At 38.9% G+C, this 144,179-nt stretch overlaps 3 protein-coding genes and 1 long non-coding RNA gene across 10 annotated transcripts in view; 2 read left to right on the top strand and 2 right to left on the bottom strand.

Annotated features, from left to right (window-relative positions):
* The window catches only part of LOC112450659, a 20,793-nt gene extending 3,517 nt beyond the window's left edge, over positions 1–17,276 (bottom strand). Inside the window, exons 1-7 of one of the 4 annotated variants that reach the window (XR_005233325.1) lie at positions 17,212–17,276; positions 16,725–16,878; positions 15,060–15,151; positions 9,065–9,257; positions 3,113–3,327; positions 2,211–2,972; positions 1–851 (exon numbers count right to left, since the gene is read on the bottom strand). The exon at positions 1–851 is cut by the window's left edge and continues 3,517 nt beyond it. This is a non-coding gene — a long non-coding RNA (uncharacterized LOC112450659). Of the gene's footprint in view, positions 852–2,210; positions 2,973–3,112; positions 3,328–9,064; positions 9,258–15,059; positions 15,152–16,724 lie in introns of all 4 variants that reach the window. The other 3 variants (XR_003039342.2, XR_005233326.1, XR_005233327.1) reach the window with 3 other exon arrangements.
* LOC108238517 (transcription factor 15) lies at positions 4,612–7,530 on the top strand. Its single transcript, XM_017420653.3, has 2 exons — positions 4,612–5,503; positions 6,608–7,530. The coding sequence occupies exons 1-2, from the start codon at positions 4,918–4,920 to the stop codon at positions 6,643–6,645; spliced, it is 624 nt and encodes a 207-aa protein (XP_017276142.1). The 5' UTR covers positions 4,612–4,917; the 3' UTR covers positions 6,646–7,530.
* Positions 17,277–17,375: 99 nt separating the features above from the next.
* Positions 17,376–20,108, top strand: twist2 (twist-related protein 2). Its single transcript, XM_017420638.3, has 2 exons — positions 17,376–18,099; positions 19,651–20,108. The coding sequence occupies exon 1, from the start codon at positions 17,560–17,562 to the stop codon at positions 18,064–18,066; it is 507 nt and encodes a 168-aa protein (XP_017276127.1). The 5' UTR covers positions 17,376–17,559; the 3' UTR covers positions 18,067–18,099; positions 19,651–20,108.
* Positions 20,109–26,557: 6,449 nt separating this feature from the next.
* On the bottom strand, positions 26,558–134,678 carry hdac4 (histone deacetylase 4). 4 transcript variants are annotated; one of them, XM_017420732.3, is made up of 27 exons: positions 134,545–134,678; positions 124,076–124,239; positions 77,696–77,899; positions 77,466–77,611; positions 76,864–77,014; positions 74,304–74,424; positions 72,236–72,354; positions 66,995–67,123; positions 65,453–65,559; positions 64,374–64,493; positions 63,860–64,073; positions 62,103–62,317; positions 56,366–56,638; positions 54,918–55,104; positions 54,651–54,784; positions 53,502–53,604; positions 51,895–51,941; positions 48,348–48,455; positions 46,058–46,113; positions 45,868–45,955; positions 44,871–44,990; positions 44,693–44,790; positions 38,871–38,989; positions 38,070–38,203; positions 32,310–32,394; positions 31,156–31,297; positions 26,558–31,073 (listed from the first exon to the last, which is right to left on the bottom strand). In XM_017420732.3, exons 2-27 carry the CDS (start codon positions 124,095–124,097, stop codon positions 31,034–31,036), a joined length of 3,282 nt encoding a protein of 1,093 aa, XP_017276221.1. In that variant the 5' UTR covers positions 124,098–124,239; positions 134,545–134,678; the 3' UTR covers positions 26,558–31,033. The 4 variants fall into 4 exon arrangements, with proteins under 4 accessions (XP_017276221.1, XP_017276220.1, XP_017276222.1 ...); XM_017420731.3 differs by having other exon boundaries at positions 134,459–134,677; XM_017420733.3 differs by lacking the exons at positions 124,076–124,239; positions 134,545–134,678 and adding exons at positions 84,394–84,437; positions 84,535–84,626.
* Positions 134,679–144,179: the final 9,501 nt, after the last annotated feature.

Here is a 144,179-nt window from a genome sequence, read left to right as displayed (position 1 = left end):
CTTTTCTTAAAATAATAACTAAAAGCTTTATTTTGCTAAAGACAGAAGAGGGTCACACGTCGAACCTACTGAGTGCAACAAACAACAAAACCTGTTTTCAGACTCTTGTTCTCCACTTTGAGTTACAAAAGGAGCTTCGTCTTAATTAATGAAATGTAATTCTGAAGGATTTTCTTGTTTATTTGTCAGACAGCTCAAATCAAACTGTGGAACATCTTGCGAGAGGAAGAGGAGGCTCACAGTTTTTAAACCTCGTTTAAAAATTTCACTTCAGAAAATCTGTTTGTTTCAGAAAGTTCACTTTAGTTTGCAAAGACCGTGATGCTTTTGCACGAACAGTTATTGGATCAGTGCAAACAGAGGTGTCATCATTCTCCCCTTCAAAGAGGAAAAAAAACATAATTTTATGAGATTTAAATCAGTTCAGCAGTGACCCTTTTCTGTCACCGCCTTCTTATGGACTTCATATTCTCTAAACCACTTGATTTGTGAAAACGAGTGATTGCCCAAAGTGTTACTTTTTTCTCTAAACCAAATCCAGAACTTGTTGAGGCCCATGTTTTATGTCATTTTCATTTATTCATGCTGGGAACACATGCAACACTTCAGCTGACCTGTTGAGACAAAGAGAAGAAGAAAAAAAAACCTTGTCTTCCTGTTAACAGCTGGTGTTTAGGACCTGTCTCTGCAGTGACCTGAAACCGCCCTGTGCCTGGTAAGATCATCTCCTGAGTATCAGGCGTGTGTGTGAGCATCTCCATGGACTGATAGCGTTTTATTCCAGGAATGTGGAGTGGCAGGACGAGCAAATTCACATCTGGTTTTATCAAGAGTGTCCCCATAAACGAAGGCTGAAAGTTACAAAACAAAATCATCAGGTCCAGAGAGCATCAATCTGTCAGATTTGTCAAATTTGAGCTCTTCAAATGGATAAATAATTATCTAATGAGCAGCTGGCTACTGATGCATACATTGGTGACAAACTGCAGCGTTTCTGTACGATTATTGATAAATAAAGAAGACATTAGGGTGCAGTCTGTTAAATGAGTTGTAAAACATTTTCTGTGTGCCTAAATAAGCTTTATAAAGTCAGAGAAAAAACTATGACACTGTTATTGACTAAAATGTGAAAGAAATTGGGATTAATGTGTCTTAAAAGATTTTATCAAACTGATTCATCAGAATGATGCCCTGAGAAACCCAGAACAGGTTTATTTACTAAGTTTGACTGTAGCTATTTCTTTTTTTGTCCTTGAGTTGTAAAAATTGTTGGGGTTGTTGGTTTTGTTTCTTTATATTCAGCGTGTTTTTTGTTTTATTACATCTCATCATTTGTTCATTCGTTTCATTGTGTTTTAGATTAATTTACATTTCCAATTATCCATCATGGATTTTCCACCATTTTTACTTTGAACTTCTTCTTCTCAGTCAGTTTAAGGTCAAAGTCATCTTCTTTTAGGTATAAATTTTATATTCTCCATAGAAATCCACTACAAATTGATGCACAGATTGGGATTAATTAATGTAGTTCTGCAGTAAAAGTTAATCCTGTGATGTAATATTTTCACATGCAAGTATAATGAAGTCACATCATCTAAATACCATCTGTTGTCATGCAGTGAATGCACACCCTTTCTTTATTTCTTTTGGTTTAATCAAGCTGAGGGCTGAAATCCAGCTTCAGGTTCAGAGGGACGGGTGGTACCCCCAGAGGGGTGTTTTCCTAAGGCCGGTTTTATGGCTCTGATGCTTTTTCCAGACTAAACGTGGGTTTAAAATGCACAGAGAAGTGGCACAGAGCCAGGAAGCTGCTTGTTAACTTCAGGTTTTGCAGAGGTACCTGGGTTTTCTTCATGTTACAGATCACCAAAGATGCCCTGTGTGACCTTCTGTTGTGTTCCAGTCAGATTTGACCATTTTAGAAAAACTTTGTTTCTTTTTATCTGATTCAGATGAGATTCCATGGTTTTGTAATCAGATACTTTAGGACAGCCATTTTTCACTGAGTGCACAAAACTAGTTCACATGGGTTAAGCATCTGTTGGCCCAAAGATGGCCTAACTCATGAACGTCACCCCAAATTCACACACACACCCCCCCCGCAGGCAATCAGTCCAGGCATTTCCTGCATTATTTTCATTCAGCTCCCTGGTATGCCCTTTGATCCTGGGCACATACTGTTCATTGCATTAATGCTAATTGTAGCTTACCTTTAAAGGTAAAAGGCCCGGAGCAAATCTGAAGCCTGATTTGTGGTCAAGGCCAACTTCTGCTCTGAGCTATCACTTCAATGTGCCGTGACACTCTAATGGCCCTGCAGTCCCAACTCGGATCAAAGGGCCGTTTGTGGTCAGCGCTGAAGATTACACTTGGCCGCTGTGCCATTCCCTCATAGCAGCCAGAAGAGATCCCAGAGGTTTCAGATCCGAGATGTTTATCCGCTCTGTAGCCAAACAAACAAGATGTGCGTCACTGAACACAACCATGTTTTTACAATCTTTCTTTTTGTTTTGCATGGATGGTGAGAGGTTGAAATCATGTCTAATGTTCAAAGCATTCAGTGTTGGTATTTATGTGTTCTTATATTATGCTGAGAGGACCTAAATTTGCTTACACTCACACAGTGGGGTTAACCCAAAGGTCCCACAACAGGAAGTAGATCAAGAATTAGGATTAAAGTAATAATGAAAGGTAATGCAAAGAAATAAACAAGTAAAAAAGTCAGTAAGACAGCTGGGAGGTGCTGTTTGACATACAGACACTGATTCTAAAAACTCTGAGCTGACATTAACCCCAAATCCAATCTGTCCCCGATTAAACAATCATCATACTACACGGGACATGAAAGAACAGGTGTGGGTCAGTTTTGATGTGTGTTTGATTCCCAGTTGTGTTCACGTCCTTAAGTGATAGCTCAGCATGTGGCCCCGAGCAGAGTCCAGGATGTGCAGGACCGTCGGTCCTCCAGAGCCCTGAAAGACAAAACTTCACAAATCACATTACCACAGACAGATTAATGAGATTTTTAACATTTTATACCACTACAGGAACAACATTAAAGTTCAATTCTTGCAGCATTCGGTTGGAAAATGTATTTTAAAAGCATCCCCACCCCCAGTCTTCTTTAAGTGTTGCTCGTTTGTTCTTTTCCAGCTCTTCAGGCCTCTTGAACGCTTGTTTAAACAATAAGGTGAGTCTGGATCTGACAGGCTGGACTCTTCAGACAGGAGGAAAGCAAACTGCTGCCGTCAGCTGGAGGAGATGTGCTGCTGGCAGGCGGCACCAGGTCCTGACGAGACCCGCTCCCCTCGGCGCCCACTGGCTGCTCTGGTTTAAAAACACAAAGCCAAGAAACTTCTATTTTATTATGTCTGTTTGTTTTTTTTATTATATTATCTCTGATCAGGTTGAACAAAAATCATCTTTAAAAGTCTAAGATGAGGCATTTAATTTTTATTTAGCTTCACATTTTTGTAGTTGTGAACTCGTAAAACAATCAGAAAGTTGTTGGTTCAACCATTCATGCATCAATACATTTTGGATGACAAATGTACAGATTGTGAAGAATAAACCTGCATAAAAGCCAAATATTTATTTGATTCCTGCATAATTAAAAGTGCAAAGAGTTACTTTTTGAACATTTTAAAGGTGCAACAAGAAGCTGAGCAGCAAATAAGAAATTCATACAGGGTTTTCACCAATTTAGGAAAAAGGAGAGCAGAACTGAAACCGTAAATTTATCATTTTGATATTTAAAAGAATATGAATAACAGCCGTACTGCAAGATAATTCTGTCTTCATTCTATTTACACAATAAGGGATAAATTTAGTTCCTTAGAGCAACAAGCTAAACAAAAACTAAACCAAATTTAAAAACAGTTGATCCTAAACTTTTTTTAAATGCAAAAGTCTGTGAATTCCCATGAAAACAGGCCTAAATAAGATTATTTTCTTCAACTCTGGTAAAACTTTTTTTCTGTTTCATTGATTATTAAAGCAAATCTACAGTTGTGCATCACAGACTCGGTTTTTCAGCCAGAGCTCCACCTGTTTTATTGTTCTGAGGATAATTCAGAGCAGATCGGCTGCAGCTCCGGCTCTCTCTGCACCGAAGGGCCTCGTGCTGCCTGTGTTTACTGCAACAAGCAGAATCCCTTCAAATTAGCATCCTGGAGGACTCTGTGAAATCAAAACCACGTGTTTGCAAACATGCATCCGAATGAGACTCCATCCACAAGCTGCACTCCATCCAACCTCAAAAAAGACGCTTTTTTTGAGGAACCTCAGCGTAATTACAGCGCGAGGCCTCTCTCTCGTTTGCCATTTAGTCACTCATGTCATTTACAAATTAGAAGCGCATTAATGTGGATGCTGTACCCAAATTATGTGGGATGAATTGAGGTCATTTTGCTAGAATATTCTGCATTTTGTTGGATGTTGAAAAGCTTTAACCTCTGTGCGTAAAGAATATGAGGATGCCAAAATAATTCAAAAAAGGCACAGCACAAAATAAACTTATTTTACCTTTAAAAAAAGACCTCCTTGTGTTTTCTAAAGAGCTCCCATGTGTTTGTGACAGAGCTGTTTGTCCGCTGAGCTTCAATAAACAGCTCCATTCAGCGCGCACCGGGTCCGCGCGGCCTGCTGCGCCATGACGCGCGGATCCAGCCTCCCTCTGCTGGAGGCTGAGTGGGTTCTGACTCCCTCCGCTTCAGGAATCTACTTGTCTATTATAGTTTTTTTTTGTTTTAAATCAATGAAGTATCCATGAAGAGGGGTCCTCAGAGCTCCCTTTCAGCCTGAGACCCGCTGAAGCCCTGAAGTATTTAGTCTTGATGTTCCCAGGAGGCTGAGACACACCAGAGAGCCTCACAGGTAGAACCAGGCGCTCCTCTGTTATCAAACACTGAATGAAATATGGAGGATTTTGGACTGCTGTCTGACTTTGATCAGGATGGCAGCACCGACTTTGGATTCTGGGGCCAGACGGATCAGAACTTTCCGTTTCAGACCCAAATGGACTCCTTCCTGATGGACTGTACTGCGGCCAGCGGCCAGCTCTCCCCCTGGTCCTGCTTCAGCTGTCAGTCCGTGTTTCCGGACGCACAGCTGACCTTCACCGACCTCGACCTTCAGTCCCCGGGAGAGGACACCTGCGCCGAGGACGAAGCCTCCCCGGAGGACGAGCCCCTGGAGGCGGCCAGGCGCAGGACGCGGAGGCTGCTGGCGCATCAGCCCTACAAGGTGCAGCGGCACGCCGCCAACATCCGGGAGAGGAAGAGGATGCTGAGCATCAACTCCGCCTTCGAGGAGCTCCGCTGCCACGTGCCAACGTTCCCGTACGAGAAGCGGCTGTCGAAGATCGACACCCTGAAGCTGGCCATAGCTTACATCGCCCTGCTGAGAGAGATCCTGGTGTCCGGCTGCGACCCCAAGTCTTACGTGGACGAGTTCATGAAGAGCGGCTGCAAGAAGCAAAGCAGCGCCGTTTGGAACACGAGCGGTGAGCCGTTAAGGCTGATTAACCAGTCAGTTAAAAATAACCAGTCAGTTAGATAGCCAATCAGTAATATAAACCAGGTCAGCCACATGAACCAGTCAGTTAAAATAAACCAGTAAGTCACAAATAACCAGCCAGTTAATTAAACCAGTCAGGCAGATCAAGCATTCAGATAAAAGAAAGGATGCATTTGTCAGAATTAATTTTTCTTAAAACCAGAAATAAAAATATAAACTGATATAATTTTACATGAGAGAAATAAAAATAAACTAGATATGAAACTGTACTCAAAACTCACACAGTCCTGTAATAAAGCGTGTTATCTGGACATATTTTAAGTGTTAAAGGACACCTGGCAAAAAATAAAAGACCTTTTAAACTTATCTGAAATAAAACAGTAACACAACAAATAATTCCTCCATGGCTGATGGTATGATTTCTCTGTAGTGTATTTATACATGGGTGATTTTTATCAGCTGCTAAAGATTTAACAAACAAAATTAAAATATTGTTTATTCAGTATCTTAAATGTTCTCTCATGCAGGGATTTTATTGGATCATTGCTATATTTAAAGAATAATATTTCCCTTTTTATTTCTTTGTTTTATATTCCATGTTGTTGATGTGAGCTCTGACATTATTAGACACTAAAAACTCTAAAACTTTATTGAAATTTGGTCTAAATATTGTTTCTACAAGTTTGAGTTTGTACAGCAGCAAACATACAGCAAAGCTTTAAATGTAAAAAGCTTTTTGATTAAAAAAATGTACATTTTAATCATTTTTTTTAATTTATAGAGGGTATAATTGTTGTTCTTAATAATAATCTTTTGAAGCAAACAGAGCGGCAGTGTTCAAGGTTTTCAGGTGAGCCTCCCTAGAGCTTTTGGCCATAAATGAGTTTGAGTTTGTTAAAACACATGTTCTTTGTCTTAATTAACTAATTCGGTGGGAATCGGCTCTGAAAGCTCTTTGTGGAGCTTTTCATGGGTTGGTGCATCTCCATTCTTTAAGCCCAGACCTGAGGCTTGTTAAACAGTCATTAAAATGTATCAAAACTTGTGCCCTGCTTTTGTTTCTCTTTGTCCCCTCGGCCCCCTTTCCCAGATCTGACGGCCCGTCTCTCGTGGATAAAGTGGGATTAAGTGAGAAGAAACCAAGAAGACTGCAGCTCAAAGACGGGCAGCCGGCCGGTACTACATCTGCAGACTTCTCACCAGGTCACACACCTCAGGCTTTGTCAGCCTCATCCACTACTTTGTCCTTAGTAGCTTTTAATATTCTAATTTATTATTGTCTGGTAATTGAGAGCCATTGTTTCTGGGTCTGTGGGGGGGAATAAGAGGGTTGGCACAAATGGATGGCACTTGTCGCAGAGAGGCACGCTGGCATGAAACTGAATGGACTCATACTTCTGCACGCTGCACTGAAGTGTTTTCTGGACCCTCGCTCATTAGGCTGCGAGTCGATGTGTTAAAAAGAGCCTTCATCATGTAAATAAGATGACGGGCGTGAGAACAAGATCAGTACGGTGTGCCTCAGCCCGTCATGTGCTTTGTTTCAATTAAAGCAAGAAATGATTGCAAACAGTTTGTTTTGTGTGTAAAAACTCTATAGTTAGCAGTTAATTATATCTTAATTTGGGGGGAAAATTGTGTTGTACTATTTATTTTTTTGACTGAGATATGCTGATTTGCTTCTGACTTGAAAATGCTGATTAAAAATATTGGAAAAAAGTAAGATCTGTCCATAAATTTGAAAATTTCTAAAGGGTGCCAAAGCAGCTGCTGCCCAAAATTTCATATTAAATTTTATGTCTAAGCTGAGATGTATAATGAGATGTAAAAAATGCGTCAGAAATGTAAAAAGTTGCTGCTAGTGGCATTATGGTTGCCATGGTAACTACACACTCTGTGTCTGTCACTCCCTGACTTCCAAGTTAGTGAAAGAAACTCAAACTGAAAAGAGCTTCGTGTGCAAAGACAGTTCAGGCAGCTTAAAGGTTTAACATTTTGTGGTAAAATTTTCAAAAATCATAAAACTTAAACTGTGATTGTGTAAAATAATAATAATATAATAAAGGTATTAAAATGCCAATTCAGTCACGTAAAGTCCAACTTTCTTTGACTCATTTGAACATTAAATGATGATTTTACTGTAAAGCTCTCTGAGCTTTAGAGCTCCAAAACATGTTGATTATTCTCATGTGTCATCAACGCCAAAATCCCATTGATCTCCATTATTATTTCTTGGATTTTGTCCACGTTGTGCAACATACCGGTATCAAAAATCAGAGCACTGTATTCCTAATCAAGCTGAATGTTTTGGTGTATGATTTGCATGTTTTGTTTCAAAGTTCTGATGAGCTGATGGTGTGTCCAGGGCGAAGCCCGCCTTTCGTCCAATGACCACTGGAGGCTACCTGCGACCCTGAAGGGAAAAGGAGCTCAAATAAAAATGGAAGGATGAGTTTAACAGCTTCAAAATGAGATACGGGACAGAGTTTCCGAACAAAACTGCAATAAGGGTGCTTCGATGCTTAATTAAAACATTTGCTAACCTTGTTACAGAATACAGTTTAATCAATTCTAAGAGTACAGAAACAGCTTTTCAGTGTTGCTTGACATGTTGCAGAGTTCCTTAATCATCATGTGAGATCTTGACCCATCAAAAGCAGCCCAGAATACCATTTGAATGAGATATGTTTCACTCAGCCAAGCGGAAAGTTTTAGAGGCCAGAGTGAGTAAGATCCACTCAGCCTGTAGACTGCATCAGGCCTCTTTTGTTGCACAGAGGTGGTTTATTGATTTAACATCCGGCAGACCTGCACTGACAAACACAGAGAGGCCGTTCTGCTATCGGCTGGCAGGTGTGTTTATCATGTTGGAGGAACTCTGGCGTCTTGGCGTTGCACTTGTAAATATAATCAGTGCATCATATCCTGCGAGGGTGTGGATCCAATCTAAAACAGTTCTGTCCAAAGAGCACAAAGCAGGCAGGGAAAGTTTCAATCCGGTGTTTTTCCTACAACAAACTCAGTTTTTTACATTTTAATTTTCTAATATAATTGCTTGTAGTGTCCCAGAAACTCTCCTGTATGGAAAACATTTGTTTACTATCAAACATAGAAAAAAAACCCAGCAAACATGATTGCATCTTAACTCTGAGTTTTGTTTACATGACATAAGACAAAATTAGGTTGTTTTGTTTATGCGGCTAAATTCCAATTATGCAAACATTATGCATCCCTACTTGGCTAAACCAGAGAAGGAGAAGTGGGTAAAGAAAATGGATGGATGGATGGATGGATGGATGGATGGATGGATGGATGGATGGATGGATGGATGGATGGATGGATGGATGGATGGATGGATGGATGGATGGATGGATGGATCCTTACTCAGTATTATTGTGCAAAAAGGAGGCGTATAGCAAAGCGTAACCGAGGACTCAGACTTTCTTTGTCCAGAATTTGTGACTCAAACAAGATCCAAATTTAATTTTAGACTGAAGGTGAGCGGGTGTGTTGGTGTTCTAATAGCTGTGAAACTCTTTTTAAATACCTCATCTGCTTTTCTCATTAAAGATCCTCGACAGAAGAGCGCACTTTTAGCCTTGGAGCTAATCATTTCGATCATGCGGTCTCTTTACAACATGTACCAGGGGCCCACACGTAGAGAGCTCTGAACAGCAGGAGGCCACACTGGAAGACACAGAGGTTTCCTCATCAGGATTAGAGCTGCAGCCTCCGGTGACCTGAGCAAACACACAGCGAGAGGAGAAATACTGTGTTAGCTTTTCAGGCTCTCTGAGGTTAGCACAGAGAGGAAAAAAAATAGATTTACACTCTTTGAGGATTAATTAAATCCAGTAGGTGACACAGGTGACAGCAGACTGTAAACGCCCCCGTGTTGACATCCGGTGATCGTCACCCTGCGTCTGCAGACCCAATCAGAGGAACAAACAGCTCCGGTGTTTGCTCAGACTGCCTAAGCTCAGTCTGACCCCACCGTGGCTACAACCGGTCAGGCCACCTGGCCAAGACGTCGCTGTGAACCTGGGCTAACCCTCCTGCTAACCTTGGCACCAGGGTCACAAGTGCAGCCCTAATTACGCTACATTATTTGTGCAGGAGGTCGGCCCTTCGGCACCCAAGTGCACGGCCTCTCCCTCATTTGTTCAGCAAATTTACTCTGACCACCTCTACCCCCCCTCTGCCCTCCTGTTCAGCCTAGTTAAGGTCCAGATCCTGGAAGTCATACATGCATTATGAATATAATTGTGTTTTGGTCGCAGTAATTGCTCTGCCGATGCTGGTTTTTGTAACTGTCACCTCAGTGAAGTGCACTTAAATTGAGTGTTGTTGAGTTTAGCTACTTTCTACAAGGAAGGTTCTGTTATTGGACAAAATGGATCAAATAGACTGTCGGGCCATCTGCAACACTACAGCGTTACACAGAACTGTGCAAAAGTTTCAAGCCACCCATTATTTCTTTAAATTTTGTTTCTAAAAATATCAGATTTTCTTGTAGCATTTTAAAGTAGTCTTCATCAGTAAGTCTGAGATTTAGAAATGTTTTTAGTTCAAAAGATCTTCATATTCTGCTACTTAACAGAAATAAAACCTGGACTTGTGGGGAAACAAAAGAAGTGTCAGATCTAAAAAACAAACAAACAAAAAAAGAACTGATTTTAAGTTATTATATTATTACAAATTTCCTTGTTGGTGCAAAATACTGTTTTAAATCTGTTAAACTGTTTTCTTTTTTATAAATTTATCAAAGGTCCAGCATGATGGGTTAGTGGTTAGCTCTGTGGCCTCACAGCAGGAGAATCCTGGTTCGGGTCCTGGGTTCAGGTCCTGGGTTCAGGTCCTGAGTTCGGGTTCTGGGTTCAGGTTCTGGGTTTGGGTCCTGGGTTCGGGTCCTGGGTTCAGGTCCTGGGTTCAGGTCAATCAAACTGGTTGCTTTTTAATAAAGACTACTACTACCATTTAGGCTGCTTTGTTTTAAGCTTAGTAATGGATGTGATTTAAAATTGGTCAGAGGACAATACTTCAAACAAAATATACTTAAAAGTAAAAATGCAGAATTTAAAATCTTCTTTAGCAAGTATGAGTAGACTCCATTACAATAACATGCTCATATATATATATGAAATCCCAGTAAATTCCAAAAATATTTGTATTTTAAAGTGTAGATCTGAAATTTTGATATTTTCCAGCTTTATTTTGAGTGACAGGTCATGTTTTGGATCTGAGGCACCTTGTCTAACAGATACAGCATGGGGCTGAGGTGGACACATTACAGTAGATCACGATATCTTTTCTTCACGCACGTCTCCCATCGGGCGTAAAGCTTCAGAGAGCCGCACTTCAAAGCCTGCCGGACGGCCATAACTTCACAGGTACTGAGCTTACAGTTTGTGTAGTGTGTGTGTGTGTGTGAAGGATGGGGGTTATTCGGCCCCGTTTCCCCTTCCACCTCCAGATATCAAAGCAAAGTCTGACAGTGGGGGTCTCCGGCATTTCAGGCCCCTTTCCACAGAGGAGACAAAGCATCGCGCAGCGAGCCTGCATCGTATTAAACGAAGCCTAAATGTTTCAAGCTGTTACACACTCCCCAGTGAAACCTTTATGAAAGGGCCCCTAATGTGATTTCAGAAACACCTTGTCATCGGCCCCGGGGCAGGAGAACGGAGAGGTGTGGGTCTATGAATGAGCAGGTTCTGTTACAGAAAGTTGACTGTGTGTGCAGGTATTCCTGTGGTTTTATATCCTAATATTTACCTCTCACTGATATTCTCTGTTTTCTTCATTCACCGAAGTGGCCCCCATCAAACACAAGCTTTTATTACAAACAAACACCAGTCCTGTTATTTAGTCTAAATGAGAGCCTGAGTTCTTTGTAATTTCTGTTGAATTACACTGATTCACTTTTACAAGGAAGAACACCACTTCTCAGTTTTAATTATAAGTTGCCTGATGACTTATTTTTATGTTTCAGGCTGGTTTTCTATTGTTAACTCTGGATTTCTGTTCAGCCTGGTGCAGACGTTCTTATTCAAAACTGTTGCATGATTTTCATGATTTACAGGAAAAGAGCTGCACAAAAAAACATGCATACAGTGCTGTGCAAAAATCTTGAGTCATCCTAATTTCTTTATATTTGGTTTCCAAGGAGTCAGACTTTCTTGGCATCCTTTTAAAGTGGTCTTGATCAGTCAACTCTGGTCTTTTTAAAGGTTGTTGAAAGTTTTTCTTCGGATATTTGTTGCTTCATCGTCATTTTCAGTCCAGTTACAGATCATTTTCAGAGGAATGTTTTAACATTGTTCAATGAGCCAATTAACTTTGACCCATGAATCATTCAGGCATAAAAAGGCTCCCAATGGATGAACCAATGTTGTGTCGACATATAACAGACAACTTAACAAAGAACCAGTTTTGAAATTAATATTTAGGCTCTTTGCAATCAGCAGCTTGTCACAAAGACAGTGTGTTCCTGTTTTTTTTTTTTTGTTGAATCTGTGATAAATAAAAAAAGCTACTACAGTCTGACAAACAAAATAGTATTTTAGTACCAATGAGTTGATTTTCAAAGAGCTTTTAGTTGAAACATGTCATCCAGTAGATGATCAACTAAAGGCCTGTTTAGGTTTTATATTAACAAATCAATTGTAGCTTACTTTGCCATCACTCTCACTGAGGTTTTTTTTAATACTTTTTTGGATCCGTTTACATTTCGGGGAGTTATAATTGTATAAATACTTGCTCTAATGGAAGCAGTGGAGCTACAGATATAGTAACTAAGTGACTGCACTACAGATAGTATTTTGTGTGATTAAAAAAACAGCTTGCTCTTTTTCTGGTTCACCTTTCATCACTTTTTCACAAACAGGCATTCAGAAACAGACAGAAACACACTAACGTTAGCGATAACCACGGGATGATGGTGTCTGTACATGAGTCTGAGGCAGATACACACACTGTATGTAAGAAGACACATGTGGCTTGAGTAGTTCCTCCTGCAAAGATCATTTGGGGTGAGCCTCACATGTTTGAGGAGGCGTGGCGGTGGAGGCGGGGGTCAAAGGTGAGACCGATCTTGTCAGGTTCACGAACAGTAAAATTCCTCTCATCGCTGCCTCCAACAAATCATTTCTTCCATGAATTACATCAAAGATCCATATCCTCCACGTCAGATCAAAGCCTTTCATGAATCATCACACGCTCGTACATTCGGCTCATTCAGGCTTGTTTTTGTCTCTTTCTTTTGTTTCTCCTCTGAACCTGGTTTTTCTCTCTCATCACATCTTTGTCTCTCTTGTATTTAGGTAGATTTTTATGCTGATGTTTGCAACAAGGATGTGGTTAATTTTTGCTGCTGTGACAGCAGAAAGGATCTTACTGAGGCCAGACCCTCGGTCCATGTGGAGCAGATTTTAAAGGTGTCAGATAAGACAGAAGTACGTCACTCTGTTCTGCTGAATTACAGCTGAAGCTCATCTTTGATCTGAGACGCACACCATCCCTCGTCCTCCTCTGTCTCACCTCATTCTGCTGCGTACATGTCTCTTTTTATAGTCTTTTGCTTGTCTCATGGGGGGGTTTGTGAGAGTCACAGCAACCAAGACTTCCTCTTGACTCTACAGAGCATTTAGTGAGATAAACATGAATCATATACCAGCATCCTCAGGGGGATTAAAAAGCTCGTCTGCAGTCAATATTTTCACAACTAAACAATTCAAAGTCCCTTTTAAGAAGATTAGTAAGCAAAAATGTTATAGCTGAGACATCAAATTACACTTGACTAATAAAGTCCCACAGACTTACTGTATTGAACAGCTCATGCAGAATTAAATGACACAAGTTTACGTTGTAAATCAGTGACTGTCAGCTGATGGAACCTGGGCCACATCTGGCCTGCAAGCCTTATTTATCATCGGTGCGGTTTTTAGGGACATGTTTTCTGTCAGAGGAGAGCTCCCGTACAGGCAGCAAAATACAGCTCTGCTGCTCTGCAGGCGGTTTAGAGATGCTGGCAACAAAATCAAGAAGGATTTGAGACACCTGCGATGACTCTGACTGTTTTGACAGAAAGCTTGTTGCACAAATTTGTTCAAAATTTCAGCGACAAGACTGCGAGCCTCTGCAACTCAATCCAGGGAATTCAGAAACCCTGCAAACATCATGGGACATGGGTGATAATACCTTGAGCTAATCCCAGCATGATGGTGATCAGGTCCAGCTCAGATGCTGAAATTCATCAGGAGAAACAGCTGAGCGCTCCAGAATATTGTGGATTGTTTTCTCAGCTGGATGCAAGAACCACTGATTCACTGAGCAAACAGAGTTACCAACTTGGGAACTTTCCCCCCATATTTCAAGAGTATTCAGACCCCTGTGATTCTTTTTCAATAAATCAATGAGAAACTAATCTACCTTTGGAGACATTTGAAGACTCTGAGAGTATTGTTCTTCCTCAGTTCCTCCCTGCAGTCAGAGTAGAAGATCTCTCCTTCATGAAGAGACTGTAAATGAAGCGTGCATGTGCAAAACCGCCGATGGCTGGTTTACAATCAGAGCAGTATGTAAATATTAAATTTTCTTTGTCTAAAATAAATCACAGCACTGATATAACTCTTTTGAGTTATATTGAGTTTCTCTTTTGAGTCACTTTTGCCAGTCCCAAGCTCGGATAAAGGAGGAGGGTTGGAATTTAGACATAAAAAAAGTAAGAAACAATGGAAAGTTCATTTGTAGTTCCTAACATATTAGGGATTTTTTTGTTTTGTTTTGTTTTTTAACTAACTTTGTGGCTTTCATACGATTTATTCCTCTTTGGCCAATGATGAAAATAAGGTGATGACATTATTATTCTGTGATGGACTGTGATGTGACTGCTGGAGACAGGCACAAGCTGCTCCACCACCTCAAAAGGAGAAGTGGGTACAAGAAAATGGATGGTTGGATGTCATTTAGAGACTTGTAGTGACTTTTAGGACAGCCAATAGCTGCTTTCCTTGCTGGAGTTGGCACTAAAAGATCATCAGTCTTGGGTAAATGTAGACTTCTGTTTGATATCTACTAAACTTTCCCCTTTAGACCAAATTTAGCCACATTTTTAGCTCAAATATTTGTGTTGTTAGATGTTATTTGAACGCTCACTGCCTCCTGAGCTTTGTGTTAACAGTTCAGCTCCCAAATGCTGCACCTTGTAGATGCTACTCAGAGTTAACAAGCTCACTGAGTGAACCTGCTGTCAAAAACCTTAGCATCAGTGCAGCTTTTAGCAGTTTGGTTAGTGTAAAGCTTTCGGTGGATTTGTTTTGCATTCTGCAAAGGAATAAATGTGCTAGCTGTTAAAAGATTTGCTCCATAATTTTAGCAAAAGTGCAACAAACCCTTTCTTCTAGCAGTACACTGCCTGTGGTCAGTTTGGATTTGTTGTTTGTGTTTTTTGTTGCTTGTCCTTCCTCAGAGCTCAGACAGTGGATGGAAACATGCTGGCAAAGAGCCCCCCTGTTGTCAGGTTTGTGTGTAAATGTGAAACTTACCTCACAGATGCTGAACAGGATCGCTCTCTTTCTCTACAAAGTCAGGACCTTCTCCCCAGGGCCTGGAGGCCTCCTGCAGCTGAGCGCCGGAGCTGCAGTTCAGAGGTCACAATCAGGAAAAGTGTATGTTATTGTCTGTGTGCACATTCCTTTTTTTCATGCTGTACGTGCATGCACATATTTAAGCATCACTTTCGTATCTGCACATGTGAAGCATTACAGAAGAGGTTGTATCCTGTAGCTGTGTGCCGAGGCCTGCACCGCGTGGAAACAGTGTGACAGTAAGTGGAAGCAAAAACACAAAGCAGAGACGAGGTTTCCTGTGAAAGTGTGCGCTCATGGGTTTGAAGGTGTTGCACAACAATCAGGAGTGATGGGTTCCACCCCATTTACAGCGGCCGGCCTCTCTGACACTGACTCTGTCATCTGATCATTTTCAGACCTTCTTACTGAAGTGTGAATGAGGGAGAAATTACTTCCTAATGCAGTGTTTACTCAACACACCGAGATAATAGAGTCTCCATCACAGCTGAAGCTATGAGTATTAAAACACCACACAGTGAAAAAAATACATGTTTTTATAAAAAATGTGTTTAAAACAAATCATGTGAATGTAATTATATCAGATGCTGTTCCTTATCAGTTTGTTATCTCCGACAAGGAGGTTATGTTTTCAGTGTTGGTTGGTTTGTTTGCCTGTTTGCTGAATTATTTTAAAACTAATAAACAGATTTTAAAGAAATTTTTTAAAGATGCCGTTGTCTTGGTGTAGTGCTTCTAGTGTCTGTGTAATTTTATTGCTGCCAGAGTCTTTTCAGTGTGGTATTTTTTCCTGTTTCCTTGCTTGGGCTGGTATTTTAATTTATTAGTAATAATTTCAGAAGACCCAGGACACGCTGCAGAGACTATGTCCCTCAGCTGGACTGGAAAGACCAGGGAGATGTCTGCACTTCTCTGCTCAAGCTGCTGACTCTAGATGGATGGCTATAATGTCCCTCATGGATAAATAAAGTATCCATTCATTCATTCTTAGATGAGTTTCTGTGTTTACTCTGCCACACACACACACCGGTTCTTCATTCTGTCAATCAGCCCAGCTGCTCTCACTCATCCATCAAGTAGAGTTTCTGTCATTGATGCTTAATCTGTTTCTGTAGTTATTTTGATTTCATGTTAGCTAGTTTAATTAAAAAAAAAACTACATTTGACCTCCCTTCTTGCTTTGGCTTTATTTTGGGGTTCACTGAAAACCTCAGCCTTCACATAAAAATCAAAAAGGTTTCTGAGTTTTCCACTTATTTTACCTTTAAGGCTCTTCTGAAACAAAATATTAACAACCCTGTGACCTTTGTTGAACCTTTTATTTGCTTTATTTTGTTACTTAAATGGCTTGTGTGTCCTTAGCTGTGTATTTTATTTCAGTGTTTCACTGCCAACTTTCCAGGTAATACAGTTAAAATTGACCCTTGTGGTTATTTGCCACGGTTCATTAATGCATATTGTCCTTTTTTAAATGATCAAATAAACAATAATAGTACAGGCAGTTTTGTGTTTTTGTTTTAAAAAAAACACATTTTTAGTAACCAAAGCCACAGAATCTGCAGAGCTCAGCCAGCTGATCTGATAAAAGGTTGAATATTTGTGGTTTAAAACCTGAGATCTTACAAAATGAGGCACCTGCATGAAAAGCAGGCCTGACGGCTGAGGAGGCGCGCGGTCCGGTGTCTGCAGGGATCCTCAGAGTTTAAACCTGCTTCCTGTTGGAGCCTCGGGGGCGCACACACAGGATGTGACTGAGGATCAAGTGAATCCTTCGAATCTGGGGCGCAAAAAAAAAAAAAAACAACAAAAAACTCCAAGTTTCCTAAACTCCCCTAAAAACATATTCAAGCACCAAGTGGCGCAGAGCTGCAGGAACAAATGGATTTTGTGCAGCAGATCTTCTAAACACACGAGCCTCCAAGTGATATTTTTAAAATTAGCCAAAAAAATTAGGAACTTAAAATAGAAACCAATATCACTTCAAATTATTATTTAGCAAAAATGCTTAATTCACTACAATTTATTCAATGTTTTATTGTTAAATTAAAATGGAAAAAATCATATAATTTAGTTTGTTTGCTGAAAAACGAAAAGTTTGAAGGAAACAAACCTCCTCCTGACAGAAATTACGCGCCTTGTTTCTGCGGAGCCTCCTGCTTTCAGAGGAGCGCAGCGCGACCCTCCGCCCACCAAATCCCTCCCCTTCCACTCTTAAAACTATTTAGCATCTAAAGCTCAGATAAAGTTTCCACATGTTTTTTTTTTTACAGAGAAAGAAACAAAAAACTTTGTGCGGGAGGAGACGCGTGCCAACCAGCAGCGCGAGCTCAGTTTGTCCAAAGAAGCGCCGAGAGAAGTCCGTCTCCTCATCTGAAAGGATCTATAATCCGCTGGAACCACGGCTTCTAAGGTGGACACCGTTTTCTCCTCTCTATCCCTGCATTTCTTCAAGAAAGAAATGGAAGAGGGCTCCAGTTCCCCGGTCTCCCCTGTGGATAGTCTAGTGACGAGCGAGGAGGAGCTGGACCGGCAGCAGCACAAGCAGCGCTTCTCCAGGAAGAGGAGACACAGCAGCAAGAAGTCCGGCGGCGAGGACAGCGGCGGGAGCAGCCCGGCTCCGGGCAAGAGGGGCAAGAAGCCCAGTCCGAGCGGCGCGCAGTCCTACGAGGAGCTGCAGAACCAGCGGGTCCTGGCCAACGTCCGGGAGAGGCAGCGGACTCAGTCCCTGAACGAGGCCTTTGCGTCTTTGCGCAAAATCATCCCCACGCTGCCGTCGGACAAACTCAGCAAGATCCAGACTCTGAAGCTGGCCTCCAGGTACATAGACTTCCTGTGTCAGGTGCTGCAGAGCGACGAGATGGACAACAAGATGTCCAGCTGCAGCTACGTGGCGCACGAGAGACTCAGTTACGCGTTCTCGGTGTGGAGGATGGAGGGCGCGTGGTCCATGTCAGCATCTCACTAGCACCCAGAGACCTTCACGTACAATGCCAAAGCGGTGAGAAAAAACAGCTTCATGTTGCATTTCATGGAAATATCAAACATTAAAGCTACATTCTCACAATTATCTTCACAATGTGCGTAAATATTTGGGTTGATTTGTCCAGGGGGGTTAAGTTTGAAACAAAAGTATCAGTTAACATTGAGGCCTCAGCATCTTCTGCGCGTCTCAACTCCAAAACAGAGTCCAAACTTTCTTCAGCATCTCATAATCCTCCAGTGAAAGGGTTAAGGATTGAGTTGGAGCGGAAGCTGTGGAAGACTGGCGCAGAGAAGGCGCAGCTGCAGCGCCATCACGGCTAATTTCGATCCACAACAGAGCGCGTTTCCTGTGCGCAGACCGCAGGAATGGGCAGCTCAAACAACAAAACCAGAGCAGCTCACTATTTTTACTGACCTGCAGCCTGCTTGGTTTATACCAGCGACAACACACACGCCACTATTAGGAAGTGTATATTTGTGTTGGGAACGAATTAAATTAAAAAAAGCAAGGATTTGTCCTTTTTCAGCTGCAAAATGCTGCTGCTGAATGGACTCCCCGGAGGTGGCATAAAACTGCTTCTTTAACAAAATTAAAATATTTTTATTTGAAGCTGAATTCTAAAAGATAAAGCAAACGACGATAAAACTTTATTTCTTAAAAACAGGAGAGAAATAAGCTTCATTATGGTTATTTGTACACTAACAGTTGATTAGAGGATGGATTACTTTTTTCTGTTTTTAACTGACCTCCAGGAAACGTAACAACATAGTGTTTGTTTAAATATACTTTTTCAAATAACCAGCCTAGCACAAAAATTTATTTCACTAAAAAAAACCCTGAAATGTTAGATTTTTATAATTTAGTGGTGTCAGCTGGTTCTATTAGATTTGAAAAGTAATAATCTTTAATTGAAGTTTTGCCCTCAACACATAACTCATGGATGGAAAAAGCACAAGAAGCTTGTTTAAAATAAATTAAATTATTAGACAAAGTAGGGCCTAATGTACATGTCTTTATTTGGTAAAATGAATTTCGCATTTTAGGTAAAGTGGTTAATTAGCATTATTTGGTTGCTTTCATAGTTCATATTATTGCTTCATTTCAAGAAAACCTGTTTATTTTTTCTGTTAAAAGTTGATTGAAACCTTTAGATTCAAGGTAAAATAGCCGTGTGATTTAATTTGTTGTTGTATAAATTCAAATTGTGAAAAAGTCCAAAATAAACTCCAAATCCTGCTCTCAGCCATAGGTTCCAGTGAAAGCCTTCGGACCTAATGGCACCCTGATGAATTTTATTTTCTTGTTGTTTTAGGGTCGTAAAATGAAAATATGTGCCTCAAACTGCAGGTTAAAATAAAAACACGCAGCTGTCAGAGGGAAACGTTCCTGTTGCCATGTGGTTTTACTCAGCTCAGTGGTTAAAATAACTGATTCATTAATGACTTCCCTTTCACTCAGGGAGCCAAAAAATTCATCATCTTCAAAAGACTAATTCTGATTTTGTGTATTTCTGCACACCCAGTCATAATTACTCTATTTTAAATTTATTTCTTACCTTCATTACAGACTGTTTGCTTCTAAAGACCAAAGGGATTATTGAACCCATCAACCTCAAAGGGCCATGGAGGAGAGGCGTAACGTGACCCACAAGTGCATCAGCGGTGTGTGTGTGTGTGTGTGTGTGGACGCAGATTGGATCTGAAAGGAGAACCGACAGAAGATCCAGACAGTTGTGTGCATTTCCAGCCTGTATTTCTTTTTCTGTTGTTTTTACAAGAAGATATATTTTGTTTTGTTTTGTTTTTTCCCCCCAAAAGTCTTTAAAAACAAAGTATAAAAATCTTTATATGAATGCATTTTGTACATAATTATGTAACTATGTTCTGTAAAAAGGACCAGTGCAGGTCCGACTCTCTGGCTGCATGGGTTTATTTTTATTTCACTGACTTTCTTTAAGTCTCCATCTGAAATTTGTCTAATTTACACTGTCCTTTTTATTTATTAAACAGTTTTTTTTAATGAAACGTGTCTTTTTTTTAAATCTCATGTGAATTTTGAGAAATAGGTCTTTCAGCTGAATAGGTTGCATTTAAAGACTACAGCTATTTAGATTAATTTACAACAAAACAAAGAGAAGCTGTCTTTACAGTCAAAGATTTGTTTTCCCTGCCGGGTGTGAGAAGTTGCCCTTTTACCCCCCACTCCCCACCCCCATCTGCTTGTTATGGAGGAAAAAAGCTACTTTAAAAAAAGAAAACAGACCATAAAGTTACAGCTTCATTAAGATTGCAGGAAATAGTTTTTTTTTCTTTTTTAACTCAGCCACATAAAATGTTTCTGTGCTTTTAAACGAGCGATCATTTTAACCCCTGATGCCTTAAGGAGCAGGGAGCCCCAACAAGCTGCAGATAAGGACAATAACTCCGCCTGGGGCCAGAAAAAAGACCCTCAGATTTCCTTTGAATCTGTCCTGCTACCTCTGAATTCAAAGTGTTTACATCTCTGTTTCCCAGATGGAGTTAGATTAAATCGAAACAGTAAAAGGAGCTCTTTGTTAATGCGGGGCTGCTGCTTTTCTGGGACTCCTCTGTGGCTTTCATTCTCAGCAAAACAAAGCTCCGATCAGACAAACGGTACATTTTACATCAGGCTGCAACAACTCTACAGCATTTCTGAACATTTTTAAAGTCTGTCAGGTCTTTCATTAATGATGCTGTAAACCTAATAAATACAGACAGACTTTTCTGGTGGTCTGGTGATGCGCTGGAAACACCTGGAACCACCGCAGCTTCATCCTCCCGCTGCTTTTGTGAGGATCTGATGCTCTAATCCAGGGGTTCCCAAACATTTTAGCTTCTGACCCCCAAAATAACAACTTGCCACCCCAAACATCCTTGACTGAATTACACAAGCATTACAAATAAACAAACGAAATATCACTTTAACAGAAAATGCAGCGTGAATCCTGAGTGCTGCATGACTTTGCTGAAATTTGCAGAAGAAGCTATGGGTTGTTGAAGCTAAACTTAAGCACCAGCTGAAAAAACAAAAGCTGCAAAATGTTAACTAAAAGCAGCTAAAGTTTAGTTAAAAGTAGCAAAATGTGAGCTAAAAACAGCCGCACAGAAGCTACAATCTAAAAAATAGCAGAATGGCAGCTAAAAGAAGACAAAAAGAAGCTAGCATGTTGAAGCAGAGTCCAAACAGAACTGAAGAGATCTCAGTGTAATTTCATAAAGAAAATATATTTATAAATGAAGTTAAATAAAAAAGTCATAGCACCCATCCCCTGAATGAGCTGATTGTGTTGATGACTAAAACAGCCCAAATTATGTAGAAGTAGATGGCAAAACAAATATATAGAAAATAAAAATACAAAACAAAATAGTCTGATTGCTGACTCAGCATTCAAGCAGTAAACATATAATGACAACAAAAAGTTTCAACTCACATTAGACTATTTTTTTTGCCCCTGTTTATAACTACAGTTGTTCTCTTTTGTAACAATTAGTGAAAATAGAAAAGGATTTAAAAAAAAAAAATTATTCCGTTGTATTTCTGGAGACCACTTCAGGACCCAAACCTTGGTGTGTTGTGACCCACAGCGGGGCCCTGACCCTAACCTTGGGAACCAAAACTTGTCTTATATGACTGCCATAAACACTGATACACTTGGGTTGAACTTGACAAGTGCAGAGGAGTTTTGATTTCCAGGTGATTTTAAACTGATTTATCAGACGCTGAAGGTGGAATTATGCTGTGATTTCTGCACCGAGCTCAAGATTATTTGACTTTACACACAAGAGTTATGATAACACACAAAACTTTAAACCCCTGTATTTCACTGTTTGGGTGATTTCTTGCAGGGTTCAGACAACACCAGGCAGAATCCTGCCCTGAATCTTTCACAATAACTTGTAAAAGATGAACAGATGCTACAGTGTGCAGTCACTTTTGACTTGGTGGTCTTGGATGCTGCGTTTCCTACCAAGGCCAGCTTGTCCATAGGAGCCTGTTTGATACCTGCTCATTATCCCAAACCCTCACAGCTGAGCAGCTCACAATCACCCGGGGGCCACCGCTCCAGCGGCGCGAGAGATCCAGATGTTTCCCGTAAACTCAGACGGAAAAAGCTACAAAACTTTAATTTGCAGTAAAAAAAAGAGGGGATAAAGTAAAGGTTTACGCTCTGTGTGTCTCAAATGGTATTCTGTGTTAGTTTGGTTGGGTAAAAAAACTCCCAAAGTGAACCTTTCTACCACTTGGTGTGAGCCTGACTGAACTTTGTTTGTTTGTGTGCTGTGCTGGCAGAGCTGAGCGTCAGCTGTGTTGGCTGCCACCAAGGCAAAAGCCTTTGTCAGGCTTCAAATATGCCTCAAACGTTAAGCTCTGTCCTTGTTTTCCTTTTGATCCCGCTTTTAAAGAATCTGTTGAAAGGAATGACACAAGTTCATAAAAAAGAGGCGCTTATGAAATAAGACAAAACACATTCACGATAAAAACAGTTTTAAGGGTTTTTTTTTAGCATTTGTTGCAGGAAAGATTAAGTGTTATCCAAGTAGAGGGCAAAGATGATTTGATTTAAGGATGGGGTTTATGAAAAGAAAAGAACTATTTGTTTTTTGTAAAATGATAAATGCCAATAAAAACCTATAGTGAAAATATTTAGTCAGCCTAAAAGATCTTATATCTCTAAAGTAAAAGGACACATTCAGCATCCCAAATCCTCCTAAACTGTCTGTTAAAAAGACCCTTTTATAGACTGTATGTTTCTCACTTAAATAGCTTTTATTTGTCTTAAAATTATCTTTTTTTTATTTCTTGTGCCTCAACTTACTGTTGGCTTTCAACTCTATGATGACGACCCAAACAAAACATTTTAATTCCAAAGTAATCAAGAAACAAATAATCAACCAGGTGCTGCTAATTATTGCTAATCATCATTAAAAATTATAAAACTACATTAAAAAAAAGAAAGAAAAAAGGCTTGTTTAGAAGGATTTGGAGAAAACTTTGCAGAACAGGGAGTACTTGATCAAAAAATCCAAATCACTGCAAACACCTGATACCAGCTGTCAAGCACGGAGGTGGAGGGGTAATGATTTGGGCTTCATTTGTCACCGTGGGGCCTTAGTTGACCATCAACTTCTCTGTAGACCGAAGGATTCTGGAGTCAGATGTGAGGCCATCCGTCCGACAGCTGAAGCTTGAACCAAACAGGACAACGATCCCAAACACAGCAGCTGATCTACAACAGAACGGGTCAAAACAAAAAGAATCAAGGGGCTGCAACAGTCCAATCAGAGTCCAGAACCTCAGCCTGATTCAGATGCTGTTGTTGGAGCTTAAAAGAGTTGTGCAGAAAGAAAAGCCTGGAAACCCGAAAGCAAGCCAAGTCATAAAGAAGAGTGGGGCAAAATGTTTATAAAGTAATCAAAGAGACTGATAAGTCATACAGGCGATGATTACAGAGAAGTATTGCTGCTAAAGACAGTTCTTTAAACTGTTGGATCATGGGGCGTTTTTACATTTGGACCTTTTTTTGTTTAGTAAATGATATGATGTAAAGGTTGTAGAATAAGGTGTTTCATTTTCATTAGGCCGACCCAAAAAGGGTTCAAATTACAGCAGAAATTCATATTAGAAAGATAATAAATGTCTGACTTACAATGAATACAGATGGAGAAAACAGACGAAACATCAAATATTAACATCTCTCCAAAGATTCAGGATTTGTTGTAGCTACAAACAAAGATAAAAAATAAAATTTATCGCAGTAACTTCTGCCCGTTACTGCTTTGGATCAGACATGAACTGTTAATTGACTATTTCTTTTGCTAGTGAGTCATTTTAATAAAATAATAAAAGTTAGTTTGTTGCCTTCAGTTTCTTATTTCCAGCCCCAGTTGTTAAACTTAATTTGTTTTTTTAAACCCTGCGGGTCGTATGTTTGTAAAATAAGAGGCCTCCTCCGCTGATCATTAGCTCCAGTGAGGACTGCAGGGGTCAGCAGAGGTTCCCAGGTCACATCACTTCAGTAACTAATTTATTAACTTGAAGGCTTTATTTCGCTCATGGGAGATGGACAAAAAAATGTCTGATTTAAATAAATATTTTTACAATTCAAGGAGCAAAACGGAGAAGGAAAAGTACAGAAACAAAAAAGCAAATTGGAGCTTTTTGGAGGGACATGCTTTATTTAAAACATGGCTGTTGTTTTGATAATCATCAGTGTTTAAATACTAAAACTTTTAATTTTTTAATGCTATTTGCACTGTCAGAAGCTGGTGAGAAACAATATTTAATTTCAGCCTTTGTATTTTTCAAAATGACGAAGATTTTTGAATTTTAATTGTGGTTCATTCCTGCTGATGGAAGCCTCCTAGTGGCAGAACTTGAATCATTCAGCCTCCATGTCAGGTTTAAAAACATTAAATCATTAAATGGAAAAGTCATATTTAGTTGAACAATCCTTCACATTGAAAAACTCACTCACTTCTGTGAGCCTGTAAAGAACTGGATGGATAAAAGCAATAAGGTAATTTATTACTAAACTTATAATATAGAATTTTATTCTGCAGTTTATTAGAATAAAAAAAAGTGAGCTTTTAAAACAAAACCAGTGTGCACGTCCTGCAGATGATGACTCTGCTGTTCTTCACACCTGAACTGACCTTTCCTCCTCAAAGCTGTGTGTGTTTTTGCCCTTCTGATGTGCAAAACACAGACTCTTCCAGACTAAACACGTATCGATCGAGCAAATGGATCAGGAGTCTGAACGAGACGGGAACATCCAGTAAACTACTGACTCTTCCATGCACGTTTCTGCTGGCGTTTCCATTGTTATCGCCAGCAGCCAAAAGGCAAAAGGCCTCTTTCTGTGTGTGTCTGTTAGCAAAATATCTCATGAAGCACTGAATTGATTTTAATGAAACTTTCAGGAAGTGATCATTGGATGTACATCCAATTAAGATGGCGTCCACAGCTACTCAACATTATCAAACATTGAATTCCTATAAATCAATCAGATTTACAGATCCTGAGCTACAATTTGATGTGTTAGCAGCTGAAAATCATTCACAACATATACTCTGAGCGTGACATGCTGGAATATGGCATGAGACCGCGCATAACCTTAATAACTCCATCATTTCTCAAGTTTCTCCCGGTGTTTGGTGTGACCCTTTATGTAATGTCTGTGTGTGTTGACGATCCAAATTTAATCCTAATAACTTTAGTATAATTAGTTTGTCTTGTCATTTGTGCAGCTGGCCAAAGCCTCATCACCCGTTTGGAGTTCCCTAAACCTGCAATTAAAGATGTGCGGCGATGAGCACATCTGGCAGGACGAGGTCTTTTTTCTGCACACCAGTGGCAGCATAATAACAGAGCTAACTGATAACGAAGAGCTGCCTCAAACCAGAAAGTCACTGCGGGGAGAGGAGAGATAAAATAGATGCTTGTCTGCTTTGTTGTGGGGGCGATGAGGCAGCCATCTTGTGGGTTGGACCTCATGAAGGGGGTGAACTTTAACCAGAAAGGCTCCACCTCCTCCGTGACCCGATGTGACTGAGGTCACACAGCAGAGATACAGTGAGCTAAAGGTGAGCCGGGCAGTCTGAGTGTCGCGTCGCTGTCATCAGAGCATCTCCGGTCACAGAGGAACCATAAACTCAGCTTTACTGTCACTCAGGGAGTCCCTGAAGCTCTGCATCATGGTCAATATTGTCCCTCATGTCTCCGTCTGCATTGTGTCTCAAATCTTCGTGATTTACAGGCCAACAAAGCTGGAGGCAGCAGCCTTATTTATGCTGACGTGCGCACAGGAATGTGTTTATTTGAGGGGAGGAAAGTCAGGATTGGTTTTGTTTGCTTTTGAACTGTTGTCTCAGCGTTAGTTCCACCACCGGCAGAGATTCACTTCTGTTTATTTGGACACAAGCTCTGACCTCTGACCTCTGCAAATGTGCGGGTAATCCCCGTCAGAGCTACTGTGGGACCTTTGTTGTTAGTGGACTTTAAGGGAAATTTGTTCAGTTTTACATACAAACAGCTGTTTACAGGTCTTTGACTTTAGACCTATACTTTACAGTTTGACACAATGAGACATAGATTATAAACTTAAAAATAGTTTTTATCTTCATCAGGCTGCCTAAGAAATAAGTTGGGAGGCTTATTTAATATGAAGCCTCATGACAGAAAAGGGATAAATGACTATTTCTTGATGAGAAACTGTCTAAGAAATTGGAGATCACAGCTGTCCAGATGAGTTTGATTATGTTTGTTTGCTTGTTTGAAAATAATTATTTCCTCACATTTGACAAACTCCTCAGAGACTCAACCTTCTGAGGATAGATCTTGTTTTTGCAGTTTCACCGACAGCCAATTTAACAGATGTAAAAACCAGACAGTTATTTTTTTTTTTCCAAAACAATACTTTTATATTATACATGTCAAAGACAACATGTTAGAGTGAAGGTTTTCCCAGAAAAATTTACTATTTCTGTAACAATGGAGAACAAGTCAAAAACATAACTGATAATACAAAAGAATATGCATTTTATACATACAGTATGTAAACCTAGACCTGTTTGTTTTTGAAGCACAGTGGTCACAGAAATAACTGGCTTATTTTTTTAGTGGAATGGACTGTAACAATGATCAGGCATCAGAATGGAGCCCTTTAAAAAGTCCATATGTGACAAAAGAAACAAGAAATATCACCAAAGTGCCCAAAAATCTCCAATCTCCAAATGTCACATCCTGCCCAGATTTCAAACAACGTCCATTGTGTTGTTGCAGTTTACAAAGCGCCCTACTAAAACAGTTTCTACATAAATACAATCAAATCTAACATATGCAATATATATATATTTTTTCTAAAATAAGTTGCATGTTCCAGGTTTGATGAGTCCAGATGCTACAGGTAGAAGTACAACATGGAGAGCACCAGAATTCTGCTCAACAAGAAATCGAACTGCGGTAAAAGAGACAGTTTGGATACAGTGAAAGTACTAACGTCCTTCAGTGCTCATTCCCTTGTGCTGGTATGTGGCTGGGGACGGACGGACAGACAGACAGGTAGGCAGTGCATGCAGGCAAACAGATCATGCAGAGACAAATAAAAAAAAAATAAAACACAAAAACGGAGTGAAGTGAGGTCAGGCCACACAAATGAAACTAACAGTCCGAATAAAAGCAGTTCTGCCTCCTAATAAATTGACATTAAATGGAATGTAGGCTCTTTTTTGTCTTTTTGGTAACTGGACATTGTTTTAAGACTAACTGTGAAGACAGATGGCCAGACGGTGCTAGTTTTGGCTGCGTTTGAGAAACCAAAGCAGGAAAGCCGCGACTGGCACTGATGCACAAAAGTTCTGGGAAGTTTCCCCTCAAACGTATGAACATGTGCAGAGATGTTCGTGGCTTCAACGTGAAATGATGTTCAGCACAGGTCTCCACCTCAAACAACATAACACAAGTGATTGCATCAAATAAGAAGAGGGAATGTAGAGAGAAACACAAACCAGTGATGATTCAGATTTACAGTGCCCTGCTGCAGATGCCGTCTCCACTACATTCTGAGTTTACAGTCAACTATTTACAGCAAACAGTTTCACGGCGACACACACTCCCTGTTCTGGAATAATTACCCCAAAAAAGGAAGAAAACACATGAAAGAGCCTACATTATAACACATCCATAGGTGACATGAGTGTTTCTTTTAGCTGCGTTATTTTTATGCTATTAGAATTTGAATACATTCAGTCAAAATGTAAAAAAGTGACTTTTTTAAGAAAACTTCAACTAATATATATCATTACATAACAATGTAAGATGGATAAGTGTTCTTTCAATTGGTCCTTAAAAAGCAGAATTTAAAAGTAAAGATTTGGTCTCTTATTAGCACTGTAATGGATCAGGGTGTTAGGGTGCAGGTATGAACCACAGGTTAATAATAAGATTAATCAATCAGGAATTTAAATTAAAACTCAGATAAGCCTGAGAAGTGATGTGGATTTGTTGCATTACATCATGTTTTTCTTATAAACAAGACCAAATTATAGAAAGATGCACCCTAGAAGTTAAAAAATGACATTGAAAACAAGATGATAGTTCAAGTGGGGTTCTGTGGAAAGATTATGAACACTGAATATCTTACCTGTTATAGATAGCTCTTTGAGCAAACTTATTTTGGAGAAAAAGTTGATTTCCAATCAGGCTAGTTTGAGAGAAGCTGGGACCAAAGTGGTTTACTGTGTATAAAAACTTAAAAAATGTCATAGTGTTTCATAAAAAGCACTGTTTTAAGAAACTTTACATTCTTATTTCAACAACAACTTTGATAATCCAGGTGGATGTGCCCCACGCTGCAGAAGAAATGCAAAATGCACTTGCAATCAACCGTAGAATTTTATGTAATTAATGGTAAAGCAAAACTGGCAGGAAATAGCCTTTGCATAAATGAAAATTTTGAGACTGGTCTTGTTTTAGGATGGCAGCAATCCACTTTGGTCTTGACTCCACTCAGACTACATGTTAGCTCATTAATCATATCAGAATAAAACTCTGTTTCTGCAAACTGAGTCACTTTAAAGAGCTGTCTACAACAACTGTTCATAAGTTTGTACCACAGAACCCCACTTAAACCAAAAGAGGAAGAGGACCAAATGTAAGGAGACAGATCAAATTTCTTTCTGACTGGTGCAGAAAGTTTTAAACCAATTGATGCCACCCAAAGATCTGTGTTTTTTTCTACAAGAACAGCTAAACATGTAACATCAAAAAGTACAGAGTGGTACAGATATGCGCATGGATAAGAGAGGCATACTGTAACAGTGTTGTGGTACCCATTGGATAAATAAAGTGGAAAACCATCACTGCTGAACAACAAATAAGAAAAAAATCAGCTGAACTTTTAACCAACTGTAACGAAGGACAGTAGAGGTGTCTTCAGTGACATCTTAAAAGAGCCAACTGCATGTACAGCTGAAGCAAAGTGTGGTTTTTCAATGCCAACTTCAAAACAATATCAAAGTATTCAGTATGTATAGATATATAATATATCCTTTGTTTTATATATAAATCTACTATGAACAGACGGTAAATACACAATAGTCCATCATTTTACAAAGTAGAAACAGCTGCATCCCAACATTCCCCCTAAAATCCTGAACCCAGAAATAGATTCATAATGTCCACTTGAACCCTCACTTGTTGTGAAGTCAGCCAGCTTTACATTGAAAATGAGAGTGATGTGTGAGGAATTAAAGAAAAAATCAGCACAAGTAGTCCCTGGGGCATGTGGCAGGAATCTTCAGGAGATCAGTGTCGTATGTACAGTAAACAACCACAGTTCGCTGAATAAAAAAATTAAATAAAATTAAAAAAAGGTCAGAAGGTAGTTTTCCAGAAGATCGACCACAAGTTGGAAATGTGGTTAAAATGACAAAGATTGCTGTCTAGTGTGGATGATGCAGTTTGACTGAAAACCTCAGACTAATTAAACCTTACTGACATCTAGTGGTGATTTTGCAGATTGCAACTAACAGAATAACTCAAATCCCATCTTTTGAAATACTTCAGCTAAAGGTCTGTCATCACAAACATAAATACCTTGTTCCAATTTAAATAAAAACATATTTTGTTTTGTAAAGTTACATTTCTGCAGATAAATCCATCTTATACCAGACATTTTCAGTTTTCTTTAGCTTAAACTTTTTACAGGAAGGGGCTTGTAAATATAGTGCTCTATATTTGGTCTTATAAGAACTAAAATTAAAACTTCAGATGAATAGGCTTCATTAATGTGTTTATACTTTTTTATATTTCTGCAGAACAGCGTGTATTCATCTGTCTATGAGCAGACAGACATATTCACACACCTGCTTCTCAGCACCTGACATTTGGGGAGCAGATGTGCTTAATAAAAGCCTGAAGATGTTAAACCAGCTGCGAGAGCCTCGGCAGCACAAGAATACCCCTCTGGAAAATCCCAGGTGGGATAGCAAGAGGGCTGGGTAAACAAATTACCCCATATGAGAATAATTACGTCCCTCCATAATCTTTAAAAAGTGACACAAACTCTACTGTCACAGCCAAGTCATGGTTGTACTGAACTGTGTTTGTCATGTCCAACTTGTGGCTGGGAACTACCTTCAAGGCTGAAAATAAGAGAAAAATGCAAAGATGGAGGGAGAGACAGTAGGCTGGCTGCAGGAAAATAAAGGTAAACATGCCAAGATTCTCCACTCTATGTGCCAAAAACATGCCAGGCAGCCAGTGCCTTACCAGGAGAGGAAAGTCTGAGGGGATCTGTCGAAGAGGCCTCCATCCAATTTCTGTTTTTAAGGCAAAGCTCTCTAAATTGAGTTAAACAGCAAACCCACCTAACCTAAAAAAGAAAAGGCACAAATGCTCAGTCTTTGACTGCCAGAATCCAGGCAATCCGCCCACCTTTCCCATCTGCAACTTTATCTTGCAAGAACGCAGAAAATTTAACAACTTCGTTTCAGTCGGATATCTTTAAAAAGCAGGAATCCATCCTCAGTGCAGAGTCACGATTACAACAGCTCCGGTGGTTCTGATAAGAGTGTGAAGATTAAGAGAAAGCACAAAAAACTGCCGTATCTGCGTGTACTTTTCAGACCAGCAGTGAAAAAGTAAATGTCTAATGTTTGTTTTTTTTAAAAGCACTGGCAGTCGAGGCAGCCGCTGTGAAATAACTGACTCAACCTTTGAATGTCCGACGCCATCAAGTGCAACACGTTTGCGTGGACTGTCCTGTGCACTAGTGATGGGTAAAAGCTCGTCTTCAGCTTCTTCTGAGTGACACTTTTGTCAGCTCTTCTCGTTGTCTTTCAGTAAGACGGTAGTGATTCGAACGAGGAATCTATGGACCAAAGTTAAACGCTGGTCTGAGTGGTCGAAGGCTAACTACGTTTTCGTTTTACATTGGAGCTTCCTCTTCCATCGGTTCCTCTTCAGCCCTACAAAAAGAGGATTGATATTTACTGAGGAGGTGGTAAACTTCTGAACAGTGAATGTGTTAAAATATAACACACCACAAACCTCTTTCTGATGTGCTTGTTAGCGACAGACAGTGAAGCCATAGCAGAGACAGTTTCAGCTTCCTCGGTGTCTCGCTGCAGAGCTTCACTCAACGAAGAGCCGAGTGTGGAGGCAGATCGCTGCAGCGAGCGCCAGTATTTACCTGCAGGAGAACAATCAAATGCAACAGCTGTTTCACTGGAACATCGATGTGCAAGTGCTGTGTTTATGGATGCACAATTATGGATAAAATGGTTGTAAAATAAAGTGCAGGGTCTACAGACACACTAACTGCTTAGTTAAGCTAATATCTCTGGGCTGCTGGCAACTAGAAAGCAAACAGCATTCAAAAGAGAGCCTCCAAGGTGTCTCAAATTGTTTGCAGGGGTCTCAGTTTCCTTATGTGAGTCACAGAGACTTGAAGTTCTGCCACTTTAACTTTGAACATGTTCAAAAAAACGTGTGCCACAAATTTTCTCTCAAAACCAGTTGTAACATCTTCCCGGGTGTCTCAAAAACTATGGCTGTGTGGGAGCTCTCCTCTGACCCAAAACATGTCCAGGTCTGAAAGCCTGCCAATGATAAACAATAATAATTAAATCTGGTCTAAATCTGTCTATCTTCATATCAACAGTGTACTCCAGTAGATTCAATCCTGTATGAGGGTGCAGCCGTGCACACAAAACTAAGGCCTGTCGTGCAAAACACAGCTGCGTGGTTCAGGGGTTGCAAACACTCAGAATTCTGTGAGACTGAAACAAAAAATAAATCTTTTATTTCTCACAATTCTGAGTCACCAACTAGTCTCCAACAATCCCAGCCCGGTGACATACTGGCTTTAACAGATGAAGACTATGTGCAATTTATGTGTGCACCGTTTTCAAACCTGCTGAGATAGTTTGAACTTTTATTTTTATTTTCTTTTTTTTGCAAACTGCATGAGTGAATTATATGGAATGCCACTGTTTTCAAAAGTTTTCCCTTTTTAAATAGTAATGAAGAAAACGTCTCTGTGTTTCATCAGGACACCTTAAGGCTTTAGGAAGTTGGTTTCACATTATGTTTATGTTTTGTAATGCTAGATAAATAAGATGTTGATGAGTTCATAGGATGGTTAAACTGCAGTATTACATATGCACACGTGGCTGGCTGGTTAATAAAAGTGATTTACTCACCGTGAACTTCGATTACTCTCTGCATAGAGTGCACAGCGTTGGCATTTGGTCTCTGCTGAAGCACCTCATACGGAATGGGATCCAACTAAACAACAAGCAAAAACAAAACAGAAATCACTGAAAACATTTCCAGATTTACTTTGCTTAAATTAATCCTGATGAACTTTTTTCCACAGCATCAACATCACGAATTAGTCAAATCTGACTGAAGATATTTTTACTACAATATTAAATATTAGTGAATTTATTCGTGGATATAATAGTCACCGCTACACACAGTAACAATTTCTACAAATGTGCCTGACAGGTGTTCAGAAAGATTGCTCCAAAACCCCTTCCATGGGTCCCTCATGATTTATAGGATCATTTTTGAAAAGTGGACCACAACCCACTGTTGGGCCGTCCAAGAGGTTGGGAACAATCTCAGGCTGCTGACACAATAAAAAATCTTCCTGCAGATGCACACCTCCTCCCACTCACTGACAGCTTTGCTACTTTTTGACACAAACTACACAGTGAGCTTTGTTCTGAATCCGACTCTAAGGACATGTATGGGTGTACGCAGATGCAAAAACTTGGAAAGTGCTTGTTCACACAAACACACACACACACACCTCGGCAGATAGGGCTAAGTCTATGAAATTCTTCAAGCCACAGAGTTATTCCCTGAAGTGCCTTCCTAACCCAGAATGATTTAATTTCCCCTTTGGCCGACTGCTCATACAACGCTTTCTCATCCTATTTTGTTCAACAGGCTCATTTAGCTCCACATTCCAGCAAAGACAACACACATCCCTTTTCTGCTCTGTCATAACCCCAGCGGAATAACGCGCCAACATGTAAACATGGAAAGAGAGGCATGAATAGAAAGAAAAAGAGGAAAAAAAAAAAACGAGGTTTGGCTTGACATTTTGGGAGCAGGATACCGTAGAGAAAAAGGAAAAAGTCATCCTCAGTTTGTCTCGCATGGCCAAGACTTAAAGTTTTCTTTTAATTAAAACAAATAGAGTATGGGAGGGGACCATGGGCCGAGGGAAGAAGGCAGTTGGGGGAGTCGGATACTTTAATCCTGCTGTGGCACGACAGGCTACATCATGAACTCAGGAACGGGCCGAGGTGCATGCAAACATACAGTTCTGTGCACCGCCAGTTACATCAACTTATCTGCTATTTGACCAACTTTTACCTAAGACAATGCACACATTTTCAAACAACAAAGTAATGAAAGCCATGACCGATCTCCTACATAAACTTTGCCCAACAAAAACCCTCAATCATTAGTGTTTTGACAAAAAGAGGACGGTTGGCCTTTCGCATCTTTAAATATTTGAAACCTCTACTATTGGTTTAAACTTCTAGTTGCATGCACGTGTCAAAGCACTTGTCTTTAGAGTCAGAAAAAATAGAAGGGTGAGGTTTGAATCCTGCTTGCTTTTGGTGATGACTGTTGCCATCAGAAATGCCCGCTTTAGAAAGAGACAGCCAAGAAAAGTCATCAGCGAGACTAAAACTGACGTGTATTAAATGAACTCTGTCTAAAAGTGGCGTATTACTGTTACTGTGGCTAAGGGGGAGACAGCAGAACTTATTCATCACTCCCATCTCAAAATTTCCACATTGGAAGACTCAAAACTATCAAGTGCTTCTCCAAGTTTCCGGCTGCAGCCGTCGACCACCACAACCCGAGCCGGTCCCAGCCCTGCTGACCCAGCTTCCCCCTCAGGTCCTAGTCAGAGAGAGGTCAGGGGTGCTCTGGGGTTTGATGGAGTTCACCTTGGAGCAGGGCTGGACTGGGGCAGCTTGTCAGTTTGATTGGCAGCCGGGCCTCACACTTATAAACTTTAATGACTCTTGTCATGGTACCCCAGGGGCCCCCCGGTCAGCAGGTACGGTAAAGACAAATATGAGCTCGCACACATGCCAGAGTACTATGAACAAGCCTACATTTGTGAATGACATCATCCGTGGCAACGTTTCAGTTTATTTGACTTTGTGGTCTTGGATGTGCTTTTAGTTGGACATCAAATGTGTTGCAGTCTTTGAGAGAGACAGGGTGAAAGATGTCCTTCGGGCTGCTGATCTCTGAGGACGTCCACATCTCTGTGTGCGATGCAGCCATCACACAAAGCACAAGGCCTAGCCAACAAAACCGAGACACCGTGGAAAGCCATGAGCTGAGCGAGAGGAATGTGCTCCGGTAAAAACATTCCTGAGGGAGGCTCAAACCAAAACAGTGGAAAGAGGAGGAATTCCACTTGTTCAGCAAAAGAAAAAGTGCACAAGGCATCCATTGTTTACGGTTTCGTCCATGCGTATATTGGCGGCTGCTAAAATCGTCTGATTACGTTATACCAACTGAACAAGGTAATCATGAGCATTGTGCAAAACAGGTGATCTTTTCCAGATAAAGGCGTAGATTTGCTTTGGATTTGTGGGGAACAGCCGGGCCCAAAGGGCGACAGGTGAAGTCGAGCGTCTTACTGTAACTGGAGCGCAAACACACCTAATAACCCCACAGACAGCTGGTAACAATTAGCATATTAGCTTGTTGTTTATCAAATAATTGCTAACAACCATGGTTAGGAGTTGGCCAACATCTGTTTGTGAGCATTTACCAATTAGTCCAGAGTTCAGAGTTGACTAGCGTAGCTGCAAATACATCATTCATGAGCTATTTAACAGGAGAGACTTTGCGATAAAGCTCCATTCTGCCATTTTTTTACAGCTAATTTGAACTCCTTCAAAAAAAAAAAAAAACAAATCTAATGCTCCATAGCAAAGCTTGTCATCAACATTTCTACCACTATTAAACAGCAAAACAATTAAAGCACAAGATGCAACTTTTGGGATTTTAAGACTAATATAACTGATGCTATTTATTACTTAATGTATAATAAATTGACGGCATAACATACATAGTCTTTTCATAAAATAAGATTTAAAAACTCTTGCATAAACATTCAATATGGTGACTCAGTGAAAAGGTCCAAACCTGTAACCCAAAAATAAGACATTACATTTGTAGAGCTGGACCAAAGGTTTTTATGACGGTAATATAACGGATTCAGGAGGCTTCCAGACGATACAAAGCCTCAGACAGTTTGAAGCAACATAAACAAAAGAAACAGCTGACCAGCTCATCCAGCTGTGGTCTCAGCCAACACACACACACACAGATGTACAAATTAAACTTTATTCTTGAGGAAAAACTCACTCTGTGGACACGTTCAAAGTGGACACTGTAGACAGTTGGCCATTTAATGCCCTGACAGCCTGGTTGGTGATTATACATGCCCTTCATGTGCTTAAAATGGTTTTCAGAGCTGCTATTTGTGTCGCCAACAAAAATCAGACAGGAAAAACAAAATCTCAGGCCTTCATTCTCGTCTTCTACCTCAGCACCACACTGCAACATTCCATGTCCGTTACAAAGCCCTTCACAAAGATAATAAAAAAACGCTTTCTTCCTGCCATTTTGATCTGATCAGGGATATTTTAGCTTTGCTTTTTTCTCCCCCAGCCGCTATCAGCTATCAAAGGCCAAAACAACTAAAGAGTCTGTCTTTGTTCAAACAGCTGACATCACTTGCTGCCAGCTGGTGAAAACCTTAGGCCTGCACAAAAGATTTTTATCACTTTATCAAAGCCATCCTCTGGTTTCTGATGAGAGGCTGTCCCAACATATTGCAGTTTTTAAAGTATTTAATTCTCAGTGTAAAAATGGTACATTTACCTCCAAATACAAGTTTTAAACCCAGTACTACAAAAACGCTTCGAAAGAACTTGGATTTGGTTGATTTCCATTCTGAATCTTTTCAGAATTCCAACACTTGCAGATACAGAACTCTATGACTGCTGAATAACAATAGTTTCCTCCCTCTTGGCTTCAGATGATTACTCCATTTCCTTTTATTATCTGATCCCCAGACCCAGGCTGACCCTGCTGGAAGAGGTGTGAGGGTAAGTGTTTTCAGATGTGGATCAGTGATGGGGCCTTCGGTGAGAGCCGTGCCCTGCAGGGCAGAGGCAATTGACGCCCCTCCTGCCTCCTGCCTATTTTCAAATTCTCAGCTCACCATGGCACCCATCCAGGGACCTCCTCAAACCCCTGCCAGCGGGGGTGCCCAGCAGGCCGCTGAAACATAAGAAGCAAAGACCCGGGTTCACTTCATTACTTGTCTGCAGGGTGGTGGTGTGAGTAAAATGAGTGTCCTTCAAACTGGAAGTCCTGCACACAAACCTTCATGACAGCAAAAAGCTGCCGCCCCTCGGAGGTGTCCTTGAATGTCTGAAGCCTTACCAGATGTCACGGTGGTGCAATTAACCAAAGCTCTGACTCAGGTAGGGAGTTGTTGGATTAAGTCTTTAAATGTGCACAAATCTTTTAAATCGTTAAAATTCTTTGACAAGTTTTTACACAAAGAAATACTTTTAATAATGTGAGCAAATAAAGCCAAGTCCATCACTTTAGAGTTCCTGTAAAGATTTTCATTTTGTAGTTTACAATTCGCCTATTTATAACTCAACAGATCTGCAGGGCATTAACAAGAGCCCCAAGAAAGAACAAATACAACTTTCAGCATGACTGATTTCAGTTTAAACTTGAACATTTTTAATAGCGCATATGCAATAAATATCTCTGTTCATATGCACATAAATTTGTTTAACATGAAAGCTGAAAAACACAAGAACATATTTGTGCTTTCTTGCAATGTGACATTGCGTATTATGAGCACTGATGTCAAACCACATGAAAGGGTCCCGAGAGCTGTAAATGTTTATGTGTTTGCATAATTCAGAAAGAAAAACAGCTTCAGCAGTTACAGAAAGGCTGTTCACAAAATCTGCTTGTAGCTGGGTCTGCAGCAAAACATCAGAGCTGAAAATAAATTCATTTAATATTAGTCTGTTTTTTCTCTCTGGATACGCTGCTTATTACTTGGGCTGCTGACGCAAACTATATTATTTTTTTAATTTCTTGAAAGTCTTAATTGTAGTAACAATTATTTCCACACTGCTATTTAGAGCTCCGTATGTCAGTGGAGTACCAGCTTCAGTCATTGGTCAGCTCCGTCCTTCCAGCCAAACTACGGTTTCAAAAGTACTATGGCGGATAAAGTGGAGTATTTCTGCTTCAGCGTTGAACAAAACAACTTCTAAAATCTTTAAAAGGTTGAAGGATTCTAAAATATGGGAATACGTCAAACAAACTCACAATAAAAGAGTGGCTTGTATGCTGCAAGGTTTCCTTGGCTTATCACAGCAGCACAAACACGATGCGTAAACATCTAAAAAGGCGGCACATGGGAGCTGTTGATGAGCCACCAGAATAGACAAAGCCACAGTAAGTATTTAAGCTGCTAAATGCACTCTGAATTTAGACAGGTTGTCTATGTGGTGCATATTCCAGTGAATTAATGTTTGAACCAGAAAATTTTAGATTAGAATCTTGGCTTGAGTTTGATTGATTTATAATGTGAACAAATGTGAAGCAACAAACAAAATGTGAAGGGCCCAAAAATAAAAAGCAGTCATATTTGTCGTTTACACTTTAAGCTTAAGGGTTTGTTACACTTATTTTGTTTAATGCATTTGATTTACTTATAAATATTTATTTTTTTTACAAGGTTAAAGTGTCATAAGTCAACAAATGTAGGCAAGCTCTCTCATTTAACCTTTAATGCTTAGCTGTTTGACAATCATTTCAGATAATACTTTAACAGTCATCAATCCCTTGGGTCTTCTTGGCTAAATTCTTACCTCATTGCCAAGCAGAGCAGAGATGCAGGCTTCAGAGGCATCACATATGGCTGTGAGGTCGTGACCCCCCTCTAAGGCAAGTACCAAGCGACCGCCCGCCAGACCCATCAGCTGCCTGGTCAGGTACCCAAAACCTGAATACAAAGGAAATGACAGACAGGAGGAGGAAGGGGACAAAGAAAAAAAGGAATGAGAGAGAACTGTGGTTGAGCCTCTAACTTCCTCTTTGAGTTTTGATAAAAGGAAAAAACAAACAAAACAAAACAAAAAAAAAGGCACGGACGAACCATCACAGAAAGAAAAAGAGGAAAAAAAGAGCACTGTGGATTTACTGGAGGCCAAAAAACAAGCCCTAATATGAGCCAGGTTTAATTTTAATAAATATGGCTTTGAGTTTAATCTTAGTCACAGCCTTTGATGTTTTTCCTCTCAGGAGGAGGGAAGCTCAAATATATGCTTTCAATCATATTTTATTCCCCACTGAATTCTGCTCCATCTCCTCTTCCTACAATCCTCTCTAAACCACCTATAACACTCCCTTTGACAACCAAGACCACGGCTCTTATTTGGGATCTGCAGGGCGGTTTCAGAAAAGCTCTTTCCTGGCACAAGAACGTATCTGTCTGAATAAAAGGCAATACCAAAAAATATGCAGAAGGTGTGTGTGACTGTCAGGCTTTTTGTTGGTGATTCTTGGGCAGTCATCATCAGGTTTTTTGGTATAAATTAGGTTTGAGAATTTTGATTTATTGCATTATAATAGAAACTTTATTGAACTGCATCAATATGATCAGTACTTACATTTCCCTGTCAGTTTGTATCCTCCCAGGGGTGGGGCGTGTCCATCTACCGCATCGAAGCCAGAAGACACCAGAACCATGTCTGGGGCAAACTCGTTGGCGATGGGCATGACCACCGTTCTGTAGTGAAGGACACAGAAAAAACCAAAAACAATAAAAGCTCAGTTTTTTTTATGCTTCTTTTATTTTTTTTTCTTGAAATATTGACTTTGTAAATCTGCCTTTGCAGGACAACATAAAACAACAGATCAAAAGTCCATCCACCCATTTTCTGCCACCTATCTGTGGTCTGGTTGCAGAGGCAACAGGTCCAGGAGAGAAACACAGACTTCCCTCTCCCCAGAAACACTCTCGAACTCCTCCTGGGGGATCCCAAGTTGTTTTCAGACCAAAGAGGATACATGATCCCTCCAGCAAGTTCTGGGTCTGCCCTGGGGTTCTCTTCTTGACAGACACCTCTCTTTGGAGATTGTCCAGGAGACATCCTAACCAGTTGCCAGAATCATCCTAGCTGCCTACTTTCATAGCAGAAGAGCAGCATCTCTATTCCGAGCTCCCCTCTGCAGAACTGCTACCCCCATGATCCTGAGGGCTATGCTGTCTGAGCCGTCAGTCCCTGGTAAGGTCTCCTACAGCAAACTCCAAGGGATGGTGTCAGGCTAAGACGGATTAAAAAAATTGATGGACAACAAACGTATTTGTCCGGATACCTCATCTAGATAATGAAACTGGGGCATCTTCCAGGAGCTAGGCCTGTGGGGGGAGCTCGCTGTAAAGCAAGTAGTGGTTGAGCCTTGGCTCCTGGGACTCGGTCAGGCCAAGCCAACAATAAAATGACAGGAAGCCACATGGGAGCCATCAAGGCTGGGTGATATGCAACCCAGGTGGCAGGTGAAGGAGGGTCCCTGAATGGGCAGTTCCTGGTGACAAAAACTGATTCTAGGAGATCCAAAGTGTTTCTTAAAAATATCAGCAGCATGAAAGCTTGGTAACAGGTGGGGTTAAATGCTATCTGCTAAATATTTTTATAACACAACCAGAAAATATCCGCATTGAATATAAACCATTTGTTTATTCCCATGACCACATGTCCATTACATCTTAAGGTATTGAAGGATGAAGATCTCTAAGCAGAACATACTGGAACATTTCAGAACCTGAACCACTGAAGGCATCGAGGGCAACAACAAATATGGTCCAATCATTCACTGTACTTCACATTTCTTTTACAGTATTTATTTCCTTTTCAAGCTTTTTTCAAACAAACATCCACAGATTATGTTTATATGTAGGCTTAGTGTGTGGCAGGAATAATTTCCACATAAACGTTTGAAGTGGAAAGCCTGGAAATTTGGAGGCAGCGATCCACTCCACAGTCCCTAAGTAAAAAGGAGGATGGATATAATTGCATGTGTGTATGTGTGTTAATTATGGAGGATAATTCTAACACTGGATGGGTGTGGTGAATGAGGGCTGTTTGTATACAAACTTCATTTGGCACACAACTACTGAGCAATGACAGAAAAATCTAATAAACACTGGGATTCTGTACAATAATTCACTGTGAGCTGTGGCTGGAAAATCCTCTGGGGCTTATTGGGTCATACTGGTTGGAATAAAAGGAATCAGTTTTGTACTGATTTTACTTTATTCTAGACACACTGGTCCATATCATAAAAGACACAAACAAAATAAAATAAAGATAAAAAGTTAAGCATGCAAAAATTGTATTTCATAATTTTAAATTGTGAAGAACATCTTAAGTGGTTAGTGTTTTTACAAATTGTTATTTTTTATAGAGGGAAACAAACTTTTACAACTAAAGGGATCAAGTCCAAAACAAGAAAATGTTCTGATTGCTTCTAGTTACTTATTACAAAGTCACAAAGACTGGTGACAAAAAAAAAATAATAATAATAATAACTAAAGAGAGAAAGCAACAAAATCTGCACAATTGTTTTCTCATATTGATGGTTAATGAGTCCTTAATTTAACAAACTGTGCCAACTATTATGGACGTTTGTTTACCTACAGAAACAGCCGAAGTGACTGAAAATAGGTCAACAGTGGCAACGTCTATGGAAGAACCATTTGGGATCAAGAAGTCAGACAATTCTGATGTGTTGGTATGTATTTACACTCATATTTGTTTAGTAAAATATGCAAATAAAAGTGATTTGTTTACTTTGAGTGTGGACCCAGATTTCTGAATTACATATCAATATATGTAGAAAACTACTGGAGTAAACTCCTTTAATCTTCACCATTTGATATAGTTCATGATAACATTTTTTTATTTCATCGTTTGCATGAAGTACCTTTAATTGGCTTTTTGAAAAAGTGTTTTAATATAACTTAGCAGGTACCACTTGGCTCATAAACAGCTGAACTTTCCAGCTGGCAAAACAAGTGTTTCTCTCTGATTCCTTGTGGGACTTCTGACTCTGCACAACATTATTTTTTTTTAGGTTTTTGGGTTATATGGGCAAGTTGTGTTTTGGTGAGGTTTGTGAGTGACGGAGTACCACAGGGTTCTGTTGTAGGTCCCCTGCACTTTGCTGACCTCAGGAACACGGTTGCTGGTTCGCTGGATGTGGGCGGGCAGCTCACCCTGAACTCTGTAGGCCACAGGTTTTTCCATTTCTTGCTCACCACCTAATTACAGCCCTGAGCTGTGCTCAACCCTTCCTCTGCCCCCCTCCATTACAACACAACAGTCTAACGAACACACAGCTGTCTGAGGAAGAGGTGGGACGTAGCTTTAGGAGGTTTTCGGGAGTCCCAGACATGCAGTGCGTGCGTCACTGTACTCTAGAGAGAATCTGGCAACACGTCAGGGAAAAACGTCATGCTTGGTAGATGAAAGAGCTTTACTGAGAACGACTGATGGAGAGGGAACAGACAAAATTGAGACATGAAGAATTTCACAAATATATTAAATAATCTACCCACAACCTTAGTCTATTAACATTTAAGCCATAAAAGACCTCACACTTAATAACAGGAGTCAGCAACAGGCACAGAGAGAAACCTTGACTACCAAGGACGCCTAAACCACTGACGGCTTCCACACCCCCTCCACCAACCTTGAACACAAACAGAAACAGTTCTGGTTCGTGAAGGTGAATACTGCTGGTGTCATCAGTTCCAGCCCCCACCCACAGGAATAATATCCTGACATTTAAGGAAATAAAGAGCCACAGTGATCAATTAGCAAACTGGCAAGGAAGGAAACCGGTGGTTTTTGAGGAGGGCTGATGGGTTGTGAATCATTGGCTATGCATGCAGTAATGAAAAAAGACTGTTTGTTAATTACGAGACACTGTTTTGACTGATCCACAAACAATGAGACATCCTGAGCAAAATGGGATACAACGTTAAAACAGTCGGCTCATACCCAATCACATTTAAACTGCGATTAGAGTCCTTTGTCAGCTATGTAGCGTCATCTGTTTGAGGTTGTTTTGTTCACCTGGCAACAGGTCTGCATTTATTGTCTGATGGGCGGCAGGCTTATTTTTACATACATTTAGAATTCAAGAAAATGTTTTCTTTTAATTATTAGATGTAAAAGAGAAAAAAAAAATCTTTGTTTAAAACTTTGGCATGCAAGGCATTGGGCAATATGCAGTCCTTCAAGGAATGCTAGTTTCAGCTTTAAAATTTGCATCAGATAAGTTCATCCTCCTCTGTCTTTCAGAGAGTCAGGTGGAGGAAATATGAACAGTCCTTTAGAGGGAGCAGTTTTATTCAAACCAGCAAGTGAAAGGTTAAACTGCAGCGCTTGAAGGCTATACCCCTTCGTTCATAAAAAAGTAGAAAAGAGAGGGAGAGTGAAAAACTTACACACGCACACTTATACTTCAAAGCCCTGTCATCTGGAGCTGCAGAGAGCTGTTTTGAATTAAATTTAATTCTCCTGCTCTCTCTTCTTTCCAAGTTCATGGCAAAGAGGGGGACTTGAGGAAGGAGGGGTGGGGGAGAAAAAAAGATGGGGAGAAGGAGAGAGGAGAGAGAGAGAGAGAGAGAGAGACAGTGTTTCTGGTTTTCATTAGAGCCAATTTTCTTATCTTTTTTTCCTCTCCGTTCTTTCTGGAGGCTCAGACTTGATCTCCTGCAAATGCAACGTGGCACAGGCCAGCAGAGGAATGGGAAGGTGACGGCTGCAAGCCATGCACACACACACACCCTTCACCACGCTCCCGGAGACAGGGAGGAAGGGAGGAAGGGGGAGACAACAGTACGCAGATAAACTGATACCCACATGATACACACAGACTGTGTGTATCATGTGTGTATCAGTTTATACACACAGACCGTGTGTATCATGTGACTGGATATGTGGAAGCACAGCGATGCACTGGAAAAGTTGTTTGAATGAGTTTCACTGCTATGTTTGACACAATAATGTATATTTGAAAAATAAATCATTACTATAGGCTCTAAATACACCTAATCTAAAACACTGGTTCTCAAAGTAGGGATTTGGGATCCCATTGGGGATATAGAGATCTCCATGATCTCCAGTACTTAAATAAAAATGATTTTTTTTTGTTATATTTGAAGAAGAAAAAAAAAAACAAAAAACAGTCAAATGGATAAAAGATGCATACTAGTTGCTGGGGCTGTTTTTGTTTTGTTTAATTAGTTTGAGATGTTTATATGTTTTAACCAGTGATAGTTAAGGTCAAACATCTCTTCCATTGACTCCAAGCTGACAAGTTGGGGAACCACTGATCTCGAATATGATCCTATTTTACTACTTACAAGCAAAGAATACACACATATACTATATATCTATGAATGTTGGTGAGTGTGTGAGATCCATGAGCTGCTGGACAGGGTTGCTGCTGTCCCACGGAGACTATAAATTTTCCGGTCTTGCAGAGGCTCCAGGGGATTAAAGGTGCAGCAATATGGAGTGATAAACAACCATATTCTTTCTCCTTCTCTAAACTCTGTGATGCGAACGCAACTCACAATTATTTCAACAGGCACAAAAGCAAGACAAGTTGAAGCACACTGCAGGTGAAATGTGCATTACAATAAGTTTTACAAATAAATAGCATAAATAATAGCTTTTTATGAGGTTCTCTCAAATAAAAATTCAAAAGCTGACTTGCACTTCCACTGTCCCTTTGTGCAATTGTGTAAATTTCTATAAACATGATATTTGTGAGTTATTTTGCAGTTTTTTGGGCTTCAATGATGGGTTATAAATACTGTGGGTAGTATATATTATAGCCTGCTGACAGTTCACATGTAGAAAGTGGAGGATGAGGAGAGAAAAGAAGAATAAAAAGAGCAGAAGGTGACTAAAAGCAAATGGGGCTCTGATGTGCATTAACGGGTCGATATGCGCTTCCCGGAGGTTGCATGCCGAAGGCTGCGATCAGGCAGTGGACAGTCGGGTGGATGTGTCGAGTTCAGGCCAGATGGACGAACAGTCGAAAACACGGACTCATCTTCAAAGAGCACTGGAACGAATCTGGGCCTGCTGCTTTCAAGATGATCCAAAACTGTGCAAGTGACATGTACACGTCTGCACCGAGACGTGCCTGAAGTTTTATATACGGCAGCGGTCAAAAGATCGAACAGAAATCAGGCCTGGCATTCGGACGAGCCTAGTACCTTCTCAACAGTTCCCAGCAGGTCATTTGTTATATTTCACGTTGGATTTTTAAAAATATGGCACCAAAAACACTAAACTTCCACTGCTGGTGACTCTTTGGAAACCATTTCCTCAGAGACGGTTCCAGAGCAGAAATTAAATACAGAATTTTCAGACTCTCTGTAAATCAGCTGCTGATATCACTGATTTACCTGAATGCAGCGAGGTAGTCTGCATCAGCCATGGGCGGTTCAAGTCCTCCGGTAAAAGCCATGTTGACGTTGAAGCCTTCACCTGCATCACTGCCCACCTGCAACACATAAACATGTTGTTTTAGATGCAGAGCTGTAAAGAAACCGGTGAGCAGGTGAGCAGAAAGACAGAACTCACCTCATCAGGTGCTCCACTGCCTGGAAAGAAGTTGCCATCGTCGTAGCGATGTAGAGACAGGTAGAGAACGCTGGGGTCCGTGTAGAAGGCCTGCTGAGTGCCATTCCCATGATGGACGTCCTGGAAATATTCAAAACTGATTGGTTTAAAGATTGATGACAAAACAAGCATTTATAAATCTTTTTGACGTATTACTAAAGCGCAGCTAACAAGCAAACAAAAAAACTTTAAAGATAAGCAACCAGTAGCACATAAAACAACATGGAAAACTGAAGGACTATTAATTTCTACACGTACTCTTAGACAAACTGAATGACAGAGACGGTTAATCTACATCTCAGCTGCAGCCTGTCATGATGTCAAAAAAGAACGGTCAGCAGGATTCAATAAAAGCACTCAACTTTAATAGCTGCGTTCCCCTGCCAACAACATGACATCAATTAAATGACCTCACTTCTCTGTATTCAAAGAATGCTTTAATATGCCGGTCCTAAAAATGTCCCTGTTAGCTGCAGGCGAGCGGCACAGAGAGACCGAGCTCCGTCTGCGACAGACAGAGAGGAAATGAAACGGTCCTTCAAAAGGAGTTCAGGAATGAATATGACCGTCCTCCTCGTGTCCCGGAGCGACGGGTAGACTGTATCTGTCCTGAACAGCAAAAAGATGCTCAAGAGTCACTTTTAGCTGCTGTGCTCATAGTTATTTTTAAGCTTTAATGCTCTTATGAACGACTGATTTTAATAAAAGTGTCAAGAAAAAAGTTGGTTTGACTGCGCCTACTAGTGATCAGATGTCATTTAGAAGTTACCAAAGCTGAAAACAAAATAATTTTTTACACCTTATGATGATAATATCTGAAAAGACTCTTAAAACCAGCCCGATTTATCTACGCTGACGGCACCAAACAGCCTGTTGTTGATGTTGGTTTATATGTATAAAGAAGTGAATTCCCCAAACACATATTGGAATAAAAAGTTGTGCTGCTAATTAAACTCACCCAGTCCACTATAAGGATTTTGCTGACATTAAGCCTCTGCTGGAGGAGCTTGGCTGCGATGGCGATCGAGTTAAAATAACAGAAGCCCCTACAAATAACAATAAGACAGTTAAATGTACAAATGTATTATATTTATATTCCTAAACAATACTGTCCTGAATTAATTTTCTATGTCAAATAAATGGCTCACATGGGTGTGCTCTCCTCAGCGTGGTGTCCAGGTGGTCGAACTACAGCAAATCCATTCTGCAGAACAACAGATGCTTACGGGTTAAAGAAAGTTTGACAACTCCAAGCATCACCCTGCTCACCTGAGGACTGGTTGCACAATCACAAACTGAATAAATCAACACTTCACCTCGCAATCTGATGGCCTGACTTCGGCATTACCAAAAATAAGTCTGTCATTTAAAATAACGTCACCAATCTTTTCCTCAGAGGGCAGAATTGTGCGAACATACAACTGCACAGAAACAGATGCTGGTGTCGGGTCAGTTAAGGCAGCACTCCCAGTAACTGCTCTGGGAGTCCCCCACTGCTTCGTGGGGACATTAGATAGATGTTCAGGCTGATGCGGAGCGAGGCAAGCTGGACTAATGATGTTGAGTCAGCTGCTGTGGATTAGCAGCCAGCCGAAAGATTACTGTAGCGACAACTGCCTCGACTGATTTGAGGGCATCCACTTGAAGAACTCACATGGGTGAGTGTAGGTGTAGGGCTAAAAAGAGAGAATTGTTTCCTTATAAAAACTACAAATAAGGATCAGGGGAGAAACATGAAGGGGAGCAGAACTGTGTGTGTCCCAGTGCACATCTGAGTGTGTTCCTTGTGTAGATTTATGACGATATGTGGAGTTCACAGAGTTGTTGGTGCAGGTGGAACTTGGTCATTTGGCTGTCGAGGATCCTGAGAGGACCATCTGCATGTGTAAAAAAATGGGAGTGTGGATGTGTGCGCATGAATGAGCACCTGCACAAAGCTGCGTGTGATAGAGGTCATTTAAATTCATACAACTATAAATGCAGTTGTACAGATCGGTTTTCATTTGAAGCTGATTTGCAGAAAAAAACATAATACCAATAAGACTGAGTGATATCAATCCAAACCAAAAACTATCCGCATGGCGTGCTACTGTCTCGCTCTGAGGAATGTCATTAGTCTGCGGTGCGTTGGTGCTAAGTTAGCGCTAAGTGGGATGGCTGCTCTGCAGGTGGCTGTGGTGTAAGACTAATAAAGGAGGCCTGTTAGTTGGGCCTGCTGGCATTTGTAGAGCCTGTGTGCCGGGCCTCCCTGCTGCGTTCAAACAGCAAGCAGCCACAGCTACACATGGAGGCTGGGTGGGAGGGGGAGTTAGGTATCACAGGGTGGGGATGTCTGTCTGGAACCAGCTAATGATGGAGGAGGGTTTCTTTCCACAGGACGTGTGATAACATACAGCTCAAAGAAGATGCTTTGGATCGTTCACCCATCTCACTATCTGCTCAATATTGATCACAGAGGTAATAGTTCTAAACATGGACCAGAAAACTTTCTGAGCTGGACTTCATTGTTGCATTTAAGGCAACAAAGAGCACATATTTATGCACAAAGATGAAACAAAAATTAAAAAAAATAATCTTCAGTGATTCCAGAGTAAACTATAGCCTCTCACCTTGCATGCCTTTTAAACAAAGATATCATGCAACGCAGACAATTACATTATCACCCATTTTTCACATCACCAGTAATATGCAGTGCTGGGCAGGACATAGATTTTTTTGTTAACATAGATACTTTTTAAAATGAAATATACATTCTATATACTATATATTATTCTCCTCTCAAGGTTTCTCACTTGCCTGAATTTTATTTTTCATTTTTGGACTTTTTTAAGCTACTAATGTTAAGAAACTATAATCATCAGAAGAGCCTTTCTGCTCTTTTATTTTCAAACATCTGAAGCCTGACTGAGGCTAAAAGTTCTGCACACACATTATTTTTTTTTACAAAAATTTAAAAAGGCCCAATTCAGCTATCAACACACAGAAAAAGGAAAAATCTGAAGGACTCATTGCGACTATGAGATAATATTTTTACTGAATACTTTAGGCTTATAGATCCTAAAATCTACAAGTAATGAATGCTTTAATCAGACAGTGAATATTTGTCAAATGAATCACTCTGTAGGTCACAGCCTGCAAGAGTTTATGATGCATTCAGGTAAATCTTGTAACCTTAAAATAACCCTCTTAAATTAAATGACCTTTACTGTTGTTTAAAACAATAAAATAAAAAACTGACACATGTTGACTTACTTATTTAAACTACAGAGACAGTAAAGTATATAAAGCACAAACTCTAATATTAGTAAATATTCATGTGCCAAAACATAAGACATGTTGTATCATCCTGTCTGAAAATAGCACAGATTTTTATTTTATTTTTTTGTGCTCATCCATCACACCTTGACTACATGAAGTCAACAGATCGTAGAAACCAACCTTCAGCTCTCCTGATGCTACTTTGAAAACCAGCTCCACCACGGAGCCGACGGCCAGACGAGCCGCCGTGGACGAATGGATCTCGTTCCAAATGGTGTCGCTGTCCACCTGCCAGCACACACAAACACGCAGGATATCACACGCCTTTTCAACGACATTTTAAAAGGAGCAAAAACGCAGTAAAGTTTTCCATTTGTTCATTTTTTTTTTTAATGAATATGGAAATATTTAATCGGGGTCGCATCAGGAGACAAATCTGTAAAAACTGAGAACATTTAAAACGTTATGCATATGTGCATTTAAAGGAACAAAAGTTAGTCATTTATATCTGTCTGTCCCGGATGATGAAAAAACAGCGAAGGGAGAACTGGAAAAATGTATTCACTGAGAGAATAAAAAGAGAAAACAGCTATAAAACAAATTTTAGCAGCTTAATCATGCAGACAGTTTGAATTTGGTATAACAGACCTACTGGATATTATTTAGAGACAAAAGCTGGCAGCCAGAAATAACAAAACCTTAAAGGCCTATCACTCCTTGAAGGAAAGAATATCACCTGTTGCTTCATTACAGTCTGTTCAATAGTCCATGAGATGTTTTGCTAACAGACAGAAAGGGTTAATCGTACAGTTGCATAAAGTGTAATACTCAGAGTTTTGTTGGGAATGATGCTTAGCAGCTACCACACCAAGTTTTAGCTAAAAATCTGTGAAATTGATTGTATTGTAGGTTATTTGTGCTTCCTAAGGTCAGTTGGCTGTAGTCGCCATCTTTAATTGGGTTTGGTCCAAAGCTGATCGGTTGTAATTGTCCACAGACACGGGTAAAAACATTATCACCCGATTTTCACCTTCCAGTGGCGAGCAATAAAACCGTAAAGCCGAACTGGTGTGAGACAAAATGGGTTTGGCGTCATCACTTCATGTACTTTTCAAGTGAAGTGAATTCTTTTAAAAAAAGCAAACTTATTTATTTGCATTTGAAAACTCTGAATCGAATGTTTTCTTTTGTTTCGTTTATTTTCCCAGGTTGACTGCACGTACAGTATGTGTGTGTTTGTGTTTGAGAACAATGAGCCACAGGTCAACCATTCACTCGGTGGTCAAACCTGATTAATGCTGAGGCACGGCTGGCCCTCAGCCCCGATCCCAACACCACACACACACACACACACACGCATCAAAGCCAAAACAGACCAGACTCTGTGATTGATTGGACACGGGATAATATACACACCCTCCATCAGGCATGGCAGATACTGCCGGCAGATGGAGCGCATGATAAACACACAGCGAAGACGCTGGCAGAGGAAAAGAAGAAAGCCGAAGGTCTGTGAACACATGTGGCCGAACCAGAACTCTGGCGAGATCCCTTGATGTAAACCTTTAGCTCTTCTACTTCCAATGTGTTCACTTTAACCTGGCAGTCACTTTCTGCCCACCTTTCATCCAAGCCTGTAGTTTTTTTTGGTGGGATGGTCAAATGATTTTAGCCGAACATCAATTTTTGCCTTTTATTTAGCTCTTTGGTCTATCGACCAATCAGTGAGCAGCACTTCAGCCAGCCAGCCGGCCCCACGTTCCTCCTGTCTCTGGTGACGGAACTCATCAAGGCTGGATGATTACTCCATAATAACATCCACAGTGAAGAAAAAGGGCTCTTTTTAGCCGCGCCAAGAAAGACTTTGTCATGAAATAAAACTGTGGAGCGTTTACCAGAGACGGAACGAAACTTTAAAAAAAAGGACGAAGGGAGGCTGCGGAGCTGCTGATGAGAGTCTAATGGGACCAAAAGTGAAGACGGAGAACTTGAGTGCAGAACAAAAAAAGAATGAGTGAATGTGAAACTGAATTTTATACAAAAATCAAGTTAACAAGAGCAAACAGATGATGTTCTGAAGCAGCAAGAGGTTGTTGATCCGTCTTCAACCAGGAAGGAGCCAAAAGTTAATCAGAAGTAAAGGAAAGCTGTGTTTGTGTGTTTGGAGTAGAAAAGAGGGGGAACGTGCTGCTATGACAAAATGACGGCTCTCCACAGGCTGACAGCCTAATTTCACCCCCTTTCCCCCCCTTGTGTATGACTTGTATGTGAGCGTATGACAGGAAGACAACAATTTGGTCCCATTTGCTGTTATAAAAAGCAGACCAGCACAGAGCCCAGGCGTCTCTTACGCCCCCCACCTTTTTCCTCCCAAAGTGGGGAGGAAGTGGGGAGAAGAAAGTGAAAGGGAATGAGAGATAACCTGAAGGTTTAAGGAGGCTTGACAGGCCTTTAAAAAGCCTTAAAGTCAATAAATAGCAGCAAATATACAGACGCGAGAACGTCGCTTTGAAAAAGACATCACTTCCTCTTTTAAAGGTACTCGTCACAAAGTCATGAAGACCGGACAAAAGAAGAAACAAAATCTGCACAATATTTTCTCAAATTGATGGTTAATGGGTCCTGAAATTAAAAATTTGTAAGCAAAAGTTACGACCAGATGCTAACTAATAAGATCATTTGTTTAGCTACGATAAAAGCGGAAGTGACTGAATAAAGGGTTAAAAGTTAAACTTGCCAATCTAGCAGAAGTTTTATAAAAGTTGCATATATTAGAAGGCAGAGCTCTCTTTATGGTGCTCCAGCCCTGCTTGATCCCTGATATTTAATCTTGACCGTTGTCTTACTCCTCCTCTCTCTTATCTTTCATGTTTAGCAGCAGATTTATTTTTATATTAACACCTAAACGTCTTCTCCAAGATCCTACACTGTCCAGTTCGGCCATATTTGTTTACCTCCACGGACCATGTAGGTCCATCATGAGACTCAAGCTGTCATGCAGTTTTCAGTGGGTTCAGCCGAGTGTTATGTTTACTTTGAGTGCGTACCCACATTTCAGAATTGCATATAAATATATCTGGAAGATAACTGAAGTAAACTCTTTCATACAGCACCGTTTGATTTAGTTTCAGAATAATTCATGATAACCTTTTTTATGTTTGCTTTCATACGTTGCAACGAGTACTTTAAGCCAGCCATCAAAATCACTGGCATGGCAAAGAAATGTTCAATCTCACAAACATCCAATCATACCTTCCACCACACACACACACACACACCGAGAGACTTTAAAACATCTGGATATAATTTGAAACACAGCGAAAAGGCAAGCAACAGCTTTTGTTGCCTCTGGTCCTTGAAGGGTGGTATTTGTGTGTGTGTGTGTGTTTGTTTGGTGGAATGAGAACAAATGGGAGCATTACTGAAGCCGTGAGCAGAAAGAGGGAGTGGGCGACGTGGTTGTTACAGTAATATCTGATGATTCAGGAACTATTCGCCTCAGTCCCCAGTCAGACAGAGCAGCACTGGATGGATATTGATTCGATTAGCACATCACTGTACAAAAACACACCACAGTTTTCCACTGAAATATTAAAGTGTGTGACTAAAAACGGCAGCCTGGCAGAAACATCACACACACACGCTAGTTACAAATGCTTTAATTAGACAGAGAATATTTGTAAAATGAATCAAGCGTGGCTTTCCAAACCAAAAATGAGTCACTTACCCCGATGCCTCCGCAGGGTAACCTCACAAACATGGGATTCACAGAACCTGAAGGAGGACAGGACATGACAAATAAAAGTAAGTTGAACTCAAGATTAAAAAAAATAAATAAAGGTGAAGAGGTAACTCTGTGGACCCGAGGGTCCAAATGACCCTTAAAACCCAGCATTTGACTTGCTGACCTTATCTAACTGCAAGAGTACACAAGGGAGATGCTTTAATTTGGGTAGGTGGAAAAAAAAGGATCCCATTGACCTCACAATCAAGTCCTGCCTCAGGGAGACTACAGGAGAGGGTTCTGTGATGTCCCTGATGTCAGTAAACAAAGATAACTTGGCTAATTTGGTTGTTTTGTAAAAATACAACGTCCTTCACTAAACAAGCTTTATCCTTTATGTCAGCAGAAATGTTCTCAAGTCTGTGTTTCAGCTGCTTTTCCATGCTGGAAACTTTAATCTCTTGATAGTCCCCTTCAAAACTAACAGAACACAAAAACCAAGAGGAGTTTTTCATCTGAAAGCTCTCAGGTTTCACAACAAAGTAAATATAAGTCGAAAAGTCAACATTTTCAACTTGTAAAAGTCAGCCTCATTTGTGTGAAACCACCCATCGTTCATGTGAGTAAAGTTAGTTTCAGACCCTTCAAGTCCAGACATTTCAGCTGATAAAGACAAGATTAAAGGAACAAACAACTGAAACAGACCCCAAGAAAAGAAAACTGCCAGTCTTTAGGAACGTCACAATCTGTGGTAAGCTTGATGCAGCTATTTCAAGAATTTGGTCGATTTTGCTTCCTTTATTTTACTTTAAGTGTATCTTTTCCAGTCATCCCAGCTATTTAAACTGCAAGAAACTGAACTTTGTCTTTTATTCTTGCAGACATTTTGCTTTTGCTCACAAATAAATTTTGTTTCTTGTTACAAATGACCACATTTTCTGAGGTGTTACATATAAAAAAGTGAAGACCTGAAAATTAAAGTTAAAAATTTACTTTCTTTATTGTCAAACTCAAATGTTTTCAGTTCAGATATAAAATAATTGATCTTTTTGTACTTTTAGTTTTGGAGGGGGCAGTAAATGCCACCATTGTGGCTTTGATCGATATTTGACTCAACATATTTCATATGCATATCATCCACTGCCTTGCTTGGGAAAGTTTTAAACAAAGATTTTGCACAATCTGTGCACAATGTTGAAGATGACTCACCTGCTACCACACAACAAATTTCATTTCAATATCTGTAAACCTGGCTGAGTTATAGACATTTTAGTGTTTGCTGAGGTTGATTAGCTGTTGTGGTTTAAGCATGAAAACAGACTCATTTACCAAATTCCTGCAGATTAACTGCGTTTACATGATGTGGTCGTTTAAGATTCCTAATTTGACCAAATCACAGATCCTGATTGTGGCATGAACGAAGCTCAGATCATGTTTTTAACTGATCTGTGCAACATTTATTACTTTAACCTCAATCTTTTTGTTTTATAGGGATAAAATGTACAAAGTTCATCAAAATAAATTAGCATTAAATCTATGCTTTAAGCAGAGGAGGAGAACATATTTGCGACAGGTGTATTTTTGAAGACAGGTGAAAATAAATGTCTTACTGTCGAGTTTCTGTCTCAGAGGGTTGGTTCCATACAGCAAGACGTGGGCCTCAGAGTGGACCGTTTGTAACTCCTCCTGTGACGCCTTCCGACCTCGGATACACTGGAAACAGAGGAGAAATAAAGATTACGCACAGAACCTTTCGTTTTAAATTATTTAACTTAAGGAGAGGATTGTAGCTTAAATAATTTCACTAAGTGCACATCAGGATTCTTATAATTACAAAGAAAAAAAGATCCTGTATTTGGTTCAAATGGTGTAAAGAAATCAGACTGATATTACAACAAGTTTAAAACTAATTTTTAAATGTTTTCTTCTGATAACAAACAGCGTAGATAATTGAATTAACACTGCCCTCTTGTGGTTAAAACTCAGAAGAGCAACAAGTTAACTGATTTTCCAGCTTTTATTTTTTCAGAAACTTCTAGATAACAAAAGTTCATTTGTTTGTTTTCAAGTTTTTTTTCCCCTTTATTTTGTCGCCATTTATTTTTTGTGGTTTGTGTAATATTGTGTAATGTTATTCTTAGCAAACAGTTTCTAATTTGAAGGTAAACTGTGAAACAAATAAAACCAGAACAAACATTTTGAGCAGGTTTAATTACTGTATTACCCTCAACAAAAAGTCAATCATTTTGCAGGGTGTGGCAACTTTACTATCTACTCAAAGTTTTATCTATTTTTAAGATAAAACAAAATCAAATTGTTCAAAATAAAACTAGTTTACAGAAATAGTTAGTGACACAATCCCTAAATTGTTACTGAGGTCTGATTTTTAACTAAGAAAATTGAATGTTTTACTTTAAACCACTCAAGAGTTACTTTTGGAGACTATTTAAGCTCATTTTTGTGTTGAAATCTTTCATTTCAGTCTCAAATTTCTGATAACTGAAGCAGGTGTGTTGCTAGAATGTCTCTTTTCAGCACCATTTATTTTTCCTGACTATAATTTCTTTAATGTTTTTTTTGTTTGTTTACATTTTTGATCAAAAATTTTCTGCCAAAAAAAATCAAAACTCAATTTATGTAATTTGCACATCAATGCCTATAGTAGACTGTTTTAATCCTTTTTATTAGTTTTTTTCTTGCGGCTGAGTACTGATTTACCCATGACGTCCTGAGGCCGCCGCTCTCTGGTCCAGTCTTACCTCACACTGAGACCTGAGGCCCGTTTCCTGCAGTCTGGACCAGATACTCTGAATACGGCCGGCGTGTTCTGGATGAATAGTGGCGTTGCCGCAGATGCACTGGTGCTTCTGCATCAAGGCGTCATGCACCAGACCTGCAAAGTACAAAGAAAGTGGTTCATCCTTCAGTGCCGACAACTTTGGCTTGAATAAAAAGTTTCTACCATTTAAATCATAAATATTAGTTCATGTGGAGAAGAAGCCGTCTCCGTGTGAACATCTACACACCTGTAGTAAACCGGTGCTTTACTGGTGGCTCCTGGGCTATAATGGGGAAGGAAGAAGTGTCTGGAGATGAGCGGGCCCTGGTCAGAGGACGGTGCACAGATATACTGACTGGTAGCCCAGCTGCTTCCATGGAGGCTCGGTAGTTCCTCAACTGGTGGATCCGCTGCTGCTCCAGGAGCAAGGCCTGCTGTTCTCACACACAAACACACTCAGTCAGACATTCTGTACCACAACCAGACTGCAACACAAACATTGTGCCAATAGAGGGCACCAAATGCTGCAGAATCTGTGAAGCTGTACTTCAACAAAGACATTAAGTTGGTCGCGATATTTCAAAAGACAGGATATCATCTACACATCTGTCTTTAGGCAAAAAGTCATTAATACCATTTATCCAGAACCACTTGATTTTTACTTTACTGCTATGTTTACAAAAAGGAAAACAAGCATAATCGAATTGGTATTGAACAAGATTTTACTACTACTCCTGAAATTGTTTAACAGCGTTCAATAAAAACATCTAAAAAAATAGCTACGTGCACCTCTTTTGAACCTTTTAGTGCTCTTTTTCACTCTCACCAAGCCTAAGTGCTGCACTCTTCTGATGGGTGTGTCTGCCTGCACTACTGTACGGGCGCCATGGTGACAGTGAGAGGAGTGCCTGATTGAATTTGGCTGAGCAGACAGCAGGGATGGGCCGGACAGATGAGGACACGGTGTCCTGATTGTCTCCGATCGTAGAGTAGTATAGAGACAAAGAATGCACGTCGCATTCATCAAACAAACGGAGCTACACTGAAAACTGTGAGGATTATGTAACAGAGTGTTTCTGTGTGTACAGTATTTATAGTGCAGTTCTGGACAACTTTGGAGTGGGTGCTTGTTTTAAGACTCAGTGAAGCATGTGCACTGTGTTTTCTTTGTCCGCTTTCTGGGACATAGATAAAAAAAAACAAAAAACAATGCATCTAAAATTATGCTGGTAAGTGAGATGAAAAGTCAGTTGAGAAGACAGGCAGATGGAAAGAAGAGTGTAATGTTTCAGCTCCATCTGTCACAGCTACAGTTACCAGAGTCATGTGTTTGTAAATCTGTGCGAGGCTCCTCTATCGGAAAATAAGCCACCATATTGACGCTTCAAGTTTTCACAAACTCGCATGGTGGGACACGATGAAACAATTTATTGCAGTTAAATCTGATATACATGCAGAAGTGAAAGGAGAGGTCATTGTTCCATCTTTGAAGTTTTTACACTTGACTGTCTCGAAATGAAACAGAAGTTATGCAAGCTGCTTTCTAAAGCCAGTAAGTCACTTGGCTGTGACGGTTAGAGGCTAGTTAGTGAGTTGCATTTGCAAGGGAGTCTTCAAGATATCTCAAAACGTTTGTGGGATACATTTACTGAATGTAGACTCACTCTCATCAGCACCTGCAGCTTCATACCCTACCTGTTTAAACAGGAAGTCCTGCTCTGCCTGCCTCTCCCTCTGATCCCTCTCTTCTTGCTCCTGGAGGTCAGGAGGCTCCTGCTTGATGACCAGTCCCCGTATCAACCCCGTCTCAGGCATTGAGGAAGAGGAGGACGACGACGAGGATGAGGAGAGCCCCTGGTGCTCCCTGAGCTCCTCCTCTGTCTCTTCGGGGTGACTCTGATGCTGACGACCCGACACTGAAGCGCCGGAACCTACAGGAGATACCTGATCACTGGGCTTGGACATGATCTGGAGGAGAAACAAACAAACGTCATTATTATTTGGAGTCTGTCAGGCCATGATGCTGCTAAAGGACAATGACAGTTACAAAAATAACCAAATCCTCTGACTAAAAGAGGATTTGTCTTTAGATCCAGGAGGGAAATGAAACAACGTTTTTAACTGATAAACAACGAAGAGTAAGATGAATGAGGAACAACCTTGTGAGTTCACCAATGATGACTTCCTTCCAAAAATAGATGAGTGATCAGACTAAGTACAAAAACAACGTAAAAGACCTCAAGTTTAAGCAAACAAGAAGCTAACATTAACCAGCCCCTTTGACGTTTTGTACACACAGATAAAGCCGATCTGCACTCTGGACTCCAGGGCCAGAAATATACGGCCTAAAGATGAAATTATATAGTTGTCCGACTTGTGTCTCGTGCAAATTGTGATATCAAAAGAGCGGAGTTTCCGTGCATCTTGGTGCTTCAGACGTTCAGCACTCTTTGCAGTTTGCCTATTAAACAACAGGCGTCGCTGCTCTCAGAAACAGGAAATGGGGGAACCACTTAAAGCGACCGAGAACACTAGTTTTCCACGTCTTTGTTGGGATGCCACATTTTTTGAGATTGAATTTAAGACTGGAATGCTCCCTACAGGTTGGGAATGAGTCTTTGCTGTAAGCAGAGGAATTCAAAAACCTGAGAGTCTTGTTCACCAGTGATGGTGGGATGGAACGAAATTCAGATTTTGATCAAGTGCCCAAAGTTGACCTTTCATGTGGTTGGCTTTTATAACATCAGACAAAGGTTAGAATTTGGTTATTGTTGAGGACAGAAGAAGAAAGCACTAAAAAGGGGGTTTGTTGTATGCAGCAGATTGTACAATGTGCAAGAAATGCTAACATCTGAAGATGTGGATAACGGCTGCTGGATGGAAGAGCTCCTTCTTATGCATCCAAACAAGTGCTTAAAACCAAGTGTATTTTTAGTGTAAGTCATGTCCTCGTTCTGAAACCTCTGACAGAATCTCTTTAACTGTTTTTTTTATGAAACTGTTACGGTCAACTTGTCTGAACTCAGAAATACTGAGCTAAGGGCACAGGGGGTGGGGGGTACTGCAGGAACTGTGGAGGGGGTTACTGGTGTAATCTTGTTGTGGCAGCTGTCCCCGTCGCTGTCATCAAAAACCACAACCTTGATGTACAGGTCATGATTGGACTGCTGTTTGTGCACGAAACACACATTCACAGAAGTACACACACATTCAGAGAAGTACACACACACACACACACACTTGGCTGGCATACTGCCCAGGGAACGGTCCATTGACGTCAGAGAGCAGGCTCTTGCTTCATCCCAGTCCCTCTTCTCCAAACAAACTCAAAACACTGAACCAGTCCTGCTGCACTGATTCTCACTCTCCTTTTCTTTCATGTTTTGTTCTCTTTCTCTCTTTCTGACGTTTTTTTTTCAGACAAAATAGTTGCTGGGATATGAACCATAAGGGGGACAGGCACTAAATAAGCCCATTAAATCCACAAGAAAGATGGGGGGAGCGTGCAACGGGAAGAGGAGGTGATTCTAGACAAACACTTGACACTTGTGCACTTCACAGTACTGCTGTTTCAGGTAAAAATGAAGGAAAACAGGCTAATACTGGAACAGTTCCAGGACTTTTTTTTATTTCCATCTTTGTTACAAAGTTGTCAGACAGCTTTACTTTTTCCCCTTTTCACTGCTGACTTGACTGAAACATAATTGAGTAAGTAAAGGAAGGCTGTAGCTGAGTCATGCTTAACAATGTAAAAAATATCCAAGGGGGCGGGGCTATGAAAGAAAACAGAAACAACACACCGATGTGATATTTGTAGAAATAGCTTGCAGCACCTGAGCAACTCAGACTCACTAACAGCCGCCTCGAATATAACCACGACAGCTCAGACTGCCGGATAAATTCTGGCCTGAAAAGTGATTCTGCAGAACATTATAATCTCACAGAAAAGACTTTTTATATAACGCCTGGTGAAGTCATCTTTAATGGAATAGATTTGCAACTTGAGCAACTTATCCTCTGGCCCAACCCAAATCCCCAGGAGGAAAAACCTCCAAAATGAGATTTACTGCCATGTTCTCAATCCCGACACTGCACCGGCTCAGGCCTCCAGCAACAAACCCGACCAACTTGTCAACATTTGCTGAGATAGAACTAGCTGACAATTTGATTTGAAAAGGGATATAGTGTTTACAAAAACGGGGCAAACAAGCAGATTTGGGAGGACACAGAAAACTGAAAAAACAGCAGCAGCTAAAGTTGTTTGCAGCACTCAAAAATCTAATATTTAAATTATATTTTACATACAAACTGTTGTTTAGATGGTTATACTTCCTCATGTCAAACAGAAAGTGACAGGAGAAACACAACTTTAAAACCCAACCAAATTACTGAGGTAAGACTATAATTTTAAATAAAAAACTATTGTGAAATGTTGTGAACTTATACTATAGCTGCAGGCTTTTAGGTATTTGTAGACAGTTTTCATTAGATTTATGGAGGAAGTTTAATTTTAGTCACACAAAAAAGACATTAACCTGTGCATATATAATATAATTCAATAAATATCCTAATATCCTTGCTTTTCATAAAACAACGTAAAACTAGTTTAAGGCTGAAATAATTCATTAAATAACTATTTGTTTGAAACATACTGCAACACATCTTGGAAAATAAAAATAAGGAAAAGAAATGAAGGCTTTTCCTTTTGAATTATTGCGTTTTGTGATCGTTTTGATAATAAACTGGGATGGTAGGTTACATATCACAGCTTTAATTAGCCAAGATTATTTAAGCTGACTGGCTTTTACTCTTCTGTCTAACCTTTACATGTCATCAGTCACAAAATATTTAATACTGGCATTGAAGACAGGCAAACATATCTGTCCTGGAAGAAAAAATGTCTGCCAGTTTTAAACAGTGCAACAAAAAATATATATTTGGACTCACAAAACTAATGAGCTCAACTAACAGTGGTTCTTAGATAAGGTCGGGATTTTTATATTTTGATTCTTGGGACGTAAAATAAATGAATAAATAAATCTGCCATGATAATGTTGCAACCAACATAATCACCATCTGTTTCCCCTGTATTTCCATGGATGTGTGTGTATTCCTCTCACTGATCGTGACCCCGATTTTCTCTTTGTGTTTGTCGGCATCAAAATAAGCTGAAGACTCCTTCAAATCATATAGTTAATTTCCTTTAAAGAGCGTCACCAAAAGAACCCCGATGACCTTTTTCTTTTCCACCTTTTTAACCAAAACAGTCCGACTTCAGGCTGCACTTTTTATCCAACCTGCTACTATGAAAGGCAGGCAATCATGTAAAAGTCTCTGAGTGTAATTATTGGATGCTATAACTCAAAACAGCCGCCACAGCAAACCTATTTTAGCAAACACAAAAATGTCTATAAGTCAGTCAGTTTTACAGATGCTGAACTAAAATGTGGTCTGGTAGTAGCTGAGAGTCGTCCCCAACACAAACTCTGAGAGCTAACAGATCACAGGAGAGCTTAGTTATAAACTTTGACATGCAAGGTGGCGGGTGAGACGCATTTATTTAAGGGATGTTATTTAAATTTTACATCTAAATATGACCAGGATCAAAACACAAACATTATCAAAATGTGTTTTTAAAAGATTTGTTTGTAAAATTAGTAAATGCTGGTTAACTTTTAGCTTTAACAAACCTTTTCTGCCATTATTATAAGCCTTTATGATGTTTACACCAGGCTGAACACAGAGATCTGTAGTGAAATTATGAATATTATATATAAAAATAGTCACAGAAAATAACTGTGTAGAACGATGGGTACTCTTGTCTATTCTTGCATCAAAGATTTATTTATTTTTTACTAGGGGGCATATTGTCCAGGCTCAAGGGTACTTCTTTACACACTAAAACTGATTGTTTTCTATTTATAGACGAAATAAACTTTTGATGCGTCACAGCCGTAATTATCTGGAACCACAGTATATACCATTGTGACATCCAACACAAAGAGATGCTCAAACTCAAAACAGAATAAAAGCAAACATTGCATTAGTGATGCTGGGCTGTATTATGTACTGATGTTTATGGTTGGCGTCTCATTGAATGCCCGTCTTTAATGTCTAATTAACATGCATAACATACATCGAGTGGCCTATGATTGGAGCAGCCAGTACAGAGAAGAGATTCTGTTTCACACGAACAATAAAACTCAACTATGCGGTCAAAGAATCTAAAATTAGAGCCTTAATTGTTGGTTGTGCAATTATTCCTCCATAAACAACAACGTTTGATATTTTTGAGAGGAAAATACCAACAAGTCTGTCATACATACAACCTAAAGCCTTAAAATACTACTTGTTGTAGTGTTTATGATTTTACAATAATTATAACGATTAAAACAAGCTGTTTTTTATTATTTCATGCCATTTAAAAGAATTTATTATTCTCGGTTGCTAAAGGTGAAACGATAATGTTTTTGTCTGTGCGAGTGTGTTACTAAAATATGTCGAAAATCACCGAACAGATTTTGATAAAACTTTTAGAAAATAATCAATTGATAAACTTCGACAACTGATTCATTTTTAGAGCCAACCTAATTCAAGATGGCTGCCAACTTAGCTAATTTAACAGATTTAGAGCTAAAGTTTTGTGTTGAAGAGGCGCTAAAAGACAGAAGATATCCTAATATCACATGAGATTGTGAAAAATGTTTTTTTTTTAAGGTTTAACCAAAACAGCTATAACTCAGATGATCTTAGTTTAAGCTCTGGTATGAAGGGCAGAAGGTGATATGCATTACTTGAAGGAAGGTTTAGCCTTTCATTTTAAGTTGCATGGAAAACAACATGTACACAACTTTCAGTGCTACACGTAAACAACCTGATCTTGAACTTGAGCTTCACTTAATTAGCTGGAACTGCGACAACGTTCGGTCCAGAAGCAGAGGGAGTAACGTTTACCCAAACAACACAAGATGATGGAACCAGTTCCTTGAGGACCTTTGCGTGTGCATGAACATGCACACACACACAAACGAGTGCATCACATGTACAAACAACTATCTCCTTCCCTGTAATGACCTCATAACGCAGCTTCTCCCCCATCACCGTGCACACGCTCACTTCCACAGTGGCTGAGTGAATCATATTTCCTGTGTGAGCTTATATGGCAGCAGCTTCCTTTCGTGCCTGGTTGCCAGGGTGATGAGGAGAAGCAGGGACACATGAACACAGACAATAAAAACTGGCTAAAAGACTCGCTGATTGAAGGCTGATTCATCCTGCTTTTGGACAGCTGACGAGATCCAAACACATTAACCAAATCAGTCTCACATGCTCGTTGAACTCAGACACGCTTGTTTGTACAAACACACGCAACAGATTGTTCTGCCACAGGTGGTCGAACGTTGCTTCTGGTGCGGTGAACATGCTGGGGTACCTTGTTGATGATGTGCTGCTGCTGCTGCTGGAATAGTTGTTTGTGCTTCTCCAGGAACTGCTGGTGCTGCTGCTGAACCACGAGCTGCTGCAGGGCCTGGGCCTGCCCACACGGCTGCTGAGGCAGGGGGGCCGACTGGGTTCTTCCCAGGGGACGGTGGCCCCGCACCAGCTTGGAGACAGTGGGCGATGGTAGCGGTAATCCACCTAGACCCACTATGGCAAACACAAAGTAAATAAAGGTTTTTCTTTTAGATTTACTTCTATACATCTCAATCAGTACGAGTTATTACACTTAAAACAGGCTACATGCCACTGGATGATTAAAACTGCATAAACTGTAAATTTTAGCTGCATTGTGTTGTCATTTTTTGTATTATTTTCCAGGTTTGTAACAATCAAACTACTACAGGTCTAAAGGGTATGCACATCATGTGCGATATCTTGAAAAACCTGTTGCATTGTGATTTTTATCCTTGTAAAATGTATTAAATGATTATATCACAGCAATCATATACAAACATTACATTGTTTTAGTCTACATCTATAAAGAAACAGAAAGCGTTAACAACCAAGAGTTGTGAATTTAAAAAAAATGGACAAAAGCCTTCATTAAAAAATTAAAAAGGAAACAGCATTAGCTCTGTCATGAGGCAGTGGCTCATATTTTGCAGAGAAAATCTTTAACAAAACACTATTATCTGCAAAATAAAAAATAAAAAAATGCCCTAAAAGCATCGACAAAAGAAGTGCCACAAATTATTTCGCCACCTGAAAGGTCATCCGCTGCTGAACTAAAAACATTTTAAACTCTGGAAGTCGACATGTCCTGAAAATGGCAAACAAGCCAACTGCAAAGCAAATGACTGCCTTCCTCATTTACTGATTTAATCCCATACAACGAAAAGGTGAAACTTTAAAGAAAATAAATTTACACGCAGACGTGCTGCCAATTAATGTAGAAAAGACAGAATTTAAAAAATCTCCTTCAGACTCTCGGATCATAACATGATGTGCCTGGTTGCTTTTTTTTAAAATCTGTTTTCCTTAATAGAACTACCAGTGACGTAGTTTTCATTTAGAGAAAAGGATTCTCATCATTTTTTGTTTTATTTTATTTTTTACCTTAGAGCCACATTCTGGACTTCTGTGTTTATCACTCAATATTATTTTTATTTTACTATTTTCAATAGTTTTTTCTTGCCAACATAATCTAGCCAGAAAAAAAAGGGCTTCATCTAGTTTTAAAGAGCTTATTTCAAGTTTTCCTATTACATGCACGTTCTTTACGAAGTAAGGTACCTTTGCTAAATGTCTTTAAAAACTTGCCCACAATGGAAGACCTAAAGGCTTTTGAATTCAGCTGCTTTGAAATAAAAAGATATGTAACTTTTATTCAAAAGTATATAATCTCTTCTTGCACCAAAATTCAAATAAGTTTGAACTTGAATCCTCATACTGGTGTATTTTCTGTATTACAGAGTTAAATTTAACTTTTAAACAACAGTTTAGATGATCAAGATATGTATTGTGTATCATGATAAGCCTCAAAACATCAATTTATTAGTCACAGACTTTACATGTGCACATATTACTCCTGAAAATAAGAACTGAAGACACAGAACCATAGCAGTAAGAGCCTATTATCATATAAATGACAAATTGTTTTAAACTTTAACCTTTTTGTTGATGTATTGTCAATAATTCAAACCCAAGCTGAGAAGAAAAGGTTTAGTAAATGCTGCAGTGATTACTGACCCATTGGACTGTGGCTCTGCTCCAGTAGTACCATGTGCTGAAGGAGGGGGTTGTGACCAGCTGCGCCCCCTCCAGGCCCCTCCCTGTCCAGTGCCGAAGAGGCCAAGTAGGAAGGCAGGTGGGCAGTGGGAAGAAAAGCAGGGGTCAGTGGAATGCCCTGCTGTAGCGCAGGCAGTGCCAGATGACTCTCACCATCTTGGTGTCTCGATACCACCTACAAACCGAGGGATTGGGACAAAAGGAAGGAGATAAACAAGGGAGGCAGACAGTCAGAGTGGGAGAACGGTCAAATGTGACACGTGGGCAGTGAGATGGAGAAAGATGGAAAGAGACACGGAGAGGCACTAATGCCAAAAGTCTGATATATTGTGCACCCGCTTTGCCAAAAATACAACCCAATCGCTGTTTCTCCCACCATTATTCTCTGCAGGAACATTGACAATCGGTGTGTTTACAAGTGTCTTTTTAGCAGTAACTATATTAGTTCTTCACTTTATGTAGTTGGTGAACTCACAGTGCTAGCAGGACCCGTGGCTGGTAGTCCTAAGGTGATGTTGGGCAGAGAAGGTGAGGTGTAAAGAGATAGATGGCTCATTGAACCATCTCTTGTTGCCAGTCGCTGAAGCAGAGACACCTGGACCCAGATATTCACAATGACAATCCAGTAAATCCTCAAATAACATGTGTACATACAAAGTAGACACCTCAGAACGTGCAGATACAAAATTAAAGGATGGGTTTGAATCTTTTGTCAAGGAATCCAAATTTATTTTCCAAACAGTTATTTATTGAATTTTTTTTAATATCCAAAATTAACCTGAGCTCTGTGCACACAATGATGCTTTATTTAGAGATTTCCTCTCAAGACACTTAAAAGGGCAACATGCAAACATCTAATTCTCTCTTTGATGCAACAGTCCAGCAAATTTATAGCCTTACTATGAACATGGCAGAAAAGGAATATATATTTTCTCAGAATATGATTTCGGACTATGAATAGTTCACAGCCTCACTAGGGATGCTTAATGTATTTTTAAATCATTGCATGAAAAGTGCTTACTTGCAAACTGGAAAAATAAGAGAAAAAATGATATTTTAGACACAGCCTCTGGCTATCTATTGGGATATATTTATGAAAGTATTATTTTAAGTCTATCAAAAAAATACAGTTTGTGATGGGAAAATATGTTTCACTTTAAGGTTATATGAGTAAGTTGAATCTAATCTTTGGTCACTGCAGTGACCATATCATAAAATATTTAACATTAATCAAACCACCAGAGTTGTAGCTTTCCAGCAGTATTAAGAGCACTTGTGTGCCGAGTAGAAAACTTATAAATGAACAACAAAAGAACATTTTCATGGGACACAATTTTATTATTTAAAAATGCTAATAAAAAATAAAGGTCATCTCATGCAGTGAAGATTTTTTACTTTCTATAGACCTTCAAATAGATCTTGTTTCAAATTTGATTAAAAGCAATGAGAGTTTGAAATACAGGGTTAGAGAGCTCCCTGATCACCTGTGTGCACCACAAAACTAAACAGGTAAATGCAAACATGCAGTCAGACATGTGCAGCCACGCTGTTTACCTCTCCTGGGCTGCTGGAGATCGGGATCCCGTTCTCACTGGGGATGTTACTGGAGCTGTTGTTGGGTGAACTGGGACCTGAACCTGGTGCGCTGTTGCATGCAGAGTCTGTAATACCCACAGCACAAAAAAAATAACTTAAGCATCTGACTAACTGCTGACTAAGAAGTTTTCTGAACTAAAAGGTGACTCTGGCTTCTATATTTAAAACCTAATTAAAGAATTCAATACAGCATGACACCATTTAAAACAACATCTTATTAGATATCAAGACGTTACACAAAATCCAATTACAGAGGTTCACCACGGATTACTTTGTTAGACTTTTTGTTTTTCTAATGTGATCATCGACTTAGTCATTTATTCTTATCATCTTAAAGCAACAAATAAATTGAATACACTTTTTATAACCATGGTTACATCACCCACACAGAATGTGGAACGGGTGGGCCGTCTTACAGGGGGCAGATATGTTTAACTTTTGGTCGTTTTGAGTATGAAGTGATTTCTGATGATCTTAGATGTTTGTCCTACAACGTCCGCCTGTAATTTATGAAACGTCTCTGCAGAAAGAAGGCAGTCTACTTCACATTTACTTTCACAACATCTCCAGTTGATCCATACAGGCTTCACGGGGACATTTTTTGTACAAAAAATAAAAGTTTTTTTATTTTATTTTATTGTTTCAGCCTTCCATCTGCATGGAAAAAACATTTTCGGAGCCCCAAAATGTTTTGTTAAATTTTTTTAAAAGGGTTTCAGAGTGAAAAAATCTTAAAATGCCACCTTTATGTTGTCACATCAATCAATGACCATATATTATAATTTTAGGACCGATACGAGAGTCTGTAAGTGGGTGGAACATAAAGCCAGGTCCTGCAGGCTTTAATCTCCAACAATGAGAGAAGGCGGGGACATTTGGTCTTGTAATATAATACATGTCTATGGTGAGAACGGCCAAAAAACAACCTTTTAAAAACAAGAATGTCATGTTCCTACCTCTAATCTAACTTACAACCCAAGGGTATCCTCTTTTTTTCACATTTTGAACCCAACATACAAGCTTTATGCTCTAAAACCTTGTTTCCTTTTTTTGGTGTATTTTCACGGCAGCGTTACAGAGCCACATACAGGCCTGGTACAGTTCCTAAAATGTTTTGGGTTGTTTTCAGTGTTTCTCTATGGATGAAAATCAAATAAGACTAAAAGGTTTCAGTGAAGTTACTGTCACAGAAAAAAAAATCCTCGGGTAAATTCTCACGTCAAATAATAAAAAAAGCTGTGAAAAAAAGAAAACGAGTCAAAGACCTTGACATTCAAAAATCTCAGTCATAACAAACTTTGAATGGGTAAATAAAAATAAAACAAACTTTACTCATTTCAAAGTTTTCATGAACAGGAAGTTTATAATAAAAATAACCTTTTGGGAGGAATCTGCAGGAACTGACTCCCTTTCAGAGCTCTTTAAGTGACTTTTCAGGGTTTAAAAGTGTTTCTTTTAGTTTTCACCCTTGAATTTCAGTGTTTGATAAGGTGCACTCACCAGCCACATCCAGTGATCTCTTCTTGGCTGTAGTGATGGGTCCATCTTTCCTGCGGAGCAGAGGGCTGCTTCGGCGCTCCGTCACCTTCTGCTTTAACCGGGAACGAAGCTTCAGGTTGGGTTCAGATGCTGATGAGGGACAAACAAGAACAGATTAAACTAAATGTGATGATTAAAAATGATTAAACTAAAGCAGCTTCTTGATACAATAAGTCAAAAGCCAGAAGTTATTTATGCTTTTGAGTACTCTGAATGGGACAAAAGAGATTTAACGTGTGAGACATACGTGTAGAGCTGTGAACACCATCTACGCTTCAGAAATTAAAGCCTCTCTGTTGCTCAGGTTTGTGGTAGGTTTTAGGGTCACACAAGCAGAAGCTTGCTTGTTAGCATCTAGTGGTGCTAATGAGCTTGTCCCTTTAGGCCACTGTGTATGTGCCGGCCAACAGATTCAGAAGCAGAGGTTAACCATCTTCATGTGACAGCGGGAAGCACCGCAACAATAGGCAACTGGCAGGTTTCTTGACCCTGTGGGTAATGATGCTGCCTTCATACTCTGCTAATGAACACCGCTAGTTTCTATCACACCAGCCCAAAATCACGCTTGTTTACTAAAATGTATATTTATAATACATATTAATATAATTAGTTCCAAAGATCTTGGTCTAAGCTGCCAACAGATGGTCTAGATTTGCTGTGCGGGGCACTGGGTGCACACAGAAGGCAGAGGAGGTAAGCAAACAGCGTACTCTGAGAGTCGTGTCGGGGACAGGGCATGGCCTTTTCTGGACAAACTTTGTTGTGGTGTCTCGGTGCCAGGCAATGCCAAACAATGCCAAACACAAGCAGTTTCATCCCCTCCTCTGTGGGTTTCCCTCAGCTCAATCAGTTAAAGCTGGATGGTTGACCCACAGCTGACCCAGTGCTCGTCCCATGACCTCGTATCAAGCAGACTATGCTACGTTCATTAGCCTCGGAGCAGGAGGTGGGGCATTTTGGTACAGCCAAGTGGAAGCAATTGATTCTTTGTGTACAGTAGTGATTTATCCAGTATTAGAAAGATTATTCTGGGTCATTACAAGCAAAGAGAAGCACCAAAGTTTCCATGCGCTTCAAAGAGTTGCAAACTCTCATTATACCTTCACAAGAGTGGGAAAACCTATCTACTTTTTCAAATGCACTCTCAAATTTAAAGGGAACAATGCAGCTGAACTTATGAAACTCAATTATTTAAAAAAGAGCTCCTTCTAAGTGGAGTGCACTCTTCCAAAGTCTTTGTTAAGAGGGAAGGGGTCAGTTGGGGTAAAATCCTACACATTAGTTGTCCCGAAGCAGACTGTGGTAGACTATAGGAGAAGAAATGCACAGCATTAAAGTTTAATTCTTATCTGCTGAATTTTAAATATTAACAATTTGATACCATTACCACATTTAGAGTAATAACAGAAAGGTAATGACTGATTAGGAAGAATGAATGAACCCTAAATATCAATTTATGTTTTCTTTTTAATCACCTGCTGCAGAATGCAAAAAGAGCAGTAATGTTTTTACTCATGTGTGTTTGTTTGTCTGCATTGTTAGCAAAATATCTCATGAACCACAAGAGAAATTTTACTTAAACCTTCAGAAAGTAATCACTCGATGTACATCAATCCAATCCAAGATGTTTGCAATAGCTAATCCACATTAACAAACACAAAATGGCTATAGCTCGGTCATTTCTAAAGATATTGAGCTAAAATCTGACGTGTTAGTATCTGGTTGAAAACAAATTGCTACAACTCCTTCATTTCTCAACACAAGTTAATCTTAGATTAAAAAGCAGGAAAAGCAACAGACAATATGCATTCCTTCAAGGAATGCTAGCCCTTTAAGATCAGATTAATGAAATGATATGAACAAGTAAAAGGAGTGAAGTCAGCTAAAGGAAGAGATCTGAATGAGGATGATCGAAGGACAGCGAAGGAGACAAACCTGAAGGCTGTGTGTTTTCTGGGCAGAGGTCACCACAGGGTGTTCACCTCAGGACGGAGTGACTTTCAAGGGTGTTAATGCCGACTGGGCAAAAGCACACCAGCTTGCACACGTGCAAACACACTCGCTGCAGAGAGCCCAGACTGGTTTTACTGCTGATGCTGGCATTTCACTGCCCCCCTTCCCTGCCCCTCAACACCTCCTTCTCTGCCCTCCTTTCTCTCGCTTCCTCTAAATTCCCACTTCTCTCTTTTATTCTGGAATTAGTTCCTCTCCTCCTCATTGTTGAGCCTTTATGGGCACATTGTGAGCAACGCTGGCAAGGGTGAGTGTACTGGTTCATTACAGCAAAGGTCACTGTACTACTTTACAATATTTATGACCCAGAAAAAGTGGAAACTTTGAAACTTTATGTCCTCTTCCTCTGTGGTCCTGTGGATGGGATGAGTGATGGGACACGCAAACTGAGAGGAGCCAACACAAAAGAACCAAAAGTGTATTTTTATGCTCAATTTTAGGCTTTAAATGATAAAACTTTGAGGACTTTACTCTGACACACCTTTAACACTTCTATAAATCCATTAAAAGAATCAAAAGTTCAGATTAAATGTTTGTTTAAGTGGTAATTAATATTTCATCAAGGAGTTGATGAGAAAAATGATTCTGATACAAAACTTATTGACCAGCTGCTCAACTGTTTGACAGATAAGAGTCCTGAGCTCCTCAGCTCATGATGGGGGAAGCCATGCTGCTCTGCCATTGAAAGGGAGGGGGGAGGATTTACTGTATGGAAATCAATAGGGTCATTTGCTAAAACTCATCAGCAGAGCTTCCGAGAAGCTTTGTACATGGAGGACAGATTAGATAAACAGATTAGATGGACAGAAACAGGAAGAGAGACATGTATACAAACGGATGGATTCGTTTCATTTGGCTATTTTCTTCAACATTAAAGGAATTAAAAGCCTAACATTCCTGGAATTCGTATCGCCTGCTGCATTTCATGCTAGACTATTAGGCTGAGATCTTCTTATATTAAGAAATGATGCCATTGTGGAAGTTCTGGTTAAACTTTAAAAAACAAAAAAACAAAAACATGCACAATCTCATGTGATATCATGAGATGTCATGCTCAGACTTTGTGTCGGAAATAACTCTCTACTACAACACAATAGCTATTTCTTGAAAGTTTCATTAAAATCTGTCCAGTGGCTCATGAGATATTTTGCTAACGCTACAGACAAACAGCAATAAAAATGAAAAAATACAGATTACAGTGCTGAATCATCTTCACTAAAGACAAAACTATAAGAAAGTGTTTTTAAGCACTTCAGAAGTGTTTCAAATAAAGTTTAAACTTTCTCAAGGACTGAGTTTATTAGACAGGGTATCATGAAGTTTTAACTGCCCACCAACAGGTTCAACAATCACCAGAATCCTGACTACGAACAACCAGAAAAATACATTCATATAGATTCCAGTTCATCATGATAGTGAAGTGTTTACTGCGGTGTGTGTGTGTGTGTAGCTGTGTGTAAAAAGGAGAAGGAAGGTCAGCATGACAAGTTCATCTCTGGAATGAAGGCCTTGCAGACTTCCTGCCACAGCATTCAAAGTGTCCCTCTGTGCTCCAAGAGTCATTATCACAAAGCCCCATTGTAATTCACTGCGTCCCCCAGCTCACTGTACAGACACAGAGCATTTAATGCACTTTTAGAGTTTACATAAATAAAGGGCCAACATGGGGAAAAACGTCATCCGTGACGCAGAGAGAGCACACATGAGCTAAGCACCGTCACTCACTTCCTCTTGAGCACAGTCTGTATCTCTGTGAGGCACTTTAATACCATCCATGTATGCTATTTACACAACAGCTGTGCCTGCACAACTCAAACCGTTTCCAGAACAAAACTCTGTGCACTTTTACACGACTTGTACTTCTTGAGCTTTGTGTCAATAAGAACCGTGCTCTGTTTCTTGTGTGTACATTTCTCAGAGGAAAATTCCTGGATTACATCTGGGTGTCCCTGAAAGTTAAAACTCACAGTCTGAGGTTTCTGTCTCCACATCGCAGCAGGTGGGCTGCAGTGCAGAGTACACAGGGTTTGTTCTCCAGCTGTGAAAGCAGACAGTGGTGCAGCCAAAGCAGCTGCTGAGGCTAAGTGAATAATCACAGCTTGGCTGTTCTGAGTACGAACAGATGGACAGAGTCTGATGCATCCAAAAGACAGAATTTAGATTTTTTTTTTTAATAACATTCCTTTGAGGGTGAAAAGGTGGTCAATTATCTATGGTGACCGTGAAGAAACTTAACGTGTTCGTTAAGAACAGCGTGAATTAGTCAGAAACACTCCAAAAACTTGAAGGCTTTTGACCAGAAAATTACAGCTGATGATGGGAGCAAACAACTGACTATAAGTGATAAATAACTCCTGTTGAAATATTTAACTATAATTACTCTAACCATGAATGCTAGATTAATTTTATGTCAGAAGATTAGCATTCCATTATTCCTTGGCTTTGGTTTTTAAGAATAAAAACAGTAAGGCTATGATCTGATTTATAATATAAAGTATATTATGACAGATATGATTATATCATATTTACCATGCACATATAATGTGACAAACAATATGATACATCATCTACAGTATGTCATATGTCATCTGTCATGTATAAATGATATGATGATGTGACATGATATATTTGTGATATGAAAGGATGTTCTATAATGATGATATATCATTATCTCATATATGATGATATATGATATAAACAATAAAATATGTTACATTTATCCTAATAAATGATAGGATATATTAAGTGATATGACATGAAAAGGTTGCAGTCTTGAAGCCTAACCCAGATCAGCAGTAACTTCTCATCAACAACACAGTCTTTTATTGCCACTAACTTCTTATCCAATTCCTTCAAAACCTTTTTTTCTGGTGTCAAAGTTTACAATTTTCCATTTTAAAAGAGGTCTCTATTTTCCTCCCTCTATCCTCATTTACATCAGAATAATTCAAGAGAGGTCATGAGATAAATTTTTGATATCTTCAGTTAAGAATATTTCAGATGTTCTCGTTAATCCTCCAGCGACTGACTCCTGATTTCTGGCTCTGCTAATAAGACCGTTTTCCCTCCCAGTTGCTAAAGCTGGAAGTGAAGCAGATTAGCGCTCCGTTCTCACTTGCCAAAGATGTGACTGTTCGCGGAAGCATGTTAGTGGGGAAAAAAATGCCAGTAAAAGTTTTAATTCCTTACCTGTTTTTCGTAGTGGAAAGTCGTCTTTTGAGTCGTATGTGCCCAGCATTGGGTGGTTGTACGCTGACAGTGCTGTTTGTGGGGGTGAGCTCTGATCCAAAGAGCTATGCTGTGTTTTTCTGCAATAACAAAAAAAAAGAAAAATGAGTTGCATTCAAAAGAGTAATATGGCATAACTACTTCTTTAATTTTTAATCCTCCCACAACTGTACCTTGTTTGCCACACACACAAAAAGGGGAAGTGAAACAGACCGCTTCCATTCCTCTTTTCAAGGCCAAGAATTTAAAAGACACAGTTAAGTGTGAAGATTTAGGTGGGTGGAATGAAAAAAAGACACAAACATGAGAGAAAAGGGACACTCCAAATAACCTGAACTATTTATTTGAGGTTCAGTTTACAAACTCGGCTGAATGAGAAATTGCAGGATAAAATAGATAAAGAGAGGATGCATGTATGGCAGAAAAGGTTGAAAAAAAAAGCTGTTCTGAATGATTTACAGCCATTTCTGCATAGGCAAAAATGTTTGACTGACTTCAAATATTTAAAGAAGAAAAAAGAAGCCAGTGTCTTCTTTTTTTTTTTCTACTGCCCACTTCAAACACACCTCTGACAGAGCCGACTGTCAATCACCGCCAACAAATGGACAGAAAAAGCCTCTGTGCTGCAGCCTTTTCTCCACAATTTAAACTCACAGATTCTAATGTTGATGCTGGCAATTTGATGTGCACACAAAAGCACACAGATGACAGGCACCCACACAACGGGGGGTTCACAACACCACGCTGTTTGCCATGTTTGCAAAGCCATAAAGATGAGAGACTTTTATGCCTGTCATCCACAGCTTTTATGTTTGATATTCTTCCTTAATGTGATTTTTATTTGTTCTTGTTTAAGTGAGACAGACCATGACTCAGAGACCTTAGTCTTTGATGTAAAAAATAAATAAATAAATAACACTGATTTTAGATAGCTCTGAAGTTTGTGGAAAACATATCTGTATTTTTATTTCAACAGAAATATCACAGTTAAACTGTATAGTCAGATAAATTATTTCCTGTTCTTTTCGTAGTTATTACAATTAGACTAGAAATTAGTTTTTTTACATAGTTTTTATAATGTTACACAATGTGCCATGACAGTACAGGGTTTCTACACTTTTCTTATTAGTATATCCATCCATTTTTGTTTTCCTACTTATCCATGCTTGGGTCACAGAGGCAACATATCAAGAAGGTAAACGCAGACAACACTCTCCCCAGCAACACACTCCAGCTCTTCCTGGGGGATCCCAAGCCTTTCCAGGTCAGCGAGGACACACAGTGCATATAATCCCGTTAACTCTGGGTCTGCCACAGGGCTTCCTCCCAGTGGGACATGCTTGGAAAACCTCCAGAGGGAGGTGCCCAGTAGGCATCCTGATCAGACGACCAAACCACCTCAGCTGACACTTTTCGATGTGGAAGAATCACAGTTTCACTCTGAGAATAGTCCCAGAGTCATGGCGGATGTCTCCAACCTGTTTCAAACCCATCTGAATTGTGTCACAGGCATCAAGAACCCGTTTCAATGACACTCAAACTGTATTTTGACACCTGCATAGAAAACATCTGAGGCAAATGTCCAGATCTAAAAATCAGGCTGATGATAATCTGCCTGTCCTGCGCATGAATACAGGCTGTTTAAAAAAACAACAAAATGAAGCTCAAAACATGGCAACATGGCCTACTGGTGACTTGGTCACAAAAACAGAGACTGCAAGAGAAAGTTTGAATATTTTCTCACAGTTTTAAGATGCCAACTAGTCTCCCAACAGTCCAGCCCAGCGAGATACCACCTTAGGGCTGAGTCAGCCACCCTTTAGTGAAACCTCATTTCAGCTGCTTGTAGGATCTCATTCTTTGGTCATGATCCAGATTCCATGACCATAGGTGAGGGTTGGAATGCAGACGGACCACTCAACTGAAAACTTTGCCTTTCATCTTAGCTCCTTCTTCACCACAACTAACCAGAGAAAGGCCTTCATTACTGCAGACAAGGCCCGGCTCCATTCTCCGTCCTGATACTCACCCATACCAGAAGCGTGGATCACCGGGCAGACAGTGGTTTAGGTTTCGCTGAGCCAGAGCTTTCTTCTTGTTCAGGACAAATTCCTGCAGTCGCATCTTTACCTCCGTACTAGCCACCGCACCTAGACAGCAACAAAGAGAGCAGGAAAACAATAAGTAAAGGTACCTTTAGCAAAAAACTCTACTAAAGCCAGTAAATATGATAACACATGTCTGGTTTAAAAGTGCCAAACAGCAGTATGTGGTGATCCTGGCTCATATACAGAGTGGGTACAGGATTAAACAGCACATGATTCTACAGGCATATAGGAAGGTAGCAGAACCAAAAAGGTAAATACTTTATCAGCTGGAGGCTCAGTGTCTCACACTTTAAAAAACCACTGCCCTACATGGAGAAGATTGTGCTTTAAAAAAGCTACTGAATCAAACTTCTGGTCAAATCTGTGACACTAACATGAAGGTTATAACAACATTCATCTATGCTTTGACAAATAATAAGCACCCAAACCAGTATAAACAGAGAGCTCAATCTTACATCAGAGTTTTATTGAAATTCCACAGAGACAGCAGGAGTGCTATGTAACATCAGAAGTTGCACTCCTATCCTCGTTTTCTCCTCAATTACCGCTCTCATTCCTCAGCTATATAAACAAATTGTCCAGGGAATGAAAGACAATGAGGGAAAAAGAGAAAGTCTGTGATGAGAAGTGTCCTGAGAAAGCAGGAAAAACTCAGAAAGCGGTGTTTTTATTGGAACATGACAGTGAGAGCGACAAGAGGTGATGTGTCAGGCTTGAGAGAGGAAGTGGTAAGTTCAGTATGTGAAAGTGACAACATCTAATGTGTGTTCTCCAAATCACGGTGCAGCTGTAAGTGCTGACATCCCCAATACATGTGTCCTGACACTGAGGCAAACTGGCTTTTATGAGACTGCCTTCATGCAATTTAGAGCAGTACTTAACAAAGCCTTGCCTGTTTACAACCCAGTGCTCTTTCCATAGACATCAAACTGTATTCTCACTCTGCCCACTGAGTAATGACAGAAAAATACTTTAGTGGCATAAAAAGGGTTTAAATCTATTAACTAAAGTGTACTTAAACTATTAAATGACACATTTTTCCCTACCAGAAGTATAAGCAACTGCATAGAATCTCATTTAAGTATCAATTTCGGATAGATTTTACCTTGTGAATCCAAGTACAGAAAGGTTACTCTGCAGTCAGATCATCATGACTCCTGGTAGCACTTAAAGTACAGTAAGAACAACTTTGGTTTCATAAGTTTGGCCGAGTTGATTACAGAGATCTGGGAATGATAACAAATCTATTTCCAGGATACGCAGCCTGTAACAGGAAAACATCACTGAACCAAATAGTTCATCGTAAGCAGTCACACGGTTGACTTTCTTGCTTTTTGTAGTAAAGCACGATTCCGAACCACCAGTGTCTGCATGTTTATCTGGTATTTTGACAAAGTTTTGAAGCAGATCATAATCATTGGCGCTATATATAAACATAAAAGGGAACAGTGTGATTCAGGAATTCCCAACATCCAAAGAAGACAACTAAAAAAAAAATCATGCACATGTTGTATAAAACAGTAAAATACTCTGTTATAAAATGTGGAAACAAAGAAATGCATCATACTCAAATATTATGTGCAACAAATGTCAAACAGGAGCTTTAACAAAACCAATTCCAGATGAAATAGTTTGATGTTATTTTGCATACATCTTTACACACCAATCTGCAACATATTTTGAGGATAAATCAAGAGAAATTCTTGTTTTACAGATGAATCCAAGCACGGACCAAAGGAATCATGCATGTCACATTTCAAGTATAGGAAGTATAAAATACTTCTATAAGGAAAAGTTGGGTTCAGCAAAAAGGTTGGGATCCACAAGGTTGCTAAATTGTTGATAGAAATTCATTGTTGCTTTCAGCTTCTTCCAGTTTTTTTTGCAGCAGCTTGTTTAGTTTTCTTTGGGTCGAATCCCAGCGTGCTAACTGAATCAGTTTGGGTTGAAATGAACAGACCTATGCAGCAGTAATTCCACTCTCAGCCGCAGGCATGATAAAATGTTTTCATGTATTTTAAAAGTCCACAAAAAACCTTCACGTTTCTAATGTGTTGCTCTGAAACTACACAAACTATTTGGTTGGCGCAGTGAGATCACCAGGTCAGCAGAAATTAAGCCATAATTGAAATTAACTTTAATCTTTAACCTGGTTTAACTTTCTTTCTCATGATTTTTCTCCATGGTAAATCTAGGTGGCATGAAGAAATTTTCAAACCAAGGGCACATGTGCCTCCTCGGTGTCTCGCCCCTCTAACCTTGTCTTGGCCGTCTCATTGTGAGACTCCCTGTGGTGGATGTGTAAGGTCAGGCTGTTCTGACTGCTGTGCCAAAACTACAGGTGATGATAGAGCCAAGTACCTCTGACACCTGTTGGGATCATTTTTACATTGTGTGTCAGCACAGATGTTTAAAGGAAGACACACAGTGTATAACATGTCTCATGGATACCCTTCAAAGGAAATTTTGGTTGCTACTCACTCTCTTGTCCCCTCTCCTTGTTTTTCAGCTGCTGGAGTTTCTGTTCCCGCTGCTGCTTCTCTAGATGCTGCTCATGACGCTGTTGCTCCATCTTCCTGTGATGCTCCAACAGCTCCTGCTGATGCTTAAGAGCCAATAAGTCCTGTTGGTGCTGGTGGAAAGGAAGAACAAAATGAATATGGAAAGAGCAAAAGAGAAAAGAAAGCATAAGGATGCTGCAAAAAAGCAAGTAGCTATGAAGATTTTCACCCCAAAGACTGGAATGGAGCCAAGTTTGAGTGCAATAATGACAAGAGTTCAAGCAGCAGAACACATATTGTTGTTATTTTCAGCCCTAACTGATGGTCTCTGCAGGCTGTGTGCTCCAAATAAAACAAGAGCAAGACTTGTTGTTTTTTTTTTTAAATAAAAGTCACACACACACACGGTTTATGGAGCCAAGATTCATGTGGAGATAACCAAGCAGCAAATTACACAAAGACACTAAGATGTGCTCATTCACTCGTTTTCTCCTGCTATTCACAAAATGATGAGCAGAGTATGCCTGCAGCTGTATCCAAGAAGAAACACAAACAAAAGACCCTCCAATTCAACCCCCTCACCTTAATATGTTCCTGCATTTGTACTTCATGTTGTCTTGACAGCTGCTCATGTTGTCTTTGAAACTCTGCAATTAGGAGCTGCCTCTGGAGCTGCTGCTTGTGTTTGAGGGCCACCAGCTCCTGCTGCAGATGCTGATCCTGGTGGCCTGTGGGGAGGGGGGGTAAAGACTGCATCATTTGGAGAAAACAGCTGGAATGCAACAAATCAACCAGACATTGTCAGCACTTACCAATGACCGGCCCGCTGCCTGGCTCTGACGATGCAGGGCAAGCTGTGGTGGGGGCCGGCGTCGAGTTGGGATGGGACACCAGGCCAAATGGAGGCTGCTGGTGGTGGTGGGGGTGCGGGTGGTCCACTAATCGCAGGTCCATGGGAAGAATGGCTGTGCTGGCCGGGGGAACCTGAGAGGGAAGCGCTGCTGTGCTCACGTCCACTAGAAACACAACAAAAAACAACAAAAAAAAAAAATGGTCAAATAAAGAAACCATGTAAGTTTTGTTTTGGGGCAATACTTATTAAGCAGTTTACTTTTTTGGCAGTTAAATGGTAAAACATTTAATTCTTTCTGATTCAAATCAGAGAAATGGACCTTGTTACAGCAGGTACAAAATAATAATAATAATAATAAAAAACTTTCGACAGCAGCACTCAGGATCACACTTTGCAGCAGCTGAGGTTGCTTGTAGTGTTTACCCACTTATGATTTAAGAGTGTGTCATAGTTGCACAAACAAGAGCATCAGCGACACACAAAGACTTTTAATGTGTTTGAAGAGATTATAAAAACATCAGTCTGTTCTTTGATGAAAGAAAAGTGGAGACTAATGATGGGAAAAACACCAAAACATATGAGTTCAGCTGAAAGAATTTACAGGTATATTGTCTTGCTGTGTTTCTAATTTGATGTTTAGTGTTTGTGTACGGGTGTGTGTGTGTGAGGAGCCAATGTACCCAAAACACAAAACAGAAACAGGTTCATTTAATTGCATACAAACACTAAGTCCACTTCAGAATTAAAAACATATTTATAGAAGAATGAGGAGTTAAAATGTCATAACAAAGACTTAAATTATAAATTATGCTGACAATAAAGCCACGCAAACAATGCAGACTGTTGCCTAAACTGAAAAACAAAGATGTCTGACACAACAAAACAGTTGTGAATTTGTGTTACGTTTCATTTGGGTCATTAAATCTGCAACTTTTAATCTGTTTTATAGAAGTAATCCCTGAAACAAGAATAGTAAGAGCAAAACAAAGGGGGAGTTCAGCATTGTTAACATGCAACTAGAAGATGAATGGACTGTTTCATGAGAAATACAAAATATTAGTCAAGTTCAAATCCTTGATTTACAACTTCAGTGTTATATGCATGCCTCTTCACTCCAGCTACTGCCAGGCTTTCCTGTGTAAAACTTTGTCAGTGATCCGAGAGAGTTTGATGAGTAAAATCAAAGTAGAGACTATAAATTTAAATACACATGCTAAATAAATCCATGACCTTCTGTGTATCGTTTAGTCTATCCTGATCAATATCTGCTCTGTGAAGAACCACATTGGGCTGTGCCAAGCCCTTTGCCAGTGATCAATAACCTGAAACCAGTGCAAAACACCCAAGCCTATCATGCACGCCCTGGCATCCCTGGTGACCAATGAGAAGACAAATAAAGGAGCAGCTAACTTGCTGAGATAGCCAATGACATCTTTGGTACTGGGCAGGTTTTTATTGCAGGAGGAAACTTGACACCACCCAACGGGACAGCAGGGAGAGAAGAAAGGGTGTGGCCAGGCCAGACATGCTGGTGCTTCCTTGATGGATATCTCTGTATGTGTTAGGACCTGTCTGACAGCTGGACATTGGAAGGATCTGTTTCTAAGTCTTTTAGGTAGAAACAAAAATAAATAATTTGGGGGGGCTAAAGTTTTTTTCAGAAAGGGTGAAAAATAAATTCCCTTCATAGAACATGCTGTTCTATCATACAGTCTGAGTGCTTATTAAAATATTGCATGGTTTTACCAGTTTTTAGGCAAGGAGAAGGGACATGTTCTATGGTTTTTGTTCTGTTGTGATTTTTGTACTTCTGACTCACGAATGAACATGTATGGTGGCCACTTCTTTATTAGAAAGCCAGCTTTAGAAGTAATTACCACTGATTGTCATTTTCACTCAGCTCCTTATGTAAAGCACCCGTGCTGCCTAAAGAAAGCCGTAAGCCATGTTATATTCTCAGTCCATCGCTTCATATTCACTGTGCACACATACATTTACACAAAACTGCCCATCAACCGTTCACTCACATTTCCAATAGGCATTAAAAATCAAACAAAAAATAAAAACACATTGTTTACTCATTAGCTGGGAGCTACTCTGCACACTCAGACCCTCTCCTGTCAAGTTAGGGGTTATTTTTTTTAAAACAAGCACTGAATGTCATCTCAGTTAACACCTTTATTGGTTATTTTTTTTCCCCATAATGAAACAAATACCATTTTTCCCTCCAAGAAGAGTTCTAGCACTTGGTTTCAAACATGCTCTTTGTGTACATATCTCCAATCAACAACAACAAAACCCTTCACAGCTCAACCTGTACCTTACACAAAGAAAGGTGATGACAAAAACACCATCACAGTTTACTCTTGAACATATCATCTGGCAAATACTACAGAATAAATATTTGCACAATTAGCCTTAGAATTGTTTTGTATAATCCAAACAATCATTTTCTGATAGGAACACTTATAACCATTAGATAAACTATGGCATCAACAAATTATTTTCAAATGTTTCAATATAAATAGTAGCAGAGAGCAGGTCTGTTGGAAGGTCAGAAACATTTCACTGCCTTTGCAACAGACATAAATAAACAACTTATTCTCCCAACAGCTATTAGCTGATTTAAACCAAACACAAAATATGTAAAGAAGGTGACATAAAATATATTTATTTATTGAATCAAAAGTTGGAATGAGTACCCAGACAAAGTAAAACCCCAAAAATTGCTGTGAATAATAAACAAATAAAGAAGTGTGTGTGTTTGTTTGGCCTAAACATTTGAACAAACAGAAGTTGCAGGTTCTCCTTCCTCCCTCTCAGCAGAAAAAAGCAGGGAAGGATAAGATACTAACAATGGCATCTTTCAAAAATGCCTCTAATTAGGCAACAATTAACTAGTTTTACAAGTACTGAGACAGCCCTAATGAACATGGACTTTTCTAATAGTCTTCCTCATGTACTGTAGTCATACCATAGTAATAGTTTAGCAAATTAAATTTTTAAAACATTGTGTACTGCTTTACGAGACAGAATATGCAGTCATCACCCCATGCCTGGGTATTAAAGCTGCTCCACCATAGCACCAACTATAATGAAGGTATGCAAGTGCAATTAAAATGACAATTGTGTCTCCACACAAAGTGTTTTCTGTAATTTGTTTTTAAACTAAAACATAGTCCCCCTGGAGGGGCTTGGCTCACCATAGAAAAATATGGCGACCATCAAATGTGCTGCTCAAACTTGGCTACAGATGTGCAGAGGGACACTTGTCAGAACCAAAATTTACAGCATATTGATTTAATGGTTGCATGGTTCTGATTTTTGTGGGGTCTGCGGTAGCTTAGTGATCAGTGCCACAGTCTTGTAATCCTGATGCTGTGGGTTTGGGCCCAGGTTGCATCAGGAAGGGCATCCAGCATAAAACAATTGATAAATCTACCAGATAAGTTTGCTCGACAACCCTGGCAGAAGGAAGCAGCCAAAAATTTAAAATGATTATAATTTTTGTGGTGGGAAAAAAGTTTGTTAATTCCATCATGCTAAGCTCTATTTTTCAAAAAGGAATCCGTTTTATTTACCCTGTCATTGTTAATGATTATAAAACATCATGGGGAGATGACACAAAGTCAGATGCTAACCACAGTTGGTAGAAGGTTAAAACTGCAGTGGGATCTAATACTCTACAGTTTGTATTCATAAAATTGTTTCAGATTCTGTGCACTAGTAAACAGTCATGGTTCATATTCCAGAAAAATCCAGAAAATCCAGAAAATCGTGGCAATGTTGGAGTTGTACCATAACAGAAAAGACAACAGTTCTCAGAAAAAAACAATCCCAAGAAGCACATTTACTGTAAACTAAACTTTGTTAATGGAGGCGGACATACAGGCTAACATACACCAAAAGGCAGGCTGGCACCTCTGAGCCAATCAGCCAAGTTTACAGGAATGGTGCTCAGTAGTTGTGGCATGAGGTTATGGAGCTGTGCCAACATGAGTAAATCGAGTTGCCCTGGATGAATCACTGTGACAGCACCGGACATCATCATGCAAATCCTCCTGCTTCAGGCATTTCTGAGCAGCTCAGAAATACAGCTTTACATGTAACTAAAAAGGAAACTCTAGGCAGAGATTTTTGTCCATACAATGCATTGAGACCACTAGACTTCTTGCATAAAAGCTTTGCAATGACAAAAAAAAGTTCTAATAACCTAAACATGCTATTTGTATTTGGAAACAGTTGCTTCTGTATGTGTGTAAACAACAGCAGTTTCTGCGGTTCAACAAAGCTCTGAAGGTCTATTCAAGTTATGAGGAAGGATGCGAGATAAACTGTTGATTTCCAGACAGGAAATTGTGTTTAATTTGAGAAAATGACATTGAGTTGAGAAGCTTGTGTACTACAAGTACAAGGATGCAAAATCTTGCTGAACTCGGTGGCAAAAAAGGACAAAAAAAACAAAAAACATCCAGTGAAATGTCAGGCCCTCTCTCCTCATCTCTTTGCCTTACTGTCTCTGTTCATCCATCACTTTATCTCTGACTCAGCCCCTCCTACGTTCCTCTCATCCCCCCCAACTCTCAGGCAAAGACTATGGATCACACAGACAGAACTATTTATAGACCAGGATTCCCATGGGAGTCCCTCGCCCCTCTGGGTATCCATGCATTCAGAGAAAAAGCTCCACATTTCCTCACCACAGCTTGAGTCTGCACATTTAGTCACAAGTCAAATATGAGAGGAGCAAATGTCAAAACAATGTGTAAGAATAAAGGTAAACAAAAACCTGTGATATCAGCATAAACTCAGCAGATTATGAATCATTAGATTATCATAGAGGATGGATGCAAATGCCATGGCGACTGGTGGGATTGTAGCCAGTGGTTGGTTGGACAGCAGAGCATGGGAGGGGCCTGAAGTATAGGGTTAACCAATAAAAGTGGGCAAGTACTTCAACAATCAGTCTGCATGTGCTGCATAAGCTCTGTGCTGTACTTTTAGGCCTGGGATGGGAAGTGTGATAGTTTGTGTAATGCGTGCCAACATCTATTTGTTTTCATCTCATCTGTTTTCACTTTTTTTTTATTTATGACGACAGCAAGTCAGAGCTCCACAGACTGACTCCGGTAGATTAAACGATCAAAAGAGCAACTAAGTCTTGAGTATTTTCAACTGGGTACACATAAACATAAACATTCTCAGGGCCCTGTCTGCTGTTGTCAAAGCTGGAATGAAATGGGATGAAGTACAAACTCCACACTTCACCCATAGGTATAATGATTCAGTCACAAGGCAGCAATGTTTATATTCAAAATAGGCGTGGACCGATAACCAGTTTCAAGGTATACTATAGTGTCAGTCAGTGTCAAGACCACCAACTTGTTTCTGTCATACTGTTCACACCAGAGACAAGTTTTAGTTTTTCCCCCTCTGGTTACAGATGAGGGGGAAATTCTCCTAAACCCTATGCTTGTTAAAAAAGACAATGTTGGCTGGTTGTACATTTTATCCTGGGAATAATACAGTCAGTCATGGCTTGTTTACCATAGAAGCTGCATCTCTCTCTCTTTCCAAGGCATCGTTGTTTTGAAACAAACATTTGTAACAAGCTACAAGAGTTAGCCTGCTATCAGGTGATACATGCAGCCTACAACTGCAGGCTTGCTATGGAGGCTAATAATTAAGAATGCTTTTTAAAAAAAAAAAGATTAAATTTGGGTTGCATTGGTTTGGTGGTCAGTGCCAAAGTCTTGTAATCCTGAGGTTGCAGGTTAGACTCCAGGTTGTGGCAGGAAGGGCATCTGGCATAAAACAATTGCCAAATTGCTTTTGTGAGTTTGCTCGCTGTGGAGACCCCTGAAGAAGGGAGCAGCCGAAAAAACTTACTTTTTAAAAATAAATTACAAATTAGTTTAAAACCTTTCCTGAGAGAAAAACCTGACATTTTAACTTGTGTTGTCTAAGTTATTTACATCTCTGTATTAATATGGAAATAACTAGTAATAAATACTTTACTTAGTGTTATTATACAGTTATATTAGGCAATATGTGATACTATTGAGGCAGCAAAAGTAATAGAAACTATAGTAACTTGGTTTAATACCATGAAATTGTAGTACTTTTTTGCTCAAGATCATCACACCTCCAGAATCACCCATGTGACCCATGCCTTATTCAGAATAAACTCCAATTATGCACTTTTTAATTTTCATGCGTCTCTACATACACACACAAAGACATAAACACACACACACACAGAAAGGCTTTTGTGCACAGAACTGAAAGTCTGAATGCAGGTACAAACACAGCCACACTGCCATCTGCTCCATTCAGTTAAAGGCTGCTCCGATAGCCTCCATACATCAGTACCATTCAATAAACGCTGTCACTACTCAAGGCTGCACACCCACACACACACACACACACACGCACACACACTCTCTCATGAAGACAACAAACACGCACACAGTAAACCTGTGCACTAGGAAACAAATGTGTAGTGTTAAACATAGATTGTTCAGATGTACACTTCGCATTAAACAAATTCTACTGAAGCTTCCCATCCTTCACATAAAATAAGTCTACAAAACTACTCATACAACTGAGTGATCATTTTATAGACAAACTGTCTGAGCTGCATAAAGAATCTCTTACCCATCAGTTGTGCCAGTCTGTCCGGTTGTTGAACGTTTACGTGTCTGTAGTGAAAAATGTGAGCAGGAAATATATATATAAATATAAAAAGTCTGTGTTCTTAAGCCCAAAGTGAGCCTGTGAGCCCAGCTTTAAACTCACAGTGGACCGAGCAGGTTTCGAGAACAAATCTCTTCCCTGGTCTCCGTCTCTCACTCTGTCGCCTCTCTCTGCCTCCTCTCACTGACGCTGTTTCGCACTGCCCTCCAGCTGCCACCCTCTCTCTCGGTTCTTCTGGTCCCCTCCCACTCTCCCTCCCCTCGTCCCTCCCTCCCTCTCAATGACATCAGAAGGCAGTCTCAGGCATGTTAAGGATTTTACGAGCGTCACTCTCTTTTTACCTCCTAATTCACCGACCAACAATGAGGATGCGTCAGCTTCTGACCACTTTCTTGACTAGACAAACCCTCTTCTTTTGTACACAACCTCTTTGTGTTTTGGCTGAGTGGTGTACTAGCTCACTATTAATGATCTACTTGTTGCACACACACATTCCTGGGTTTTGTCTATCTAGAAAAATTATACACAGGAACCCTGCAGCACAGACAGCTGATGAGGTTGACTCAACAACAGATGCAGCTCAGCATTTTAAACTACACATTTTGCAATCACTAAAAACATGCATTTCTGTGTGAAACTTCCTAAACTGACAGACACAAGCCTCAACTATTATAAAAAAAGACACAGGCTCTGCACTGTAACTTTTAATTAAGCCATTCTTAGCAGGAATACATGCCTTATAACTGCTTTTAGACTGAACGATAACTCTGCACGAAGGGGTTAGTTAAAAGACGACAATCAAAAAGAATTAGTCCACTGAATCTGAAAGGGCACCTCACCCCACAAACTATGTCTTATAGTTGTATAAATATGTGGTTTGACATCTATCTTTTTAAAATAAAAAAGAACCCAACAGAATGGGCCTGCCTGCAGTGTGAATAGCTGTTTACTTGATAAGTGTTTAAAAATTCCCTAAATTTGGCTCATCCTTGTTCACACAAGTGGCTGTTTGATAAAGGCTTTCTGTCATGCAGAAGTGAGAGGACACCAGTTGTAAAATGCACATGTCACTGCTGGCAGCGAAGAGAGCAGAACAGTGAAACGTTGGGCGATTGGGAAAGTTTATGCAAATGTTCTGTAATGAAAGGGAGTGGCAGACAATTGTGTTTGTTTTGATTCTGATGGGAAAAAAACAGGCACAAAGGATGTTTTCTACTCCACTAAAGACAAAAATCTCTGAACAAAGCAATCAAAAGCTTCTCAGTTCTTTAAGATTAAATAAAATAGTCTTAAGTACTTATTTAGAGCTTAGTGTGTATAATACATGTATTAATAAAAGTGCAAAAGGTACTACTTTTTAAGGGCCTGACTGTCATAAAATGCATGGATAAAGCATTTATCAAGAGTAATTAATAATAATAATAATAAATTACTGAAATATTTCCATAGATTTCAGCCAATTTGGTCCGGATGTTTTCCCACAGATGCTGTTCACACATGCACTTCACAACTGGAGCTTTTCTTTTGGAGACAAGCTCTAACAATGTGAAATTTGAGGGAGGGGGTGCGGAGGAGTGTCTGTACACAGCACACAGGACATGCTGCAGAAAAACACTGTGGCCTTGTTTGCCTTACGCTTTGTTGAGAATGGTGGTGAAAGCTACTTGACTGTTTTTACTTTAATATTAAGCAGCCAACTAGCTAATCCAAGCAGCTAAGTTGATGCAAGAGGACTAAACGTTGTAACACTAAAGATATTTACAGACTTCCAGAACATTACAAGAACTTTTAGGAGCTGAATTGCACATTTGAAAACAACTTTTGTTGTATTATCTTCTTGGCTTTTGGACAGTCATAATCTTTAAGCTGTTGCGATTCCTCTCATGCCATGCATTCATTCACAAAATGCATGCAGCTGCCTTGTAGAGATGTCCCTATGATGTTTATTTCGTTACAATCCCTGTTCAAACAAACATGGAAATTTCTACTGAGTTTGCACCTCTCATCCACGTGCACATGGATTTTTGGGTGAGAAAAACAGCGATTTCCAAACTGGACACTTTATTTTTCTTCTAAAAACTCTACTTCTTGTCTCAGACTAGATTTGACAAACTGAGATTTTGAGAAATGATAAGATAGCAGTCCAGTTCGCACACGCTCAGTGTTGCTTTTTTGCATTAGAAACCACAACAAGTCATTTTACCAGTTTTTCTACGTCTCTCACTCTGTCCTGATTCTGTAACCAATAAACTTCAATTGTGCTGAAAAAGGTTCATGATTGAGAAGAAACAGTAAACGATGTCAAAGATAAAATGAGCTTTTTCACAAAACAATATTCAAAAAATGATATTGTAACCAAAAAGAGGCTGTTTTTTTTTGTTACAACAGTTTGTGTAATGTTTAAGTAAAAACAGGGACATTCAAAACAGAATGATTCAAAATAAGACAACTGCAATTGTTTTCTTTTTTTAATTCTTTAACATGGTTATTTGTTTTGTGAAGACATTAAAGTCAGCATTAAGGCGACTTTCACAGAAATATACTGCTGTGTCAGTGTCGTTTAGACGGTCTCCCACTGAATCAGTGATTCATTGGTGTGTTACAGCCATTTTATTTAAGACAGAAAAATATGCACTTTATTAAAAATATCAAATCTATAAAATTGTGGCTGCAGCAGTTTAGAAAGGCATTTGTATTGATATGTTAATTAGCCATGCAGAACACTGAACGCTCCTGTTAAGCCTGTGTAAAACAGAAATTAGGAGTTTAGCTTTCCTCAGTGATTCGTAATTAATCCCTGAACAGAACTACAACCAAAAAATAGAAATATGATCAAAACACCCTTCCTACCAAGTCTGAAATGATTAAAAAGATCAACAAGTGCAAAGAGCAGACGCACAGACACACAGCAAGATAAAGATTCTTTGGTTTATTCATGAAATTATATTTGAATTATCATTATCAGTTTAATTACTCTAACCACTGCTAAAAATAAACATGTGTGGAGCTACACTGGGAATCACCATCTTGTGCAAACTGACAGTATAATGAGATTTTATTTGACTAAGAACTTGTGGATAACAACCAAAATGCGGGTGAAACAGGTCTGAGTGAAAGTTCAGTGAGGCAAAACAAATAAAAACACCACTTTGACCTGTGACTTTTAAAAATACAAAGAGTTTTTTTTTCTCTGCTCCATATCAGTTTAAATACTGCAAAGCAAAGTACTGCAAAGTCACGCTTTGATTGGTCATAACCCTAACAGTAATGATATCCTCTAATTTTTGTTTTTCGTTGCATGTGTTTTGTATACATGTGCATGTTGGGTGGTCTGATAACGTGTCTGTTTGCAGGAGCTATTTCTGAAGAGCAGCGTTAAATCCAGGAAGCTAAGTTTTGTTTGATCTGACAACACACCCACACACCTGGCCGTGATAAAGGTCTGTGTTATCAGCTTGTTGTAAAGGCATTGACGTCAAAGGCTTAGCAAAGCTAAGTGCAGCCATGACACCGATAACAGCTAAAGCCAGTGATCCCAAACCGCAATGACATACACAAACACACAAAAGACAAACACATTTTCATTTTTAGAACAGGGAAAATCACCCCAGGGAAGGCAGAGCAGGGAAAAGGCTTCTGAACTTTGTACTGAAAAAACAAAAAAAATCAATGTATGGACACTAGTTGGTGTGCAAGTAGCATGGCCAAAGACATGGAAAGCCAAATTACCACTGAACTGCCTTTAAAAAAGGCCATGATTTATTTTGGATCACCACTGGACTTAAGTTTAATTAGATGAACAAAATAATTTAAGTTAATTTGTTCATAAGTCTGTTCTGGAAAGAATACAAAGCACTGAACTGATCAAACATTTGCAACTTAAAAAAGGAAATGTAAAGAACTAATAAAAATGTTTTGCCTTTAGTGGTAAAATACAAATCTTTATGCACAGTACTTACAAGCTGCTTCCAACATAGCATGGAAATCAGTTTTATTTCAGTCAAAAGTGTTTGCTCGCAGGAACAGGTGGTTAGCACTGTTGCCTCGCAGATCCTGGGTTTGAAACTTGACTGAGGCTTTTCTTTGTGGAGTTCGCATGTTCTCCTTTTGCATGTGTGGGTTTTCTCAGGTACTCCAGTTTCCTCCCACAGTCCAAAAACATGCATGTTTAGTTAACTAGCGACTCTCAGCTGTCTGTGTGTGAGTCTGTATGGTTGCTCATTGCTGTGACTCTGTGATGGACTGCTAATCTGTCCAGGGTGTATCCTGCATCTCGCTCACTAACCACCGGAGATAGACACCAGTTCCCCACAACAGAAAACTGATGGATTTTAATCATAACTACGCCTGTGAACTTTGGCAATTTATTTGGCCCACAGTTTTTTTGGATCACAACACTGGATCCTTTCATGGAAATGAATAATATTCAAATTTAAAACCACAACAGGAAAACAATAGAAATATATGGCAATTATTCTGATAACACCAAGAACTAGAAGTAAACACTTGCTTTGGATAAAAAAAACCAAACAGAAGTTGAAGTAAATGAAGGTCTGCATTTATGAGAGAAAATTTATCATTGTCACAACTAAATATCTAACAAACTACCCTATTTTTAATGTTTTCAAAGCAGAATGCTTTTCTTAAATTCCCACAAATACAAAAAAAGAAAAAAGAAAAACCTCACATAAACGTGCATAGTTTAGTGGTTAGATTTTATTAAAAGGGACATGTTTTTATTTTATTACAAGAGCTTGGTCTTTTTCTTTGTTCTAGCATGTAAAAATACCAATAACCATCAATAGTTTATGACATATCTATAATATCATAATGTCTCAAACTATATTTTTGGTATTTATATAACACTTACTGAGTTGTGTTATTTTATTTCAAGCTTCAAGTACATCTTGCCGCTCTGGGTAAATTTTATTTAGTGGTAAAAGGTTGAGAAATGACTCTTGATTGTAAAGGTTGCACACCCCTGCTATAGAGAAACCAATAACTGTACGTGAAAAAGAGTTTTTACATTTTTCCACACCAGTCTGAAAGAGAACAGGTGATAAGTGAGTGTATCTGAGATAAATAGCTTGTGCAGCTATCTGCATTAGAGCCAGCGTGCACATGTGTGTCTTAAATAATACATGTGGCATAATGATTGCAAGGCATGCTGAAATACACATTGTGGCAACCAGGCAGACATTGCTGATGAATAAGTAATGGATGGCGTCCAACTCGTAATATACATACATTCCCGCGCACACACCCACAAGCCAGGCGTGTACATCATAACCACAAGTCTGTTCTTGCTTGTGGGGGGAGAAGACAGCACCTCTAATGTTTTTGGCTTCCTGTGCTTTTTGCTTTCCACCTCCTCTTTACTGCAACAGGGGGTGTGGTGGTGGTGGTGGAGGGTGGGGGTGCTTTCTTCATCCATCTCCTCAGAGAACCCCAGACTCAACTCCAAATATCTGTGTCGTTTATTATTGATTTGGGTTATTTATAATACAGACACTCGCTCCCCCCTTCCACACACACAACAAAACACACACACACATGACATCTTCTTCTCTCTGCCTCACCAACTTACTGACTATTTTGGGGTTTGTTTGTTTGTTTTTTAAATACAAAATCTAAATAAGATTTTTCTACTCAATGAAGATTTCTAAGACGTTAAATTTCTTTACCAAACAATAAACTGATATGGTGATTTTTTTATTTTTTTATTTTTTGTAACAAGCTGACAAAGAATGTGAGAACCCATCATTTTGTTTTTTTTGCCTTGTGCTCTAACTCAATTAAAAAACAGCTTCAGTCTAAATAAATTAATAATCTGTCTGAAAATTACTACCACCAACTTTTAAATAACCACAATGCTAAACGTTTGCCTGGAAAGCACCCATGTTTGGAGCAATTATATCTTCAGTGTGTTGAACGTTATACTGACAAATCATCAGACAAATCAATATTTTAGTTGTAAAGAGTAGACGTTGTTGTCTTTTGTCAACATAACAGATTTGTCTGAAGGATTTTTTAAAAAAAGCTGGTGTAGAATATCAAACTGAAATCTAAGTTTTCATTTTCTTTGGCTTTAACTAACAATTTACTATAACTATAACTATATAAACTATAAAGACTTACACATTCTAGTTCTTAAGAAAACCTTGAAAAGCCTTGGATTCAAAACATTTTAAAAACCAGACAATGTGACAAAACAAGAGTACTTGAGCTGTTGCCTGCAGCGGGGAGCTCCTTTCATTCATATTTTACACCCTCTCCTTCCGTCTCAATGGTAATGCCTTTCCCGTCTGCAGCAGCTTCCAGCAGACAGACAGCCATTAGCTGGGAGCGATGCTAAACTGAACTTATGAGAAATGTCAGCACACCACACTTCTCCATATGCTCTTAAAATACAAGAGGTCAAAGGAATCAGCTCAATCCACTACACTCAACCCTCTACCTCCTTGTGCTACCAAGTCTACCAGCCAGGCAGAGTCATAGAAAAGATGAGGTTTCCACTCACGAGGTTCATAAGTCTTCTAGATTCACTTGCACAACGGCGGAAAATTTGTAGGATAATATCCTGAAGTATGATACACCAATTATGCCAAACAGGTGTTAATAATGATCTTTTTATATGTGTAGGTTGAAACAGAAACAGCTGTAGGAGGACTAAAACTGGGTGAGGACCAAACTCTGCGACCAACACTATGCCAAGACTGAGCTCAACAACAAGAACCAGAGTAGTTAAACTACTTCAGTAAGAAGAAGAAGCACAAAGAAACAGGAAATAGACCACTTTTGCAGGTGCAAGCTGAAATAACATACTGCATATTGTAGCAGTTAAAAGACACATTAGGCCTTTCTCCCGTGGAAATCAGATGGTGTTCAGACTTGTAATCAACTCAGAACTGTCAGAAACCTGTGGGTCCAAGGTAAACCCATCTGCTGCCTGGAGAAGTCCAGCCAGAACTGCAGCCAAACAGTGAAACCTCTGATGTGGAAACAAGATCAAGTGAGTCAACTGTGCACAAAAAATAAAAAAAATAAAACACTAGAACTGGGTCACCTTAAATGACAGTAGGTGCTCTGGACTGACGAGTCAAAATCTGAAATATTTGACTGTAGAAGAAGGTGGTTTGTTTGCCAAAGGTCTGGAGTTTTACAATGAGTGTCTGCAGGCAACATTGAAGCTTGGTGGAAGTTTCCTGAATGTTGCAGATTTCATTGGGATTAATGGTGTTCTCAAAGCTGAAAAATACATCCTGCAATACCATTATGAATGCCTGATTGGCCTAAAAGACTATTCAGCAGCAGACTAATGACCCAAAATATACAACCAATTGCCATCAATAACAATCTGGAAGTGATGCTAAAGCCCACACAGAGCTCTGATCCCAACATCATTGAAGGTGTCTGGGATTACATGAAGACACTGAAGGTCCTGTAATAGCCTACATTCATACATCCGTAGTTTGTTTTCAAATATGTCAAAGAGTAGTCAAACTAAATGATTTTAATCAAATTCCTCTTTTCACTATTTACTTTGTATTCTTAATAATAATAAAAAATATTTGTTAAAACCTTACTTTACAGTATTTTTCACACCTATCCAAGACTTTTCCACGGCGCTGCATTTCTTCGGTTGCAAAACACACAACTCTTTTATTTCTTTTGAACTTCTTCCAAAGTTTACTTCACTTAGAAAACTGCTACAAGCAATCAAATACAGCAAGCTACTATCCATTTCTTCACCTAAATGAGTCTGTGGTAGAACACACTGAAAGCCGTGCTTTAGCCATTAGGCTGTGGGCTTGTCTGTAATGAACTCCTCTTCCCGGACCGAGAAAGGCTAGCCTTTGATTGTGATGGTGTCAAGGTCCTCGCGAACAAATAGCAAAGGTCTAAACCTTTGAGTAGTCATCTATAATAGATAGCAAAAGATTCTTCTAGACACATACTGTTGTGGTCAGGCTTTTAAAAGCCTTTACAAAACTCACCTTGGCATAAGCAATTATGTTTAAGAAGAAAAACCAATGGCTTATCTTGTATTCCATGTTAGCTCTAACAGGAATGATGCTAATTCTATTTACAATGTTGTTGGGAAGTTTCCTAAAATACACAGAAATCCTCTTTGATTAGATAACTGTAGAAAAATGATATTCGGTGTTTGAAATTTCTTGAAATTTAGAGGCTGATGCCAATAATGCTCAACAAATCTACAATAATTCAGCGTTTACATTGTGGCAATATCATTCTTCGTTATAATTTGTACACCTTCCAATCATTTCAGGACTAAGACATGAATTGCAACCATTTTGCATGAGGAATCTGTGTCTATTCTTGATTAATACAATAATTTAAGTCCATGGTTGTTGATATTTGATCCTCTTCCATTCAATGGAAAACTGAAGAACACGACCTGACAGCAGCATATGAAGCTAAAGAAAATTTCAATATATGCCACTGTGTCAATGGTTCATTCACACATACACAGGTCAGCCATGATGATGACACTAATGAAACATCACAAACGTCACCACTTTCACCAAGACCAACATTAATGAGCTTCTTCATCTTTGGCACCAGGAATGAGACATACATCTTTACCAAAAACAGCTGAAACGAGGACTCATCTGTCCACATCTGTCTGACAGCTTCCTGTCTATTTGAGTTGAGCTCATGTCCAAATAGGTCACCTGGGTTTGAGCTGATGAATGCCTTCTTCAATAAACTTTCAAAGCAGTGGACTACCTTAAAAGACATTTTATTTTCTCAGATCATTCTGAACCTATGTGACGATGGTATTTATGTCAGTTTCTCATGGTGTCCCATCGGAGGGTTCAAAAGTCTCATGCGTGTAAAAGTGGTTTACGTCTTTGGCTTTTACTTGTTGAGATTTCCCTGAATCTTTTCAAAACTATGTACATTGGGTGCTGAAGACCAGAGGTCTTTTCATAAAACATTTTTAGGTGATAAAAGATTTATAGTTGATGCACAGTGGTGAGCCATGACCTACACATTCTTGAATTAAAGAGAGAAAAAAAACAAAACTACTCTGTATTTATGATTACAGGAACAAATATGTGGATTTGAATTGGTTCTTTTTTAATAAATAAATTTGGTAGAAGGAGGAACTGATTTTACCCTTCTGTCATCAAGCAGACAAACACACAAAAAATTAAAAATAAAAATGATTCTGATCAAGTATTTTTTGGCGTGTCCAGAACCTTTATGATGATAAAGATGACTTTTTTTTGGCCTGAGTGAACAGACAAACAATGCCTCACTGTGCAGACCTACTACATTTGTGAAAGCTGATCCTGCCAGCCAAAACAGCAAAACACACCAGACTCTATGCAATATTTATAACCTGGTAACATGGTAAAATCTTCCCCCCATCCACTATATCCACACAAACTTGGTCTCAGAATCCACTGCAGCTGTCAGGATAATGGAACCAATGCAGACAAAGTAGGTTAAAACATTGCCTGCTCTTCTGGAAGACAAAAAAAAAAAAAATACTGTAAGTGTCTGACTCTAAGGACGCTAAATGTGAAGAGGGTGTTTTTCCCTAACAGGGTGGAGAAGAAGGCCACAGCCTCAGGTTATGTCTGTAAATGTAATTAGACACTGTTCTACTGTCTTGTTTTCCCATTTTCACCTCAGATCTATTTGTTTGAGTCCAATTTGCTTTCACCTCACACAACCTTTCAGAAAATCTTTTTCTTTTTTGGACTTTCTGTCATTATTTACAGACACGATTTTACAGAAAAAGATCAGGTAAATATGTTGGGCCTGATTTTCAGATCAGCTAGGGTTTAAGAGATTGATTTGAGGAGCTCTTCCGAGAATCGACCGATAACAGTGATGTCTGCGTTCACGTGATTATAGCTTTCAGTAGCAAGCTGCTCAACAACTCGTCAACACCAAACTGGCACTGGGCGACAGCATCCATGCCAGGTCACAGAGTATGGGGAGTTGGTGTAGGTAGGTGGTTCTAGGGGTCCATCTGGGGGACTTCACCAGGACTGGCAGCCATGTTGGTTCCCTGGTGAGCACATGTGTGCAAAACAGGTGACTTTTCTTCAGGAAAAGTAGTGATTTTGAGATATGGATTGCGAGTGTCACTATGAGAATGTTGGACAAAAAAAAATACCTGTTTTAAAATAATTTAAATCTTATTGAAATGGTGATGCTCAAAAGCCCCATACCAATCCAATAAATCTCTTATAGGTGAACTATTGGGGAAACATAGGGATGAGCCATACAGATTTAAAGATTTATATTATTTTCTAGTATTTATTGCAACAAAGATAAATGAAGATTTTATATACTTCATCATGCCTTCATGGCTATATATCTGTATACAGTCTAGAGTCTCACAAACAAATATTGCTCTAAAAATGAAATTTAATCATTCCCAAAAAGACTGATTTTTTACACCAATTAGATAGAATAAGTAGTAGATCCCTTTTAGCTTTTTATTTTGAATACCATTGCTTAAAACAACAGAGTTTAAGAGCAAAATATTAAGGCTGCTGAGAAAAAGGATCTTTTTGACACAACGCCGGGTAGAAAGTCTGTTGCAGGTTGTTGCTAACCCTTGTAGCTTGTTAGAGACATGTATGTAACAACCTGATGGGTGGAGCTCCTCTGGTAGGTCAGCCATGACTGACTGGGTGGGTGGTTTGCTACAGATAATTAAAAAAAAAAAAGTTTGTTTATGATCAGATATGTTTAGGATCAATTCCCCTCTCAGCTACATTATGCAACACTCTCAGCAACAGGTAAAGGAGAACCAAATAAAATAAAAACCTGCTCATACGCTGAAGTTTCCTTAAAAAATATATATAAACAGCAAGACCAGAAAAGCTTAAGTGGTTTTTTTGTTGTTATTACTATTGTAAGATGACAATTTTTTACCCTGAAGAATTTTTTTATGGTATGCTAAAAAACAAGAAGGACTTCAAATATTTAAAATACAGACAAACAAACATTGTGTACAAATTAAGGTCAAGCTTTCAGCCACAAGCGGAAACCCAAACGTACGTGTTACAGTGAGTTACGGCAGGGTTTGGCTGGCAGACAACAGTCTGGTCATGGTGACCTACAGAAGGTTGTCCTCTGGAACACACCTCCCTCTTCATCTCTGGCTTTTCAACACTCATCCTGTCTCACAGCATTTCCTCTCTCCTCTGTCCCCGCGTCACATTTGATCTTTCTAAATGAGCACTGCATTATGAGAACATCTCTTTGGGAAGGGTTAGACATTTCGCTTTAACAATTAGGTTTTGGGACAACATTACGCTCATTATTCCCTGTGACAGACACAGAATTTGTTGGAGTGGGTACAGAAACAAAGACAAAGCAACTGAAAGAATTATGCGCTGTCCAAAAAATGTTTCTCCCTATTTTCCAGAGATTTTAAATGGTAATGAGTCTGTTAATATTTGCATAATGTGCCTTTCCTCATGGGTTTTTTTCCTGCTTTTTCTGAGGCTCTTTTGCTAAAATTGCAGTTTTTCTTATACCATATCCACCCCATCCGTTTCTATTCCTTACTTTTATACCTTCTGCCGCTCTTTTCCCTTAACCCACACTCAGGGTTTTAAGTACTCAGATTATTGACAACTTGAACCATGAGATAAGTTGTTGGGCGGGAAGAACAGTGTGGCCATTATGAAATGTTCTTCATCCTCTGTTAACTTTAACATCAGAATTGAAATGGAGAAAAAAAAAAAAAGTAAAAACAAAACCAACAACTGTCAGATTTTTTGCAGATGATGCTCGCCAGGCGGGCGCTGATGAAAGGATCTATAGCGAAGTCATTCTGCGAACAACAAAAACCACTTGTGGTCTGCATTATCTGTCACTTCTGCTCCTTCTCCCACTTCTCTCCACTGTTTTTAACCATCCTCCTCTCTGAATTTGTCTTCCTCTCTGTTCCTCCTCCTCCTCCCTCGTTGCTTCTCTCACCTTCCCCTCCCTCCTCCTCGCTTCCTGCAGCGTCTGTGCTCTGACAGTTATGTGTGAGTGGAGCGTGGGCTGCTGCTAATTTGTGCAGAGTGGGAGAAAGCTGTTTTGGCTCGTGAAGAAAAAAAAAAAAAAAAGCAAGGTTTAGCTGCGCGGTGAGATTGGTGGATGAATTGATGGGTGGATAGATGGATGCACCGACTGACACGCCACGCAAACGCACTCGTATTTTTGTGTATTTATTTAGTCTATAATTCTCAGCCCCGCTCCTAATGTCACATGCATTCAGATACCAACAGATGCTCAGGCCTATATTCACATCCTGAAAGGTTCCTCCTCTTACGGTACTTCCTCCTGAGCACAATTTAGTCATCCTAATTAATATGCACTCAAATCTGTTTCCATCAAAGTCTTCTTCATCATCATCACCATCAATGCTTCTTCACTTCATTTTTAAATTACAGTTGTATGAATCATTCGTTTTTATTCAAGCTCACTCTACTTGTCAGCCAAACTTCTTAAAAAAAAAAAAAAAGAAATCACAACCACAGACTGAATGGTGGCTTTAAGTTTGACGACGCCAGCTGCAGCTGCTGCTGTCTCATTAGGGTTTGTGTCAAAATGAACTTAAAGAGAGAAAACACACAAACTCATACACAAACACACACAAGAAGTGTCACTGAAGCTCTTGGCACCAAGGTAATTATTTCTAACACGTTTTTTTAAATGTGTTTGCAGACGATTTTACTGATTCCAAATGCTGTTGTCCTTTTTTTTGGCAGGTATTTAAACATTTAGTTATTCTTAGCAGTGAGAAAACTAGATTTCTCTGGTGAAGTTGTTTAGCACTTCAATCACATTAAACGATTAAAGGCCTAGCAATCCTTAAAGGAGTGGTTATCACCTGCCGCCTTTCATGCCAGACTTTTGGACTAAAATGGTCTTATGTTTTGAAATGACAAAGTTGCAACCATTTTGGTTAAATCTTTTAAAAAAATGTTATAACCAACCCGATGCAATATTGCAGTTATCTCTCGTGATTTCACATGATCTCTTAGTGCTTGAGTATTCACTTAAGTATAGCTATTTTAATGTTGGCTAGGGTCAATTAGCTGTGGTGGCCTTCTTGTTGGGTTGTCAGTCGTAGATACCAACCTATTGATTACTTTCTGAAAGTTTCATTAAAATTTGTTCAGTAAATCATGAGATATTTTGCTAACAGTACAGACAAACAACCACACACTCACAAACATGGGTAAAAAACATTATCGCTCTGCTTTTGTCTTCAGCGGCGGGCGATAATCAAGTGTCAGATATATTATCCTTTAAAAATGACCAAGGATTGTTTCATCTAGATGCTTCTGGCATTACATTGTTATTATTTCTCAGCAGGTTCTAGACATTTTTGAACGAATGCCAACAGTAGTTTGTGCTTTAAAGCCATTTTTGTAATGAAAATTAGCATTTGTCAAGAACCAAAATAGGATCTTTGTATGAAAAGATTGAAAGGAAAATGCATTTAACCCACACTGGTCCCATCTACATGAGTACGAGGTCAGAGGTCAACCCCAAAATGTTACTGCTAGAATAGAGTGTGTGCTACAGAAAAGCACCAATGCTTTCTACAAACACTAGTGCAGCACATCATTACCAAAATAAAGTTTCAGAGATGCAGCTCCGTCTCTCAGTTTGCTCACTCGCCTACACAATCACATTTTCTGTTTTTCTCTCTTAGTAGGGAGTCAGTTCACTGGCCTGAAAATGCCAATATTTTTAAATCTCTTTCTTTGTGTGTCAAAGATGGAAACTCCTTAAAGGAGCTCACGTTTAACCCAGGACAAAAGTAGGGTAAAAAATGGGTAAAATGGGCCAGACGATATCACATTCAGACAAAGTTTACAAACCTTATTTTACATCCGAAGCTCTGCTAAGGAATTTCTAAGACTTAATTCTGTTTCAGGGGTATCAACCTTTTAATCCAATTGTAGTTAAGCAATGAAATGAACTTCCTTCCATTTTTTTTTACATTTTATTCAGTGTTCATTCATTTAAAAAGCAGCTGAATGTTTTGTTTCTTTAATTCAGACACAGTTTTAGTTCATATTTTAGTGGCAATGTGATTAATTGTTCATTCTTTTTTAACCATCTTTTTCATGTTTAGCTTTTGTTGGGGTTTTTTCCTCATATTGTATTTTATGATGTTTCATTGTGAAGCATTTTGTACTTTGTATAAATAAACTTTATTTACATTCTGTGGAAAACAGTCTCTTGGTCTCACACGTGGACCTCAGAGTTCTCAATAGACGTCCTTAAGTGAATTTAGATGTTGCAGATTGTTTTTATCTGTGCAATATTTGCTCTAATTTTATTACAGGCAGTGATTTTTTAGGTCGTCTAATTTGTTTTATTATCTGTTGCAGCCATAAAAGCTGAGTGGTCATGTATTTGCCTGTGGTTTAATCATTGGATATAAATCTAGAAGTATTTAACTGTTTGCATCAGCCTGTCTCAAGATGGCCACCACAGCTAATCTTAGCAAACATAAAAATGGTGATAACTCAGTCGGTTTTACAGATATTGAGCGACAGTCTGGTGTGGTAGTAGCTGATTCCCGTCCCCTTATCATACTCTGAGCTCTAACAAATTCTACAAGCTCTTGGTTGAAAACTTTGGCATGCAAGGCAGTGGGCTAAAAATTCCTTTCATAGCTTTGTATGCACACTGTGTTTAATGCATTAGACAAACTTAAACTTGGAAATGAAAGAGTTTTGAATTTGTGGAAGAGATCATAAAACTGGATGTTCCAAATCTAGGGTCATCTTCTGTCACCAGCTACTGCCTGACATACTAATGTGTTAAGTAAAGATGGTGGTTAAACTATCCAGGGTGCAAGACTCTTGATTCTCCTTCCCAATGAACTCATCAGTACTTCCAAACTTTACTGTTCAGTTTAGCCTCATTTTGAAGCTTCCGTATGAATTTGGATCTGATTAAATGTCTCCATGTGAGAAAAAAAACACAATCTAAACTCTTAAACCCCCAAAGCATTAAGCACTAGGCTGCATACACAAATTTGTCTGTGTGTTTATGCCATTATATGCATCACCACTGAGGGCACTGAAACATGCTATTAACAGACTGCAGCTCCAGGTCTTCAGAAGCCATAAGTGTGACATCATTGATGCCTCAGCATTTCTTCTGGCCACATAGGACAAACATACCGCCTGTGGGCTGATGACAGGCTGATGTGGCATTATCATCCTACCCTCCTGTCAACAAGAACATTAAGTTCCAACAAAATTTGCTCATTTCACACGTAAACGCACATGCACGCTGACATACAGAGTGCTAATTCTGAATTGGGTCGCTCGCTGAATAATACATTGTCATGCGCTAAAAACAATGTGCAACGTCAGCTGGTGGACATTATTACATGCCTGGGACCAAATGATAAGTTTTCTCAGAAACAGACACTGACAGATTTCATTCTTAAGCTGTACATTAGCAAGAAAAAACAACCACATATACAGCATCCCAGTTTGAGGACTTAAGCTGTAATTATGTGCCATGCATTACACATGAAGAAACCCAAAGTGAGGACAGCATCAATCTCTCTGCAACAAGTGAGAGTTTTGACAATGACAATGTATAAGTACCTTATAAAAAGAACAAAAGGTGATCAGTTATATTAAGTTTAGTCAACTGAGTCAACACACAAAAGCATTTCTGCCAGATAAAACCAACCTGAAAGTCAGTAAAGATTGATTTAACATGTCTTCCATGTTTTTAGGGGGAGTTGTTTTGCACAAAGATGCTACAAGTTGCTTAAAGTGTTAAACAAAGTTAACAGACATTACAGATTACACTGGTGCTTATAATCATTGTTCAAGTTTACGCAGACTTTTGTTTTATCAGGGTTATTATTGGTTATTATTTAATTTCTCTCAACAGGGGGGAAAAAATCAAATGATTTCTGATTTACACTCACAGTTTCCCAACAGTTGTGTTTTAAATTTGGTTAATAAGAATAAACTAGTGCCATTGTTCCATCAGAATAAACATTTACACGTAGGATTAGGATGCTAATAGAGTTGGGATGAGAGATATTCGAGCAAAAGTCTTGAACAAATTTGAAAAAGGCTTAAAAGAACTATTTGCAGATAAAATGTCCAAGCTGTTATTTAAGAAAAGAGTCCTACAGCTCCAAATGTTTCTGAAGTTTAATATTTCTTTTCCTCCCAGATTTCTATCCCTCTCGTTTTTCTTATTTTCCTAACAAATGCAATGAAGTGGCGCAAGCAAGAAATAAATACATATAAAAAGAAATCTATATAATTTATATTTTCAGACACAACAAGTCTTTTCAGAAGACTTTTGGTGTGACCCTGGCATTTCTCTTAAAAGAAAACTGAAGAAAACAGAACTCCACTAGAGCCATTAAAAAGGAACTTTAGGCTCTCCTTGTTGAAAACAAACTGTGGTCATATTTCAGCTCCAACTGAAATGTAATTACTTAACATAAAAAAGCTCATCATCAAGAGTGGCTGCTGATATAAACAACAGCGTCATTAACTGCAATTTTTCACCTCTTTCAAAGGGAAACACTTATAACTATAGATGCAAAATTTTGTCAGTAAATTGTGTCAGGACACATGGTTTTAGAGTTCACTACACAGTCAAATTTTACTTAAATATTCTGCATGCATTTACAAAACACGTACGGCTAGAAACATTCTTCTATGCAAAGATGATGAATCACTGTGATCATTGCCTCCCAGAGTTAAAGAAAGCATACTGTACATGAGTAAATAAAATGTTGCAGGAAACAAAAAGACATTGTGTGCCGTGTCACACTTGAATGCATATAATAATTGCAGCCACTATAGATTTTGTTTTTCTGGGTTGCTAAGCGCTATTTTCAACCTAAGCAGACTGTTCTATGATTAAAACATGATGGAGGGCGGGGTACATGTGAAATATTTATGTCAGACACACCAAATGCATTTCTTGAAATTCCTTTGGTGAGCAATGTCTGCTTCTTCTTTTTGTGTGTGTTTGTGTTTTTCTTTAACAAACACAAGCTAAAGAAAAATGAGAAAATAAAATAAAAAATAAAGAAAAGAAAAGAAGTTTTGAATTGACAAAGTCTTATTGTAAAAAAAAGCTGGACACAGTTTCTGCATGTCTTACTGTGTTGGTAGGGTGGCAGCGGCAGATGGCAGAAAGATGACTGAGACTTGACGGGCAAGAGACAGGCCAAGCAATCACACACACACACACACAACGGAAGAGCTGGAAGTGTAAGCAAGTGTTATGTATTTACCCTCTGTTACCCTCATTTCCCGTTTTTCATTTTGGTCTCCTCAAAATCGTTTTTGCAAGTGATTCATATCAGACAAAGAAAGGCAAAATAATAAGCGTGTGATGATTAGTGTGAGTGTAGAAGGTGAGATAAAGGTACATACGGTAAATATTACTTGGTGTTTAGGAAACATCTCATAGAAACCAAGCACCGGTACAGATTTCAAACTAATGTGACCCTTACGACGCCCGAACGGAAAAGCAGGTCAAGTGTTTACTTCCTAAACACACAGTGATGTGAGCACATCTCCATAGGAACCACAACAAATACACACACAGAAAGAGAAAGTGAAGGAGAGATTCATTCTTCCACAGATGAAAAATTATTTTGGTAAAATCTGCACTAAATCCACGTAGTCTGAAAGCGCTTTTAAAAATAGCATTCCAGGTGAGAATGCATATCACTCGCTGCCTTACAAGCCAAAGTTTTAAATAAAGATCCTGCATAATCTGTTGGTTACAAAGAGAATGTGAAGGGGGGATTCTCAACTACTAACACAGCAAATTATAGCTCAATACCTATAAAACTTACTGAGTTATAGCCATTTTTGTGTTTGCTAAGGTTGATTAGAATCCAAATGATTACTGTCTGAGAGTCTCAATACAATCTGCCCAGCCAATCAGGAGATGTTTTGCTAACAGACAAATTTGATTTCCACAGTTAATAGCAAAGTTTTACATAATATTTTATAGCTCAGATACGTACTGGGGATGACTCTCAGCTACACCAAATTTTACCTCAATAATCTACCTCAATGGTTTACCTAAATTGATACTTTTTACCTCAAAAAAATGAACTTTCTCACCAGCAACTTTTGACTTTTTTCTCCTTGCCATGTACTTCTTTAGAGTCATTATCTCAAAGAGTTCTCTCAGTTTATTTATTCAACTTACTACCAAGTCCTAAATACAGAGAAAAAGCACCCTTGTTGCTTTTCCTCCTTGGCTCGAGGTTTGACTTGTCTGAGAAGTAGCCTGAGAAACTCACTACATACAGATCCTTCTGTATCCTGAGTTTTTGCTTTCCAAATGAGAGACACTAGGTTATTATCAAAGCAATTGTTTTTTTGCTTTAAGGAGGCATGTACAAGTAGTTTTAGAATAAAGAATGCCATATGATGGATACTTTAATGCATTGGCCTATGTGACCTGGACCATATGGAAGCTTCTCAGCATGAATTTGTCATATTCTCCAACAACATGTAGGAATATATATATAGCCTCCAAAAATGCATGTTTAGTATAAAATTGTATGTGTACTTCTAAGCTCAAGCAGAAAAGGGATTTGCTCTTTTTCCATGTCATATCTTATTTGTAAAGCCCTATATGTGTCGACAGACTTCCTTGTGGTTAGACATACGTGATCACCACATGGAAAAGGAAGAGGGGTAATGCCAAGTTACCGATGGCTGGCAGGACGACAAGTTGGCTCGAAGGCTTGCAGGAAGCAGAAGTCCTTGGTTCAGTGGGTGCACAATCACTGGACAATACTGAGGAGAATCCCTTCACGTTGCACATGATACAGAAAATATATGGACATTTCTAAGTATGTGTCTACACACAAATGTGAACCATGCCCAAATGCTTACAAGTTTACATGCCTTTCTCCTTTATAACCAGGCTGCCTCTGCTTCCACATGACCAGCAGTTCAGAACACTGTGCCAGGCGCACCAACCTGTCTAGTCCATTACAACTCGGTCTGGTGTATTCTGAGCCTTCAGTATCAGCTTCAGAGCTTTGCCACTCTCCACTCTGCCAACTATGCCATCCTGTCTGCCGAGGCTCCACCAAAATTGTCCTTCTGCTACAACCAAACTCTGAGCCAGCCCCAAGAGTGTGCCAGCAACACCAACCTGTCATTGCCACTCCAAACCACAAGATAATCTGCCGGCAAGCCAACATATGAAAATATTCACTCCAAAATAAGATATCCAGCCCACTGATTGGGGTTTATTTTCATTGTTGATTGTCCATCTACGAGTATTCATACAGAGGCCTCAAAGGCCTTCAGTGTTTTGGTCAAAGGTACTTGTACCTCTAAGTTGTGAAAACAACAAGTTTTCAAAATGGTTGTGGTCCAGGTTGTACTTTCATTTATTTATTTGGTATAAAGACAATTACATCTATAGGTAAATTTTGCTAAATTTCTTTGAAATGTTTAAAGTATCCTACCTTTCTTATTAGGCACTGTTTCAAAGAGGATCAAGCATTTGTTTATTTAAATATAAAATGTTCACTTGTGCTTGTCAATATATGGTTGCATGCATCTCCCAAATTATCTCATATCCTAGACCAGCCCCCTCCCACTCACTGCTATATAACAAAAAAATAAATCAGGGTAGCTAAAGGATGCAGTACATAAATCTAACCATCCATTTTTCTGCCGCTTATCCATGGTCAGCTTGCAAAGGTAACAGGTCCAGGAGGTAAACGCAGACGTTACTCTCCCCAGCAACACTTTTCATCTCCTCCTTGGGGTTCCCAAGGTATTCCCAGGTCAGAGAAGATATATAATCCTTCCATCAAATTCTGTGTCTGCCCCGGAGTCTCCTCTCAGTGGGATGTGCTCAGATAACTTCCAGAAAAAGGAGCCCAGAAGGTATCCTAATCAGATGCTCGAACCACCTCAAGTGACTTCCTTCAATGCAGAGGAACAGAGGCTCTACTTCAAGATCCCCCCAGATGACAAAGGTCCTCACCGTTGCTCTTTGTCTAAGCCCGGCTGCCCTGCAGAGGAGTCTTATTTCAGCAGTACAGATAGATGAATGAAAAATGGTGTGAAAGCATCAGCTGCATCAAAAACTTTCATTAAAGTTCCATCTATTAAGGAAATTAAATCTAAATGATCACAAGTCATAACACATCAAAATTTAACCAGCGCTTCCAAAGAACAAGCCAGATTTCCTAATTGTGTCTCTATTTACACCACAATCCATCCATGCACTTTCAAAACTGGTTAGTTCACTTTGAAAACCAGTTAGTTTGTTCAGTCTTTCACATTTCCAGTAACTTTCAAAAGCTTTTCCAGAAACAAGCCACACCAAGGCCACACCCAGGGCCTTGGGTTGCTCTGGGGCTTCAGCCCAGGAAACTGTACACAGAGAATCTCTGGAAAAAAAAGTCATCCAGAAGGAATCAGGTGTCTGATTAGTTTCTTGTCAGAACCACATTGAACTTATAGGCGTGGCAGCTCTTTGTTGAATAGATCAACATAATTATTTTTCCTTCCCATTTGCTGTTAAATGTCAACATTTTGATATTAAGTCAAATAAACTGGTGCAATTTATGTCTCCCACACAGTAACTGATCACAATAACAGGCCATGTGGTCTGGCAGCAGGCAGGCAACATCTAAGTGACTCCACAGGGAGATGAGAGATCCCACTGACATACAAGATGGGTGCTATCTGGTGATCCGAAAATGTCCTAAAAGTAGATTGAGACATCTGTACTAGGATGGAAGAATCCCTGGGTGGGGAGAGAACCCTTTCTATTTGCAAAATCCTGCTGAAAATTACCTGCATTTGGATCTCACCTTCATCAGAACTCTAAAGCAGAGAGTTAAGAATGACCCCATTAAAACAAAAGGAAGGAATGAAACAAACACTTCAAGAAAGCACTTAAATATCTGTTGATACACAAACCTGACTTTTGTCATGTCGTCTTAGAAAATCAGAAAAATAAACTGCCAGTAAAAAACTGAAAAGAAAATAAGTTTCAAAAAGAGAAAAAGAAGAAACGATTTCATAGGTGGCAGGGGTGCTTGAGAAATTTAGAAGATTTTCTCCAAACACAACATCCTAGTGCTCTTCAAACTCTCAGACAAAAACTGAAAAAAATATATATATAAAATACAAAAAAAAAGAAAAAAGAAACAACATATTGGAATAAAAACAGAAAACGTGATAAATTTATTCGGGAGTTAAACCTCTGCTCAAGCTGAAAGCTAAAGGGATGAGTTTAAAGCAGAGATTTAATATCTTTAGCGCCTGTGTGGCGTGCACACTGAGAGGCAAACTGTTGCACAGATTTGGAGTTTCTACTGCAAAAACACAGCCCAGTACAGAAAATCAAATTTCTAACAACACTGCTCAGCTACTCACCTCCATTTCAAAGACAAGAGACACTTCTGAGGACACAAATGTATATTTTAAACAGAAAGATGGTTTGGAAGAAGTTATTATTACACAACCATTCATACGTGGAGTAAAGTGAGCAAAACATTTCTGATAGGTAAACAACTCACAGATGGCAACAAATCAGACGACCTACAAGATCTAAGGGAGGGTCAATGACTCATGTTTCTTTAACGACTCGGCACTTTATAAGCATGAAACTCCTCATTTGAGCCAAAAGAAGCCTTCTGATTCAAAAGTGAAAACATCTCCAAGAACAAAGACACAAAGTCCAGTTGATGTTTATGCAAGCTCATAGGGTGACTGAGAATCTACAACATTTCTCAAGAACTGTATTCACTGTGTTGATACCTGAAATGTGGGTGTGACTCCCAACATGTCTGGTCACGAGTACATGTTTGTGTTTGTGGACACGTTCTGCGGCCCTGTGATTAGTTTATTTTACTCTAAAGGTTATCTTTATGCATGCAGAGTGTATGTGTTTAAAGACAGATTGGGAACAACAGTGTGCTCCCACTTCTTTATTGTTATGTTATGTTAAAAAGGACAACGTTTAAATTCCAACAAATTAGGATTAAGTCTGGAAGTCTTTTTTTTTCTTTATATCCTCAATGCTGTTAAACATTAAAACAGGACTCACATGGATAATGTAATATTCCATATTTAATCCACATTAACACAACAATTTTCCAAAAATCATGTCTTTACCATCCCACTGAGGATACACTTACATCAGATTCATATTCAGCTTCTCTTAAGCAGCCACCATAGGGTATTATGGATATGGTTATTTATTTTTGATTACGTTTTTCTGAGGTAAATTTATAGTTTTGTTATTTTGATTTCAGTGCAAAATGAAGCATGTCCTGGGTTCAAATTCTGGATTGGGCTTCGTAGTTTGCATATTTTCCATGTGCAGGTGTGGGTTTTCTCTAGGTACTCCATTTTACTCCAACAGTATCGAAACATGAATTTTATGTTAGCTGACGACTACCTAGGTGTCCCTAGATGTGAGTGTGTGAGTGAATGCTGGTTTGTCTCTGTGTGACCTTGTGATGGATTGACAACCTGTCTGTTTCATTACTTACAAGATTAAATGTGTTTTATGAACTTCTTATGTAACACACATTCTACTGACACCTAACAGGTAATAGTGCACGCACATGGGATCAACATAAACACAATATTCTCACTCTTATTTTTATAAAGTATTCCTACTTTTAAATCTCCTTTCACTGCGTGGTGCTCATCAGGTAAGGCACTAGTAACCCACTGGTCTCACTGGTTAGACTAGTTAGGTTGTGGTACTAGTTTACACCAATCTTGCTCAATGATATCAAGTGAAAGAAGCTACATGCCAGTATACAAATACAATGGCATAATATAGTGTTTCTCTTAATAACTCAAGCTGTTTTCACATGGCCTTTAGCATAGCAACAAAAAGATGTTATGATCATTTGTAAAGTTTCAAGGTCGCCGTTTTTCATAACAAAATTTATTTTTTGATACTTGGCTCTAAAAGTTGTCATTGTTTTGTTCTTCTCTCACAGCTGAAAGACAAAACTGAGAGCATATTAACATTTATCTGAAGATTAGTTGGAGTAGTTGTGTACCCTAAGGTTGCAGACTTTAGGTCAGGGTAAAAAAAAAACATCTAGTTCCACACAACAACGTAAAGGTAAAAGGACTGTTCCAAATGAAGTATGTGATTACTTGAAAACCTAACAAAGAATGTAAGAACTGGTTAAAAAAATAGTATTTTAAATTTACTGGAAAAAAACTTAAAGCTGAAAATGGTGTAAAATAATGAACAGTGAGGGAGGAAAGTAGCAAAAGATTGCAGTAAGCTGCACAGCCCTGAATAATTCATCTACGGTAGTTTGTCAAACAAATGACAAGCAGCCAAAGGCAACTGGCAACATCTTAAACTATTTATCCTGCAGGACTGATTGCTGATTGAATAGTGAGGAATGGTTGTAGTTTGGACTGACAGGAGAGCTCGTTAACGAGCCCTGAGGTCACGTGTTTTTGTAATCCTGAACCAAATTCTGCCTTCTGGGGAAACAAAACAGATGAAAATTTGCAGAGTTTGAACAAGACAACATTAAATCACACTATGTTTAGTTTTAGCTACAGATACACTGCAGACAAATCCTATATTGACTTTCTTTAATGATTGCATTACAAATAGCTCATGTTAAGTATTTGAAAAACCATAAAAAAATAAATTAAATTAAAAAGTCTAAGCCTCTTTAGTTGAGCCAAGTTTCAGCCACAAGTAGCAGCATTAAAGTTCTCCCCTTTCTGTTACATTCCTGGAAAGGAAGAAAATTTCATTGGGTCAGCAGAAATAATCCAAACACATGAGATTTAACAGCACACAAAAAATAAAGCCTGCAGAAGTGAGCTGAAATAGCTGCCAGAAAGCAGGTTTGAAAATGGGGAGTGGATGAGGAAGGAAGGAAGCAAAGCAGGACAAAAAAAATAAAAAGTAAGAGAGAAAAAAGGTGAGACCAAGAAGAGGAGGAAGAGAAAGAAATAGGATTTCTGAAAGCGAAAACATGAAATAAATGTGTCAGTAAAGAGGATATTAAAATATGAAGCTGATGAAAGTTTAAGACCAAAGACAACTGAAAATTAGATGAAGTAAAAAAAAGGATACATGATAAAAGATGAATATGAAAAGGATATTTTTTTAAACAAAGCCAGCACATTCCAGTAATTAGGAAGGAATTTCTTACATGTGGCTCTCTCTGACGTCAATCCTGTACCTTCCCAGAGTTTGCTTTTGATTCTCCAGAACTCAGAGTGTTTAGTGTTAGGCTGCTCTTGGCTCACCTCCTGGATTCTGTTGCTACGAAAGGTTTAGGTGGGATGTTGGTTTTTGTTTTTTTGCTCGTTAAAAAAGCAAGCAAGAGTTGGTTCAAGTAATTAATTTGTGCTTCTGCGCTGTTTTTAAAAGTATGTTGGCTAATGCTAAAAACAAGGGAAAAAAGTTTACATTTTCTGAAGTGCAATGCTTAAAGTAGTTCAGATAAAACTAATAAATACTAACCTAGTCCCTAAAGTTTCAACTAGCATAAATGTTGTTTGACTGCTTGGCAAGGTTTGAGAGTCTATTTCAACTCTTAATTGTTTTAATTTAATTAGGTAATTCAGTCTGTGGAACTGCCATTGGCATTGTTGACAAAAGGTTTATTAGATTTTTCCAAAAAGCCTTGTAACAACCAACAACTTGAAAGATAAACTAAAATACTGAAGAGAAGAAAAAGAGAAAATGTTGATGCAACAATCCCGTGAATGTGTCATAAAAAATCTATATATTTAATTCAATTTGTCCTGAGACCGATTTGGACATTTATTTTATTTTATTAAGAAATGTATGTGTGCACAAAAATTCATATGAGTGCAGCACATGTCTGCATCAATATAAGTTTAATCTAAAAGTCCTACTGGGTCACACGGTCTCATGAAAGATACTGAATATCGGCTTCTATGAATGTTTATGAAGCAAATAAATGTTGATCAAATATCAGTTTTACCTAATTTGTGTATGTAGAAATATATGTATGTGTGTTGATACTATGAGTAAACTTGTACCAATTATAGCTTTTACATTCTTGATCCACAGGGATGTTAGGTTTAAAGAAAGAACCCAGCAGTTTAGTTTAGACATTCAAATAATGTTTGTGTAAGTGCTGGGAACAAATCTTGGCTTGTTCATCATGTTTCTCACATTCACTTTATGTAACAACATACTATCCATCCTTGCTTGGTTGTTCCTGCAGGGTTACTGGGAGCTGCTGCCTATCTCCAGTGGTCACTGGGCAAGGGCACATACAGACAAACAACCGTTCACTCACACCTTAGGACAAGTTAAGAGTCACCAATTAACCTAACATGAACAGTTTTAGATTATGGGAAGAATGTACAAGAAGAACATTTCATCTCCATGCAGAGGCCCCAGCTGGGAGCCAAAACCAGAACTTTCTTGCTGCAAGGCATCAAAGCTAACCAGCTGTGCAGCCCAATATAAATAAATACACACTATGTAAAACCTGCGCTCCTTGAAGGAATGTGAATCACCAGCCACTTTGTGTGCCAAAATTTTAAACAAAGATCTTGAGTTATCTAATTCTCTGCTACCATTACACCAAATTTTAGATAAATATCTGTAAAAATTACTGAGCTGTAGCCATTTTGAGTTTACTCAGTTTGTTTAGCTGTGGCAGTCATCTTGAATGTGATCGACTTCAAAAAGGTATTCAGGTTCAGATGTACATCCAGTGATTATTACTGAAAAAGTAAACAGTAAAGCTTCCACTGACATTCCTTTTAATTAAAGCCATGCTGGGTCACGTCCATCTACAATTCACTTCCATTAGTACATGGATTTCTCATTCACGTCCATTTCCCATTTTGTTTATGCGACCAGGTTGAGTAATGACATTTTTGTTGAATCAGAAACTTTTTATAAAATACAGGTTGGCCGTAGGGTTAACAGGACAACATAAGAAAACATGAATTTATTCTTTCATTTTTCTCTTTTATGAACACATAAAAGCAAAGAGAAACTCTTCAGTCTGAAGGTTGACTGGAAGTGTAATGATAGTAAATAGCAAATGGTGATGGTAAACATTTGCTCATCTGAAAAGCAATATGTGTAAAATGTGGTACCAGTTCAAATTTTAGGTGCATTTCCTTTGTTTTATAAATGGACCCTCCATTTTCAGAGCTATTTTATACCTCAAGGCAGTCAAAATTGTGCAGTGAAAGCAAGAGTTCTTTGGAACGAGTATATAAATGTCCTTATTTTCTAACCATTAGATTGATCAAACATTGTTTATATCATATATTTCTTGAAAAAAAAACATTTCTACTGGTGGTGCATGCCAAAAAATGTTGGTGTAAAAATCTCAACACTAAAACAAACATTTAAGGCCAAGATGAAGTTTAGAATTGAGATTAGATGTCCATCTTGTGCTCATGTGCAAAACTACAACCCCATTTCAGAAGCATTTGGAAAATTGCTCAATATAAAAGATGAATAAAAGGAGAATATACCAGTTTTCAAATCATGCAAACTCTAAATCTATTAAAAAGTATTGCAAAGTTAACATCATTATTTTCATGCGTTACAGAAAAATCCAAATGGAAGCAACAAAAGAACGAAAAGTTTTGTAATGTTCAAGAAAAAACAAATAAACAGAAACTTTTGGAAAGTTTCACAACTAATGAGGATAATTGGCAATGGGTCAGTACAAAAATGAAAAAAACTGGATCCCAGAGGGGGCAAGTGTCTGTCAGAGGTTAAGATGGGGAGGGGTTCACAACCAGCTGTACTTTGTGTTTACCGCTCATTAGCGAGTAGCCAAGATGACAAGTTAATATGGTGAAAACAGTAAACATTACAGCACTAAACGGCATCTGCCATCTGCTTTGTGCTGTGATCTGTGTGGCAGATAAAACTGAGACAATAGCTGAAATGAAATCAGTTTGTAAACAGAACAATGTGTGGGTGTGTGCGTGTGATTTAGCCCCAGCATTCATGCATTTACCAGCAGATCTTCGAAACCACACCAAGGGATTATTTATGATAACAGTGACTCACTCTGGTTTTAGCAGGAGTTTGCAGTAGGATTACAGAGCAATCTGATTCTGAGTGGGTTCTGTTGTCATGATGATTATTAATATTCATACTGAGCCCAGACTTTAATGGTTTGTTTATTTCTACCAAGTGTCCTATTTGAAGAAGCAGATATCTTATTACCCTTGAACTGCACATGTGGATACATTACCTGAAATAAGACACCATGTTTTTTTAGAATTTGCTTCCAATAAACCAGACTTTCTTGTTCTGTTTTTACATTGGTCTTGAACAATGGTTCTACAGGCAAATTGTGTCATTTGCTACCAGGTAATTTTATCTCAGTTTCGGTCTAGTCCTTGTACCTGAACATTTTCAAATAAATTAGGTTGTGTGTTTGGGAGGCTACACTATTCCACTAAAACCTTCACATGTCAGCCTCCAGAGACATTTCAGTACCTAAAAACAGAAGCTACGTCTGTAACTGGTTTGGCTACAAGAGGAGAGACCTAAAATAAAGCACATTACTTTGCAAAATGTGGAAGAAATATTAGAAATAAAAACCCTGCAGAGTACAACCAAGCAATGAAAGCCCCAAGAGAAGAAAGACAACCAACGAATCATTTGTAGTTTCAAGATAAACAAAAGACTCAATAAGGCAACAATATTTGATCCATTTTCTCAATTTGTTTTAGAAGATACAACCAATATGCCAGAGTATAGCAGGTTTTGATTAATAGCTACTCTTTGACCCCCAAAAAAATACAAAAGCAACTTTAATCTGAGAATGGGAAGGTAAAAATAAAAAAGAGAAATTGGAGTCATATCAAAAACTTCAGCAAAACAATTCAAAGCAGCAAAATTTTACAATAAAGGCAAGTGAAAACTATTGCAGGTGATATATTCAATATATATTTTGTTTGTTAAATTACTCTTTTAAAATTAACTCTACATACCACACTAAATCTATTTATACTGTTCCCATTAGTGGATTTTTGGCTCAGACATTCACTGATAAGCAGACCGTCATCATATTCATCTTCTTTCTCAACCAAATGTCGATGGGAACGAGCCAACTGTGGGGATACTTACTTTAGGCTTAGTTTATTTGTTTTATCCCCCCCAACTCTCTACGTGCCCAGTGCAGGTTTGCTTAAGCCCCATCTCTTAATGTGTGTAGATTTATAATTTCCATGCCATCTGATGTCAACAAGCTCCTTCAGCAACACTAATCCACTTCTAAAACTTCCTAAATCGGTTAAACTGACGGACAGCCAAGTTTCAAGCTACTGCTGCTTACAACCCAAAAATTACCTCATAAAATTATAGCTAAAGCTCTCATTTCATACAATGTACTTTGCAAAGACTTTTTTTTTAACTCAAAGCTAAATGAAGTAAAGTTTGTCATTAGCAAAAAAGAAAAAGTACAAAAAAATCATGTGATAAAACTAAATATTTTTTTAAACAGAAATAAGATTAAACTGTTAAATGTCTAAATGAAAATAGAAGTGAGATGATGTAAAACTGAGACACCAATGCACACACTTCCCCAGTCTAAAAGACAACTTATCTAATTAAAATCCTTCAAGGTCAATCTCTTCAGTCTTCTCCGCTGGTAAAGAGTCCATTAGCAGCTCATCTTTCTTTAAACTGCTGGCATATTTGGGAGGGGATAGGGGGGAGGGGGGCAATGCCAGGGAGGGCTGTGCTGAGATGACAAAACTGTCAACAGGGGCCTCTGACAGAGGCAAAGCACTGCCATTACTATCATGCGAGAAGATGGGTTAATTATAAGATTTGGTTTCTAATATGGAGCCTTTCAGAGGAAGTGAAGAGCTTATACCCGGTAATTAGACATAAATCGTTTGACTGAAGCAAATATAAAATGTGGGGATGGGGTGGATTGAGTAAACCTTTGTCTTTAGGAAAGGGAGGGTGGAGGGTGCAAAGGAAAAACAAACTGAATGTTACACAATTTTGAGAACTAAGAAACGGAAATGCAAGGCAATCCGGCCAACAGTTTTTGGTCAATTTAGAACCATTTTTAGAAACTTGAAGTGTTTGTGCAACATGATGCGGAGCAACAGTGTTTATTAAACTGTTCACACATTAGCATTTGTGTGCAAATTGTTATTTTCCATGTTAATATCAGAAAGAACAACTTTGTGTTGATTACAGCTGAATAATCCAAACTATTTAGCATGGTGTGTTGGCAGCCTTCCATTTTTCACAACTTTGGGCCTTAAAACCAATTAGCAAATTATATTTCAAGTTTGGTAAAGAAATTAACCAAAATACAAAACAGTGCTACATTTAACTGAAACAAATCTTGAAAACAGGAGGTAACATCTACAAATGTTTTTGCCAAACTACTCCTTCAACACATCAGCTCAGTGTCTTGGTTCAAAAAGTGCCTGATTATGTCATAAAACGAGGACGCAAAATAAGGAAGACGTAGGTGATTCATCGGTGCGACTGATTAGCTCAGCAGGAAGAGAGAAGAACTGAAAATTAAGAGTTCTGAGATCAAGTTCCACATGGATACTCCGTCATCATGCCAATCTCAAGCTAAATGCAAACACCCATTTGGTGTCTAAAATTAGATTTAGACGTCTATTATTACTTTGACTTTTAACCAAATACAGCCTGATTTTAGCCTAAGAACTGTTTAGATCACATTTTGATGTCTTTTCAACCCAAAAATGCTCAGTGTGCGCTCACACACCTGCATGCTTGCATGTTGCCAGAAGCAAGAAAAAAAAAATTGCTGTCCGCTACTTTCGGCTTATAGGTACGTTTGAGAGTCATGCAAGGACTGACTTTGCAGTTATGAACTGGTGCTAATACTTTACAGAGATGACTGATTCTTTTTTTTTTTCCCAACTCATCTCCACAGCTGAATCCTGTCTGATTAGTGGAGCTGACAGTAAGGATGAAAAACTGCCACAGTTAGCTAAACTGACGGACATCATTTCTGAATTTTTCTTCAGTTTTTCTTGTGGCTAATTTATAATTTGACTGGAGTCTGTGGGACAAATGGGTTCTTTTAAGATAATTTATGGATTCTGATTCAGTGATTACAGTTAAGTGAAATGACACCTTTTTTAACGTCTTAACAGTTGGTGCTCGTGTGGATAAACCTTCATAAAAAGCAGACAGCATTGGAAAAGGGGCGAGTTGGACTAAACCAAATAAAAAGGGAGTAAAGTTGGGCTTATTTATTATTTTTAATATTAGATATCTAGTCTGTTAGGAAAAGGAAAATAAAAATAAAGACTGCGTAAGTTTGTTTAAATGTCAGAAGGGCTGAGAGATTTATTTTTAAGTAAAAGATTGTGAAAGCACAGCCATAAATTTGCACCCACACTTGTAATGATGGGGATCCAGTTCCTCCAATTGCATCACTGACCAGACACCTGTCCACATAAAACCAGGTCACCAGTTTTGTGTACAACTTCCTATGCTGTAATCACATGTTCCATTTCTAGCCATTTGTTTTTTTCTAAAAACTAAATTAATGAATCAGTAGAGTTAACTCATCAGTGAGAGTCTGTGTATGGCTGAAGCGACTACAGCTGGTTTGTGACTTCTAACCAGGACTTGGACATGTTTCCCATCAGCTGCCTGTTCTAGTCACAGTAACCTTCAAGCTGATCTTCCAGAGAGCAGAACAAGGTCTCCTGTCACCAGCTGCTGTAAAATCACATGATGTGGAGCACTTTAGGCTGATATTTGACAAGACACTACAAATCAAAATCAAAACCGTGGGACAGAAAGTACCATAAATACAACTAACAGTCACACCCAGATCTAATAATACACTCTAACAGCACTGCTGAGAGTTTCCTTAAGCAGCCAAGCTTGTTTGTATGCAACTATGATGAAGCAAGATGAAGCACAGGCGGTGAAACGTTAAAATGAGTCATGTTCATCAGGCACCGACTGAATAAGGGAGGAATAAACCCTCTGAAACACTCTTACACTCACTAATGTATCAACAATATGACTAAGCACGCCACAATCCTGGCCTCTGACCACTAGATTTTCAAGTGCCATTTCATGAAGTGTCAGCCATGATAGCTTCATTATTCTCACAAAAGGTTAACATAGGCCTGTGACTGTTCTTGCCCTGGATAAATAGACAAGAAGTATATCATCATATGCTAATAGACACACACTCAGAAACACACACATGGCAGTTCATTGCCTACAGTTGGCTCAGCCCCTGACAACAATTCTCTCTCTGATCACAATTAAAACTGTCACGCTTGTTTTCATGCAGTATAAGCACACCGAACAAGGACGAGAATGGCTTGCTTGTTTGTTTTGGTCGTAATGACAAAGGGCCTTCAATAGCAGGGGCCCAAGTCAGTGGAGATGGAAAGCTGTCTCTTCTTTGGCCAGATTATTAGTAGATTGGTTCAGCATGCCATGCAGGAGCCGGAGGGTTGTGGGTTCAAACCTTGGTGCAGAAAACAAACACACAAAAAAAACTATTGCATTCAACTAATTTTAATAATCTCTGTTATATGCCTGCATCTGTCAGTCAGTCCTTGCTATTATGACGACATATACACAAAACACCCATGCATACCTACTTATTGCATCTTTGAGCAAACGATAAAGAACATGGTGCAACTGAAGAGGTCAGAAACTTTTATTTGGCTACATAATTTCAAAACCACCATCTTGCAAACAAACAAATTAAAACCAACAGCAAATCTTTGTGCTGATCCTGTTTTATGATGTTCGTTTGTGTTCATTTTGGCATAAAGCTATCGTTCGTCTGTGGAGACAAACGAGGACAGGGGGCCCCTTTAGACTGATGCGTCCAACAAAATGCCCTCTGTTCTCTAAATATAATAAACAGGATGGATAACTGGCATCTATTAATAGTGACTATAAATAGATTGAAAAAATGAGTATTTCCCTGTAATTAGTCATGGATGGTAGCTGTGCGGTGAGAGAGGACATGCAGGTTGGCGTGACAGAGAAAAGTGAAAGCGACAGGAAGGCAGAAAAATGACTAATCTGCCCCAGTCAACTAAAAAACATAATAATAAACTCTTTGTGCAATAAAAACTTCAATATTCTGCACAAGTTTTTAAACATTAGCAATATATCTGATGGGTTTAGTTATCAATCAATCAATCAAATTTTATTTGTATAGCACATTTCAGCAGCAAGGCATTTCAAGGTGCTTTACATAATTAAAAAACAAAATAAAAACAGCATGTGACAATGAATAAACAGTAAGAAAGAGACAAACATCAAAAACCCGCACTCTAACCCTAATTTAGCCATAAGCAACTCTAAACAGGTGGGTTTTAAGTTGAGATTTAAAGGCACCCAGTGTTTCAGCTGTTTTACAGTTTTCTGGAAGTTTGTTCCAAATTTGTGGTGCATAGAAACTGAAAGATGCACGTCCACAGACGCTCACATTTTGGGTACTTGATGGTAGAGGATCAAATAAATGCCAACTAAATTGTGACTTTACCTGTACAGAGGTTTGAAGATTATTATCAAATATTGAACAAAAAGTTATTTGAGTAAAATATTTGTCCAGATACAAACCCATTTAGAAGTTTTAACAAAACATAATCATTAAAATCTTTCATTTAATTTGCATCATTAGATAAGTTTTCTAAAAAATGTGGAAATGTTTCAGTAAACACAACTGATATTGGCTGAAGCTGCAGGAATTTTCACTGTCCAAGTTGCTTTTGCACCCGCCGTGTTTGCTGGAACCCATTTAATTGTTCAGTCAACACAACCTCCTGATAATGCATCCTTGTCAGGTCAAATAAATATTCCCACGGACCGACCACTGTTTGCGTGTGTTGAACAACGTGTCAGCAACTCCTCTTTCCATGAGACTGAAATGCTTGCTGTGTGGCTCGTCAGAGCACAGACGCTCATTAAGAGTTTGAGCTCTCGGTGCAGTCGTGTGACAGCGAGTCTGATGGAAGCAGGCACGAAGATGAAACCATGAGGAGACAAAGGGGAGGAGGTTTAGTCTACCATCCTGTATCAAACCCTTTGGCATCCTTCACCTTTGTGTTTGTTGTGTAACCACTCCACTGTGCCAATTTATGGCAAAGAAACAACCAACCATAACTATTCTTGAGGACAAGCTGTCTAGTACTACCAGCCACAATTAGCTAAATATTTTATTAAAGTAACGTGATTCATAATAATTCATTTATCCTGCCAGTTCCAAGTCTACAGTATGCCACTGCTGTTCCATTCATCTAAAAGACGGCTGCTTCTGAAAGCTGGAGAAATGAGCTTTCTATGCAACGCTAATGGATGAAGGAGAAGTCGGGCGAATTACAAAGTGGGAGGACAACAAACCTAATTGTCGTGCCATTTGACTGATGACGTGCTGCTGAACTCGGTGATCCTGTATAGATTTTCACAGCTATTCAGCGCAGCGCTTTGGACTCTTCGTGCAGAAAAATGTAGCACGCAAAGGCTTTTCACAGGACAGTGGTCCCTGACGATGGGGTCTAAAGATCACACGAGATGAGTGAGGCTTTCACTGCACTGAAGATTTCAAAATGACATTTGAACATGTTAGATAAAAATCATGACACCTTTAACAGGTTTTTAAAAGTCTGTTTAAGGATGAAGTGCATCAAACAAAGCCACCTAAAGAAGTGTTTGTGAAAGTTACAAAACTGAAAGAAATAATATTTCTTGATAGAATGCAACAGTGAAAACAAATGACGGATTTAGATTCAAATAAATAGGATCAGCATAATAAATAAAATTCATACATGACACAATATACTGTAAAGGTTTTTTTTAGCCTGAACTTCAGTCTGATGCGACAAGCTCATTTACAGCTTTCCTTCCACTCACTTGCACTGTTACAAAAACAAATGACTGATTTAGAATAAAATGTGCATTTATTTTTTATTCTTCTTGGTGTTGATTTTATCTGTTGTAGTGACTCTGTTGTAAAAAATGTTTCACATCAGTTTAAACTGCAAGAATCTTTGGTGGAAAGGCCCCGTTATCGTCCTGCCCCTCAACGTTAATGCTTCCTTTGTGTCACTGAATTATGTTCCCAATTAAAAAGAGAAAAGGATGTTGTGTTTCTTGCTTACAACCTTTAAGAAGAAGCCAATACATGATCAGTGAGGGTTGTTTTTTGTTTTTTTTTTGAATCCCATCTTTAAACTGTTGGGCTTTTATTAACCGCAAAGCTTACTTGGCTTTTTTCCATCTGAACGACATAAAACTGTTTCTTTTAATAGGAAAACATCTTGCTGAGCTTACATAAATAAATCAGTGGTGGCAGACCACAGAAAATAGGGTTGCCTAATATCACCAGTGTTACTCAATACTGCACACAAAGCAGAGAAATGATGTCTGCAGCCAACCATATTTAAATGAAAGTCCATTTAAAGTTTCCTTCTCGTGTTTCCCTTTCTGTCCTCAAGAGTTGATGTCTCATGTAAACAGCCCACTCAGTTTAAGCTTCCATCTTAATTTTACTCTTTAAAAGTTTAAAGTTTTTAGTGTTCACACATGGAGGCTTAATATACCTAAAACATAAACCTGGCATTTAGGGAAAAAATACACCCATTTGCCTTTCAGTCAAGATTCAAAATGGCATGTATGTTTATCCAAAACAAGGTGATGATGTCTCCGTTTTAATGGGAGGGTCATACATATTGGAAGGAAACACTTCAGACATCTCAAGACTATTTTAAAAAATATATTTTATCCTTATGTCTCACCTGAGCAATTAGTTGGGTTAATTCTTTAAACTCAACAGAAGTCATAATCAATTTACATATGAGGCCACTCTGGATTATTTATCTGGCATCTTTGGATTATTTGAGTTTTCTGGGAGTTTTCATGCATTTTGCTAACGAGAGTTTCTCCCATTCCTCTAAACAGAAACATTGAAGCTTCACCAGGCTGGATTACCACCAGGACACAAAAGTTCAGGTCTTTCAAGACCTTTTTAAGTTAAAGAAATGGAGAAAGAATCATTGGAACAAACAATCTGCAACAACTTAAAATAACAAAGGCTGGGAAAATGTACTCAATTTAGTTTATTATCTTTTGTATTTATTTGTCCTAAAATCTGTTCCTTGGATACATCACGTGAAGTAATATGGGAACACATTCAAAAAGGTCTAAAACCTTCTGCTCAGCACATTACTCTGAAGAGTCTTTAAGCCTAATGTGAAATAAAGATGTGTTAATCTACGACAAAATATAAAACACACATAGATGAAAAAACTAATCCGATCTTTCCTTGTTCATTTTAAAGCAAAGTGCAAGATCAATGATTTCACCATTTTAATTCAACATGAGAGAAACTACTAATTTATTTTCTGCAGACCTTGTTTTACCTGTGCAGAGTTGTAGTTATGCTTATAAAAACTCAACATAATAACTTTAAGACCAGCTTGCTTTGCAGTCCTGTGCAGCTAAAGTGATAATTAAAAAGGGCAGGGGTGAGGGGGAGAATTTGCACAAGTCCAGTAAGATTTTTTTTAACAGGCCAGGAAGAAAAACATCTAATCAGAGTCAGTGTTTTGGTAGAGTCAATGACATCTGACAGAAATATAATGAAAAAAGAAGGAGTTACAATAATGTTAAAAACTTCTTTCTTTTTTTTTAACAATTTTTCCAGACCTGCATTTTAGAACATCGTGGCACACAGCAGATTTAAAGGCATTTGTTTCAAAGCCTATGTTCTGATTCATGTCTGGAAAAGTTTGTTTTTCTGCCCCAGGAGACTCAGGCTAAGCCTTTCCAAACGGCCACTGTGTAACTGTTGGGAACTTTTGATTTACTTTGGTTCGGAGAGGCAGGAGAATAACATCCTCAGAAACCCACCTGACCAGCCTTGCTCTTTTTTTACTGTCCCCTGATGAACCCAAACAGCTGATTGCATGTCCCAGCCAGATGGAAAATACAGCAGAGATGAATGTTTTTGTTGTACCAGAGTTGTTTGTTAAGCAGAGGTTTCATAAAAAAAAAAAAAAAAAAAAATTACCGTTTGCATCCAACTCATGCTGCAAGCAAAGCAGCAGATGTGAGTTCTCTTGGGTTGACCCTTAAGGTCCAAACTATTAAAACCAGAATTAACATTCTGACTAATATTATTTGATGCTAAAGCAAAATACTAGTTTTAGGTCTCAGTTTCAACAACTATAGATTGCACTACATGATTTTTTCCCCACAAAAAATAGTCTTTAAACCTGTATTTACAAGCAAAGTAGAATAAGTTTTCATTTATTCCATTATACAAACAGTGGGAGATTCAGAAAGCTAAACATTCATTTAATTTTTTTGATTTTTAACAACAGAATTAGCCATTAGAACATTCTCTGTAAGATTTACCATTTACTAAAACAAACAGAAACTTTTATTTCATTCTTCCTACAAAAACAAATCTTTAAAGCTTTAATATTTTTTTTTTTCAAAGATGACATTGCACAGTTGTTTCACCTGACAATATAATTACTTGAATGAAATATTTTGGTAAACTGTGGAAAGGAAAACAATAATGAAGCAGTAATTTAATTTCCTCACTGCAGATTCTATTGTTTTTTTTTAAAAAGGCCTCTTTTTGCTCTGAATCAACTCTGTTTCCGATCCTTCTCTACACTGAGGAGTACTTTGCAGCTCCGAGGATAAATTGGAGCGATAACATTTCTGCGCTGCTCAAACACAGTTTGGAGGAAGTGCCATTGTGTAGCTCCGGATCAAGTGAACAGCATCACACCCTGTTTTAAATCTTAATAACTTCTTCCTAATACGCTCCTCTCATCTTCGTTTCGCCTCTCGCCTTGGCTGACTTCAGTCATCTTTACTTTCAGCTTTCAAAACAGTCCGACTAAAACCCATCAATTAACACCCAGCCTATTTTTCCCTGGCCTTTCTAAATGAGTTACCATCAGAGTGGGCCAGCAGGTGTTAAGCTCCCTTTTTGAAGATTATGCTACACTTTGCAGACACTAACCACTCTCCTTTAATCTACAACTGCAGGCTTCTGAAAGCTCCCAAAGTGAATCTTTATTATGATTACTGATTGAAACTTGGAGCGCAGACTGAGGGTGGGAAGGGGCAAGTGAAATATTCTCAATCTAGTCCAATTTTAGAAGAGAGAGCTTTAGCTTCAGAGCAGCTGACTCTTAGTAGCTCAAGCTTAAAGTTTTTTTTTAATGAAGAATAAAATTGACCTGAATGCAGAAGTCTAAAATATGCATTCCATGTTTTTACAAAAACAGCAATCTTATCTGGCCTTAGCTTTTTACAGAATTGTTTAGAGGGTATGTCTTATGCAGCCAATCCTTTCAGTCATGTCTCTCCAACTCCCTGATAAACAAAAAAAAAAGGCGTGGGATAAAATCGATACAAGGCTGTTGTAGTCCTTGATGATGTGATTTAATCACAGCCATCTGTCAGATCAGTGGGGAAAAATGTGTTTTTGTTATAACTACAGTATCGCCCACCACCTGTGACTGTGAGAGTGTGTGTGTCAGCCTCTTACCACAATATTTCATGAACCACTGGACAAATTTTACTAAAACTTGGAGAAAATAATCAGTGGATCCACATCTATTAACTGTTGGAGTCAACCCGATTCAAGATAGCTGCCACAGCCAACTGACCTTGAACAAATACATAAATGGCTATAACTCAGTCAGTTTATAAATAAATAATGAACTAAAATTTGATGTGGTAGTAGCTGAGAGTCATCCTCAACACATACTCCAAGTGAGACATCTCGCAAAATCCCATGAGAGTGCTCACAACATTTTCAAGGTTGAACTGAAATAGCTACAGCGCTGTCCGTTCTCAACATGATCTGAGTCTAAAACTCTGGCATGAAAGGTGGCAGGCAATATGCTCTTCTTCAAGAAATGCTAGGCCTTTAATTGTTATTATTATTTCTATCTTGAATTAAAAATATATATATCTGTACTGATAACTCTTCTGCTGAATTATCTTACTGAAATTAAAAGCATAAATGACAGTCAATCAGTCAAGCAGGAGGTGTTCAGTTCCACAAACTGTTAAGTTTAAATGATGTAAATTCGTATTGGGATGAGAAACTTGTGAAACATGTATGCAAACAGAAAATAAACTGCATTCCATCACAGGATGGAACAGGACAGCCAGAACTATCCAAAAAAGGAGGGAAACACAGCTGTTTAGAAAACAAAAATAATTCACAAGGACAGTTTTTTCCTTCCTATTCCCGCTTTCCAAATAAACCCAAACACGAATTAAAAGCTGGCACATCCTTTAAAAGCCCAAAGCCACCTCATCATCATCATCAATAAGTTGTAGGGAAGATGTTTGGTGAGTCTGGAGGAGTTAAAAACACGACGAGACGGCACATTACCAACAAACACCTCTGCTGGTTTTCTTCCTGCTGTTTGTTTTGGTTAGATTGTAGAGGCTCAAGAACATTTTTAACATTCTCTACAAGGCCTCCAGCAGCAGATGGCCCAGCTCTATTTAAGACCCAAACCAAGGAGTTGCCGTGCATGACGATGTTACTGACGCAGGATCCCTCCCCCTTAGCCAGGACAGGCCACAGATTACTGCTGCTGGAGGAAGAAGAGGAGTGGAGGACAGTCGGGTGGGGGTCTAACGGGGATGAGAGGTTTTTTTTTTTCTGTTTTTGTTCTAGTTCTGTTTCCAAGGCTATAAACCCAGTTCCAAAATACCAAGTAGCATGACAACATGGCAGCCTGTGCCACCCAAGTTTAAGTCGGACAAAAGGCTCTTCAGTCCTCCGAAACGGTGGTTTTGGAAGAGGAAATTATGATCTGTCATACGTGGAAAAGGGCTTAGTAATGCTACTTAGACTGAAAGGCGACAAGGAGAAAATGAACCACTAACAAGACATCAAACTGAGAAGTGAGAGCTTCTTTCCCAATGTCCAAGCTACCAAAATAGAAAAGTCAGTTGAGCGTTTTCAGAAAACTGTTTATTTGTTAAAAATTATTAGTCACTTATGAAATGAAAGGCTCAGCACTTCTTGAAGGATTGCATATCACCCACTACCCATCATGCAAGAGTTTTAAACCAAGATCGTCTTATCTTGAAAAGCGACGTTTTACACGTTTTGGTCAAATCCTGAAAACAATTTTGGAGAAGTAATTAGTTTACAGTCCATAGTTGATGTTTTTGGATTAAAATGGCGAAACTGTGAGTCATGGCTGGTCTCCAGCAGGACACATTGATTAGATTTTTTTAGTTTAAATCTCCAGGAAAGTGGATAAATTCCCTTTTAAAAGCAAAACCTCCCCCAAAAAAACCTGTGTAACAGAATACCTTAAAGTTCTAGAGTCGACCACAGTGGCAACTTTCTCCCCAGTAAGCCATTATAAACTGAATGAGAATATACATAAATCCCACTTATTCTTTCAAAAAGTCTCAAGAACCGAATGAAGCTTGACTTACAGGGAAAGTCTAACCACTATAATCTTCATGTCAAGTGATAATATGTGCTACAAAACTGTATTCTGACACATTACACCTGTTCTCAAAAAATGTTTGCTTTTCCATAATAAAAGGAAAATAGAACGTTTTTACATCTTACCATGCTGACTGTGAGAGCTCATAGTTTCAGTAGCTGGTGAGGCCTTGGCAGCGGGAGTAGAGGACTTTCAGTGCACCTCTGATGAATGTGGTGACCATGATGTTCGAGACAGACCAGGAGGAGAACTCTGACGAGTTCTGGGTTCCTTCTCCCAAACCGTCAGACTGCGAGGAGAAGACGAAGGGAAGCAATTTCTTAATGTGACATATTCCAAGCAGACATTTGTGGGCTGTGAGTGAACTCTAAAAGGCAGACAGACATTTAGACAAAAATTTTAAAAATTGAATGGGATTTATTTTTTTATGTGCTGTATAGTTTAATAAAAGTCAGAGCATGTTTCCATAACTCTACGTGTTACTGTTTATTTCACACCCACACAGGAAAAGTTTAGAAAATTGCTCTAAAAGTAACATTATCTATCAAAATGCCCTCATTCGTGTTCGTCAAATGCCCCATTTAATTCCTCACAAATAGACCTTCAAGTAGTATTACCATTTTAAGGATTCTGCTGCTATTATAGTCATTAAAAGTTGAAAGGCACTGATATGGCAATATTAAACTAAAAGGCTCTTTCCTGTGATAGATAACTAAAATAAAGCATCCTCAGACTGTAGAGTGTCAGTGTCAGTAAGCAGGGCAAAGAGATGACTGAATAAGATCTTTACACAGCAGAATAAAAAGTTTCAATCGACACTTTAAGTACAGAAACATGCTTCTGGTATTCAACACTTATCTCACTTATAAAAGAAGAAAAACACTTGTTTAACTTATTGAAGGCAGCTGATGAGTTCAAATTATGAAACAAGAAAAATCAGAGGAAAAATTCTTGAGTTATTATTGACTATTTGTCAATCAGATCTGATCAATTTAATAAATTACTTATTTGTTAGTATCATTTTGAATGAACTTTTTAAATCTATTTGTGCTGAGCAGCAATACTATAGCTTTAAAAAACAAAGAAGAGGAGTAACATTCAGAAGGCAATTCAAAAGCAGGATAATTTAGTTTACCACGTGTGTAAAAAGGTGTTCTGAACCTCAGAAGGAAATTAAATCTGGTTTGCTTCATCAATACTAATGTGATTCACTTAAATTTCACTTAAATTTGAGGAAAGAGAAATATTTGACCACTGATGGTGCTGAGTAAGATTGGTGGCTGCCATCTTGCTAGGTGCTACACTCATCACTCTGTACTGCTTACATGTGAAGCTACACATTGTTAACTCTGTATGTGTGCCGTACGATGTGTCATCAGCTCAAAAATGCATAGAAATAGTCTGTTTTTTACCTAAATAAAAATATACCATACATATTGTGCAAACAACAGACAAGAGTATTCTGTAATGAGCCACCCACCAAGTTCAGTCAAGGACTAGAAGAGGTGAATCTGGTGCGCTATTTCTGCGGTAATAAAATTACCAAGAGCTGCAATCATTCCAGATCAGTACATAACTGCACTTTAAGGAATGAAGGACTTTTCATGTCTACTTAGTCTAACCAGAGCTCTGCTACAACTGTAAATAGTTAATTGGACCTACGCTTATAGTTTATACTGTTTTTTGTTTTTGTTTTTGTTTTTTACGTTTTTGCACATTTCTGGAAATAATCAGCCTTATATAACATGAACATCAGTATTCAGATATGGCTTTTGTCTAGCTAGTTCACTTTTATTTAGAATGTACTGCATTTTACCCATAAAATAGGTTGGAAAGCTAATGACTATTCATTAAGAAAACATGTCACTACTATTGATGAGGATGGCCCCTGGTATAATAAATCAGTGGATGGGACTAATATTTCCAAAGGAGAAAAAAAAAAAGAAAAGATAAACATAGTATCACATTCTTCGAAGTTCAAATTCTGATAATTATTACAATTCTTGTCATATCATTTGGGCTTCTTGGCTGAGTTTTTTTTCTTAATGGTTGGCTACCAGGCAGTATCTAAGGACGCTACATAGCACCTACCAAGATGGCAGCACGAATTCTTGCCTCAGCGTTGTGCTTGTCGTCCTAGTGCCATTCTTGGTGGGTTTAGCTGCTCGTGTAAACATCTGACGGACAGCAGGGTAACAATATGCAGCTCAAAAGGAGGTCAAAAGTCTCATTTTACCAACACCAATGACCTACGGTTTGTAGAACTGGTCTGTTGTGTTGCATGCAGGTTTTACTGATCTTTCCAAATAATTTTAATTTCTTTGACAATTTTTACCTGCTCTTCAATAATCAGTTTAGCACCAGGTATTTTTCCTACACTTTGGTATCTCTTCAAGCACTCCCTCTTCACAGACTGGCACTTTAAACTGGATGAGATTGATTGTTTTTGTGAAGTAAAGTTTCATGATGCTTGACAGAAAAACAGCTCCAAGAATCTTTTAATGGATTTTATTTCCCAAGCACTCTGAGGCGCTGTCGGGAGTAATCTCCCTGGCATAAAAATAACATGTGGTCGGAAAGCGAGCAGTAAACAACAATTAAGAGACCCCTTGCATAGCTCATAAAATGAATCATTGAAAATGCATGTGTGCCAAGAAGACTGCTTCAACCTCTCAGACCTGATTGAGTATGAATTATTCAGCTGCTGAGAGGGATTAGATGTATCGCCCGTGTACTTTGGACTGACTCATTCCTGATAGTTTTGTTGTTGTTGTTGGCCAAGATGAGTAAAAATCAAAGTATAATAAAAAAAACCTTAAAAACACGACTATCACTCTTTCTGATAAATCCTTGAAACTAGCATGCACGATTTCAAGCAATCTCATGCTCACAGTATGTGTTGGGGATGACTCTCAGCTACTATCAGACTACATTTTAGCCTGCTGTAAAACTGACAGAATTACAGCCAATTTTGTGTTACTTATAGTCTGATGGCAGTGGCAGCCATCTTGAATTGGGGTAGGTATTTTGCTGATAGACAGACACACCCACAGACACAGGCAAAAACATTATTGCTAGCCTTTTGGCAATAACTTTAGAGAAGAGGTTTAGAATAAAAGTGGAAAAACAGGTGACAAGAGTAAAAGGGACTATACAACTCTGTGTGACAAAGTATGCTTAAAGATCTACTGTAACAGTATTCCCTGGTGATTGTTTGCAAGTGAACAGTGTTAGCTTTGACCGCATGAAATCTCATGCATCAGCTGTTGGTAAAACCAGCAGAAGACAACAAACAAGGAGGTCCAGTAACAGGATCTAAACCATGATCAGTCTTACCGTTGATTCAGAGCTCAGGCAGCCTGAGGAAAGCTGTGTGTCACCTATCTGTGGTGTAAATAGGACTGAATATGGCTAAGGTTTAATCAGTATCATGTCTTGCAGGGATATGTTCTGCCTGTTTTGATTTAGATTTAGTTGTAAAGCACCAGTGCACAACAAAAAGGCCATCTCAAAGCACTTTGCAAAAGTAGAAAAGTTAAATACAAGAGAATTCAATCAAACTCATTCAAAATAAGTACACTTCAACGGATGCCACTTATAATCCAAATCAAACCAATTATCATCATATCAAATCAATACGCTGCAGTTTATTATTGCATACCCCTCAATGGAAGGCGTGTAATTGCCTGTGTTGGTGTGTGTACACGATTGTGTGTCTGTCTCTTAGCAAAAAAATCTCATAAACCACTGGAAAGATTTAAATGAAACTCTCAGAAGATAATTACAGGATGTACAACTACAACTGAAAAACGTTTGATGTCAAATTCTTGATGCCACAGGTAAATAACCTTTCCAAACAAAAAAACGGTCATAGATCAGGCATTTTTTAAACTTATAATTCAGTTATAAAACAAGAAAATGAAAAAGCTGCATTAGTTGCCCTGTTTGAGGGATCTTCTCTAGGAAGAGTGAAGGAAACTAGTATTCCTCAAAGGAATGCATATCACCTACTGCCCTGTACGCCGAAATTTAAAAGAAAGATCTCACACAATCTGTTAGCACTCACAGTATGCATTGGGGATGACTCTCAACTACCACCACACCAAATTGTAGCTCAGTATCTGTAAAAAAAATGGGTGAGTTGTAGCTATTTTTGTGTTTGCCTAGTCAGTTGTAGAAGGTAATTAAGTGATTTCTTCCTGAAAGTTTTAAGGTCAATAAAAACAAACAAACAAATAAAAAAACAAACAAGTATGATAACTAGTGATGCACACATTGTAGGTCTTATTGAACCAAGAAACACACGCGCACGCAGGAACACCTTCCACAACTGGCAACCACTGATTTTAGGGAGCAGGAACAGTTTCAATGTCAGGACAAGGTCCTGGCAAAGCACAAAGGAGCTAAAATGGGTTTGTTACTGGTGATGAGAGCCACAACAAGATGACTTGTGAGTCTGGACATGGGAGAATGATTCACAGCCATCAACTCAATGGATGGGTAAAGGATCAGCACAAGGGTTCATCAAGCCTCAAATCGGATCAGTTGAGGCTGAGAACCTCTGTATAGGTGTTAATTAAAAGATTCAAGCCCAGTTTTTTTTCTTTCTCTTGTCTGATTTTAATGCTTCTCTGGCCAATATCCAACCTCATATCCTTTAACAACTTATTTAACAATAAGCTAAATAAGAAAATACAAAGAAACCATAGAGAAGTTGCCCTAAATTGACCTTTTTACTTTTAATCTTCAAATTAAAAGAAAGTTATCTGGTTAAGTTAGACAACTATCATTTGACAGAGTTACCTCATCATTCTGTCTACTTGTAAAGCATTGTGTTCAATTGAGGAACAGAAATACACGAACAAAGAAAGAAAACAAAGATCCTGTAACATGCTGAATGGGGAGCTAAACTGTTTATAAATTCCTGCTGGGTGGCAGAGTCCTGCCACCTCATTTGTCCCAGAGCACACAGTGGCAATAATGAACCCCATTAGAGTTCATTAGTGTGATAACATCAACAAAATGTCCACAAACAAGCAAACATTCTCAGTGCCAGCTTGTGCTGAATGACAGGAGGAGGTTGGATAAAGCTGAACACAGTGGAATTGAGCTAAATGATCTTATTAATGGAATTACAACGGGAAAAGTAAACTAAACCAAACCACAAAAAAGAGAGAGAGAAAAAAGGAAACTTAGTGAGTTTTGATGAAATAATGCTGTCATGTCTTATATTTGTTTATTTTACATGAAAATAGCAAAGAGGTGCAACACATGAAAACAAAATCAAAAACATAGTTTGTTCAGTTCAAACAAGCATTAATGGTATTTGTTTATACTTTCCTTAGTCTTAACATAGTCTGAACTCTCTTTGTCAATCTTTCTTATAACTTCAATAATTAGTTTTTAGGAACAGTTTTTCCAGTTTCTCAAAGGGAATTCCAAAGCTCTTTGTCAGATGTCCAAACATCTTTTTATTTCATTTCCAGTCAAAATGGTCCCACACAGCTCGAGGGAGACCAATGAATACCTTATTAAATCTATCTGCGAAATTGACTGAATTATAACTGTTTTTGTGTTTTCTGAGGTCAGCTGGATGTGGCGACCATCAGATGCCAATACATCTGTAGGAACCTTTACATCTCACTGAATTAAGCTTCATTTCTTTCAGGTAAAGCAACTATCTGGTGTATATCTGAATGCCTTTAGTATGTGATAGAGTGTAAAAAAGAAATGATTGTTTGTTGATTGGTTGTTTATTTTAAAAAATATGCTACTACAGAATGACAGATGTGTTGGCACACTTAAAGAAAATTTTAATATTTGCTTTATAGTCATGTTTTAAACTAAGAGTTCGACCTTAATTAGTATCACAGGTGACTTCCAAGCTTTTCAGCCATTCGGTCTATTTAAAATGTAACAAAAAGCCACTGGGTAGTTTGGTTTGGATGTGTGCACCACACTGAACAAGGAGCAGAGAAAGTAAAGGCCTGAGGAGTTCAGAGAGAAGATTGTAAATTGTTCGTGTCAAAGGTAAAGGCTCCAAGACCATCCAACAGCTGCACATTCTTCTGACCACAGCTGCCAATATTATTGGAAAGTATAAAGGTTCATGGGACTGTGATCAACCTCCCAGGTTGTGGACGCAAGAGGAAATGCAACCCCAAATTAATCAGACCGATAGTGTAGATCAGGGGTGTCAAACTCAAGGCCTCGATGCTCCTCTGTTCTGCAGGTTTTAGGTTTTTCTGCTCCAACACCTGATTCAAATGAACTCCAAGATCAAGGTATGTCACTTTCTGATCACATCATTAACCACATTGTGAATCACAATGAGCTCCAAGGAAGAAGACCCAGAAGGTGTTGCTACTAGCAGAAAAACACAAAAAAGCTAGACTGGAATTCATCGAAATGAATGATGACAAGTCCTGAAGTTTCTAGGATAATGACAAAAAACTGAATGTTATTTTTGGCTCTCCTAACATCAGTTGTTTGCTATTTATTTATTTATTCATTGTGGAAGGGAACCAACTAATTTATTAGCATCTGTACATCCAGTGATTATCACCTGAAAGTTTCATTAAAATCCATCCAGTGCTTCATGAGATATTTTGCTAACAGAGAGACATTGTTGACCCCAAATAGTTATTGGCAAAACTTTAAACAAATGTCTCACACAATCTGTTAGCCCTCAGAGTACATGCTGGGGATCAATCACAGCTACTACCACACCATATTTTACCTCAATATTTGTAAAACTGATTCATTTATACCGCTGGACACTGAGGACATCTCCACCCAGACGTTTTGGGGATGACTGCTGGAAATACCGATGAAGGCCTCAGACCATGTTTCAAGTCTTTTTCTTTAAAAGGAAATAACTTACACATGCAGCTCATTTTTGTACTGTTTTTTATGTCTGCCAAAACTACGTTTGTCCTCCACTTGTCCAGTTTTCTCTAGTTTTTCTAGGACATACTGCACACCATAGCAAAAAATAGACATTTATTCCTGCGACACTGGTTGGGATTACTTTGATACAGCTAGCTCAGGTCTAACCCTTGGAATTAGGTATCTTTGTTTGCTTAAAATAAAACACCAAGTGTGAATTTAAGAAAAAAACAAATTTACTTTTAGCTGGAGAAGTGACACTTTTTTCTCTGCAAACCAGAAGACAAAACAGACAGAATGATTTGGATCCCTTCAGTCATCAATGAACCACAAGACATATTGTACATTCCATGACAGCACGATCACCAGACAAGAAACAGGAACGTGATTTAAATATTTCTCACAAAATAAGTCCTGGAATGAATATTGCAAACCACAGTCATGTAAACACTTCATCAGAAAGTTCGCCACATGAAGAAAAAACAAAACCTGTTTCATTCACAGCAGTTCTTCAGCACACATCATCGCTTGTGGTTGCTTAAAATTACAACCTCATCAGCACTTTCCAGAGATAAGCCCATCATGCCTCATTCTACTGGAAATAATTACTTCACATGACTAACAAATAATTACAGCCTGGCGCCAAATAAAGGCTGAAAGTAAGTGCTTGAATTTTTTATGTTTCTTTAACAACAAACCTAAAAATTGCTACTTAATGGTTTCCCCTTAAATGAAGTGGTTGTGGAAATTTAACTGATTCATTTATTTGGTTCATGACTTCATAAAGAGTTTTAAATTCTGGTTTGTCATCCAGAAGCCACACTAAACTTTTCTTTACTCTAAATTAGGTCGGGAACAAAAAAAAAGTTTTTAGAGCTTGTTTATGCTTTTCTTTCATTGCCTACTGAAGGATTTAATCTGAATTTGTGGATAAAGAGATCAAATTTGCATCCATTGATAATAACGTTCATCAAGCCGTTATTTTTTTACTTTTCTTCCAAAGTTAAATTTCTCTATAAATGTTTTTGTTTTTACATTCCTTATATCATAGCTGAACAGTATTCTGACTTTTTTCTCATCCACATACCGAATTATAAAAATAACAGTTTATATCCCAACAGTCTGTTGATGTGTTAGATAACTATGGGGGGAAATGTTTTTCTATTAGTTAAACAAAGAAAAAGTCATTTCAATCAAAATATTTGAGATCAAAACTTTTAAAACTGTAATTATTTACTTTTTCTTTTTCTGAAAGTAAGGTACTGTTTACAAAACCTGTTTTTCCGTTCAAAGCCCTTGTTTTTTCAGGGCGACTGTGGCTCAGTGGGTAGAGTAGTAGTCTTATAATTGGTAGGTTGTAGATTCAATTCCTGTCACATGTCGATGTGCCCCTGGAAGAATTATTTATAAGTTCAGCCCATTTACCATTTGGTTACAAATCTCAGACTTTTGTTTGCGACGCTGCCTGTTTTTGGTTGAAGTCAAAAAGTTTTGACTCCTGAGAAGGTTAAACATCCTGGGCGGAGCCTAAGGAGGAAGGATGTAAGACGTGTCTCTATTGCTCGGTGCGGACTGAAGCGGCACACATTTGAACTTCGCCTCGAACTGCAGGTCAAGGCTTCTCACTGACTCCACATTGAGCGGACTGACGAAGGGAGGCAGACAGAAAGTAGGTAATCTTCACCAAGTTCCCATCAGGAATAAACTACTGTTTACGTAGACTTTATGTTAATTGTCTCCAGTGTTATAATGAATTAAGCAAACACAAATAATAAAGTGGGGAGGAGCTGCTGCTTGCTTATCACAACACTGCTGAGCAAAATTCTCCTCCTGGATAACCTGTTTCTTTCATAGCTCAAGAAAAATCACACTTTATGTTGCGTTCAAGTACACACATCATAATCTAAACGAAAACTATACTTAAATGGTTGTGACGTTTTGTTCTATTTTTCTATGTGGAGGATAAAATCATCTCACCGTTCTTTTTTTTTTCTACTCAGACTGAAACAGACATCACAGATGAAGCAACTTTTGTTTGTGTTCTTACTGCCAGTGAACAATCCAACATTCAAACACTCATAAATATTTGTAGAAAATCCTTACTGTCTTTTCTGTTTAAACATAACGAGGTATGGTTTCCAAATAAACATAAAGGGTTAGACAGAGAGTGATCGGTGTTTATTCAACCATAACGGTCAACGTTTATGGCTGCTCAAACAGGTCAGACAGAGATATTATTTTTTAAGAACTCCTGCGGTCGTGATGAGTCATTCATTTAGTTGGAGGTACATTCACCTTCACTTTCTGTTTGAGAAACCCACTTCAGCTTTATGGATTCCTCTGATATCTGAATATATTTATAACAGTATAGAGACTTGTTCACCGTGTCACATGAAACCAGTACTCACTGTTTCTACTGAGTTTTAAAAATGCTCACTTTATCAGTAGTTTGCCGCTTTACCTCACACTTACGCAGGTTGTTGGTGTGTGGTAACCTTTCCTCACTGCAACACCAGTTTCCTGAACCCAGCCAGAGAAGGAACAGCTGAGGGCTCGACGACTTTAGTTTGAAAACCAGATAATTCATTATATCAGAACAAGAAATCACCAGGAGTTGGTTGAAGTCGTCCAATAACCTCGTTTTCTGCCGATATCTTTGCTTGTCAGCTGGCTCAAGCGTCTCAACATACTTTAACTTTTGTGTCGTGTTGCTTTTTTTCCCAGTTTCCATCAGATTCAGGAAATAAATAAATATTACAGATAAAACTTCCAGCATGGCAACACATCCTGAGCATACCTACTGAGGACACAAAGTAAAGCAGCTTATTCTTGGTTTTTACTTTGATTTGATGACTTTATGCTTATTTGTTTTAACTTTTTATTGTATTTTATGTCTGTTCATTACTTAAAATGATATTTATCTTACTGAATTGAATTTTATTTGTTTGGGAAGCACAGCTTTTTGTCTGTGAAAGGCGCTAAATAAATAAATAAATAATAAAAAATAAAGGTTTAAATCATTTGCAAGTGATTCTGATTTGTCTCCATACATCTGAGGTATAGTTGTGCCTGTCTGAAGCCGAAATAAAGACTCCGGAGTATTTCCTGAGGCTCCTGACCTTGTTCCTGTGGGGGGGACAGGAGTTTCCCAGCCTGTGAAGGGTTAACAGGAGGTAAGAGCCCTGTTGCTGTGTTTACACTTCATGAAGACACAAGTTTACACCCAAAGCTTCAACCTCCCTGATACAAACACTGCTTTCTCCTCACACACACACACACGGGGAAAGGTATCCCAGCCAGCTGCAGCCTGACTCAGAGGAATAAAGACTTGATAAAAACTGGGGGGCATGTTTCTGTAAATAAAGCCAAATAACCAAACAGGGAAATAAACAGTCTCAAAACGATACAATCCACTTCCCATCTGAGTTTGACACCGTTCCGTCTGCAGTGAGATTTAAAAAGGACTTCCAAGCAGCCGAAGTGTTGCAGAGCAACAATGTTGCGCAACACGTTCCGTCAACAGTTTGTAGCAACTGAACTCCGAACCGGCAACAGCGTCTTTTTACGCAACGCTTCCCCGACCCTGAGGTCCAAACAAACTCACAAGAAGTTTGACAAACCTGGAGAACTGCAGGTCAGTTTGACTCCGAGAGGACAGAAAGGGCAGAGACAAGGAACCGGGATCCGGAGCCAGAACCAAGCCCACCTGGTGCGCGCGCTGCTCGGTTTCCCCTCCTGTCCTCCGTCAGCATCCGCGGTCCGCTCGCTCGGGACCCGTCGGTGCCGCAGACAAACACAGAACCGACAGCTCCGCCATACTGGACCCGTCACGTGAAGGAGGGCCAACCTCCGGGCTTTCAGCGGAGGGAGGGCTCTGGATGATTGACAGCTGGGGGGCCATGAATGAAGTCCGTCATCAGGAAAAACAAGCACGCGCTGCATCATCTGCGTTTGGCTCCTCTGGCCCCAAATGACAGGTCCTAACTGGGACTAAACAACCAATTCATACATGAATATATAGATCATTTTACTTATTTTTGCTTTAACTTATAGTGATGTGCATAGATAGATAGATAGATAGATAGATAGATAGATAGATAGATAGATAGATAGATAGATAGATAGATAGATAGATAGATAGATAGATAGATAGATAGATAGATAGATAGATAGATAGATAGATAGATAGATAGATAGATAGATAGATAGATAGATAGATAGAGTGCACCTTTAAGCAAAACAACTAAAAATAGCTTAACATAAAGCAGGTTTTTTAATAATTACTATGAGGCAAGTGAAAACAAACTCTGGACCACCTTTTTTCTTGTTTCTAGCAAAGATAGGCATCTGTTTTTGTGCGCCAAAACCTTTGTTGTGGTAAATAAGTCAGTGTGTGTGGTGCCAAAATCTGGATGAATGCTCAAACAAGAAAAGGAAAAAATTTCTACACGTCGTGTTTTTGTTAACCAGGAAAAACAAGTTTTGTCACAAGTCAGTTTGCAGGCAAAATGTCAGACCAAGCAGCACAGACACTGTCTTTAGGATTAATTGGTCACAAAAGTGCCTCAGTAACCCAAAACCTAGTTGGTTCGTTGTCCAATCCCATTTTTAACCAAATCAAAGCAAACAGAGTCTACTAGCCTGTAAACTGTCTTTGCCTTGAGGATAACTGCAATGAACTCTGCAAAAATAAATGACTCTATCTTTCTAAATTATATCAGAGAGGTATATGTCATGTAATCCAACTCTGCAGTGACTCTGGTAATATGCATAAAACAGAAATCCAGCAGGAAATAACTTTTCCATACAATTTGAAGAGTTAAGCTAAGCAACATGTGTTGTTCCTAAGAAATTAGCTCAACTTGTGAAAAGTTATCTTGGTTACAATAATAAAAGCTTCTTATTTCCCTTTCTGTATTTACAATAAACATGTCCAAAGTGTCTTCCAAACAAGAAATATGGCCCCAAAGGCCAAATCCTGTCTCATACTGAAAAAAGCACCTAAAGTATTGTGTCTCCAATAAGGTTAAATAAGTTCATTTCAGTTTTTTACATAGAAAACAAAGTGAAACTAAATACAGTCATCACAAAAAATACTATTTTTCATTGGAAATAAATGTTTGACGTTCCCACACACAGCAACAAAGGGACATAACACATACTTGTGCTGCTTCTGTCAACCTCACCTTCCTTCTTCTCAGTCCGGGTTTTCCCAGGGGGAAAAAAATGTCTGGATGATTTTCTAAAACTGTGGAGAACATGTGGGAACTTGTTGGCTTCAGCGGAGGATTTATCACTAGGTGGAGGGACATAAACGGTGGATTTTCCATGTAAGAAAACAAAGCGTGTACTCACTGAGTGACGGGCTTTGCTAATGGTGGTTTAGCATTATGGTTGCTATATCTTCACTGAAGAAAATTCCTTACATGTTTTACAACGATGCAGAAAAAAAATGGGATGAAAAAAAAGAAATCTTAGGATCAGCAAAGCTAGATAATAAAATAGGTGTAATCCACTATATTAAACATAACCACCTGTTTGATTCCTCCTTTAAAAAGTAAACGTTTCTGATATTCAAAGAACTAATTCCTGTTTAAAAGCCCTTCACAACAGATTTGATGCATTTAAAACGTCTTTAGAGCAGTTTTTCACCGTTCATAATAATGATTTGTTTTGTGATCAGCAGTTTTTCTGTTGAGGTCCACAAAATGTGGTGTGGTGAATGAATAATAAAAAATGGCTTTAAATTAAAGGCATTGCATTTGTTTCATGCCAGTTTTAGACTGCATTCCTTTGATGCTGAGAAATGACAGAGTTGTAGCTGTTTTAGTCAAACCTTTGCAAAAAATAAACATGTGTCAGAGTATGTGCTGTAAATGATGCTCAGCTACTACAACATCAAATATTAGCTCAATATCTGCAAAATGGACAGCCATTTATGCTTTTTTTAAAGGTGAATTGACTATGGCAGCCATCTTGAATTGGGTTGGCTCCAAATGTTAATCAGCTGTAGATGAACCTCTCATGATTTCCTGAAAGTTTCATTAAAAATCTGTCCAGTGATTCATGAGATATTTTGCTGACAGACAGAGACGTAACCACATCTGCCTTCACCTTTTGGTTGCAGATGATAATCAGGAGACCAGTGTTTGCTCATTATTTCTGATTTTATTAGGTGATGTTTTGGTACGAAGATTACTGTGTTAAATAGTGACTTACAAGAGTCAGTTAAAAATATAATTTTCCCCTTAAAACACCGTTCATCTCAAAGTAAAACTGGACAGTACTGTCCACATGGTCAGAGAAGTCCTTCTGAGGACTCTGGGGGAGAGGAAACTAAAGGACACCTGCAAGTTCTGCGTACAGCCTGAAAGAATGTCCTGAATCCACAGGGATAAAAGCATCAGCTCAGTGTTTAAATGTCATTGTGATGATGAATGGTATCTATGTGGTGACTCAGTCCTTAAATGAGCAAAACTCAACAGTGTGTTCTCTGTGTCCCTAAGAACTGATGGAAGAACAGCATAACATCAGGAGAACACCTGATGCTGCCTCAAATGTTGCAGCAGGAAAACACTGGCACTCACCGGAAATTAAACGGGAAAAACTCAACCCAACAGAGCTTTTCTTCAAGACAAACAACAAAGATGAACGCGACAGTAGAAGACAGAATAATAAGTATCTATTTAGCCAGGCTTGTTCACGTTAAAGAAAGCTCAGGATGGGACGGCTCAACCCGACCACACTTTTCACTGACAACATAATAAGTATTGTCCACAATTAGAATATAGCGCTTTAAAATGAAGCAGTAAGCTTGTCTCTCAGTGCTCGCATGCATATAGGGCCTCTTAGTAAATGCATTAACATGCATGGGATAAAACATTTCTACCTGAAGGAGCAAATCAAATTCTTGATTTTTTTATCTAGAGGAAAAAGCTGAACCCCAGCTGACGTGGCAGAGGTGACAGGATCCCGTTTCACACCAGAACATGCAAACTCCACACAGAAAGGTCAGCAGGGCCAAGAGCTCAGCTAACTGACCTTAGTAAACACAAAAATGGCTGAAACTTGGTCAATGTTACAAATACTGAGCTAAAATTAGGTGTGTTAGTAACTGAGAGTCATCCCCAAAAACGACTTTGAGCACAAATAAATCATGTCAGATCTTTGTTTAAAACTTTAGTATTCAAAACAAGAGGTAACGGACATTCCTTCAGGGAATGATACTTTCATATGCAAATATTTTCTATTGGAGCTTTGATGAAACAGTTTCAAAAACTTTTTAGAAAAGCCATGACCAGCCTTTCAGCACCACACTTCATTGTATCTTATTGTCCTTTCATTTTTTTCAAACGTTGACAGGTAAATGTGTTTGAGCACATGAGTCTCCCAAGATCTTCAGGAAACACACACTCTGCTCCATCAGTGTAAAACTGCTTTGACAGCAGTCGATGGATTTCCTGCACATTATAACGGGAAGATCCATTCTTCCAAAGCAGCGATAGCGGAGCAGTCTCCAGAGAGCGCAGCATTATCATTTAGCAGACGAGCTAACATTGGCACATTCACACACTCTGAGTTCATGCAATTGAAAGTGGGAAAGAAAGGCTGGGGCAGATGCCAGGGCATGCAAATGTGCCACATATGATAATAAGCAGGGGAAATTGCTGGTACTGCTTTAAAATGATGTGCAGACAACAGGATTTTACTTGTTTTCTTCTGGAATAATCTAATAATGTTTCTCTGTGCCATTATCTTATTTAATTGTAAGATTTCAGGCGCCCACAGAAGAAGGAGAAAAAGCTATAAGGCCATGTATTTGTGCATTGAACTTCATTAAAGTCCAGGCTTTTAGTCGTTTCTGTCAGCTCATTGATTTAACCCACTCGTCCAGCACAGAGATAATTTTCCAACAGACCCAACAAATTCTACAATGTGCTGAAATTCTGGCTTTAAATGGAAGCCACAGGAAGTACAGACTTGTGCAAACTAAAATAACAGAATTGGAAAATAAATTTTGCATCCCTAACAGTCACAGCTCAGTGAGACGCAGACCTAAAGGTAGTATCTCACTGAAGAGATCGGGACAAAATATTTTATTTCAGTTATTTTTGTTAGTTTTCTGAGCTAACAGTTTGTCTTTGAGCCAACAACTGAGATGCATTCAGCAAATCAAACATTTACTCAATTGGCAACACGAGTAAAAACTTATTTCAGCTGTGGAATGACATTCAAACTGCATGCATAAAAGGTTTTATATTTCATAGCTTTTACTGTGCTCCAGGTTTAAAGAACCAACAGAAGGCAACAGCTCGCTGCACTGAACATTTCTCTCCACGGTTTAAGGTGCAGCAAGTGGATAAGGGGGATTAACAGTATCCAAGACACCAAACACCGGCCAATCCTGTTTAACTAAGCCAGGTATGGTTGCAGGAGTTCAAATGTGTACAGTTTCAGGGATTCCATGTGGGTCCCCTGTGATTTCCCAACCTGCATGTTTTCTGTTTCATGCTTTTATTCTCTTTTTTTCTAACTCCTCTACTTCTCAGTGAAGCTTGTTGAGGGCTTTTTCAAACTCCAAATGGTTAAGATGCTTCAAAAACTGTTGAGAAGCTTCAGAATTTTATCAAAGTGTCGCTGATATTGCTCCTTATGACACGACTGAAAATGAAAAAAGACGTGCCCTCAAACTACACGACTGAATGTTTCTCTAATCATCTAACACAGCAAATGACAGCAGGTGGGGAAGATGTGTTGATACTTTCACAGCACAGAACAATCTCCACTGTAGATGTGAGCAGCATTACTGTGGTAACGGTGGATTATCTTCTGTTACATAACTGCACTTAAATCCTCTGGATAAAAAGTCACATTGTGCTGGTTTTACTGCTGGCTGCTACAGTGCAGATTACTTAGTTCACCGATGTATCATTTCAACAACCAAACTACTGAAAGAAAGAAAGAAAGAAAGAAAGAAAGAAAGAAAGAAAGAAAGAAAGAAAGAAAGAAAGAAAGAAAGAAAGAAAGAAAGAAAGATTTGACAACTTCAAATGAATATACTTCAGAAAGGCTTAATCTGATTTATTATTTTGTTAGGATTAAAAATGAGTCAGGGCGATGACTAAAACACTCTTAAAACTAATGCACATCTTCTTCTTTGCTTTGGTGACATGTCAACAGGAAAAACATCACGTTTCAAGCTTTCCTTTGGTGGGTTCACAGTTAAACCAGAACATTTCTAAACGTTTTGCCTTCTGTTGGATTTTACTCTTGTGTTTTGGAAATAAGTAATAAACTTATAAAAGTATTTCATATTAGCCTCACCTGTGTGTCTTTTCACTCTACATTTTGAGCTTGATGTACATGTAATGAACATGGAGATTGTCCTGTAGACTTTCATCACAAATCAAGGCTCCCTCTTTTTTTCCTGTCGTTTAGGATGGAGCCCATAAGGGATCATTGGTTGAAATTTGTTTCAGGATTTAAAACCAGGTGCACATTTTCCTTTAGCTTATTGAATTTGTTTGCACAGATTTACTTACAGACGTCGTTCTGTTTGAAATACAGCAACAGATCGTTGTTTGGGCTCCATAACACTGAAAGTCTTTAGTCTTCTGAGTTTTTTTTTGTTTTCACAATTTATTTAGGGAGATGAATTGTCACCTTGATTAGTCTGGACATGGTGGATTGGTGCAGCTGCTGTAATTTATGTCTCACAAACCTTAAATACAAACCATGAAGCTGCAGAGGCAGGACAGATACATGTACATTAGTCCAGAGTTACTTTTATAATTTTATTTTTTCATTTGAGCCTGGTTAGAGTTGGGTATCAAAATAAATATGGATTAGAAATAACATACACGGTTAGGTTTAGGTGTCAGATTTAATGGTAAGGATTTAAATAACACATCATTGTCTCAGTTTCTAAGTATATCAGCGATAAAGGCAACTGTACTAACATGTTTTCTGGTGAGTCTTGCCTCATATTACAGGTGTGAAGTTTGTACGGTATACAGTGCTTTTATTTCACACTTATGTGCTGCAAGGAATTCCACAGATTTCTACCAGACGAGTCTGGAAGTCCCTGTTTGTTGGTGTGGTTTGCAACGTGAGGAGACAGCAGCACATGTTTTACTCAGCAGGGTGAGTCTGCCTGGTGGGAGAACCGAGGTCTACATCCTATCAGTGGAGCTGCTGCAAATTGTTTCCTGGAGACCAGCAGCACACCAAACAGCCAGACCTAATTAGAAGTTTCTACTAATCAAACCTTCCAGAGAAAGTTGTTCAAACATTTCTGGGAGTGTAGGTGCTGGGAGACTTCTTCTTCTTCTTCTTCTTCTTCTTTTGTGCATAAGAACCAGATGGTTACCTCTTAGCCTGACAGTTTGATCTCAAAATGACAGAAAATATGAGATTTTAATTCTTTGATAACATGTTTTAATCTATCATGAGTTTAAAAAGTTACAATTTTTTGGTGTTTATAGTTTCGTGAGTCTTATCTTCCTGCTGCTTCCCAAAAACAAATTCTAGCTTATCTTTTCACTTCTGAAAATGGAATGATATAATAAGCAGAGGTTCTAAACCACTTGTGGCCTTCAGCAAACATTAGTGAGCTGTCTGTAAGCCACACAGAAACACCAAGCTGTGTGCCAGCTGCTGTCTGCATCCTGCTGCATGTCCTTTGAAGTTCTACAGCCAACCGGGCTCCGAAGACGGAGCCAAGATGGACCAACGATGCCAAATGGCACACCGAGTCAGCCCAACTATAAAATGTAATCGAGCTTTGAAACAGCAACAATACAGCAGCACATGTCTGACCAGAATTTTCCCCTCAAGGACCGTTAGGATTATTACACAGGGCACACACACACACACACACACACACATCTGGCGAATCTACAACGCTGGCATGTTCAGAGGAAATAGCAGTAGGCAAAGCAGTCTCCACAACACAACAGGACCCCTCTTTTCAATTTCCTGCTCCAGTTTCCATTCCTGCTTCATTTCATGCAGGAGCCGGTGAACTGGGATTCTCAAAGAAAGAATCCGACATTTAGCAGATACGACACCGCAGAGCTCAAAATGAGGAAATTAATTCTGTCAAAGGCAATATTTGCGATAATGATCGCAATAAAAGCGCGCGGGCGGGGGGCGGGGGGGATTTCGAACATGGTTAGCAGGATTCCCTCTGAGATTTAAGTCTTAAAACAGCAGTGGCTCTCAAACTGATTTGGAACTGAACACCAGCCTGTTAGCTGAGGGGTCATTCAGTCCACATCCAGACTAAAGCTTCTCAGTCATCCACTGACTGAAAGAGTGACACAAGTGAACAACCTGAGAGGCAAATATCCTGAACAGTGACTTTTATGGTACTTCAGATTGATTATAAAGTCATAGGATGTTGTCTTCTTCCAAACTAAATTGTTTATTGTTTGGTGCACAACTAAAAATATTCAACCAATAACTTTTTATTCGTCTCATTCATGCAGATGTTGTGAGATTGAATTTTTTTTTTGCACAGTTCAGTTACAAGACTGTGATATGTGTGCAAAGTTGTCAGCTGCTTAAATACAAAATTATTAGTAGCAGTCCAAAAAAATGCTTTGATTTGTGTTCCTGAAAATAAAATGGACAATTAAAAGTGTGTGCTAATATTATAAAGCACTGCAATCGAAACAACAACAACAGAGTTTTTAGTAACTGTTTCAGACAGAAAAGATGCTGCATTTTACGATCGCAATCCATTTCCTTTCATGGTACCAAGGGGAGACGCTCGCCCTGCAAGAATTTAATGAAAGCCACAGCGGAGCATCAAGTTTAATTTTGTATCCGTGCAGAATGTAGTTGGACTCAGCAGCAGATGTGCTTCCTGTTTATTTTGTTTGTTTGTGTATACGAGGTTGTTATTGACCCAGAGAAGAACTGCCTTCCATCTGCTGGGATATAAAATTAAATTTATAGCAACATATGTATGAATAGGTGTGTTTTGACTTATCCGGTGCAATCCAGACATCAGTGAAAAGCAACAGGTTTTATTCCTGTCATTTCTATCATTGAATTGATGAGTTATTAAACTGGTAAAATTAGTATAACATTAGAAAACCAGAAACACTCAGTGTGATTAAAAAATAATGCAATCCGGATCAAAATCTGGATCAACACCAAAATCTAATCCATGGGTTTTTGTGACAACCCCAACATTTCCTGAAAATTTCATTAATTTTACGTGATCTTGCTGACAAACATGTAGGAGCGGAGACAAGTTTTTCACAAAGGGGTTACCTGTGACCTTGACCTTTGACCCCATGAACCTTGTAGCCAACAGCCATCATCTTTGCCCCCTGAGGTGTCATTCTGTGCAGTTTAATATTCCTACGTTACACTGTTGCAGAGTTAGAGCACTAGGTCATCTGGGACGTTGACCTTTGATCACATGACCTTGAAATCATTCGTGATCACCCTTGACCTAAGAGGTGTCCAACTGTGCAGGTATTTTTCCTCTGTTACATGGTTGCTGAGTTAGAGCATGGGCTCATCTCTGACCTTGACCTTTTACCTTGAACTTTGAACAGATCACCACCAAAGTTGAATCACTTGTTCCTTGCACCATGTTTGAAATTTACTGAAAATTTCATGAAAATCTGTTTATAACTTAATAATAATAATATAATCTTGTACAAAAACAAAGACAGACAGACAAACTCTACCAAAAATATAACCACTTTGGGGGAGGTAATATTTAACCCTAATTCATCATTAAAACATTTACAATGTAATGATAAGTTAGAAACAAACAAAAAGAAGCATTATTTTCTGAAATACCAGTTTGTATTATGATATTCTGGATAATCCATCAGCTAGTATTGAACAGTTTTACTGTTCCTAAACAAAAAAGACCTGAATGATAAATTAACAAATAAATTAGCATCTTTACAACAAAATCAAACAACATAATAATCAGCTTAACAAGTCCTTTACACTGATGAAGTCGAAATTAAACTTTTAAGCTGCAGTGAGTTCAGATCAGTCTGGAAATTTCATGAAAAGGTCAGCTCTTCAATTATGAACCGCAGGAGTGCATTTATTACTGCTTGTGTGGAAGGTAAAAAAGATTCAATCAAACACAAGCTAATTCTGTAAATATATAGAGCCTGAACCCGAATAAACAATGAGTTTTTCTATAATGCCTTTAACTCAAAGAAGCTTTTTAATCTGCAGCAGATGCAAACTGAAGATCTCTGAAAATTGCCGAAGAACCTCCCAGATCATGATGTCACAATCCTTCTGATCAGCATCATGTTGCATTATATCCACCTCATTAAACACAGAGCTGAGGCTACA

This window comes from Kryptolebias marmoratus, linkage group LG6 (assembly GCF_001649575.2).
Source record: "Kryptolebias marmoratus isolate JLee-2015 linkage group LG6, ASM164957v2, whole genome shotgun sequence".
NCBI lineage: Eukaryota > Metazoa > Chordata > Actinopteri > Cyprinodontiformes > Rivulidae > Kryptolebias > Kryptolebias marmoratus.
This window is presented reverse-complemented; position numbering and strand designations above follow the sequence as displayed.

Excerpts from the sequence above, each read along its gene's own strand:
- LOC108238517 (XM_017420653.3), top strand. The coding sequence starts at position 4,918 with ATGGAGGATTTTGGACTGCTGTCTGACTTTGATCAGGATGGCAGCACC. Across the intron at positions 5,504-6,607 it reads CGCCGTTTGGAACACGAGCG|ATCTGACGGCCCGTCTCTCG; the intron begins GTGAGCCGTTAA and ends CCCCTTTCCCAG.
- twist2 (XM_017420638.3), top strand. The coding sequence starts at position 17,560 with ATGGAAGAGGGCTCCAGTTCCCCGGTCTCCCCTGTGGATAGTCTAGTG.
- hdac4 (XM_017420732.3), bottom strand. The coding sequence starts at position 124,097 with ATGAGCTCTCACAGTCAGCATG. Across the intron at positions 51,942-53,501 it reads TCTGAGACAGAAACTCGACA|GTTCTGTGAATCCCATGTTT; the intron begins GTAAGACATTTA and ends GTCCTCCTTCAG. Across the intron at positions 46,114-48,347 it reads TAGCATCAGGAGAGCTGAAG|AATGGATTTGCTGTAGTTCG; the intron begins GTTGGTTTCTAC and ends GTTGTTCTGCAG.